General features: G+C 40.6%; 2 protein-coding genes and 1 pseudogene across 4 annotated transcripts; 2 read left to right on the top strand and 1 right to left on the bottom strand.

Moving 5' to 3' along the window:
- Positions 1-27024: 27024 nt before the first annotated feature.
- On the top strand, positions 27025-66621 carry ZNF41 (zinc finger protein 41). Its single transcript, XM_058535725.1, is given in 6 exon segments — positions 27025-27094; positions 39808-40054; positions 53118-53244; positions 53512-53607; positions 62429-64484; positions 64486-66621. Coding segments are annotated over 5 exon segments (2454 nt in total). The 5' UTR covers positions 27025-27094; positions 39808-39982; the 3' UTR covers positions 64589-66621.
- Positions 66622-85773: 19152 nt separating this feature from the next.
- Positions 85774-116298, bottom strand: ZNF157 (zinc finger protein 157). Of its 3 annotated transcripts, XM_058535736.1 has the most exons (6): positions 115916-116095; positions 114129-114288; positions 102173-102405; positions 89489-89628; positions 89107-89202; positions 85774-88182 (listed from the first exon to the last, which is right to left on the bottom strand). In XM_058535736.1, exons 4-6 carry the CDS (start codon positions 89535-89537, stop codon positions 86960-86962), a joined length of 1368 nt encoding a protein of 455 aa, XP_058391719.1. In that variant the 5' UTR covers positions 89538-89628; positions 102173-102405; positions 114129-114288; positions 115916-116095; the 3' UTR covers positions 85774-86959. The 3 variants fall into 3 exon arrangements, with proteins under 3 accessions (XP_058391719.1, XP_058391718.1, XP_058391717.1); XM_058535735.1 differs by lacking the exons at positions 102173-102405; positions 115916-116095 and adding an exon at positions 116104-116298 and having other exon boundaries at positions 89489-89615; XM_058535734.1 differs by lacking the exon at positions 102173-102405 and having other exon boundaries at positions 89489-89615.
- LOC131400915 (UBX domain-containing protein 4-like) lies at positions 102299-103772 on the top strand (annotated as a pseudogene).
- Positions 116299-144179: the final 27881 nt, after the last annotated feature.

Raw genomic sequence — 144179 nt, 5'->3', positions numbered from 1 at the left:
CATGTCTGAAGGCTATGGCTGGGAGGCCCTGGGACCTGACTTTTCAGCTCCCTCTACCTGCTCTTCCTGCTGCCTTCCTGTTGTCCTCCTTGGGCTTAAAGTGAGGTGACTCACTCCACTTGGCTGCCTCCATCCTGGGCAGAGAGTGGGGCCTGTTACCAGGCTCTCCACATGGTTCTGGTATTCAACCCAGGGTGGCGAGTGTGAGCCTTGCCCTCACAGGCCCCTGTGAGCAGAACAGAGGTGGGCCCCGGGGATTAGGGCACAGCAGGGCTTGGGTTTGAATCCTGGCTCTGCCACTTGAGTACTGTGTGAGCTCCTTGCTGTGCTGATCTCCCTGGGTCGATTTCTCCATGTGTAAGACAACATAGGACACCTGCCTCTTAGGGCTGCCCCAAGGCTGAAAGGAGACCATAGGCATGAACCATTTCCCATAGCACCTGGCATTCCCAGGTGTGCCTTCCATGTGCTGCCGCCATCTGCTGAGACATCTGACCAGGTCTCTTCCCCCATTCCCAATGGCACGGGGTCATTTACAACTTACATCTACAATTTGTAATGCTTGCGAGTATTAAATTCTCAACCACTCTCAAAAAAAACCCCAAAAAGATGGATTGGTGGCTAGAGAGATGGCGAGATGTAAGCAAATATAGTAAAATGTTATACAGATGAAGCAAACTATTGATAGAGTAAATATAGCAAAATCTTAATTATATAATCTAGATGATAGGTACATGGGTATTCACTGTACAATTCTTTGAACTTTTCTGGATGTTTGAAAAATGTCATAATAAAATATTGGGAAAAAAACCCTAACAAAAATAATTGACAGAATATATGAAACAAAAATGGCAAATTGATGATAATTGTTAGAGCTGGGTAACAGTTCATGCAGCTCATTACGCCGTTCTCTTATTTTGTGTATGTTTGAAATTTTCCAAATTACAAGGATTTTTAAAAATGTACTGAGATGAAACTTGAGGACATTATGCTAAGTGAAATAAGTCTGTCACAAAGAGACAAATACTGTATGATTTCACTTATATGAGGTCCCTAGAGTAGTCAAATTCATAGAGACAGAAAGTAGAATGGTGGGTGCCAGGCGCTGGGGAGAGGAAAATTGGAAGTTGTTTAATGGGGACAGAATTTCAGTTTTGCAAGATGAAAAAGTCCTGGAGATTGGTGGCACAACAATGTGAAAATACTTAACGCTACTGCACTGTACACTTAAAAGTGGTTAAGATGATAAATTTTATGTTATATGTATTCTATCACAATTAAAAATTTTTTTAATTTTAAATTTACTGGGCAAATATATCATGAGGGCACTTCATATAGGCCACAGTGCTAGATACAGTAGATACAAGGTTCAGTGAAAATCGACTCAAAAAAAAAAAAAACCCTCTAGATTTTAGTCAGGACGAAATACTGGAAATACCATAAAATTCTGAGTAAAATCAACAAGTTTCAATTCCAGTTCTTCTTTTTTTTAGGTGTGAGAATGGAAAGAACTTACTTACTTCGTTTTCACTTACTTTATCTTAAAGATGAGTATGAAAATTTTTATCAGCCAATGCAAAGATATTTTTAGACAAAGAGTATAGAGGATTTACCATCAACGTTCTCGGCTTGAGGAAACATTCAACAAAATTCTCTAACGTTAGAATGGAAATCTCAAAACAGGAGGAAGTCAGTAGTGAGCAATGACTCTTGCAACATATGCATAACATGAAATCTAAATGGATGATGACTGGGCATTTAAGATAAATATTCTCTACTATAAGGGGAAAACCAATAATGGCCCATGATTTGAATATTTTTATTAAAAAATAAAATATAGAGAGGCCAGCCTGGTGGTGTAGTGGTTAAGTTCGTGCACTCCTCTTCGGTGGCCCAGGGTTTACAGGTTCGGATCCCAGGCGTGGACCTACACACTGCTCATCAAGCCATGCTGTGGCAGTGTCCCACATATAAAATAGAGGAAGATGGGCACAGATGTTAGCTCAGGGACAATCTTCCTCGGGAAAAAGAGAGAATCGGCGATGGATGTTAGCTCAGGGCTAATCTTCCTCACCAAAAATAAAATAAAATAAAATATAGATACAGAAAGCCATATAACACAAAAGTATAGCTTAATGGGTTATTATAAAGCAAACCCCTTTGTAATCACTACTGAATTCAAGAAAGAACTTTGCCACTCACCTCAGAAGCCCCATCCAATTTCAACCCACCAACCATTACCCTGACTTTATAACCATTACTTCCTTGTATTTCTTTATCATTATACCACCCAAGTGTTCATCCCAAACATCGTAGTTTAGTCTTGACCATTTAAAAAACTGTTAGGTTTTTAAGTCTCTGTATTCTCAAGTTTCTCACTCAAGTCTGGATTTTCCACAGCCCAGATTTGGGTGATTGCAGACGTGTGGTGCAGTGTATAGAAAACCTACACGACTCGTATGTGTTTCTCCTGTGCTCTCACACTACTACCACACTCACAACACTTCTGACATCAGACACATGGAGGTTTTTCCCACACCAAGCAGTTCTTCAACACCAGCTGGGTGTCCTACAATTCAACTCAATTCTGACGCTATCTACTTGGAGATAGCATCAGATTCCACAGGTTAAGGACCCAGACCCACAAGACTGCCTCGCCCCCATTTCAGATGCCAATCTCAAGTTCATGTTGTCATCTGTGCTTCTGAAAGATGGGCTATAAATTGGAGGTTCCCATGACCCCCCCGTTGGGTTCGATTAATTTGCTAGAGCGGCTCACAGGAAACCAGTTTACTTACTGTTTACCAGTTTATTATAAAAGGATATGATAAAGGATTCAGATGAACAGCCAGATGGAAGAGATGCATAGGGCAAGGTATGTGAGAAGGGGCACTTCCCTGCCCTCCCTGAGCATACCACTCTCCCAGCACCTCAACATATTCACCAACCTGGAATCTCTCTGAACCCCGTACTTTTGGGATTTTTACAGAGGCTTCATAATATAGGCATGATCAATCATTAACTCCATTTCCAGCCCCTCTCCCTTCTCTTGGGAAAGGGCGGTGGGGCTAAAAATTCCAAGCTTCTAATCATGGCTTGGTCTTTCTTGTGACCAGCCCCCATCCAGGAGCCCACCAAGAGTCACCTCATTAGAACAAAAGACACTGCTGTCATCCAGGAAATTCCAAAGGATTTAGGAATTCTGTGTCAGGAACCGGGGTCAAAGACCAAATATTAGAACAACAGATGCTCCTAGTGCTCTTATCACCTAGGAAATTACAAGGATTTTAGGAGCCCTGTGCCAGAAAGCAGGGGCAGAGACCAATATGTATATTTTCTATTTCACATACACTTAAGCATATTTCTCTGTACTCTATTTCCCGCAAATTGGCAGCTGGTTGCAGAGGCCAGATCTGGTTCAGGTTTGATCTCTTTAGCAAGACTACAGGTAGTAGCATGTCGTCTCATCAGGAGGCACATAATGTCCAGTTCCAGTTGTCATTCTTTTTGTGATGTTAGCAGCTGAGATACTCAATGCCTAGATCCATTCATTGGTGGTCGCAAAATGGTGATTTCAAATTCTAACAATTCTCTTTCATTTATTAATTGCAATACATTTATAGAGATGTTTTCATTCATCTATCATTTTGTTACCAATGCTACAGTTCATATAGGAAAGGCAGGATAAATGCTATATTCTTTTCCCTTTATTTACCAGATTTCAAGGAAATGGTTTGGTTCCCTATCATCCTCCAAAGGTGATTACTTTATTAAAGATCACTGTGAATTTATTAATTTAAACGTACTAGATGTTTCAATCGAATTGCTATTATTATCTTCTTGAAGCTCAAATTGTCTCATCTGTGGCTGGTGGGAGACTCCTGAGGATGGCTCTCGGGTCCTTTGGCCAAGACCCTAGTAGGCCTTGACAGCTTGCTCACCATCTGTTACGATGATGTCGGGGGAAGAGGGAGAATCTCCCTCTGCCCTTTCCCTTAAGGTTCTTCTGGCTGGCCAAATAATTAACAAGACAGAGTAGCAGGAGAAAATAATACCAAGTTTAATAACATGTATACATGGGAGAAACTCAGAAATGAGCAACTCGCCCCTCTGTCTAAGCTGCTTGCTTGAGTATTGCAGCTAAAGGCGAGGAACGTGTTGGGGGCGGGTAGTGGTCTGGGACTTCAGAGGGCAGGAGGACAATTCTTTTCAGGGTCATCTATAGATAATGTGGTCAGGGAGAGACAGAGTTTTTGATAAAAGGGGCTTGGTGGCTTTCCTATTGTAACCTCTATCCTACATTATCTTTACAGCCATCATGATAGAAGATCTGTTCCAGGAAGGAGCCACCATGTCAAATTCTTTAGGCAGTTAGTGGGAGAGGTCAAATGTCCTTCAGAGAAAACAATCAAGGTAAAGAGATATATTTCAGGGTGGCCAAATCTTGATCTCCCACAATGACAAGATGCCGGGATCATCTTGTACATTTCCAGTCCCAGACCCAGAATCAGCCACTTCTCCAAGAAATGCTTGGTTTTTTTTGTGGGAAATGGTATTTTAATGCCACAATGTGGATGTCAGGGTTGCTTATTACTCCTGGGTTGATCATTGTTTTAGGCCTCTTCAGCAGACAGAGCTAGAAAGTGCACACACACACATTTTTTTTTTAAATAAACTATCTTATGAGATCATACTGATATTTCTAATTCAAACTCAGGAATATAGCTTGGTTGTTTTTTAATTAACCTCTTCTATATTGTAGCTATATTTCCTTTCTTCCACACCAAAAATACAGGTTCTCAAAGATAACAGGGGATGATGGAATTAGAATAGCTCATAATTTTTCATTTACTTTATCCTACTGTGTTAGGGGCTCCCAAGACCACCTCACATTTGGTGACTTGCTAGAAGGACTCACAGAATTGAGCATATTCACAGCTAAGGATTATTACAGCAAAAGGATACATGACAGAATCAGCAAGGGAAAAAGACACAGAGTCTGATGGATGCCACGCACAGGCTTCCTTCTGCTGTCTCCCTCCCATGATGGGTCACACAAGCTCGCTGTTCCCTAGCAACAAAAATGCACCAATACATGTGTGATGTTTCTGCTCAGTGAAGCCATTAGAGACTCGGTGGCCAAGGTTTTTATTGGGGGCCGGTCACTAGGCACTCTCTGCCTAACATGTACCAAAATTCTAGACTCTTAGAAGGAAAGCAGATGATCAGCATAAACCACACCGTTTGCACAAACAGTCTGAGCCATCCTTATCGATTAAGGAATAGTGGGTACACTCTCCAAATGAAGTTCGCAGCCAAGGGCCAACCTTACAAGCAGGCCTTTCAAAGGACAGCAGTCTCAGGCCTACTCTGTTAACCTCTTTCTGTCTAGTACACCCCAGCCAAGGCAACATTACAGCAAAATTATCAGTAGGACTCCATGCAGCAGAGTGAGACCATCCTGCAGTACTGATGTCAGTTATACCCTCCAGGGGTCCTAGATTTCACTGGTTAAAACAAATCCCATTAACCACAAAGATCTATCTTAGAAAGCCAGGTGGCTTCCTCCTTAAATTTCTATATTAACCCCTTTTATACCTGGCTCGTGCATCAATTCAGGCACAGCATACTCTGGTAGGTCGGTAAGTGGAAGGTGACCTGAGAGCCTTCCAGGCTGAGGCAGTGTCCGGATAGTCAGGGCGCAGACAATGGAAGTGTAATCCCAGAGGGCACATGTGGCACCCCTGGAAACAGTTTACAATTTTTAGGGCGCTCAAGCAGGACAGACATTAGTCAGGCAGTATGGGTTAACAGGGCCCCCAGTGAGGCCTCCCACTCGGGAGCCTCCCACCCAGTCCAATCCAAATAATTCAGTTTAATCCTTGGTTTCTGAGAGACTGAGTGAAGGCAGCCAGTTTCCATCAGTTTTGCTTGTCGGTAACATCATCATCCCTCTCATGAGTGTGGATGGATCTGGAGGCGGTCTGAGTGGCAAGTGGGGGGGCTGGCGCTGAGACAGGAACCAGCGTAAGGAGACAGGGCCATCTGCAAGGCCCCTGGCCTAACAAGATAAGGCCCCTAACCAATCAACAAGCTAAGAGAATCAGATAGAGGCCACCAAGATCCACATTCCACAGCCTCTGGACTTTCCTGGGTTTACCCATGCGCCCTAGCACCTAGGAGTCCACTGAAGGTGACATTAGCCCTATTACCATACTAAAAATCACACACGGGGTGGAGAGCTAGCATGCTACGAGACAGCCCAGGCGCAAGCACAACCTCGCCTCTGCGTGCCATGATGGAAGACACATCCCCTGCCCCATCCTGATAAAAACCCGGCAATGTCGTCTCACTCTCTTCTTCCCGTTTCGTGACTGGCCCCCTTGTGCACAAGCTAATAAATTTTCTATCATCTCACTCTTGCTCGTTGTGTCTCTTGATTTCTATCCTGGGGCGCGGGGGGGTGGGGGGCGACAAGAACCCAGGGCGCCGGCACCAGCGCCACCCCTGTTGCCTCTGCCAGAGCGCTGTGAGGTGCGGTCTCGGCTCAGCAGTCAGTTTGAATTCAAGGTGCTCACAGCAGCTTGGAAATGAAGCACCACGAGGCATTTTTCTTCAGGAAGAGGAGAAAGCTTCCAGGAGAAGTTTAGAAAAACAAAGATCATTAATGCCCTCTTTACCTCACCCCCCTCCCCACCCCCGCACCTCCCCGGGATTTTCTTTATTTCTCTGTGGTTACAACATCAGTGTGTCTCATTCAGTGATCATAACCTTACATTTCCCAATCATTTTACTCTCCTCCAAACCTTTTATCCGGAAGGGTTGTATGCAAGAAGGAAAGAAACGTTTTCCCATGAAGACATTTTTGTACAATTTAACCAGAAAGACACATCATGTTCAGGAATTGGCCAGGAAGAATCCTGAACATTCACATTTTTTCGAAATGAGTTTACATAACCTCCCACTCCTTTTGTCCTGATCATTTCTCCAGTGAGCAGGATAGAAAAGAATCAGTCCCTTGCTGGGGGCTGCGTTTAATAATTAAATGCCTTGCTAAGGTGTGTGGAGCAGGAGAAAAGTGAGGGAAGTAGAGTTAAGCTATGAGTGCTTTGGCACAAACTGCACGTAATGTGGGAAGTCGAGCACAGGAAGTCAACGGCAGTGAGACATCTCCTAAAGGGGGTCAGGAGTCCCATCTGTGGGGGTAGGTGAAGGGGTCATACTTCCCATGGTGTCCTCCTCAAGCTTGTAGCTTTCAACAGTCGTCACAAGTTGGCCACACAATTAGCCTCTATATCAGAAATACAGAGCCGATCGGCAGCTCAATTTCAGAGAACAAGCCCTTTCCTGTTGGCGTTTGTATGATCTTCAAATAGCATATTCGTCAGCATCCATGATATTTTTGTAGTTTATGGCCCCGCGGAGGCTGTCTTAAATAGGCAACCGTTCCAGAATATGAGTTCTGTTCTGGGAGACTGAAACAGCTTGCAGAAGACAGCATCAGGTTTCACCTTAGAGTCAGGCCCAGGCAATTAGGATCTGTGAATCCAGGATTTTTTTAAAAGCCAGCGGCTTTTCTTCAGTAGCAGCGAAGCTGAGACAGAGAAGGGCCAGACAGCTGTGTTCCCAGCCCAAGCGATAATCAAAGCTTTCCTAAAAGCTCTTTTTATCTTGTTAATTTTAGAGTCCAGACAGAATCACTTAAAAATATGTATATCAGGCTGGAAAACCAGCAGCCTCTAAGAGCCAGGCATTCCATTTCAATAAGAGCACATTAGCAAACTAAAAGCTGGGTTTCAAACCTCCAAAAGTGCATTTCTATCTGGAGATTGCCTCTCTTTTCATGTTGTCTCCCTTTTTCCGGAGGCTCCAATAGGCAAAAATCATTTGTTATGGAGTCTTGTTCTGTTTCCAATACTCAGAGTTTAAACTGCAATCCACCCACAGGCAGCAAAAAGCAAGGAAGCTAGGATCCACGAACACCTTTTTTTCCTTTGCAGCTTTCCCTGTCAGGATGATCTGTCTAGCACTGATAAAATGAAGCGTATAACATTTTACATCAATCTTTATCATATGCCCAGATGCGATAGCCATAAAATACAAAGCTTTAAAAAAAAATCCCCTCTTTGTTCCTCAGACCCCTAACTGTAAAATCAGCATTTACAGGGTTAACATTGCTGCCGCCTGGAGCTCCAGGCTGCAAAGTAGGGACGGGCTGCTGTGGAGCTGAGGCAGCTGCTAAGCTGAGGAAAAGCGAGAGTGGCTTTTTGTTGGTGCTGGAGTTTTTTTTACCCATTTTTTCCCCCTCTGGTTTATCTAAAGCTTTGCTGCAGTCCTGGGAACCAGTTTAGCTATTTTCCTTCCACTTGGAGGAGAGAGCACCACAAACTTTTAACATTTTTGGTCCACTCAAAGCCCACCTTCAGGAATTTGGGGACCCTTTCCTCTCCTACCTGGAAGAGAGGGCAACTAGAAACTAATTTTTATTGTCTTTAGCTCACACGAAGCTCATTTTAGGGGGCTATATGGGCACTTTCTCCTCCTGCTTGGAGGAGAGAACAAAAACCAAAGCCATCATCTGAGCTGCTCTTTGCCCTGCCTTTAGGGCCAAGGGAAGGCCAAGAGCAGCCAGGGTATCCAGCAAGCCCACTTGCCTAGGGTTGGACTTACCTTTTTCAAATTCCAGAGGGAGCTGTTATCTCTCACAAGAGATGGCAGCTCAGTTGCTATTTAATACTGAAGGTAACTCCACAGCTACCCAGGCACCAAGATTTTGTCATCCCCCATCCCCTTTTTTTCTTTTTCCTAATTTAAAAAGTGACACTGTAGCCATATTTCAGTGAGTCAGGGTTGTTCTATTGAGTCTCACCACTGCCACCACATCCGGTGATTTGCTATAAGGACCCTCAGGACTCAGGATATAGTTGTATCCTCAGCTAGGTTTTATAACAGCAAATAGATATGTGGTAGAATCAGCAAGGGAAAAAGACACAGGAGGATGCCAGGCACAAGCTTCCTTATGCTGTCTCCCTCCCACAAGCGGCCACACACACACAGATTGCTCTTTCCCCAGCAACAGAAATGCAGCAATACACGTTTCTGCCCAGAGAAGCCCATTAGAAACTCAGTGCCCAAGACTTTTGTTGGGACTTAGTCACTAGGCACCCTCTGCCCAGCACGTACCAACATTCCAGACTCCCAGAAGGAAAGCAGATGTTTGGCATAAACCACATTGTTTGCACAAACAGTCCAGGCACAGTGAGCCACCCTTATCAGTTAGGAAGTGGTGGGAACCCTCCTGAACTCCAAGTTCCCAGACTCCAGCCAAGGGCCGACCTCGTGAGTAGGCCTTTCAAAGGATAGCAGTCTCAGGCCTGCTATGTCAACTCCTTTCTGGCACCCACATTTTTCTGTCTCAGCAGAACCATGCTAATACTACCACCACTGATATAATTACCGAGAAAAGTTTAAAAACGTGAATAGATTCTCCCCATTCTTTCCCAATTTTTTTCATGGTTGTGCTATATCTACATTACCTGAGCTATTATATACTAAACTCTCCCTTTTAGCTGTTACTTAGTCTTAGTTCTTAGTTCAGTGACCACCATCAATCCTTATGTCAATGACTCTCTAGTCATTTTGGTTTTCTGAAGCTTCTTCTTTCATAGATTCCTTAGGAAGGACTTACAAGGACAATATTCCTTGCGTTCTTGCATGTTGATGATAGTTTGTCCATGTCTTTTATAGTTGAAAGATGGTTTTTCTTGGTATAAATTTCTTGGCTCACATTTTCTTCCCTTGTATATCTTAAATTTTACTCCACTTTATGCAGGCACAAAGGGTTGCTATCAAAGTCTAATGATGACCTAATTTTCTTACCCTTATAAATCACTTGCTCTTTTTTTCTAGATACTCAAAAGATTTTTTTCTTTATCTTTAAAGACCGGTAATTTATGAGAATATGACTCGGTGGTGGTCATTATGGGTGGATATTCTCAGGTACATAGTATACTCTTTCAAATATCTTTTCTATCCCTCCTACCCTCTATTCCTCGAGACATCAACTACATGTATATTAGGCATCTTGAATTTATCCCACTGCTGATACTCTGTTCATTTTTTCAGTCTTTTTTCTTTCTGCATTTCGGTTCAGACAGTTTCTATTACTACTACGTCTTCAAATTCACTAATCTTTTCTTTTGCAACATCTAATCTGCTGTTAATCCCATCCATGCATTTTTCATTTCAGATATTATAGTTTTGATCTCTAGAAGTTCTATTTGGACCGTTTTTTAATCTCCCATATCTCTACTTAATATGCTTAATCCAGAGTTTTGAGCTTTTGGAACAGATTTATAATGACTATTTTCATGTTCTTCACTATTGATTCATAATCTATGTCATTTCCAGGTCAATTTGAATGGATTTATTTTTATACAAATTATGTGTCATGTTTTCCTGGTTCATTGCATGCCTGATTATTTTTTCCTGGATGACAAACATCATAAAATTTACCTTGCTTGGGGCTGGATATTTTTTTATTCCCATAAATATTGTTAAGCTTTATTCTGGGGCACAGTTAATTTACCTGGGAACAATTTGATTCTTTTGGGTCTTGTGTTTAAGCTTTATTAGGCAGGGCCAGAGCAGCATTTAGTCTAGGGCTAATTTTGCCCCCACTACGTGCTTTCTAAATACTCTACTTGATTCTCTGTGAATTATGAGATTTTCCACTCTATTTGGTGAGATCAGGAACTATTCCGAGCCCTCTGTGAACTCCAAGCATTATTCCTTCCAATCCTTTCTGGTGGTTCTTTGCCCAGCCTTGGGTAGTTTCCTCACATGCATGAGCTGAGGAGTATTCAGCCGAAGACTCAAGTGGGACCCTTTGCAGATCTCTGAGGCACTTTCCATCTCTGTGCAGCTCTCTCCTCTCCAGTGCCCTGCCCTGTGAACTGTAGCTACCTTGGTCTCCTTGGACTTCCAGGCCCAACTCCTTAACTCAGGGAGAGCACTGGGCTTTGCCTGGATTCCTGCTCTCAGTGCTGTGATTGGAAACTCTATCCAAGCTGAGGCATTTGTAGGGCTTACTTCATTTGTTTCCCCTTGCTCAAGGATCACTGTGTTTCGTTGCCTGATGTCCAATGTCTTGAAGACCATTGTTTCATATATTTTATCATTATTTTAGTTGTTTCAGGTGGGAGAGTAAATCTGGTCCCTATTACTTCATCTTGACCAGAAGCAGAAGGAAGTCTGATGTGCTCTCTCAATATGTAGTTTTAATGTTTTTATTATTCCAGGAAGTTTTCTGGAATTATAGTTTTTACTATTTGTTTTGTTCCCTTGGTCTGGTTTTCTTTTTCAGGGACTCCTACAGTGTATGAACTGGATCTTCTTTTCTAACTTTGATATTTGTCATTTGTTCTCAAATCTTTTTCTTTATTTCTTTTTTTTTAAGAAACATGTTCCTCTTTTTTGCCTTCTATTTCTCTTAAGCCATCATGTGTTGTGTTTATTTGCTTTGTGTTCCTTGTTTAATCTTCTATTCTGAAATTTTTTCTTTTATTTCCAAATATTTCCTGAGAGCTATCAAGTCATTTCTGAATTTTTTTAGCTCTTATTTATGTTATTCTTTCGTTGTCTTGTATCATTTTCTTAATGTCTTTTAGCTTATTCGAAATAGCTGGCTATAGCTTTGATCTATTCCGTGAGCATGTATTTCTGGCATGTTTTCATTGTCTCTAAGGATGATATTCTACCCCTTATTCTTTTATTCTTATAGCAACATTGTATGGGATTTGCCTTCTGTACATTTTTGTTGTTATTCTTTATATGAAATCAGTTTTCCTTAACTTTTGGAAGAAGGTAGGGTTCAGGATATCTTCTCAAATGTCAGAGCTCCCTCTTCTGTTGTTTTTGCATAGTGCTAAAAATTACGGCAACTTGTTTCTGAGATTTTTTTGGCTCTATTCCCCCACTTTTTTTTGTTTTTTGGTGAGGAAGATCGGCCCTGAGCTAACATCCGCCAATCCTCCTCTTTTTGCTGAGGAAGACTGGCCCTGGGCTAACATCCATGCCCATCTTCCTCCACTTTATATGGGACGCCGCCACAGCATGGCTTGACGAGCGGTGTGTCGGTGCGTGCCTGGAATCCGGGCCGGCCCCTCTATTCCCCCACTTTTATCTGGACATTCTCTTTCCTTACTGAGGTAGGCTGAATAATGGCTCCCTCAAAGAAATCCATGTTCTAGTCCCTGAAACATGGGAATGTTACCATATGGCAATAAAAGGATTTTGCAGATGTGATTAAGGATTTTGAGATGAGGAGATTATCCTGGATTATCCAGGTGGGCCATAACTGCAATGACAAATGTCTTTATAAGAGGGAGGCAAAGGGAGACCATACAAATAGAAGAAGAGAAGGAAATGTGGCTATGGAGGCAGAGATTGGAGCCATGCGGCCACAAACCAAGAAATGCCAGCAGCCACTAGAAGCTGGAAAAGGCAAGGAATGGATTCTCCCTTAAAGCTTCATGGGAAGCATTGCCCTGCCAACTCCTTGATCTTGGCCTAGTGATTCTGATTTTGGACTTCTGGCCTCCAGAACTGTGAGAGAATAAATTTCTGTTGTTTTAAGCCACTCAGTTTATAGTAATTTATTACAGTAGCAATAGGAAACTAATACAGAGTTTGGTACCAGCAGTAGGGTGTTGCTGTAACAAATATCTAAAGCCGAGGAAGTAGCTTTGGAATAAGGTAATTGGATAACAGGTAGAGGCTGGAAGAACATTGAGAAGCAAGACAGAAAAAGCCTAGATTGCCTAAAACATGGTAGACATGTAGATGCTGAAGGTGCTGCTGGTCAGGGCTCAGAAGAAGTTAGGAACATGGTAGAGAAAGCCCACATTGTCTTAGAGAATGCATAAATCCTCATAAACAGAATGTTGGTATAAATATGAACATTAAAGCTGCTGCTAATGAGGGCTCACAAGGAAATGTGAAACACGTTATTGGAAACTGGGGGAAAGGCAATACTTGTTCTATCGTGATGAGAAATTTACCTTATTGTGTTCTACGGTTATGTAAAAAGTAGAATTTATAAGCAATGAACTGGATATTTAGCTGAAGAGATTTCCAAGCAAAATGTTGAAGGTTCAAACTGGTTTCTACCTGCTGCTTATAGTGAAATTTGAGAGGAAAGAGACAAACTGAGGGAAGAACTGCTAAGCAAAAAGGAACCAGGACTTGATGATTTGGGAAATTCTCAGGTTGTCTAGATTGCAAAAAGTGCTAAAATTAGGAGATTCACTGTTAGGAAAGTGCTCTGGAGAGAAGGCCAAGGCTGTGGCCAGACAAGCTTTTGCTAGTACTGAAGAGATTAGGCATGTGATTCATGGATTCCCTCAAACTTCACAGCAGAAATCAGGAATAGACATCAGATTAATGAGAAAATATCTGTGGAGGATCCTCTCATCTAATGATGTGAATTCCCGTGACACACACAGGAGGCCTGCAAGGTTTTTGAGAATGTTATACCAGCAGAAACACTGCCAGCTTGGGCTGAAAGGAATAGAAACTGGGTGAAATGAAGGAAGGCTGTCAGATTCCTATAATTCTGCAGGCAAGAAATAGGGTTATAAAATTACTTGGCTTCAAACATTTGTTACCCTTCAAGAAAAAGCAAGGACTCCAAGAGTGGAGTTATGGTCCCATAGGGTAGATCCTCAAGCTACAAGGGATTATTATTCCCAGGCCTTCAAACCTAATGGAATTTGCCCTGCTGGATTTCAAAATGGCTCAGTAACAATGATTTCTTTTTTCCTTCCACTTCCTTCCTTTTGGAATGGGAATGTCTATAACTGTTATCCTATGCCTGTCCCACCATTGTATTTTGGGAGCAGATAATTTGTTTTCTTATTTCACAAATCCACAGATGGAGAGGAATTTTGCCCCAGGATGGTGTACTCAAGAGTTTCATTCATACCTGATTTACATGATGAGATTTGGGACTTCTGAGCTGATGATACGCAGATGAAATTTTGGACTTGAGTGGATGCTGTATGTGTTGACACTTTTGAGGGTGTTGGGATAGGGTGGATGTATTTTGTATGTTGGATGGATGTCAATGTTTGGGGACCAGGGGGTGGACTGTGGTAGGTTATATAATGGCTCCCCAAAAGATATCCATGTGTTAACTCCTGAAACCTGTGAATGTTATCTTATTTGGCAAAAAAGAACTTTGTAGATGTGATTAAGGATCTTGAGATAGGGATATTATCTTGGATTTTCCAGATGGGCCATAAATGCAAACACAAGTGTTATTATAAGAGAGAGACAGAGAGAGATGACACAGACAGAAGAGAAGACAATGTGACCACAGAGGCAGAGATTGACGTAATATAGCCACAAGCCTAGGAACGCCAGTAGCCTCTGGATGGAGCAAGGCCCTGCTGATACCTTGATTTTGGCCCAGTAATACTGATTTCAAACTTTTTGCCTCCATAACTGTGGAAGAATAAATTTCTATTGTTTTAAGCCACCAAATTTGGAGTAATTTTTTACAGCAGCCATAGGAAATGAATACATTTACTCTCTATTGTCCTAACGCGCTCAATCTTTATCTCACCCCCAGCAGTTACTCACCCCCAGCAGTGTAGTTCCCTGTCCTAGAAGAGAGCCCTAGTGGATCAGTGTACAGTAAAGGATTAACTCAGCAGGTCTGGGTTGTCCAAACCTTACAAATTCCAGAGAAAGGGGGCCGGCCCTGTGGCTTGGTGGTTGAGTGCTCGCGCTGCGATGCTGGTGGCCCGGGTTCGGATCCCGGGTGCGCATCGAGGCACCACTTCTCCGTTCATCCTGAGGCCGAGTCCCACATACAGCAACTGGAAGGATGTGCAGCTACGACATGCAACTGTCCACTGGGGCTTTGGGGGGAAAAAATAAAGTGAATAAAATCTTAAAAAAAAAAAAAAAAATTCCAGAGAAAGGTTTGGCCCTTGCTCAGCTCATGGGAGACAACTTCTAAGCCCTTGGAAGAGCCTGCCTGTTAAGAATATCCTTGTTTACCTGAGTCCATGAGCCATGCCAGATCGTTTATTCTAAAACTGTGATTCATAAGGGCGGGCCCCATGGCTTGGCGGTTGGGTGCGCTCACTCCACTGCTGCCGGCCCGGGTTCGGATCCCAGGCGTGCAACGACGCACCACTTCTCTGGCCATGCTGAGGCCGCGTCCCACGTACAGCAACTGGAAGGATGTGCATCTGTGACATGCGGCTATCTACTGGGGCTTTGGGGGAAAAAATAAATAAATAAATAAATAAATTTAAAACTGTGATTTATGGTGGCAGCCTTGGGCCATGCAGTATCAGCTTGAACTTTGGAGGGACTGGGTAACTAAGATCAGCCATGCCTATATGACTGACCCCAAATAAAAACTCTCGACGCCAACGCTCCTGTGAGCTTCCCTGGTTGGCAATACTTCATGTGTGTTATTCCACATCTTGAGAATTAAGCACTGGCCGGATGATTCCACTGGGAGAAGAGAACTAGAAGCTTGCTCCTGGTCTCTCCTGGACTCTGCCCTGTATGCTCTTTTCTATTGCTGATTTAAATGTCTATTCTTTTGTTTTAATAAACTGTAACCATGAGTATAACAGCTTTGCTAAGTTTTGTGAGTTCTTCTAGTGAATCACGGAATCTGAGAGTGGTCCTGGGGACCCCTAAGCACAGTTGGTCTTAAGAGTTCCTAGGAATTAGGCTGCTCCAGCCCCTTGAGATCTTACTGCAGACCCCTTACACTCACTTGTTGCTAGATGGAGCAAAATGCTTCTCAGATTTAGCTGCTGAATTCAAGTTGGCCCATCATCCCTGTTGACTGTTTTGGCATTCTCCTGTTCTCAGGTCAGTCAAATGCCCCTTACTTCCCTCTGCTTTTTCCTACACAGATAACTATACCATGCAGTTATTGTGGTTGTTGGTAGCTTGTCCTCACTCACAAGTATTTTGAGATTCATGGATATTTCAGCTGTCTATTGCTGTATGCATAAACCACACCAAAACGTAGTGGCTTAAAATAATAACCATATTATTGCTTACGATTCTATGGGTCAGGAACTTGAGTAGGGGTCAGTGGGGATGGTTCATTTCTTCTCCATATGATGTCTGAAGAAACTGGAATGGGATTGGAGGAGCCAAGATGATTTCATCACATGACTGGGACTTTGGTGCTAGTTGTCAGCTGGCGCCTCACTTCTCATGCACATGGCCTGTTTTTTAAATGGTGTCTCATCCTCGAGGGCGTCTGTCTTCAGAAGCATAGCATGGACTTTTTTACAGGGTGTCTAGATTCCCCTCTCACTAAAGCAGAAGTTCAAGGCCTCTTAAGGCCTGGGCTCATAAGTCCAAGAATGCCATTTCTACTGCATTTTATTGGTAAACCAGAACATAAAGCCAGCCCAGACACAAAGAGTGAAATGAAAAACTACACTCCATATCTTGATAGGAGGACTAGCAAGCACATACAAGGATGGAAACATTTGGAGCAGCCATATTTGCAGAAAATCTACTATACTGGGGATACTATGTCGTCTAGTTTCATTGTGAATGTTGTCCATGGGTTTTGATTTTGCTATCTGGTCGTTTTGTTTGTATGTTGGCGTGAAGAGAGATTTAAAAACTGCTCTGCTGCCACCATGTTACCAGTATCCCTTCGGATTTTAAAAAAATTATCTCAGAAAAGAACAGAAATTTTGAATGAAGGTAGAATGAAGAAGTAAAAACATTCTGAATGGTTCATTCTTCTGAGAAATTAGGAGCAAATGCAAATAATGCATCTGCGTGTATGTGTATGTCTGTGTGTGTGTGTGTGTGTTTAATTGACCAATAGAGAAAACTGAATCATGTTTATAAGTAATGGAAGGATAATCACAAGCAGAACAGATAAGCAGAGTCCAACTTCCAAATTACTAAGAGAGGGAGAAGGAGAATGAACAGAAACTTGACAGAGACAGCAAACATAAGGAAATTGAAAAGGAGTAAATAAGAACAAGATAGAAAAAGGAAAACAGTCTGATGGAAGAAACAAAATCAAGCATATCATTAACAAATGAAATTGATTGGGTTCTCCTGTAAGAGATTGTGAAATTGGGTTAAAAAACAAAAGTTAAGTGTTGCTTACTAGAAGCATATTTAAATAAAGAGGCAAAACTAAACAGTATGTAAGGATACATCAGGTAAATGCAAGCAGAATAAAAGCAGGTCTGATGATATAATTATCAAGTTAAAATCCAAGGCCAAAAGCATTCAATAGATAAAAAAGAGACATTATGTAATAATAAAGTACACATTAGATGAAGATATAATATGCATAAACCTTTACACAAACACAAACAACACCTGCAAAAATTCATAGAAATGTAACAAAATCTTAAAAGCATATTTTTTTTTTTTGTGAGGAAGATCAGCCCTGAGCTAACATCCATGCCAATCCTCCTCTTTTTGTTGAGGAAGATTGGCCCTGAGCTAACATCTATTGCCAATCCTCCTCCTTTTTTTCCCTTTTTCTCCCCAAGGCCCCAGTAGATAGTTGTATGTCATAGTTGCACATCCTTCTAGTTGCTGTATGTGGGACGCTGCCTCAGCATGGCAGGGCAAGCGGTGCATCGGTGCACACCCAGGATCTGAACCCGGGCCACCAGTAGTGGACCACGTGCACTTAACCGCCAAGCCACAGGCCCGGCCCCTAAAAGCATAATTTATAGTGGGAGATTATACCTCTTTCAGAAAATGATGTATCAAGTTAACAAAAACAATTAAAGATAAAAATGATATGAAAATTATAATCAATAAGCTACATTTAATAGACATAAAAAGAACTGTGTATCTTACAAGCAGACTGTGTAATCTCTATTCCTATGTCCTTGCAACATTAAAAAACATTCAGTTGTCTAATTTTGTCTCAGGGCCGGCCCGGTGGGTAGTGGTTAAGTGTGTGCACTCCGCTGTGGCAGCCCAGGGTTCACAGGTTCGGATCCTGGGTGCGCACCGCTGCACTGCTTGTCAGGCCATGCTGTGGCGGCGTCCCATATAAAGTGGAGGAAGGTGGGCATGGATGTTAGCCCAGGGCCAGTCTTCCTCAGCAAAAAGAGGAGGATTGGCAGATGTTAGCTCAAAGCTTGTCTTCCTCACCAAAAATATATATATATATATAACTTTGTCTCAGAGAAATGATTGATACCTTTTTAAAAGTAGGGCTTTGACAGATCACATTCTCTGATAAGAGCCAATAAAAACAGAAATAAATTAAAATATTACCAAAATATCTTAATCAGTTGGAAATTAAGAAACACTTTCCTATATAAATCAGGACTAAATGGGTCTATGTTACATAAACTCTAGCAGTCCATAGAGAAAGATGGAGGGAAATTTCCCAATTTATTTTATAAAAGGATAATAATCTTAATACCAAAACTGAAATATATTGCTCGAAAAAGAAGATAACTAGAAACAATCTTTCATGAATGTGGATGAAATTTTCTAAGTAAAATACCAGCATATCAAATCCAGATGTGTCCCAAGAAAAAAAAATACACCGTAACCATTAAGATGGTTCTAGGAATGCTAGTATGGTTTAATATTTATAAGCCAATCAACATAATTCATTACACCAATACTTTAGAGAAGCTACATAATGCCATTAATTAATATTTTTAAAGTGTATGATACAATTCAGTGCCAATATATTAATAATAAAAACTCAAAATAGCAATAGAAGGAAACTACTTAAAATTGACAAAATCATTTTCTAAAAATTACCAGAAAACTTTATACTAAATGATAAAATGTTTAAAATAACTTCCATTAAAATTGGCAACACAATAACAATGCTCTCTATCACATCTATTACTCAACATTATTATTTTTTTTTGAGGAAGATTGGCCCTGAGCTAGCATCTGTTGCCAATCTTCCCCTTTTTTTCTTTTTTCTCCCCAAAGCCCCCAGTACATAGTTGTATATCCTAGTTGTAGGTCCTTCTAGTTCTTCTATGTGGGACATCACCTCAACATGGCTTGAGGAGCAGTAAGTAGGTCCGCGCCACTGCCCCACTGGGCCAGCCCCTACTCGACATTATTTTGAAGGCTCTATCTTGTATTGTCCAATACAGCTTTCTGCAATAATGGAAATGTTTTATATTTAGCACTGTCCAATACAGTAGTCACTAGCCATATGTGGCTATTGAGCACTTGAAATGTAGCTAGGTGACTGAGAAACTGAATTTTAAATTTTATTTAGCTTAAATAAATTTAAATTTAAAAAGCCACATAGGGCCGGCCCCGTGGCTTAGTGGTTGAGTGCGCACCCTCCACTGCTGGCGGCCCAGGTTCAGAACCCAGGAGCGCACCAACGCACCACTTCTCTGGCCATGCTGAGGCAGCGTCCCACATACAGCAACTAGAAGGATGTGCAGCTATGACATACAACTATCTACTGTGGCTTCCGGGGGGAAAAAATAAATAAATAAAATCTTTAAAAAAAAAATAAAAAGCCACATAAGCTTAGTGGCTACCATATTGGACAGCTAATACAGTGAAAAAAGAAGAAGAAATAATCACATAAAATATCAGATGAAAGAGAGAATATTATCTATGTCTGATATGATTGTACAATTATTTATTTACTTTTTTTGTGTGAGGAAGATCAGCCCTGAGCTAACATCCATGCTAATCCTCCTCTTTTTGCTGAGGAAGACCGGCTCTGAGCTAACATCTATTGCCAATCCTCCTCCTTTTTTTTTCTTTCCCCAAAGCCACAATAGATAGTTGTATGTCATAGTTGCACATCCTTCTAGTTGCTGTATGTGGGATGCGGCCTCAGCATGGCCGGAGAAGCGGTGCATCGGTGCGCACCCGGGATCCGAACCCAGGCCGCCAGTAGCGGAGCCCACGCACTTAACCACTAAGCCACGGGGCCGGCCCTGATTGTACAATTAGAAAACCTAAGAAATTGTCGGGGAAGAGGGAGAATCCCCCCTCCGCCCTTTCCCTTAAGGTTCTTATGGCTGGCCAAATAATTAAAAAGGCAGGTTAGCAGGAGAAAATAATACCAAGTTTAATAACGTGTATACGTGGGAGAAACTCAGAACTGAGCAACTCATCATTCTGTCTAAGCTGCTTGCTTAAGTATTTTAGCTAAAGGCGTGGAAGGTGTTGGGGGAGTAGTGGTTTGGGATTTCAGAGGGGAAGAAGACAATTCACACGGAGATGGAAATTCAAATGTCTGTTTGACAACTCTTTTCAGGGCCATGTAGAGAATGTGGCTAGGGAGAGACAGAATTTTTGATAAAATGGGCTTGGTGCCTTTCCTATCTTTCCTATCATAGCATCTTATTTTACATTATACTACAGCCATCATATAGTAGTGGCTCCTTCCTGAAACAGATCTTCTATGTGAAATTCTTTAGGCAGTTTGGGAGGGGAACCTCAAACATTCTTCCTGAGTCTTCTGAGCCTTTATTGTCTTTAGCTCAAAATAATCCCCATACCAGAGTGGCTCATCTTGGGGTGGCCTGCCCTGAACACCATCAATACTATACTAAGAAGCTGTCAGAATTGGTAGGTATTTTTTTTTTAATTTGATTTATTTATTTTTCCCCCAAAGCCCCAGTAGATAGTTGCATGTCATAGCTGCACATCCTTCTAGTTGCTGTATGTGGGACACAGCCTCAGCATGGCTGGAGAAGCAGTGCATCGGTGCGTGCCCGGGATCCGAACCCAGGCCACCAGCAGCGGAGTGCACGCACTTAACCACTAAGCCACAGGGCCGGCCCGGTAGGTATTTTTGATAAGAAGCTGGATACAAGATAAAATTATAAAAATAGGTACTTTCTTCCTATACTAGCAGTAAGCAGATGGGATTAGCAAAAATAAGTCTTCACAATGACAAGAAAACTATCTAAGAATAAATTTAACCAAAAAAGATGATGGACTTATAAGAAGAAGACTACAAAATATTATTTTAGTATATAATACAAAACAATCAAACAGAGACACATCAAATCCCTAGATACAAAGGCTTATTATAATAAAAAGCAATAACTCTCCCCAAACTATTATATTAATATAATACAATTCCAATCAGAATCACAATAGTTTTGTTTTGTTGGTTCTTTTTGGGGGGGGTGGTAGAATTCATTTTGAAACTTGATAAAATGATTTTAAACTTCAAAGAGTTCCTGGAAAAATATATTTTCAAGAACAAAAATCCTTTGAAATCAGATTATAGAGATACAATAGAGGTCAGATCAAGCGAAATATATTTGTGACCTTATATGACAGAAGTGAAATTTAATTTGGTGGATACAGGGCAGTGTGTTCCATAAACAGCCCCAGTTGATAACGTTGAATTTTATCTGTGACCCTGGTAAACAGTGAAGGTTAAGAAACCGGCTTACTCTTTTGTCTTCTGGAAAATAGCTTACTGCAAAGAACCGCCCTTCCATACACAACTTAGATAGGACTCATGGATGCCCTCCTTGTTTGCCTATGACACAGACCCTCCAAGTTCCCATTCTTTGCCTCATAAACACTGATTAATCAGAAGAAAATGCTTGTTAACCAAACTTTAGTCAGGCTTGTCTCTTTCTTACAGGCTCCTGAACTCTGCTTCCCCCAGGCCTGAGCCAGCACAAAAAAATGTGGACCGTGCCCCACTTCTCAGCTTCTCCTGGGAATTGGCTGACCACAGTGGACACTTTCCTGACTTTCCTATCAGACCCCACTGGTCATTCCCCTACTTGTGCCAGATTCTGCTTATTTCCACTTGCCTCCTCCTTACCCTATTTACAGGAGAAAAAGCCTTTTTCTGTTTTTTTTTAATAATTTTATTTATTTATTTATTTTTCCCCCAAAACCCCAGTAGATACTTGTATGTCATAGCTGCACATCCTTCTAGTTGCTGTATGTGGGACACGGCCTCAGCATGGCCGGAGAAGTGGTGCGTCGGTGCGCGCCCAGGATCCGAACCCGGGCCGCCAGTAGCGGAGCGCATGCACTTAACCACTAAGCCACGGGGCCTGCCCGTCTGTTTGGTTTTGAGACGCTTGCAGATTTCTGAAATGGGAGCTTTCTCCCTATTGCAATAGTCCTTCCTTCTAATTAGTCTCTCCCTATCTAAGTCCAGATTTGTTTTTATTTGACGTAGCAAAAACAAAGCTTGACCTTGACCTCATACCATACACTAGATTAATTTCAACAAGATTAAAGGTTTATGTAGAAAAAATTAAAACAATAAAAATGAAATAAATGTTAAGACTATCCTTTTAGGACTACCTGGACTGGGGAAGGGGGACTATGCAAGACAGGAAACACAAAAGCCAGAAAAGAAAGCTTAGGCATTTCTGATGAGAGAATACATTTTTCTAATTACAGCTCAAAGGACACCTATAAAAGGCAAAGGACAAAAAGAGTTGGGGAAAAAATACTGCAATGCAACTAAGAGTTAATATCCCTAATGTACAAAGGGCTTCTACAAATTGATAAAAAAAAGACAAATCACTCCAAGAAAATTGGACAAAGGATATGAAGATTTGCAGAAGAGAAAAGCTAAATGGTCAACAAACAGAAAAAGATCTTCAGTTGCACAAGTAGTCAGGAAAATGCAAATTAAAGCAATTAAATACTACTGGCCTTCAGATTGGCAAAAATTAAAGACAGCATCAACATCCAGTGCTAGAGGAGATTTGTTTGCCTTAATGAACTCACATTTTGGTGGTGGGAGTAGAAAATGTTATAATCTTTTGGGGGAAGTGATTTGGCTGTATCTATTTAACAATAAAATACCCTTACCTGCATTTAATAATAAAACTTCAAAATATAGGAAGCAAAATTTGACTGGTGCAATGAAAACCTGATTTACCAACAATAGGTGGGAGACTCTCTCTCCTCTCTCAGTAACTCATTGGGCAAACAGAAGAAAATCGTCAGGAAGGATATATACATTTTAAACAGCCCAACTAACAAGCTTGAACCAATAAACACATATGCTAAACCCAACAGCTGGAAAATACACAGTCTTGTCAATCAAGAGATGAAAGATTTTTTTTAATTGATGTTTTAATAATTTTAACATTGTGAAATTTTGGGTTGTACATTTTTGTTGGTCAATCACCATATATATGTCTCCTTTCACCCCTTCTGCCCACCCCCCACCCCCATTGCCCCTGGTAACCACAATACAGTCTTCTCTAACCATGTGTTGGTTTATATTCCACATATGAGTGAGATCATACAGTGTTTGTCTTTCTCTTTCTGGCTTACTTCACTTAACATAGTACCCATCCATGTTGTTGCAAATGGGACGATTTTGTCTTTTTTTATGGCTGAGTAGTATTCCACTTTATATATATACCACATTTTCTTGATCCAATCGTCAGTTGAGGGACACTTAGGTTGCTTCCACTTCTTGGCTATAGTGAATAATTCTGCAATGAACATAGGGGTGCATAAGCCTCTGTGGATTATTAATTTCAGGTTCATTGGATAGAGTCCCAGTAGTGGGATAGCTGGATCATAGGGCATCTCTATTTTTAATTCTTTGAGAAATCTCCATACCATTTTCCATAGAGGCTGCACCAGTTTGCATTCCCACCAGCTGTGTATGAGGGTTCCTGTTTCTCCACATCCTCTCCAACATTTGTTGTTTTTTGTCTTGGTGATTATAGCCATTCTAACGGGCATGAGGTGGTATCTTAGTGTTGTTTTGATTTGCATTTCCCTGATGATTAGTGATGTTGAACATCTTTTCATGTGCCTATTGGCCATCTGTATATCTTCCTTGGAGAAGTGTCTGTTCATTTCCTCTGCCCATTTTTTGATCGGGTTGTTTGTTTTTTTGTTGTTCAATTGTGTGAGTTCTTTATATATTATGGAGATCAACCCCTTGTCAGATGTATGTTTTGCAAATATTCTCTCCCAGCTGGTGGGTTGTCTGTTCATCTTGATTCTGGTTTCCTTTGTCTTGTAGAATCTCTTTAATCTGATGAAGTCCCACTTGTTCATTTTTTCTTTAGTTTCCCTAGTCTGGGTAGGCATGTCATCAGAAAAGATTCCTTTATGACCAATGTCAAATAGTGTGTTGCCTATATTTTCTTCTATGAGTTTTATAGTTTCAGGTCCCACCTTCAGGTCTTTGATCCATTTTGAGTTAATTTTTGTGAATGGCGATAGCAGATGCTCCACTTTCATTCTTTTGCATGTGGCTGTCCAGTTTTCCCAACACCATTTATTGAAGAGAATTTCCTTTCTCCATTGTATGTTCTTAGATCTTTTGTCAAAAATTAGCTGTCCGTACATGTGTGGTTTTATTTCTGGGCTTTCAATTCTGTTCCATTGATCTGTGTGTCTGTTTTTGTACCAGTACCATGCTGTTTTGATTACTATTGCTTTGTAGTATGTTTTGAAGTCGGGGATTCTGATGCCTCCAGCTTTGTTCTTTTTTCTTAGGATTGCTTGAGCTATTCAGGGTCTTTTGTTGCCCCATATGAATTTCAGTATTCTTTTTTCTATTTCCGTGAAGAGTGTCCTTGGGATTCTGATTGGGATTGCATTGAATCTGTAGATTGCTTTAGGTAATATAGACATTTTAACTATGTTTATTCTTCCAATCCACGTGCATGGGATGTCTTTCCATTTCTTTATGTCATCATTGATTTCTTTCAATAATGTCTTGTAGTTTTCATTGTGTAGATCTTTCACCTCCTTGGTAAGATTTATTCCTAGATATTTTATTCTTTCTGATGCAATTGTAAAAGGTATTATCTTTTTGAGCTCTCTTTCTGTTAGTTTGTTATTAGCATACAGAAACGCAACTGATTTTTGTAGATAGATATTGTACCCTGTGACTTTGCTGTAGTTGTTGATTATTTCTAATAGTTTTCCAATGGATTCTTTAGGGTTTTCTATATGTAAAATCATGTCATCTGCAAATAGTAAGAGTTTCACTTCTTCGTTACCTATTTGGATTCCTTTTATTCCTTTTTCTTGCCTAATTGCTCTGGCCAAAACCTCCAGTACTACGTTGAATAGGAGTGGTGAGAGTGGGCAGCCCTGCCTCGTTCCTGTTCTCAGAGGAATGGCTTTCAGCCTTTCCCCATTGAGTATGATGTTGGCTGTGGGTTTGTCATAAATAGCCTTTACTATGTTGAGGTACTTTCCTTCTATTCCCATTTTGTTGAGAGTTTTTATCATAAATGGATGTTGTATCTTGTCAAATGCCTTCTCTGCATCTATTGAGATGACCATGTGGTTTTTATTCTTTGTTTTGTTGATGTGGTGTATCACATTGATTGATTTGCGGATGTTGAACCATCCCTGCGTCCCTGGTATAAATCCCACTTGTTCATGGTGTATGATCTCTTTAATGTATTGCTGTATTTGGTTTGCCAATATCTTGTTGAGGATTTTTGCATCTATGTTCATCACCGATATTGGCCTGTAATTTTCTTTCTTTGTATTGTCTTTGTCTGGCTTTGGTATCAGGGTGATGTTGGCCTTGTAGAATGAGTTAGGAAGTGTTCCATCTTCCTCTATTTTTTGGAATAGTTTGAGAAGGATGGGTATTAAATCTTCTTTGAATGTTTGGTAAAATTCACTGGAGAAGCCATCTGGTCCTGGACTTTTATGTTTTGGGAGGTTTTTGATTACTATTTCAATCTCTTTACTTGTGATTCGTCTATTCAGATTCTCCATTTCTTCTTGGTTCAGTTTTGGGAGGTGGTATGAGTCTAAGAATTTATCCATTTCTTCTAGATTGTCCAATTTGTTGGCATATAATTTCTCATAGTATTCTCTTATAATCGTCTGTATTCCCGTGGTATCCATTGTAATTTCTCCTCTTTCATTTCTAATTTTATTGACTAGAGCCTTTTCTCTTTTTTTCTTAGTAAGCCTGGCTAAGGGTTTGTCGATTTTGTTTATCTTCTCAAAGAACCAACTTTTTGTCTCATTAATCCTTTCTACTGTTTTTTTGGTCTCAATTTCATTTATTTCTGCTCTGATTTTTATTATTTCGCTCCTTCTGCTGACTTTGGGCTTTGTTTGTTCTTCTTTTTCTAGTTCTGTTAGGTGTAATTTGAGGTTGCCTATTTGGGCTTTTTCTTGTTTGTTAAGGTGGGCTTGTATCGCTATGAGTAAGAGATGAAACATTTTTGAAAACTGGGCTGGTACTTGAGCCTTAAGGCAAATGTCAACGAATTTCACACTCAATATCATTCAGACAATGTTCTCAGACCACAATGCAATTAGGTTAGAAATCACTAACATCAAATTAATTTTGTGTTTGGGGAAATGATAAATGGTGTAAGGAACTGTAAAATTTTCTGGACTCCCTCGAAATTCCCTCTTTGAGTCATGAATTCTGAAAAAAGGATGAGACAGATTGAGATGGGCCAAAGCGCAAACAGCTCCTTTCTGCAGCATTTCAACACCTGTGGACCAAAGCCCAGCAAACGTGCAACTGGTACTCGCTGCTTTTGTTTCCTTCCCCTATAAAGCTTCTCTCCCATAAGAAATTCCCCCATGCTCCGGGAGACACTGCACTGGGCTGTTCTCCTCATCGCAGCAGCCTGAATAAAGTACCCTTGTCCTTTGCGTCTTAGGAGAATTTTTGCAAGTTCGATAATGGACTTCTAAATAATTCTGAGTCTAAAGGGGGAAAAAGTTACAAATTAGCACTTGAAACTGAACACTAATGAAAGTAAAACAAATCAAAACTTGGATCTTTAGAAGAGAACTTTAGTCTTAATACTTATATAAGGAAACCAGGAAGGGTAATTACTCGATTTTTTAAAAATTGCATGAAATGCCCCACCACTGATGTCACAGACCCCTCAATTACTCCCTCCACAGATACTTGGTCCCTGGCGCTAAATCACCCCAGCTCCCCGCGCTCAGAAAGGTTAAACTCTCGCTGCGGGCGACTTCCGCTTCCTGGCCTAAATTCTGACACGTACTATTCCCCCCGTGGCAACTACCCGGGGTCGGTGACAGCCGAGGAGCCGCGCGATGCCCTCAGCCGACGGGTGGACAGAGGCGCCGTCAGGTGGGCACGTAGCGGCGCCCCAGGCTCTGCCGCCGCGAGCCGCCCGCGCCGACTAGGGGCCGTTCGGCATCCCGAGAAGTGGAGCCGGGGCAGGGGCCCGGGCGGGGGCGGACCAATTTCTGGGCCCGCTGCTCAGAGGAGTCTTTCTAGCTAAGATGCGGTGCGGGGAGGGCGGTGGGGGGCTTGCGACGCGTGCAGATGCCGCGGCTCCCTGGGGATACGGCCTGAGGGCGGGGCTCCTGAGCTGAGAGCAGGGAAAGCGCCCAGCCTGCGCCTGGGCGGTAACAGTGGAGAATGCGGCGGAGGCGGGAGACGTCCGGGTGGCACAGTCTGGCCCGATCGGCTACTGGGAAATCCCACAGGAGAAGACCGGGCAGGGGACCACCAGCTCCTCGGCAGAAATGACCACCCTTCCAAGATGGCGACTCCCCTAGAGACACTCCCAAGGGGACAGCCATGTTAGTTGCTTGACAAAGTCACTAAAGAAAATTTGAAAGTACGCCTCTCCTCTGACACACACACACACACACACACACACACACACACTAACACATCGTGACTGCACCCTGTGTAATTGTGGGCAGACGGCCGCTTCCAAGCCGACACTGGGCATGTGCAGTATGAACTCCAGAAACGAAAGAATCCTTCAGAGGCAGTTTCCAGACTTAGGGCTGCGAGACTGAGTTTAACAAAGGCGGCGATTTAGGGCCAGTAAAGCATTGACGTAGTTATGAGGGTGTTATGACATGGATTTTGTACTCAGTGATGGTACTCTGTAGGGTGAGTGATGGCGCTTCTCTGGGGTCACTTAGGAGGAGGTGCATAGAGTTAGTGACAAGAGTTTGTGGGTGAGTGATGGGGTCAGTGGGGAAAGTAACAGGTACTCTGTGAGATGAGTGATAGGGAAACGAGTGAGTGATGGGAGGTCTGTGGGGTAAATGGTGCAGAGACTGTGGGGTGAGGGATGGGGGAACTGTGGGGTGAGCATTGGGGGGGGTCTATGGGGTCAGTGATGAGGATCCTTGGAGGTCACGAACGGGGTGTGTGGGGTAAGTGATTGGATCTGTAGCATAAGTGATGGAGGTCTGTGGGCTGAATGATGAGGGTTCTGTGGGGTGAGTCATAGGGGGTTAGTAGGGTAAGTGATGGGGGTCTGTAGAATGAATGAGGGAGGTTTGGTGGGGTGAGTGATGAGGGTCTTTGGGGAGAGTAATGGGTAGTCTGTAGAGTGAATGGTGGAGAGACTGTGGGGTGAGTCTTGGAGAGCCGATGAGTGAGTGAGGTGGAGTTTTTGAGGTGAGTGATGACAACCGTGGGGGGGAGTGTTGCAGGACCTATGAGGTGTGTGACGGGGTTTATTGGAGGGATGGTCAAGGTGTCTGTAGTGTGAGTTATGGGGTTCTGTGGGGAGAGTGATGCATTTCTTTGGGACTACTGATGCAGGGGCCTTTGGAATCAGCTATGCTGCTTCATGGTGTCAGTGATAGGCGATCTTGAGGTCTGAGATGGAGTTGTTTCAAAAACCTACTTTTGACTTTGTTGGTCCTCTGGTATCTTTGTTTTCTGTGTCATTAATTTCTGCCTTTGATTTCATTACTTTTTATCTTTCGGTTTTTTCTTTTATTCTTATTTTTTAATTCCTAAATTGAATGCTTATCTCATTTAATATTCAATCATTTTCTTCTATAATATAAGCATTAAGTGCATGAATTTTTCTCTAAGAACACTTTAGCTCCATGTCATAAGTTTTGATATGTAGCATTTTCACTCGAGTTTACTTCTAATGTTTTCTAATTTCTGTTGTGGTTTTCTCTCTGACCCTTTAGTTATTTATATAAGAGATTTTGGTTTCCCAAAAAGTTGGAATTTTTGTTATTGATTTCTAAATTATAGTCAGAGACTGTCATCTGAGTGATTGTTAGATGTAGGAATGGATGTTCCTTAAAGTAGTTAGTATGTGTTGAACTTTAAGTTAAATTATTCTCCAAAACTTTTGTAAAATTGGAACTCCCACCAGCAACATATAAAAGGGCTCATTCCAAGATCCTCTCCCACACTGAATGTTGCTGCTTTTCAAATTTTCCCCATTCTGAGGGCCAAACACAATGGTATCTAGTTTAGTTTGATGTGCGTTTTCCTGACAGCTAGAGGTTGAACATCTCCTCATTTTATTGGCCATTGAAATGTGTTTTTTAAAATTTTCATATCCTTTGCTCTCTTTTTCTTTTAGCTGTTTTGTCATTCTTACTAATTTGTGAATATTAACCTTCTGTCATTTATTGTATTTTTTTCCTTTATCTCTCTTTATATCTTGGTTTTTGAAAGGTGTCTTCACATATAATTAGAAAAAATAATCATCTGATTAGATATATCTGTCTTTTTCCTTTACAGGTTCTGAGTATCTTGTCTTGCCTAGTGAGTTCTCCCTACTTTGTGCTTAAACAAATATATGCCTTAAATTTAATGTTTTTGTTGTTCTAATTTTTAAAGTTAAATTTTAATCCAACTGAAGTTTATTCTGATGTGTGGTATGAACTGAGATCAAAATTTGTATTTTCCATTCAGATAGAAAAATTGGCAGCACCAATAGTTAAATAAATACTCTTTTCTAACTCAATTAAATGCCACTTATGTCACATAAATTCCCAAATGTATATTGTTCTATTTCTGAATTCTATTTTTCTTCTGATATATGTGTCTACTCCCTTTCAAAAAATTTCATTGACTTTAGAAATACTTTTAATATCAAATATTGCTAGTCCCCTCACTGTTCTTTTTTTTTTTTTTTTTTGGTTGTTTTCTTTAATATTCTTTAGCATTTATTCTTCTATATGAATGTTAAAACCATTTTATTTCATTTCAAAAATCACCATTATAACTATAATATTTTATAGTTTTCTTCTTATAGATCCAGCACCTTTTTTTTTTTTTTGAGGAAGATTGGCCCTGAGCTAACATCTGTTGCCAATCTTCCTCCTTTTCCTTTTTCTCCCCAAAGCCCTGGTACATAGTTGTATATCCTAGTTGTAGGTCCTTCTAGTTCTTCTATGTGGGATGCCACCTCAGCATGGCTTGATGAGTGGTGAGTAGGTCTGCACCTAGGATCCAAACTGGTGAACCCCGGGCCGCCGAAGCAGGATGCAGGAACTCAACCACTATGCCACCAGGCCAGCCCTTCCCGTGCCATTTTAAAAAAAAGTTCATTCTTAGATATTTTACATTTCTTTTTGTCATCATGGGTGAATAGCATATTTTTTCTATTTCCATAGAGAAAATCTATCAATTTTTGTAATTTTTTGTATTTTATTTCTTATCCAATCCAATTATCAAATTCTCATGTGAATTATAGTTGATTTTTATAGTGTCTTAGTTTTCTTACATATAATATCATATCACATCCAATTAACAATGATACTCTTTCTTTCAAATATTTATTCTGATTACCTCATCCTCTCCTATTGCATTAGCTAGATCTTTCAGAACAATGTTGAGTGATACTTGATAGAGGGTATCCCTGTCTTGTTGCTAACTTGAAAGTGAAAAGTGTTCATTCATTCAACAAACATTTATTGAATACCTTCCCCTTGCCGGATACTGGGTTTGAAATCCTGCTTGGCCACGTACTAGCTACATGATCTTTTTTTTTTCTAACAGCTTTATTGATATAATTCACCTACCACAAACTTCACTCATTTAAAGCTTGCAATTCAGTGGTTTTTAGTATATTCATTGAGTTGTGCAACCACCACCACAATCTAATTTTAGAACATTTCATCACCCCCAAAAGGAAACATGGTACTCATTCCTCATTCCCACCCCATACCCCCAGCTACAGGCAATCACTAATTTACTTTCTGTCTCTATAGATTTGCCTCTCCTAGATTTTTCATATAAATGGAATCATACAGTATGTGGTCTTTTGTGACTGGCTTCTTTCACTTAGCATAATCTTTTTAAGATTCATCCGTGCTATATCATGTATCAGTACCTCATTCTTTTTTATTACTGAATAATATTCCCTTGTATGGATATACCATACCATACATAAATTTTGATTAGCTATTCATCAGCTGATGGACCTTTGGATTGTTTCCAGTTTTTGGCTACTATGAATAATGCTGCTGTGAACATTTGTGTACAAGTTTTTGTGTGGACGTATGTTTTCATTTCTCTTGGGAGTGGAATTGCTAGATCATATGGTAACTCTATGTTTAACATTTTGAAGAACTGTCAAACTTTTTCAAAATGGTTATGCCATTGTATATCCCACCAGCAATGTATGAAGGTTCCAATTTATCACATCCTCCCCAACACTTGTTATTGTCTGTCTTTTTGATTCTAGCCATCCTACTGGGTGTGAAGTGGTATCTCATTGTGATTTTGATTTCCATTTCCTTAATGACCACTGATGTTGAGCATCTTTTCATGTGTGCAATGGACTGAATGTTTATGTCCCCCCAAAATTCTTATGTTGAAACCCTAATCCCCAATGTCATGGTATTAGGACATGAGGCCTTTGGAAGGTGATTAGGTCATGAGGGTGGAGCCCTCATGAATGCGTTTAGAACCCTTATAAAAGAGGCCCTGGACAGCCAGCTTCTCCCTTTCACCATGTGAGGACACAGCAAGAAGATGGCCGTCTGTGAACCAGGAAGTGGGTTCTCACCAGACATCAAATCTGCTGGCACTTTGATCTTGGACTTCCCAGCCTCCAGAACTGAGAGAAATAGTTTGTTGTTTAAGCCACCCAGTCTATGGTAGTTCATCATAGCAGCCTGTATTGCCCATTTGTGTATCTTCTTTGGAGAAATATCTATTCAAATCCTTTGTCTATTTTTTAATTGGGTTATTTGTCTTTGTATTATTGAGTTGTAAGCATTCTTTATATATTCTGAATACAAGTCCCTTGTTGGATACGTGATTTGCATATATTTTCTCCCATTTTGTGGGTGTCTTTTCACTTTCTTGGTGGTGATCTTGTAGCACAAAAGTTTTTAATTTTGATGAAGTCCATTTTATCTATTTTTCTCTTTTGTTGCTTGTGTTTTTGATGTCATCAACTTTTCTTTCCCCCATTGAATTGTATTGGAACTCATCTAAAATCAATTGATCATGAATATATGGGTTTATTTCTGAAATCTCGATTCTTTTTTTGTGTGTGTGAGGAGATCAGCCCTGTGCTAACATCTGCCAATCCTCCTCCTTTTTTGCTGAGGAAGACTGGCCCTGGGCTAACATCCGTGCCCATCTTCCTCCACTTTATATGGGACACCGCCACAGTATGGCCTGCCAAGCAGTGCGTCGGTGCATGCCCGGGATCCGAACCGGTGAACTCCGGGCTGCCGCAGCGGAACACGTGCACTTAACCACTTGCACCACTGGGCCAGCCCAGTTCGATGTATTTTTTAAATTTCCCTTGAGACTTCCTCTTTCACCCTTAGATTATTTAGAATTATGTTGTTTAGTTTCCAAGTGTTTGAGGATTTTCTTGTTACCTTTTTGTTATTGATTACTAGCTTGAATCCACTGTGGTCAGAGAACATACTACACATGATTTCAAATCTTTTACATTTGTTGAGGTTTGTTATATGGTCTAGGATATGTCTATATGGTATATGTTCCATAGGTGCTTGGAAAGAATGTGTATTCTGCTATTGTTGGGTGGAATGTTCTATAAATGTCACTTAGATCCTGTTGGTTGATGGTATTCTTGAGTTCTTTTATAACCTTGCTGATTTTCTGTCTAGTTGTTCTATCAATTGTTGAAGGAGGGGTATTGAAGTCTCCAACTATAATTGTGAATTTATCTCTTTCTCCTTTCAGTTCTATCAAATTTTTCTTCACATATTTTTCAATTCTGCTGCATGGTGCATACACATTTAGGATTGCTATATCTTCTTGGTGGATTGATCCTTTTATCAGGTAATGTCCTGTCTGTCCCTGGTAATTTTCTTTATACTGAGATCTACTCTATCCAATATTAATAAATCCACTCCTGCTTCTTTTTAATTAATGTTTGCATGAGATATTGTTGGGGGAAGAGGAGGAATCCCTCTCTGCCCTTTCCCTTAAAGTTCTTATGGCTGGCCAAATAATTAACAAGACAGGTTAGCAGGAGAAAATAATACCAAGTTTAATAGCATGTATACATGGGAGAAAGCAGGGACACTGCGTTTCTCAACACAATAGCAGAAATTCTCGTCTTAAATACCATGTTCAGCCAATGACAAAGGAGGATGTTGGGGGTGGGGAGTCAGCTACAGGAGATTACCACTAAAGCACAGTAAACAAGAGTAAGGTTATTATGCAGATTTAAGGCCTCACCTTCCACATTGATAAATCTCTAGAAATGAGGCCATCCCGCCTCTTCCCAAAACAGAGAGGGAGACACCTTTACAAATGGATATTTCCCTTATAAATGTAAATGTTTGTCTGGCAACTCCTAGCAGGGCCATCCAGAGAATGTGGTCAGAGAGACAGAACTTCCGATAAGATGGGCTTGTTGGTGCCTTTCCTATTGTAACATCTATTTTACATTATATTATAGCCATCAGATAGAAGATCTGTTCCAGGAAGCAGCCACCATATCAAATTCTTTAGGCAGTTAGTGGGGGAGGTCAAATATCCCTCAGAGAAAACAATCAAGGTAAAGAGATATGTTTTAGGATGGCCAAATCTTGATCTCCCACAATATCTTTTCCATCCTTTTACTTTCAACCTATATATATCATTATATTTGAAGTAAATTTCTTGTAGACAGTGTGTAGTTGGGTCATGATTTTTTATTTATTTTTTACTTTTTATTTTTTTGTGAGGAAGGTCAGCCCTGAGCTAACATCCACGCTAATCCTCCTCTTTTTGCTGAGGAAGACTGGCTCTGAGCTAACATCTATTGCCAATCCTCCTCCTTTTTGTCCCAAAGCCCCAGTAGATAGTTGTATGTCATAGTTGCACATCCTTCTAGTTGCTGTATGTGGGACGTGGCCTCAGCATGGCCGGACAAGCGGGGCGTCAGTGCGCAACCGGGATCCGAACCCGGGCCGCCAGTAGCGGAGCACGCACACTTAACCACTAAGCCATGGGGCCAGCTCGGGTCATGATTTTTTAAATCTAATCTGCCAATCTCTGTCCCTGTAATCTGTCTTACAATTGGTGTATTTACACCGTGTACACTTTATGTAATTATTTATATGTTAAGGTTTAAGTCTGTCGTATTTTGTGTTTTCTTTTTGTTCTCTCTGTTTTTCTCCTTTCTTTTTCCTGCCCTTCTTTGAGTTACTTGACCATTTTAAAGAATTTGTTTTGATTTATCTATAGTGTTTTCAGGGGGATCTCTTTATATAGTTATTTTTACTGGATGTTCTATGTATCGTGTAATATATACACAACTTATCAAAGTCTACTGGTATCATTTTACCACTTTCAGGGAAGTATGGAAACCTTACCTACCTTATGTCCCTTTATCCTCCCCTATTTATAATATAATTGTCTTAAATATTTTCTTTACATACATTGAGCACCACATTAGATATTATTATAATTTTTGCTTCAACTGTCAAGCATAATTTAGACAACTTAGGAGAAGGAAAGTATACTATATTTTTGCTCTTCTCGTGTTCTTTCTTCCTTACTGATGTTCCAAGATTCCTCCTTTAATCATTTTCTTTCTGTTTAGAGAACTTCCTTTAGCCATTTTTTTATGGTAGCTCTGCTGGTAAAAATTTTTCTTCATTTTTCTTTATCTGAGAATGTCTTGATATCTCCTTCATTCCTGAAGGACATTTTCTAGGGATATAGGATTCTGGGCTGACACTTCTTTTCTTTCAGCACTTAGAAAATGTTGTACCACTTCGTTCTGGTTTCTGATGGGAAATTTGTCATTCAAATTGTTTTTCTTTTATGTATTTTACATATTTCTCTCTGGTTGCTTTCAAGATTTTTTCTTTGTCTTTAGTTTTCAGAAATTTGACCATGATGTGTCTTGGCATGGATTTTTGTTATTGTTGTTGTTTTATCCTGTTTGGGTTTCATTCAGCTTGTTGAATCTCTAGGTTGATGTCTTTTGCCAAACTTGTGATTGTTTCAGCCATTATTTCTTCGAATACTTTTTTCAGCCCCACACTCTTCTCCTATCCTCTAGGACACCAATGACTCAATTGTCAAGTCTTTTGTTGTAGTCTCACATGTCCCTGAGGCTCTGTTCATTTTTTTTTCAGTTAATTTTCTCTCTCTGTTGTTGTTCGCATTAGTTTGTTTCTATTCTGTCTTCAAGTACTCTGATTTTTTCTTTTGTTCTCTCCATTCTGTTGTTGAGCCCATCCATAGTTTTTTGTTTCAGTTACTATATTTTTCACTTCTAAAATTTCCATTTGGTTCTTCTTTACATCCTCTATTTCTTTGCTGAGATTTTCTATTGTCTCATTAGTGTTAAGCATTTTTCATAATTGCTCAATGAAGCATTTTTATGATGGCTGCTCTAAAATCCTCGTCAGATAATTCCAACATCTGTGTTATCTCAATGTCGGCATTTGTCCATTGTCTTTTCTCATTCAAGTTGAGATTTTCCTTGTTCTTGGTATGACACTTGATTTTTTATTGTTCAGGACATTTGGGGTATTATATTATGAGGCTCTGGAACTTAACCCTCACTTTTTTGGGGTGTTTTTTGCTGAGGAAGATTCACCCTGAGCTAACATCTGTGCCAGTCTTCCTCTATTTTCCATGTGGGTCGCCACCACAGCATGGCCACTGACGAGTGGTGTAGGTCCGCGCCCGGGAACTGAACCCAGGCTGCGGAAGCAGAGTGTGCTGAGCTTAACCACTAGACCACAGGGCTGGCCCCTTAACCCTCATGTTTTAAGAGGCCTCCTTTGACAGAGCTCCATTTGGTGAAGGGACATGTCGTCTCATTACTGCCAGGTGGGGATGGAACTCCAGGTTTTCCACTTGGCCTCTTTTTGAGGCAGGGCTTCTTGTCATTGCTCAGTGATGATGTGACTTCAGGCTCCCCACTAGGCCTCTGCTGATACCACCCTGGCTGGGACGGGGATAGGCACCTCATGACTGCTTCCCATGTGATGTCCACTGACACTGTTGGCAGAGGTGACTTTGTTACTGCTAAGACTTGGTGAGAGCTCCAGTAGGCCTCCTCTGACATCACCTTAGCAGGGAGTGGGAAGGGCACTTTGTTATCTCTGGGTGAGGATGGAAGCCCAGACAATTTATGAATTTCACTTGCTTCACATCCTCACCAGCTCTTGGTTATTTTGTATCTTTTTCATTTTAGCCATTTCTGGTGGATACAGAAGAGTATTTTATTGTAGTTTAATTATAGTGCCTTGCTAAGTAATGAAGTTGAGCATCATTTCCTATGCTTATTTGCCACTTGGACATCTTTGAGAAGTGCCTGTTCCTTTTGCTCTTTTTCTATTGGTCTTATTGATTTTTAGGAATTCTCGAGATATTTGAGAGATGAATTGTTTGTCAGATACAGGTTCTGCACTTATCTTCTCCCACGGTGGGATTGGCCTTTACACTCTTAATTTTTGTCTTCTGATGAACAGAAGTCCTTAATTTTTTTTTTTTTTGCAGGAAAAGATTCACCCTGAGCTAACATCTATTGACAATCTTCCTCTTTTTTTTTCCTCCCCAAAGCCTCAGTGCTTGGTTGTATAGCCTAGTTGTAAGTCCTTCTAGTTCTTATATCTGAGCCACCGCCACAGCATGGGAACTGACAGACGAGTGGTGTGATTCTGTGCCCGGAAACTGAACCCAGGCCACTGAAGTAGTGAGAGCGCCAAACTTTAACCACTAGGCCATCAGGGTAGCTCCAGAAGTCCTTAATTTTAATGTAGTCCAAATTAATAATCTTTTACTCTACTAGATATCAAAACTTAATATGAAGCACATTAATTAAGACAGTGTAGTACTGGTCCAAGAATAGACAAATAGACCAATGGAAATAGAGAATTTGGGAATGAACCCCCACATATATGGTCACAAGGTGACACTGCGGAGCAGTGGAGAAGGGGTAATCTTTTTCATAAGTAGTGCTGGCTCATCTTGATATCCATATGGAAGAAATGAAATGAATTTTGACCCTAACACATACCACACACCAAAATCCTTTCCAGGAAGACAGTAGATCTAAATGTGAAAGATAAAACAACAAAACTTTTAGAAGAAAACATTAAACATCTTTATGACCCTGAAGTAGGCAAAGATTTCCTAACTAAGACTTAACGAGTGCTCACTATAACGGCAAGAATGATAAATAACATGGCATATTTCTGTCCAATGCTTCATTTCACATCTTTGTCTTTTTTTAGATGTGTGGCAACTGTATTTTATTTTTTAACCCAATCCTATAGTCTTTATCTTTTATAGAAGAATTCAGCTCATTCAATTTAGTTGAATTATAATATATTTTATTTCATGTCTCCTGTTACTTTATGTTTACTATTTATTTTACTTGGTTGATATTTCTTCATTTTCTCTTTTCCTAATTTTGCTGCTTTGGTCACATTTCTCTTAATTCCCTTCTAGGTTCTTATTATCTTGGAATACTGATAGTTTGGAATTTTGATTATTTTTATCAATTTTTGCCAGTAGTTGCCTTCACCTTCTTTACAAATACGATTGTCTACATTTTCTCGGTTGCTGGATCCAAATAATATTCACTCTAGTAATAGAGATGCTATATTTGCCTTCTCCTCATTTCTCTCAATAGATTTTCCCAGGGTATTTTAAATTTTCCACTTAGTAATAGTAATAATAATACTTTTTCCAAATGCCCAATTGCATTATTTTTCTTTATTCAGATATAACTATATATCAATTGCAAAGATCATTTCTCAAAACTCCTTTCCCTGATTTTGGGGTTTCTGTACTATTCAGTTTATAATTGTTTAGATATTCCTTTGAGTATTCTCCTGAGATAGGGATATTGGCATATTGTGGTATAAATGCTTTTATGTCTAAAATTGTCTGTCTTTTGCTCTGACAGAAGAATAGTATTAAGCCCTAGCTCGGCTTTAAAATTCTTGGATTTCAGTCACGTTCTCTCAATAATTGGTAGATGTTTTCTTCTAACATGGCTCCTATTTTGGCAAATAAGAAGTCTAGTGCCATTGTGATTCCTTTCCATTGTAAAGAACATGTTGTTTCTCTCCGAAAGTGTTTTAGGTTTTCTTTTTATCCTTTAAATTAAATGCCAAACCAGATTTGGGGTTGATTGGGTTCCTCTGGGAGTCAAGGACTGGGGGGGGTTTCTGTGGGGGAGGATCAATGAATTAAGGTCCAATGGGATTAGATAATCCATGGCCTATAGATGTCATTCATGTTGGGGCAGTGAGTGACAGTCTTGGGGAATCCTTAAAGGAAAATCATTGGAGATATCTATGGATAAGTGATTGGGACCTCTGTAGAAATTCTTGAGGTTTTGTAAGAATTGGAGATGTAAGTATCTGAAGTCATTGATTGATCCCTGAGAGTTATTGATTGGGACACTGAGGTTGTGAATGATCAATTGCAAGCCTGGGATTACAAGTCTTTGGGAGTAAGTTTTGGGGGGCCTATAGGAGTCATTGATTGGTACCTGTGGACACCCATAATTGCAGGACTGTGTGAGTTGGTATGGTAAGGTCTATTATTGGGAGTCACTGATTCTATATATAGGCTGTGAGTTATGGGGTCCTGTAGGAGGTCAGATTTGGCCCCCAAGGGGCATTGAGCAGATCAATGGCTGGTTTTCTATTGAGGGTGTGTCACCTGTGTTGGTGATTATTTGAGGAGCCTATGGAAACCAGTTGATAGCACCATTTGGGACACAGTTTTTGTCAAGCAGTGTTGATTAATGATTTAGGAGCCTGTCCAGGCATGCTGGTTTTCAGGGCCCAGATGGGAATTCAGGGGGAGGTGGCGGGTGATGAGTTTACGTTTTCATCTTTGGCAGACGAGGGTGGGCTCTATAAGTTTCCCAGAATGTACACTGAATTATACAAAAGGTTGGTTTATGCACATGTGACATGGTGACCGCTCAGCCAGAGCACTTTGAAGGCAGCAGGAAACAGAAATAATTATTTGTGACACAATAATAAATATTTATTGTGACTCTGTCATATATAGAATACCATATAGTACAGTAGTTAAGAAAATGCACTTTGGAGCCAGGCATACCTGGGTTTGATTCTCTGTCCCAATCTGAGTGATCTTGGGGCAAATTTCCTAGTATTTCTGAATAGCTCTATCTGATGGTAAATGGGAATAATAATAACAATAATACCTAGTTCACAGGATGAGTGTGAAAATTAAATGAGGTACCTAATAAAATATGCCTTGCACCTTGTAATAATGGCAATATTTAATATTAATGGAATGTGTTGTTCCAGGTGCCAATGTGAGTGCTTTAGAAACATCACTTCATTTAACTCTTAACAATCCTATGAGACAGGTATTTTCATCCTCAATTTTAAGATGAAGAAACTCATACTAAAGTGACTTCCTAGCTAGAACATAGAAGAGCTGGAATTCAAACACTTATTAATTTTACACCAAATCTCATTAGTTTTTCCCATATTCTATGCTAATAGTTGGTGTTGGTTTTTCTGAACTTTTCTACAGTATCCAGCACAGAGAGCCACCCGTTGGTGCTCCCGGGAAGGATTTGTGGGGGGAATGTGGAGTGACTGACCATGTGGACACTGTCTTTCCAGGGTTTCTTGGAGCCTCTGCGTTGTGCCTGGGCCAGACCCCGTAGTGAAGGCTGCAGGATCTTCCTTCTGGCCCCAGCAGCTCTGGCTGAGTCCACAAGTGCCCGCCTGTCTGCAAGCTTCTGGGAAGAGCGGAGTTGTCAACAAGAGAGCCGGAGGGCTGAGGCCCAGTGGGGACATGCCAGCTAACCGGAGCTCTCCCCAGTGGTCCTCAGCCCTGACTGCAGAGGCACATGGCAGTCTGTGTGAGGTGAGAAGGGAGAGGACTCCAGGGGCAGGAATTCATTCAGTGAGATGGCCCCAGTCTGTCACCAGGGCCTCAGGGCAGGGACAGGTGGGTCGCAGGGGGCAACAGATTCCAGACACACTTCCCCGACACAGATCACCATCCTCCTGTGAGAGTGAGCACCGCGTGGCTGATGTCCCACATCCAGAGCCCTGCGTGTTTCACTGGAAAATGTGATGTGGCTGATGGAGAAAAGGTGGGCTGGGAGGGTCAGCCCCACACCTGGGGGAGGGGGAGGCAGCTCCCTGCAGGCCGTCTGTGGGTAAGGTTGGGGTAGGGGTGGCCACTGGCCCTAGCCAGGGAGATGCTACCCCCTGACTCCCAGCACAGACTCTTCACTCTCGGTTGGCTCTTTGCAGATGCTCAGCCGAACCCCACCAGAGCCTCCTTTCCTCCGGTCTCTGGGGATTTGCTGATTCCTCCTCCGTCCTGATCTAGGGCAGAAGAATCCCTTTTCTTCACAACTTAGAGGATGGCAGGGTAGTAGAGTGACCACAGTCTCTAGGGCCCTTCTAATTCTTCCTCCTCCTTTCAAAGATGAATAAAAAGGCCTGAGACGGGACGTGACTTGCCCTGGCCACTCAGATTGTGAGTGACAGCAGTGGAGTGGAACCAGGTCTCCTGAATGTGTCCTCCACCCTCACCACACTACAGCCAAGACCAAGTTTCCCACTAAAAGTTCCCCTTGAGATTCTGTAAACAGAGGAAGATGATGAGAGAGCCAGACTCTGCCCGACAGCTCCCTCCTTCCGACCATCCTGTGGATGCTGTCACCTCTGGGGACAGGCTCATTGTCACAGGGACTCAGAGGCATGTGGTCATGAAGATAATTTTAAACTTTTAAAATTATTTTTATTTTTATTATTTCATAATTTCACAATAAAATGATAGAAAATCCAGGTAAGCAAATAGGAGAAAATAAAGCATTACTTGTAATTCCAGCGTTACCCAAAGTTAACCATTGTTAACATTTAGCTATATTTCCTTTCTTTGTGTGTGCATGCATGCACATATGTGGGTATACGTGTGGGGCTGTGGTACACACATACCATACACGTATACATTATCTAACTCAAGTTTAAAAATGGAATCACAGTATTTGGTTGTCTCCTTTTTAACTTGGCAGTTTAACATAATTTTCTAGGCAGTAAATATTTTTCTTCATACACACATGCTGCATAGCATTGTGTCCTGTGAATAAACTATAATTAACCATTCCATGATATTTGCATTTAGGGGGTTTCAGGTTTTCTGTTGTGATTAAAACTGCTGTGGTGAAATTCCTACACTTAAATCTTTGGGCCTAAGTCACTGAAATTATATTTCGAGTCAAAGGTATAGGGACATTGAATGATAAATGAATTGCTGCCTAACAGCAGTGCACTTCCACTCTGGAAAATTGCCCTTGTCTAGACTCTGCTCCATCATATCAGTCACAGACCCACAGGCTGGGGCCACAGCAGTGTGGTCCTCCCCAGTCCTTCTGCACATGACCTCTTGCCCAGCTGATGTGTGGGCATTTCTAGACGAATGATTCTGGGCTCTGCAAGGCACGTTTCTCCACTCAAGTCTTCCTTCTCAACCATAGACCTCTGCCCCTTTGCAAGAAGAGATGGAAATGGCCAAGACCCTGGTGAATTTTATTTATTCACTTATTTATTTGCTAGGTTCTTGGTTTTTTCATTAAATGTCAAGGAGCAGGGAATGGGCAGAGATACCAAAGAACCAATAAAAATGTCCCCAGGCATGAGGAGCAGCCAGGTGGACGAGGAAATAGTGGCTGAAGCTGGCAAACAGGCAGAAGGGTCAATGAGAGAAAGAGGGACGGAGAATAGCCACAGGGAACAGCTGGAGGGACCATGGTGCACTTACTGGAGATGGAGGATAGCCAAGGGGCCCAGGGGACAGGTGGGAGTGCAGTGGAACAAACGGAGGAAACAAGAAACATGAGCCAGTGGCCAGGGAGCAGCAGAGAGACCAAGAAGCAGTGGTCAGGCCTGGAAAAGTGGTAATAGTGGGGAGCAACGAAGAGCCAGAGGGTCCGAGAACAATCAGAGGGATCTTAAAATAGGAGGAGGGACCAGGAGATAGAGGAACCAGATAGCAGCTAGAGGGAACAGGGACCATCCAGAGGGATGAGGAAACAGAAGACTTGGCTAAAATGGAAAAAGCAAAAAGGTTTGGTGGTGTGTGGGACAAGCAACTTCGTGAGGCACTAGGGTTTAGAGGAGAAGCTGAGGGGATGGGGAAAGGCAGAGGTACCGGAGAACAAGAAATGAGAAAGATGAGCCTGAGAGTGGGTAGCAGTCAGAGGAAGCAGGGACCAGCTGCTGAGGCTGTAGCACAGGTAGAGGGGCACAGAAGGGACAGACCCACGGGACAGTTGGAGAGACAGAGGAGGGCCTCCAAGGCTGAGGAATAGCTGAGGGCACTAGAGACCACGTGGAACAAGGAACAGTTGCTGAAGGCGGGGAACAGCAAAGCTGTGCTGGACGCTGGGTGTCCACTAGAGGTCTCAGGGACTAAAAAAGAGAACTAGGGAATGGCAAAGTGGGCATTAAAAGTATCTGGTGTTAGATAGCAGCCTGACTGACTGGGGAACAGCCAGAGGGACTAGAGAACAGCCCGAAGGCATAATATCCGTGCCTGAAGCTAGTTAGCAGCCAAAGGCCCCACGAAGCGGGCACTGAGATTAAGGGACAGTTGCAGAAGCCAGGGAGGGGCTGGGGAACAGCCGGAGTTCCCTGGGATATGGTGACAGGGGTTTCCTGGGATGTGGGACTTAAGTGCTAAAACAGGGAAAGTCCTGGGCAAACTGGGACTGTTGGTCACCCTGCCCAGGAAACAGCCAGAGGAATCAGCCAATAGACATAATGTAAGTGACGGAGAAGTGAAAGTACAGGATCCAGCTGTGGCACAGAGCCCACAGAAGTAGTATACTTTGGTGGTCAAGAGCCTAGGCTAGGAGCCAGGTAGACCAGTGCTCCTCAAACTGTGGTCCACGGACCAGACGCAGAAGCATCAGGGGAGAGCGTATTAGAAATGCATTCCGGGACTGCCCAAGGAGCAGGGAAGAATTGGGACTAGAGAGCACTCAGAGGACTCAAAGGGCAGTCAGTCTGTGTCAACTAGAAGGAAAGACAAAGGCTCATCTGGACCAAGGAACAGCCAGATGAACTAGGGCACAATCAGAAGAATGGTGCCACAGACTAAGGATCAGCTACAGGGACAACTGTTGAAGGGAACACAGGACAGGAGCACCAGAGATGAGTCAGGGAAGAAAAAACAGGAGGCATGAAACAGTTTGAGGGACCCAGGGACAATCAGAGGAAGCAATAACAGGGGCATCAGAAAGAGACCAGGGAACACTGAAAAGGAACAAGAAACGTTTAGAAGGAACAGTAAACAGAGGGACCAGGGAAGAGTCAGATGGGGACCATGCAGAGGGAACAAGGACCGGCAGAGGGAGCAGGGAGAATTCAGGAGACAGGACTGGGCAGAAAGCCAGAGGGAGGAGCGCAAGGCACAGAGAACAGTCAGAGGGAACAGGGAACAGTCAGACGGATAGAGAACAGCCAGAGGGAGCAGGAAAGACCAGGGCACCCCCAGTCAAGGGGGAACATGCAGAGATGCTGGGTATCTGGCCCCAGGTGAGGGCACAGTGAGCCGAGCACTCACTGCACACTTTCAGCCAGCCTAGTTTAAATGCCCTGGAAGCCCTTCTGCTGGCTGGGGCAGGGTGTAGAAGGGCAGGATCATATCACAGGAGGTGACAGGATCATATCACAGGAGGTGTTGTAGAAGTGTGCCCTGGAGTGGGAGGACTGAGCCCCAAGCCCGCTGCAGAGTAGGACAGAGCGAGTGGCCAGGGACGGAATGGGCAGCCCAGCCCTGAGGGTGAGAGCGCATAAGTGCTGGGACTGAGATTAGCCTGAAGGGAGACATCGCTGTGTGCTTCGCTGGAGAGCTGTGAGGAGCTGTAGTGGGGATCCTCACCCAGGATGAGGAAGTCCTTGTAGGGGTCCTGGTGGTGGTAGGGACACATGCCGTCCTCCGTGGCAGAAATGGCCCAGAAAATCAACCCTTTTCATTTGTGGCGGGTGAGACTGGAATCTGGGCAGGTCTGTGTTACCAACTTTGTACCCAAATCTCTAGCTCCGAAATCCCCCTCCATCACCCCACATGTGCCTACCCAGCCAGGTAGCCAGGGAGCAAAATGCTTCCATTTTTGTGGGGAAAGGGATCAAAAAGGGGCATCCATAGGCGGTGTACTTTGTATATCTTCATCTTGCATCCGTTAACGCTCATAAAGCCTGGCATGGTCTTTGTACACTTGCCCTGTGAATGTGGCCTTAGAGACTCCCAGGGAGGGAGAGACAGGCGAGGGTGGTCTTTTGTCCACCAGCTTGGGCTGTCGGCCAACAGGTAGGCAGCAGCAGTTGTCAAAATGTTTGACAATGTCAGGTGTTAGAATATCTTAATTCTTCCATATTGGTTGGTAAATAGCCACTCCTCCCCCGCCCTCTGAGGTTCCTCTGCTATGTCACCCACACGCGTGCTGTTCTGTCCTGGGGTAACCAGCAAGAGAGCAAGAGTCAGGAGGATGGGCAGACAGAATGAAAGCTTCCCTCAAGACTGACCCCAGGGCTCTCCCTGGATGACCATCCTTGGGGGACAGGTCAGGTGTGTTGCAAGGGGCACAGGTGGAGGTCCTGCTCTCAGCAACCTTCGGGGCTGTACTCAAGAGAGCTGGTGGGTAGAGAAGTGCCAGGACATGGCCCAGTGCTTGCGGATCTGCCCAGGGGAGCTGCTGGGGGTAGAGTAGGTACTGTGAGTTCCTTGCCTACTCTGTGCCCCTGAGCACTCACTGACAAGGGGAGGGCAACCAGGGCCCCCAAAGGCCAAAGGGTCTTTTGACGAATAAAGCTTCCTCATTTCCTCATAGTCGAATCACTAGATCTTTTCTTTGATATTTAGTGCATTTTCTGTCTTGTTTAGGAAATCCTCACCTATCGAATATTCACCTATATTTTCTACTAAGTGTTTGAAAGCTTTTGATTCTTTTGAAACTTTTGATTCTTTTGAAATAATTTCAAAATTAAAGAGAAGTTACAAGAATAGTACAAAGAACTATATATGCCCTTCATCCAAAATCACCAGTTGTTAACATTTTGCCACACTTGCTCTCATTCTCTTCGTGATTTATGCGTATGTATGTGTATATGTGTATACACACAGATATATTTAAAACTTTATTTTCTGAACCATTTGAGAGTAATTTGTAGACATAATTCCCCTTTACCCCTAAATACCTTGATGTGTATTTAAGAACAAGGACATTCTCTTACGTAACTACAGTACAATTATCAAAATCAAGAAATTTCACATTTCTATAGTACTATCTAATATACAATGTGTATTGTCTAGTTATCTAATATACAATATGTAATATGTGGTTTCCCCAGTTGTCACAATAACGTCCTTTATAGCATCTCTGCCAGTCCAGGTTTATGTATTGCGTGTACTTGTCATGTCCCATTAGACTTGAATCTGGAGCAACTGTTCCTTAGCCTTTTTCCTTGACTTTCAGGACACTGGCCATTTGGAAGACTGTCCCTCAATTTGAGTTTGTTTCTTGCTTCCTCATAATTAGATTCAGGTTATTCATTTTTGTCAGGAACATCACAGAAATGATGCTGTGTTCTCAGTGCCTCATGTCAGTAGACATTCAATATCCATTTGTCCTCTATTGATGATATTAACTTTGATCACCTGGCTAAGACGGCATCTGTCAGGTACTGTAAAGTTACCATCTTTCCCTTTGTAGTTGATAACTATTTTGTGGGGAGACACTTTGAGACTGTGTAAATATTCTATTTCTCATGCTCTTGTCCACTGATTTTAGCATCCAGCGATGACTCCTGCCTGTAACAATTAATTGCTGTGCTGTTTCTCTAATGGTGTTTTTCTAACTCCATCATTTCTTCTACATTGATGAGTTGGCATTTTACTGTAAGGAAAAGCATTCCTTGCTCTAATGCTGAAAGGACAATGACGTGCCAGGCACAATGAGCACACCTTGATTTGCGATTTGTCACTAATGGGAACTAGAGCTTCTTGGAGAAATGACTAACTCCAGGGTTAGAACAGACAAAGTACAAAGTGATCCTGGAAGAACTCTTTGTGCTGGAAAGTAATGAAGTGCTCACAAGATGGGAACATGTCGAAAGGACACAGGAGCCACCTTGAAGGAGCTCCCTCTGGCCAAATCTGGAGCAATCTGAGTAGCAAAATAAATAACAATAGTAATAGATTCTTACCCACTGAGTAAGGCAGGAAGTCACTAGTCCATATAGTAGGTAGGTATGCAGGTGGGCAGATAGGGAAGAAGTGAATGCTTCTTTTTTTTTTTTTTATTGATGTTTTAATGGTTTCTAACATTGTGAAATTTTGGGTTGTACATTTTTGTTTGTCCATCACCATATATATGACTCCCTTCACCCCTTGTGCCCTCCCCCCACCCCCCCACCCCCACCCCCACTGCCCCTGGTAACCACAGTCCAGTTTTCTCTGTCCATGTGTTGGTTTATATTCCACATATGAGTGAGATCATACAGTGTTTGTCTTTCTCTTTCTGGCTTATTTCACTTAACATAATACGCTCCAGGCCCATCCATGTTGTTGCAAATGGGACGATTTTGTCTTTTTTTATGGCTGAGTAGTATTCCATTGTATATATATACCACATTTTCTTAATCCAATCGTCAGTCGAGGGACACTTAGGTTGCTTCCACTTCTTGGCTATGGTGAATAATGCTGCAATGAACATAGGGGTGCATAAGCCTCTTTGGATTGTTGATTTCAGGTTCGTTGGATAGAGTGAATGCTTCTTTTTAATAGCATCCTTTTTTGGTTTGTCCACTACTTCAGTCTTTCTGAGGATAATATTGTAGTTTGTTAAAACTTTTTATTTTGAAATAATTCTAGATTTACAGGAAGTTGTAAAGATGGTGCAGAGAGGTCTCGTGTCACCCTTTACCCAGTTTCCCCCAGTGGTTACATCATGCATCACTGGAGTACAGTATCACAAACAGGAACTGACATTGCCACAGTGCGTGGGTAGTTCTCTGCCATTTTACATATTGTAGATTCCTTACAGTAATCCAGATCCAGAACTATTCCATCACTGCATGTCTACTGGTGTTGCCATTTTATCAGTTAGAGTGAAGTGTAGAAAACTTAGCCCCCTTTAAATCCCTTTTCCCTCACCAGATATAATCGCCTTAAATATTTCCTCTGCATACATGGAGAGCCACATCAGGCAATGTTATACTTTTTGCTTTGACCTTCAAACGTAATGTAGAAAACTCAAGAGGAGAAGGAAAGTCTATTGTATTTACCCATATTTTTGCTCTTTCTATTTTTTCTTCTTGCCTGATGTGCCAAGAGTCCTTCTTTTTATCGTCTCCTTTCTGTCTAGAGAACTTCCTTTTAGCCATTCTTCTAGGGTAGGCCTGCTGGCAACAAATTTTTTTAGTTTCCCTTTATCTGAGAATATCTTGATGTCGCTTTCATTTCTTCTTTCTTAATAACAGTTTTATTGAGATATAATTCACATACCATAGAATTTACCCATTCAAAGTGTACAATTCAATAGTTTTTTATATATTTATGGATATGTGCAACCATCAACACAATCAATTGTAGAAGATTTTCATCACCTCAAAAAGAAACCCCATACCCTTTAGCCATCATATCCCCCGCTCCCCACCTCCCTGCCTTCCTCAGCCCTAAACAACCACTAACATACTGTCTGTCTCTGTAGACATCACTATTCTGGACACTTCACATGAATGAAATCATATAATATGTGGTCTTTGTGCCTGCTTTCTTTCACTAAGCATAATATTTTCAAGGAGCTCCATCTGGCCAAATCTGGGACAATTTGAGTAGCAAAATAAATAATGATAGTAATAGATTATAACCTGCTGAATAAAGTAGGAAGTCACCACTCCATGTGATAGGTAGGTAGGTATGTAGATAGGCAGATAGACAGGGAAGAAGTGTAGCATGTTGTAGCATGTATCAGGATTTCATTTCTTTTTATGGCTGAATAATAGTCCATTGTACAGACGTAACACATTTTGTTTATCCGTTTGTCAGCTGATGTACATTTGGGTTGTTGCCCACTCTGGGCTATTATGAGTAATGCTGCTATAAACATTTGTGTACACGTTTTTTAAAGATTTTTTTGTTTGTTTGTTTGTTTGTTTTTTGTGAAGAAGATCAGCCCTGAGCTAACATCCATGCCAATCCTCCTCTTTTTGCTGAGGAAGACCAGCTCTGAGCTAACATCCATTGCCAGTCCTCCTCCTTTTTTTTCCCCAAAGCCCCAGTAGATAGTTGCATGTCATAGCTGCACATTCCTCTAGTTGCTGTATGTGGGACGTGGCCTCAGCATGGCTGGAGAAGCGGTGCATCCGTGCGCTCCCGGGATCCGAACCCGGGCCGCCAGTAGCGGAGCACGCGCACTTAACCACTAAGCCATGGGGCCGGCCCTGTGTACACGTTTTTATGTGGACATATATTTTCATTTATCTTAATTATACATACATCTAGGAGTAGAATTGCTGGGTCTAATGGTAACTCCATATTTAATTATTTAAGGAGCTACCAGACTGTTTTCCAAAGCAGCCACACTATTTTACATTCCCACCAGCAGCGTATGAAGTTTCCAGTTTCTCCACATCCTCACAAACACTTGTTATTATCTGACTCTTTGATTCTAGCTGTCCTAGTGGGTGTGAGGTAGTATCTCACTATAGTTTTGATTTGCATTTCCCTGATAATTGACAATGTTAAGCATCTTTTCATGTATTTATTGGCCATTACCACTTCATTTCTTAAGGATAATTTTGCCAGATATAGAATTCAGGTTGATAGTTCTTTTCTTTCACCACTTGAAAAATGTTGTGCCACTTTCTTCTCTCCCCCGTGGTTTCTGATGAGAAATCCGCTATCGCTTTAATTGTTTTTCCCCTATAGATAAGGTGGTGTTTCTCTCTTGCTGATTTCAAGATTTTTTCTTTGTCTTTAGTTTTCTGAAGTTTGATTATAACGTGCCTTGGTGTAGATTTCTTTGGTTTATCCTTTTGGGGTTTGCTCAGCTTCTTGAATCTCTAGGTTGATCTTCTTTTGCCAATTTTGAGAAATTTTCAGCCATAATTTCTTCAAATACTTTTTTAGCCCCACACTCTTTCTCCTCTCCTTCTGGGACTCTGATGACACAAATGCCAGCTCTTTTGTTATAGTCTCACAGGTCCCTGAGGCTCTGCTCATTTTTTTTCCAATTTTCTTTCTGTTGTTCAAATTGGGTAATTTCTACTGTTCTATTGTCAAGTTCTCTGATTCTTTCCTCTGTCCTCTCTATTCTGCTGTTGAACACATCCATTGAGTTTTAAAATTTTAGTGTGTTTTTCAGTTCTAAAATTTCCATTTGGTTCTTCTTAATATCCATTTCTTTCTTGAGACTTTCTATTTTTGCATTTCAAGTATATGAAACTTGTTTATGATGGCTGCTTTAAAATTCTCGTAAGAGGAATTTGTGTCATCTCGATGTTGGTGTCTGTTGATTATCTTTTCTCATTCCAGTTGAGATTTTCCTGCTTCTTTGCATGATGCCTGATTTTCAATTATGTCCTAGATATTTTGGGAACTATGAGACTCTAGATATTATTTATTTTTTATTTATTATTTTTAAATGTTTTATTTATTTTTTTCCCCCAAAGCCCCAGTAGATAGTTATATGTCATAGTTGCACATCCTTCTAGTTACTGTATGTGGGACGCGGCCTCAGCATGGCTGGAGAAGCGGTGTGTCGGTGCGCGCCCTGGATCCGAACCCGGGCTGCCAGCAGCGGAGCGCATGCACTCAACCACCAAGCCACGGGGCCGGCCCAATCTAGATGTTATTTAAATCTTGTGTTTAGCAGGCCTCCTCCAAGACTGTTCTACTAGAAAGGAGAATCTCCTCCTTACTGCCAGGTAGAGGTCAAAGTACAGGTTCCCCACTTGGCCTCCTTTGACACCCCAGAGGGGGACAAGCACCTTGTTGCTGCTGGGTGGGGGTGGAACTTCAGACTCTCCACTACATTGCCACTGGCACCACCCTGGTGGGGAGGCAGAAGAGCACCTCATTACTGGGTAGAGGTGGAAGTCCAAGATCCCCACATAGCCGACGTTGACGCTGTGGGGGAGGGGCCTTATTACCCTCAGGCAGGGATGGAAATCTAGGCTCCCCACTCAGCCTTTGCTGACAGGAATGGGGGTGGGGGCCACAGTTTTTTCTGTGGCACTCGGCTGGAGTAGGGCAGTTATTTAAAATTTTCTCTCTTGGGCCAGCCCCGTGGCTTAGCGGTTAAGTGCGTGCACTCCGCTACTGGCAGCCCGGGTTCAGATCCCGAGCACACACCAACGCACCGCTTCTCCGGCCATGCTGAGGCTGCGTCCCACATACAGCAACTAGAAGCATGTGCAACTATGACATACAAGTATCTACTGGGGCTTTGGGGATAAAAAAAAGAAAAGGAGGAGGATTGGCAATAGATGTTAGCTCAGAGCTGGTTTTCCTCAGCAAAAAGAGGAGGATTGGCATGGATGTTAGCTCAGGGCTGATCTTCCTCACAAAAATAAATAAATAAATAAATAAATAAATAAATAAATAAATAAAATTTTCTCTCTTGCTACATTGCCCCTTTCCTGGTACTTTAGCTAGAGAGAGCAGGCTTTCTTGGGGCTGTTTTTGTCTGCACCAGTTGGCATTCTGGGTTGCTAGCTTCTCCAGCACCCAGTCCAGGATATATGAGGCAGAAGGAAAACTCAGGGAAATCACTGCTGTGTCATTCCTCAGGTTCCGAGGTCCCCAGCCTCCAACCCACAGAATCTTCTTATCTTTGTTTTATGTATAATGTCCAAGGGTTTTAGCTATACTTAGCAGGAAAAATAAGGAGAACTGTGTCTATTTCATTTTGGTCCTATTGGTTATTTTTAACTTAATTTTTTTAATAGGCAATACATTCACATGGTTCGCTCCCCCAACTCCCCAGATCTCCCTAGCCAGTAAACCAATCTTGATTATTTTGTGGATGGGTGAGTGGATGGGTGGAGTATATGCTTAGAGATTATGCAAATAAAGCAACTAAAAAAATGTCCTTAATATTTTCCACAAAGTTAGTAAATGCTGTTATGTTGAACACTGATTTTTTAAAAAAATTATTATTTATTTTTAACTTTTTTATCATGAACTATTACACACATTTTGAATAATGCTGCTGTAAATGTTCTTGAACATGCCTCCTGTTGCACATGTGCACATATTCCAATTGGATGTATTTCCATGAATGGAATCACTGTGTCCTAGTTCGTGCATGCTTCAACATTACCAGATAAAGCCAAAATGCTTTCCAACATGGTTGTACCAGTGTACACCGCCGTCAGCAATATGAGAGTTCTCATTGCATCATGTTCTCTCCAACACTTTGCATTGTCAGTCTTTTTCTTTGAAGACGTTCTAGGGGCTGTATAGTGGTATCTCATTGTGGTTTGAATTTGCATGCCCTGGTTACTAAGGAGGGTAAGCCCTTATGTGTTTATTGATGCCTTAGATTTCCTCTCTTGTAAAACGTCTGTTCAAATTCTTTGCCCAGTTTTTTTTTTTTTTTTTTTTTTGTGAGGGAGATCAGCCCTGAGCTAACATCCATGCTAATCCTCCTCTTTTATTTGCTGAGGAAGACCGGCTCTGAGCTAACATCTATTGCCAATCCTCCTCCTTTTTTTACCCCAAAGCCCCAGTAGATAGTTGTATGTCATAGTTGCACATCCTTCTAGTTGCTGTATGTGGGACGTGGCCTCAGCATGGCCGGAGAAGCGGTGCATTGGTGCGCACCCGGATCCGAACCCGGGCCACCAGTTGCAGAGTGTGCGCACTTAACCACTAAGCCACGGGGCCGGCCCTGCCCACTTTTTTTTTGGCAGGGAAAGATTTACCCTGAGCTGACATCTGTTGCCAATCATCTTCTTTTTTTTTCCTTCTCCCCTAAGCCCCAGTGCGTGGTTGTATATCCTAGTTGCAAGTCCTTCTAGTTCTTCTATGTGAGCCGCCTCCACAGCATGGCTACTGAGAGACAGGTGGTGTGGTTCTGCAACCGGGAAATGAACCCAGGCTGCTGAAGTGGAGAGCGGGGAACTTTAACCACTAGGCCATCAGAGCTGGCTCCCTTTGCCCACTTTTCTACTAGGTGGTCTCTTTTCTTATTGGTTTGTAAGAGTTCTTTACATCCTCTGGATATGAGCCCTTTGTCAATAATATGTATTGCAGATATCTTCTCCTATTCTGTGGCTTTCCTTTTTTTCTCTTACAATGCTGTCTTTGAAATGAATAGAAGTTTTCAACTTTATTGTAGACAGGCTGATCAATCTTTTTCTTAATAGTTAATATTTTTAGCATCCCATTTGAGAATTATTTTCCTAACCCAAGATCATCAAGATATTCATCTATATTATCTTTTTTTTTATATTATCTTTTAAAAGCTTTATTGTTTTGCCTTTCGCCCCGTATGTTCTTCCAAATGCCTTTTAGCCCCCTTTGTGTCTTCCTATGTTGGGAGTCCAAGTCTTTAAGTTGTTTTTTATTTTACTCAATTCTGTATTGCCATTGCCTGGCACATAATCAATCAGTAAATGTATTGTATGTAGTTCCTACATTAACTAGAGAACTTAAAGAGAGCCTATTTTAATCCTCATTTTTGAAAAAAGAATGAATGAATAAATAAATGAATGTAGTACACAATGGATGTCAAGATACTTCAATGAGTTTTTTTCTCTCACAAAATAAAATACAAAGCTAGGTACTGAGTGAAAATCCTACATGATACACTATGGTAAAAGTCATTCAAAACAACTTCCTATTTATCTTTCCTCTATCCCACAGTGCTGACCATGTCACCTTGAACAGGATTATGTTGTTACAGGTCTCAGTGTCATTTGAGGATGTGACTGTGGACTTCAGCAGAGAGGAGTGGCAGCACTTGGACTCTGCTCAGAGACGACTGTACCGGGATGTGACACTAGAAAACTACAGCCACTTGCGCTCAGTGGGTGAGCACAGCCGCCCTATGCGTCCGCCAGGGGCCTCAGTGAGGCCATTTCCATTCCCAGCTGCTGAGTGCTCTGGGACATCTTAAGTGTGTGATGGTGTCATCCTTGATTGGTCTGAGATTCTTCAGTCCCTTTTCAGCACTATTATTATTACTCTATTCCCCAGTGAAATGTGATTACTTTTCTGAAGAGCAAATGGAAGTATCATTGAGAGGCCCCCGAAACCCAATTAGCTGGACCCAATCCTGTATCATGTCCTGTTAACAGGGTACCAAGTTCCCAAACCAGAGGTCATCTTCAAGTTGGAGCAAGGAGAGGGGCCATGGACGTTAGAGGGGGAAACCCCATACCAGAGCTGTTCAGGTGAGTGAGTGTGACCCGGGAAGATGGGGGACATGGAAGTAAATCTCACTTTTTCTAGGAGAGGCTGATACCTTTGAAAGGCTCTGAAGATAACCTGTCTTGAAGGTTCTAAACTTCTGGAGTTAATGGCAGAAAGTTGACAGAAGCCCCTCAGATACTAAATGCCATCTCCAAATATGACTATTGCCACATCTGTTATCTTCTTTGCTTGGCTTTTTGGCAAGACAGTTTTCTCTAATCTCTGTACACTGAATCACATACATACCACCCTGTCTTATCTAGAACCTTTTTATTCTTCCTACTCCTCTCCCACACCCCTTATCTTAGATTCCTTGTATATTCAGGTATTTAAAAATTTATTTCCTTTTATTCCATTCCCCATATCCATTCTTTATTCCATTTTTATTCATTCTCCATATCCAGTCCCATGGGCAACTGATCTAATGTGTTTGACCTTTGAATTTGTGTGGTATTCTCTTAAAGCCTGAAGTATTGGTTTATGAGTATGTAATTTTAGCATATATAAATTATATTATGCTACGTGTCTTAATTCTGTTCCTTTTTTTCACACATCCCTAAAGTCTGTCCATATTGTGGTGTGTTCATCTGGCTTCATTCCTTCAAATTGCTGCACTGTATTCCACAGTGTGCCAGCACCACAACTTACTTAACCATTCACCCAGTGGTGGAACCTAGGGTTGTCGCTAACTCCCAGCTGATACAAACAACTCTATGATAAATTTCTACATAAATGTTCCCTTATGGAGTATGAGAATTTCTCAGGGATGTATGTAGAAGACAAGGTTTGCCAGATCATTGCATATTCTTATCCTGAATTTGACTGAGCGCCACCATATTATTCTCAGATTGGCTGCAGTAATCTATACTCCTAGCAATAGTGCACAAGGGTTCTAGTTTTCCTAGAGTTTCTGCCAACAATTAGTAGTACCAAAGTTTCTCATTTTTTGGCCAACAATGAGTTTAAAGTGGGATCTCATTTTTATTTTGCATTTCTCCAATACCTAGTTTGAGCATTTCATTACTGACCTGTTGTGGTCTCTTTAAGTGTCCCTCCTATGAGTGACCTTGTTCACGTTCCCATTGTTTCATTGAGTTTCCTGTCTGTTTCTTACAGATTTGCATTCAGTTTATTCTTTGCCCTTTTTTCAGCCTTCTCCTCCTCATTATCCCTATAAATTAGGTTGCCCTAGGGACCCTGTCTACTGTTCACCAGTCTTGTCTTCATACACATGCAAGGATTCATCCGTACTGAAATTCTGATGACTCTGCTTTTGACATCTCCATTGTCTGTTTTTCACTGGCACTTTAGTACTAAATTTAGCTACCCAAAAAGTTCCCATGAGATGTTTCTCTTGATCCTCAATACAGTCATGCGTCGCTTAACAATGAGGATATATTCTTGGAAATGTGTTGTTAGACAATTTCCTCGTTGTGGAAACATCATAAAGTATACTAAAGGGGAACAAAATTTGCCACCTCAAAATGTGTCTCTTTAACAGATGATTATTTTAGGCTGATTATTTTTAAGAAACAAAAGACTCAGAAAGTTTTTCTTGTTACCTCTCCCTTAACTGCCTAAAGAATTCAGATTAAAAACACCTCTCTTAGGAAGTGAGCTATCACCTTAGCTTAACATGAAGTAGGTGGTAGATAGGGAGGAACCTAGAAAAGCCTGCTTGTTGGTCTCCCCTCTGTGTTCTTCTGTTTCTGTGTAGCCAAACACTTGTTTTCCAAATGTTTGCTCCTTTTCATCTACCTGTGAATTGCCTTCCTTCTATTTGAAGTCTCTGACTCTCCCCACCCCCAACATCTTCTTTTTGTCTTTAGCTGAGGATGGTATTTAAAGTGAGAGCCTCAGCCACTTTAGCAAGTTACTCAGTTTTCCTGGGTTTCTCCATGTGAGAAACTTTTGTTTCTTTTTCTCCTATTAATCTGTCTCCTGTCAGTTTAACTCTTAGACCAGCCAGAAGAATCTAGAAGGGTAGAGAAAAATTTCTTCCTCCTCTACAGTACTTACACAAACCTAGATGGTATAGCTTACTGCACACCTAGGCGATATGGTACTAGTTTTATGGAACCACTGTCGTATATGCAGCCCGTCATCGACCATAACGTTGTTTTATGGTGCATGACTATACATCCGAAATTGGAATCATCACCTCACATATCAGAAACCCTTCTCACCTTCCAAATTTTGTCACGTTCTGTCAGTGTTTCTTAAATCTTTTAGTCATTTTTTATTAATCACTCTACAGTTCCTACTGCTTTTCCATTTTTGCAAATAAAATTTTCAGTTCTGAGTTCATCTTCTCAGTTCCTAGTAATATCACCCAAAACCAGCTCCATATTGTTTTATGCCTGGATTGTTATTATTCTATTCCTGATTAGATTTGCTGATTCCATTCTTTTTATTATTTCACTTTAAATGCTAATGACAGATTTCATTACCTAAAACATTCCATTTATCTTGCCATGAGCTTTATGAAATAAACCTACAATTACTCCCCATTACCTAGTATGTGGCAATTAAACTCTTCTTTCAAGGAGATAAACAACATGGCCACATATTTCCAATTCAAACTTGTATCTATATTTTTTCTATAACCTCTGCTACCTCCATTTTTAACATTTTTATGATTCCATGAGGTTTATTTATGTTAATAATCTATGAGTTTTGACAAATGCATGTAGTCATGTAACTGTCACCACAATCAAGATATAGAACAAAAAATTACCTCAAGCCCCTTGGTTGTCTCTCCTTCCAACTTCCAGCTGTGGAAACTACTGATCTCTCTTCTGTCTCTATAGTTTTGCCTTTTCCAGAATGTCATATAAATGGAATCATACAGTACAAAGCTTTTTGAGCCTGGCTTCTTTCACATAATGCATTTGAAACTCATTCATACTATTGTGTGTTTCCATAGTTTGTTCTTTTTTATTGCTGAGTAGTATTCCATAGTATGGATTTACCACAGTTTGTTTATCCATTCACTAGTTGGGTGGTTTCCAGTTTGGTGATTATGAATAAAGGCACTATAAACATCTATTTACAGATTTAGTGTGATGATAAGATTTCACTTCTCTAAGGTAATTATCTAGGAATGAGATTGCTGGGTTATATGTTAAGTATATCTTTACCTTTGTCAGAAACTGCCAAACTGTTTTCCAAGGTGGCTGTACCATTTTATATTCTAACCATCTATGAATGAGAGTTCTAATTGATCTACATCCTCACCAACACTTGGAATTGTCCATTTAAAAAATTTTTAGCCATTCTAATAGTTGGGTAGTGGTATCTTACTGTTGTTTTAATTAGCATTTAAATAATGTTTAATATTTGACATCTGTATATCTTCTTTGGTGGAGTATTTGTACAAATCTTTTGCCCAGTTTTCTACAGAGAACTTTGTTTTCTTATTGTTGAGTTTTGAAAGTTCTTTATGTATTCTAGGCACAAATTATTTATCAGATAAGTGTTTTGCAAGTTTTTTCTTTTTATTTTGTTTATCGGTGTTTTTCATGAGAAGTTTTAAATTTTGGCAAAGTCTAATTTATCTTTTTTCTTCTTTTATGGAGTGTGCTTTTGGTGTTGCATCTAGGAAATCTTTACCTAATCCAAGGTCACAAAATATTTAGGTTTTACATTTAGTTCTGTGATACCTTTTGCATTAATTTTTGTATGTGATTTAAGGTATGGATCAAAGTTCATCTTTTTTGCACATGACTCTCCAATCATTCCAGCATCATTTATTTTTAAAAACTATCCTTCCCGGTGGCGCAAGTGGTTGGGTGTGCGCGCTCCGCTGTGGTGGCCCGGGGTTCGCCGGTTCAGATCCCAGGCGCGCACCGACGCACTGCTTGGCAAGCCATGCTGTGGCAGCGTCCCATATAAAGTGGAGGAAGATGGGCACGGATGTTAGCCCAGGGCCAGACTTCCTAAGCAGAAAAAAAATAAAAGAAGAGGATTGGCAGATGTTAGCACAGAGCTGATCTCCTCACACACACACACACACACACACACACACACACAAACTATCCTTTCTCAACTGAATTGCTTTTGAACCTTTATTGAGAATCAGTTGTCACATGTGTGAGTCTCTTTCTGGACTCTTCATTCTGTTCCATTGATCTATTCATCCATCTTTACACCATTCTCACACTGTCTTTTTTTTTTAATAATTTTATTTATTTATTTACTTTTTCCCCCAAAGCCCCAGTAGATAGTTGCATGTCATAGCTGCACATCCTTCTAGTTGCTGTATGTGCGACGTGGCCTCAGTATGGCCGGAGAAGCAGTGCGTTGGTGCGCACCCGGGATCCTGGCCTGGGCCGTCAGCAGCGGAGCACGCACACTTAACCGCTAAGCCATGGGGCCGGCCCTCACACTGTCTTAATTAGTGATCTATGCAGTAAATTTGAAATCATGTAGTGTTAGTCCTCCAACTTTATTTTTCTCTTTCAAATTATTTTGGCTATTTTAAGTCCTTTGTGTATCCATAAGAATTTTAGAATCAGTTTTTCAGTTTCTACAGAAGTGAATTTTGGTTGGGATTACACTGAATCTATAGATGAGTTTGGAGAGAATTGACATCTTAACATTTTTGAGTCGTCCAATTCATGAATAAGTTATTTACCTCCATTCATTTAGGTCTTCTTTAATTTCTCTCAGCACTGCTTTCTACCTTTCAGTATACAGGTCTTGTGCATCTTTTGTCAGATTTATCCCTAAGTATACCATATTTTATGCTATTTTTCCCAGCTGTATTGAGATATAGTTGACATACAACATTGTGTAATTTTAAGGTGTACCACCTGTTGATTTGATACATTTATATATTGCAAAATGACTACCACCATAGCATTAGCTACCACCTCCATCCCATCACATAGTTACCATTTCTTTTTTGTGGTGAAAACATTTAAGATCTACACTTTTAGTGGTATACGGTATCATTAACTAGAATCACCATGCTGTACCTTAGATCCCCAGAACTTGTTCATCTTATAACTGAAAGTTTGTACCCTCCTTTGACCAATATCTTCCCATTTCCTCCACTTCCAACCCTGGTAACCACCACTCTACTCTCTGTTTCTCCAAGTTTGACTTTTTTAGATTCCACATACAAGTGATAATACCATACAGTATCTTTCTCTGACTTATTTCACTTAGCATAATGCCCTCAAAGTTCAGCCAAGTTGTGACATGATGTCCTTCTTTCTAATGGCTGAATAATATTCCATTGTGTGTGTGTATATATATATACACACACACACACACACACACACCACATCTTCTTTATCTATTTAACGTTAACAGACACTTAGGTTGTTTCCATGTCTTGGCTATTGTGAGTAATGCTGCAATGAACATATGAGTGCAGATATCTCTACAAGATCCTGTTTTCCATTCCTTTGGATAAATACCCAGAAGTGGGATAGCTGGATCATATGGTAGTTCTATTTTTAATTTTTTGAGGAATCTCCGTACTGTTTTCCATAGCAGCTGCACCAATTTGCATTCCCACCAACAGTGCACAAGGGTTCCCTTTTCTCCACATCCTCACCAACGCTTTCTATCTCTTGTCTTTTGGATGATGGCCATTCTAACAGAGGTAAGGTAATGTCTCATTGTGGTTTTGGTTTGCATTTCCCTGATGATTCCTGATGTCCAGAACATTTTCATGTACCTGTTGACCATCTATATGTCTTCTTTGGAAAACTGTTCAAGTCCTCTGTCCATTTTTCATTTGGTTTGGTTTTTTTACTACTGAGTTGTATAATTTATTTATATATTTTGGATATTAATTCCTTATCAGATATATGATTTGCAAATATCTTCTCTCATTCAGTAGGTTGCTTTTTCATTTTGTCGATTGTTTCTTTTGCTATGCATTTTTAACATTTTCTTGATGTCTACCATATTTGATAGTGTTCCCTGAATCTGACTCTTTATTCTGTGCTCTGTCTATTCAGATGATACATTTTCACTTTGTGATCAGCTTTCACTGTTCCATGAAATGGCTCTTAATTACTCCAGCATATAGGACTCTTTTCCTTTTTCTCATCCTCTATCCCACGGGAACTCAGAGAAAAGCACAGGATTTTAGACTGTGTGGTACCTGAGGCATTTACCTCTATGATTTTAGAAAGTTCCCAGAATTAAGAGCCTGTTTCTTATTATATAACTTGGGATCTGATCAGGAGAAAGAAACCACATACTAATTTGAACAGGGAAAGTTTAACATAAAGAATTATTATCTATAGTGAGATTGAAGTGATAAGAGATTAGCTAGTAATAGCAAAGAGGACTCTAAAGAATAAAGGAATAGCAGATTAAAGGAACAGCCAGTACCTCTAGGGCTGTGATGGAGCATGCAAGGAAGAACCTCTCCTGCTTCCCAGGGATGAATCAAGACCTTGTTGGGAGGGCACAGCCATGGCTCACAGCATTGCAGAAGAGTTGCTGTGGTGCCACTTTGGTAGAACTTGCTGGAACTCTACACTCTGGGGTTCCAGAGAAAGCTGATCATAGGGAAGTGTCTCACTGGAGGTATTCCACTACAAATCACCTGAGAGGGGTGCCAAGGGAAACTTCTGGGTACTAGGTACTGCTGGCTGTAATGCACTGCAGGAGCCTGGAGCTGGAGAAGCTACTAGTGCTGCAGGAGCTGGGTGCTTGGGAAGCCACCCGCACTGCAGGAGCTGAGGTCTAGAGAAGTCATCCACACTGCAAGACCTGGGTGCCTGGGAAGCTGCATCTGGAGCTTCAGGAGGTGCATCAGGAGCCAGATGTTTGTGAAGCCACCTGCACTGCAGGATCCTGGTGCTAGACAAGCTGTCCTTGCTGGAGGAGCCTGCTGAGTGAGCCCACTACAGCTAGGAAGCAAAACCCGTTCCTTCTGCAGTGTTTCTCCATTGCCCTAGACCGACAAGGCTTAACATCACCAGATGGCAAAGGAAAAAAACATATGTAAAGAAACTCGGGGGGCCGGCCCAGTGGTGCAAGCAGTTAAGTGCGGAGCCGCCCAGGGTTCACTGGTTCGGATCCCAGGCGCGCACTGACTCACCGCTTGTTAAGCCATGCTGTGGCGGCGTCCCATATGAAGTGGAGGAAGATGGGCACGGATGTTAGCCCAGGACCAGTCTTCCTCAGCAAAAAAGAGGACGATTGGCGTTGGATGTTAGCTCAGGGCTGGTCCTTCTCACAAAAAAAAAAAAAAAAGAGAGAGACTCGGATCCATTTTTGAAGAGTAGGCAAGGAAGAGTGAATTTGCAGCTGAGAAGCAAGAAATTGATAACTCGGACATTTATTTTTCAATTTTCTGAAGCAAAGCATGGAAAATATTTAGTAAACTTAAATTTATTGAATTTGGAGAGATAGGCAGAGGAGGGGATTTTGCTGTCTTTCACAAGGAGTTTTCAAGTGTTTGCTCAGCAGAATTCAAAGGACCATAGATTATATTTGGAAGAGGAAGACAACTGCATGAAATGTTAACAATTTCAGCCTTTGTGTATTAATTCTTTCTAATGCAAAACTGTGCCAAATTTAATATTAATATGAGTGGTACCATGCCAGCTTTATAAATTCATAGCAGAACTAATCTCCCTAGAGGTGCACTGAAATTGGAGCTGTTCTCAAGGACAATACATTTTGAATATGCACAGAGGAGCAAAACAACAAGCTTAATATACGTGTATATCCTCTCTTATATAAGATTCTGAGGTGAATGGGGCCATTCAACAAGTCACCTCTGATCCTGACGGGTCATTCAAGGACTTTGTTCCAAGTCATTGCTCTGCCACCTCCTAGGGTACTGTTGTCAGCTGTGTGGTTGACATTGGGACATTGTTCAGTCCACTGGATAGGGGGAAGGGGGAATAGAGGAGATTCGCCCACTGTCTTAAGGCCTGGCCTGGAAGTGGCACATATCACTTGTGCTCATACTCCACTGGTGGGAACAAAGTGAGGCTGGTAAATGTAATGCCCAGCTACATTCTATTACTATAAAAGAAGAGGTGAATAGATTTTGGTGGATGGCTTGCATTTTCTGCAATAGATGGCCTTTCCTTTCCTATTTGACACTGTTGAAAGCATATATTCCTGGGACCAAGGAAAACTTGCTATAGAGATGGAGCACAGATAGCTATTTACTGTTTGTCTGTGTCAGGATGGCTGGTGTTGCAACAGTTTTTCCTATAGATATAGAGGAATTGGAGTTTGAGGCACATAAATTTAATATTGATTCTCATAATGGTTCAGGGGGAAAAGCAAGAGGAAGCAGAGAGATTAGTAAGGTTTTAGAGTTGATGTGTAATAAGGACATACAATCTGAAATATTTCTTCATGCCAGGCTTCCCCTTAACAGACTTCGGTTTCTTCTTGTGGTTACTCTACTCACTATCCAGACCTCCTACATAGTGGATATGGATTCCCAGGGTTCAAATCCCATCTCTCTCACTTTTTTAACTATTTGATCTTCAATAAGTTACATAACTTCTCTATGCTTCTGTTTTCTCATCTGTGAAACACAATTGATAATGATAGCTACCTCTTAGGGTTTTGTGAGGATTAAATGATCTATTTTGTGTAAAGCACTTGGAACAGTACCTGGTGCCTCATAAATGGTATATAATTGTTTTGCATGTAGTAAGTGTTCTAGAAGAATTTTGTGTTACTATTTTCATTATTGTCATATGGCTCGTCCATTTCTCAGTGCTCATCCTGTCTGAACTACATGTACCCTCTATCTTCTGATACTTGTTCTTTGAGTCATTTTTCTTTTTTTCATTTTCTTTTTAGATGAAGATATGGGGCAAACCCAACAACAGAGAATTTCTGGAGAAGTTTCATTCCACTGTGAGAAATTTGATCAATCCACAGGAGAAGATTCATTGTGTTCTATTTTTGAAGAATTTTGGCAAGATAATGACCAGCTAGAGAGATATCAAGAACACCAAAATAACCCTTTAAGTGATATGAAAGTATTGATTAAGAAGAGGGGCTTTGAATGTAAAAACATTGAAAAAATAATTCATGTGAGTACCAAGCTTGTTCCTTCAATTAAAAGACTCCATAACTATGACACATTTGGAAAGAGCTTGAAGCATACTTTAAACTTACATAATTATAATAAAAGTAGTGCAACAAAGAACCTTGGTAAGATTTTTGGAAATGGTAACAATTTTGCCTGTAGCTCTTCCTCTACTAAGAATGAGAATGCTAATACAGAAGCAAATTCCTGTGAACATAATCAATGTGAGAAACACCTTGGCCACAAACAAGTTCTCATCCACCATCAGAAAATTCATACTGGGGAGAAACTTTATGTATGTACAGAATGTGTGAAGAGCTTCACCCAGAAGTCACATCTCTTTGAGCACCAGAGACTTCATGCTAGAAAAAAATCCCATGAATGCATTGAAAGTGAGAAAGTCTTCACTCAGAAGCCACCAACTGATGTAGCTCAGAGTGTTTATACAGGAGAGAAAGAGAAACCCTATATATGTACTCAATGTGGGAAGACCTTTACTCTCAAGTCAAACCTCATTACACATCAGAAAATTCATACTGGGCAGAAACCCTATAAATGCAGTGAATGTGGAAAAGCTTTTTTCCACAGATCATATCTCTTTAGACATATGAGAATTCATACAGGAGAAAAACCTTATGAATGTAGTGAATGTGGAAGAGGCTTCTCCCAGAATTCAGACCTCAATATACATCAGAAAACTCATACTGGAGAGAAACACTATGCATGCAGTGAATGTGGGAAAGCCTTCACAAGAAAATCAGCACTCAGGATGCATCAGAGAATTCACACAGGAGAGAAACCCTATGTATGCACTGAATGTGGGAAGGCCTTCATCCAGAAATCACATTTCAATACACATCAGAGAATTCATACTGGAGAAAAACCTTATGACTGCAGTGACTGTGGGAAATCATTCACTAAGAAGTCACAACTCCATGTGCATCAAAGAATTCACACAGGAGAAAAACCCTATATATGTACAGAATGTGGAAAGGTCTTCACTCATAGGACAAATCTCACTACACATCAGAAAACTCATACTGGAGAAAAACCCTATATGTGTGCTGAATGTGGGAAGGCTTTCAGTGATCAGTCAAATCTCATTAAACACCAGAAAACTCATACTGGAGAGAAACCCTATAAATGCAATGGCTGTGGAAAAGCCTTCATATGGAAGTCACGCCTCAAAATACATCAGAAATCTCATATTGGAGAGAGACACTATGAATGCAATGAATGTGGGAAAGCCTTTATCCAGAAATCAACACTAAGTGTACATCAGAGAATCCATACAGGAGAGAAACCCTATGTTTGTCCTGAATGTGGAAAGGCCTTCATCCAGAAATCACACTTCATTGCGCATCATAGAATCCATACTGGAGAGAAGCCTTATGAATGCAGTGATTGTGGGAAATGCTTCACTAAGAAGTCACAACTCCGTGTGCATCAGAAAATTCACACAGGAGAGAAACCCAATATATGTGCTGAATGTGGAAAGGCATTCACTGACAGGTCAAATCTCATAACACATCAGAAAATCCATACTAGAGAGAAACCCTATAAATGCAGTGACTGTGGAAAAACCTTCACTTGGAAGTCACGCCTCACTATCCATCAAAAATCTCATACTGGAGAGAGACACTATGAATGCGGTAAATGTGGGAAAGCTTTCATCCAGAAAGCAACACTAAGTATGCATCAAATAATTCACACAGGAAAGAAACCCTATGCTTGTACAGAATGTCAGAAGGCCTTCAATGACAGGTCAAATCTCATTAAACATCAGAAAACTCATAGTGGAGAAAAACTCTATAAAGCCAGTGACTAAAAAAGCCTTTGGCTGGAAATCACAACCAGGTCTGCATCAGATGTCTCATAGTGGGGAAGAGGAGTGCCTGATGCTGCAATCATTGGGCAGGGGGAAGTAGATATGACAGACTACAGCTTAAGTGAACAGAAGGCAAACAGTGCCAAGTACCCTCAATCAATTGGAAATACAAGTACCCGCATCACCACGGTTGATTTGCAAGTCTATGTGTAGGAAGATGCTTCGATAAAGCATTTGAGCAATAGTCCTCTTTGGTTTCATGATTCATACAGGGACTCTCAAGCTCCTACGAATGGCAGAAATAGAGACCCCAGGAGAAGACTTGTAATCTCCTATGTTTTACTTTTTGGATAAAGGACTTTATAAATTCAGCACTGATTAGTTCTTCATACCCTGGGATGTAAAAGTACTCAATATTGGCAAAAGTTTTTCAAATTTCTAAGGTGGGGAGAAGAGTTCTCATTATCCAAATACCTGTAGGGCACTGAAGTCAAGGCAAAAACCTATTTGGGAAGTCAGATCTGTGAGTAGAAGCCAGAAGTTTGTGTGACCATTGACGTTTAAGACACAGAAAAGATTGCCATAAGAAACTGTTCTTTCTCTTTCCTCTGAGAAGTCGCCATGGTATATTTTTTTAAATGAAATATAATTTTTAAACTTAAAGTCTGAGTTTATGCATTGGCCAATTAGGCATAGCTCTAGCCTATGTTACAGGAATACAGTTATTAAATGTTACAGACATCTAAAGGTGGCAGTTGTTCCCTCATTAAGTCCATGCTGTGGCAGCAGGTGATACACGCCTGAAAAAAGGTATGCATGCCTTCTAATCTATACCCCAAAAGCTATCATTTATTTATGTAAGCTGCAGACCATAGACTTCTTATCCCCTTAGTAACTGACTCTAAGTCAAGGGAACTGAGCCACAGCACTCTGGACTTCCATTCTCATCCACCGAAGCCTCTGCTTTCTTTGGGATTCCTGTTAGAAAAAGAATGGTTGAGAAATTGGGTTTCAATACATAAAATTTTGATTTTGTTTTTCTTCCCATTTGGTTAAGATATATTCATTTTCTGCATGCACATGTTTTGTGTAGAATTCTATGAGATAAAATCATGTTGTATTGTAGTTGGTTAGTCTAAGATATGGTTATAGTTTATTATAGGTGAATAACTGGAAGACTTCTCTAGAAAGAGCACTTGTTTTTTTTAAACACTGATATATAGAAACTTTCTCATTTTCCCTTAAATGTTTTTTACAATAGTCATAAGAAAAGGGGCTTTCTTTGTAGCATGCAAATTTATTTTATTTTTAAACCTTTTTATTAAAGTATAATGTGTACAGAAAATGCATATATCATAAGCATAGAGTTCAATGAATTCTCATAAACTGAACATACTCAGATCAAGAAACAGAACATGACCAGCCCCCCAGAAGCACTCCCTGTGTTCCTTTCCAGGCCTTACCATCCTCCCACCCCACAAGGGTAAACACTATCCTGACTTCTAACAGCATAGCTTAGTGTTGTCTGTTTGGTATTTTATATAAATTGAGTCAAACAATTGTATTTCATATTTTAGTAATATACTCTTTAGTGTCTATCTTCTTTCATTCACATTATGAATGTGCAGTTCATCCATATTGTTGAATGTAGTTGTACATAGTTCATTCTCATTGTCATGTTATATTCCATTGTGTAAATATGCTACAATATATTTATCCATTCTACTGTTGATGGACATGTAGGTTGTTTGTAGCTTGGAGCTATTACGAATAGTGCTGCTATAAATATTTTTGTACCTATGTATTGGTGAACATATTTATGAATTTCTGTTAGGTATATATGTAGGAGTTGAACTGCCAGGTCATAGGGTATCCATATGCTCAGCTTTAGTTTATAATACTAGTTTTCCAAAGTGGCTGTACCAATATATACTCCCACCAGCACAGTATATGAGTTCTAGTTGCTCCACATCCTCGTCAATACTTGGTATTTTCCATCTTTTTGGTGTGTGTGAGGAAGATCAGCCCTGAGCTAACATCCATGCTAATCCTCCTCCTTTTGCTGAGGAAGACCGGCCCTGAGCTAACATCTATTGCCAATCCTCCTCCTTTCTTTTTCCCCCAAGCCCCAGTAGATAGTTGTATGTCATAGTTACACATCCTTCTAGTTGCTGTATGTGGGACGTGGCCTCAGCATGGCTGGAGAAGCGGTGCGTTGGTGCGCGCCCGGGATCCGAACCTGGGCCGCCAGTAGTGGAGCGTGCGCACTAAACCACTTAAGCCATGGGGCTGGCCCTCCATCTTTTTTACTTTAGCCATTATGGTTGGTGTATAGTGATATCTCAGTGTGGTTTTAATTTTTATTTCCTTGCCCTCCAATCCCACTGTAGTATCTCCCCGAGACAGTTGACTGATATCTGAAATCTGAGACCCAGGCGTGGTCCTCACATGGCTACACCATTTTACATCCTACCAGCAATAGTAAGCAATTAGTAAGTTTAAATCTTCCCACACAAAAAAAGCCCAAAGCCAGATAGTTTAACTGGTTAATTGCATTAAACAGTTACAGGCAAAATAATATCAATACTCCACAAAATCTTTCAGAAAATAGAGGAGGAAGGAACATTCCTCAACTCTATAAGGCCAGTCTGACTCTGATATTTAAGGCATACAAACACATCACAAGAAAAGAAAACTACAGGCCCAATATTCCTCATGAATATAGATATATAAATCTTCAACAAAATATTAGCAAATTGAATCAAGCAACATATAAAACGATTATACATTATGACTAAGTGGGGTTTATTCCAGTCATGCAAGGCTGCTTCAACATTCAAAACTCAGTCAATGTAGGGCCGGCCCCGTGGCTTAGCGGTCAAGTGCACGCGCTCCGCCGCTGGCGGCCCGGGTTCGGATCCCGGGCGCGCACCGACGCAACGCTTCTCCGGCCATGCTGAGGCCGCTTCCCACATACAACAACTAGAAGGATGTGCAGCTATGACATACAACTATCTACTGGGGCTTTGGGGGGAAAAAATCAGTCAATGTAATCTACCATATTAACAGGCTAAAGAAGAAAAATCACATGATCTACAAATTCAATACAACTTTCCGGCAGGCTTTTTTCTCCAGAAATCGATAAGCTAATCTTAAAATTTATATAGAAATAGAAAAGACCAAGAATAGCAAGAAGGGGGCCGGCCCCGTGGCTTAGCGGTTAAGTGCATGTGCTCTGCTGCTGGCGGCCAGGCTTCAGATCCCGGGTGCGCAGCGACGCACCGCTTCTCCGGCCATGCTGAGGCCACGTCCCACATACAGCAACTAGAAGGATGTGCAGCTATGACGTACAACTATCTACTGGGGCTTTGGAGGGAAAAATAAATAAATAAATAAAATTATAAAAAAAAAAAGAAGAGCAAGAAGGAATTTGCCAAAGAAGAATAAAGTGGGAGGACATTCACCTCCCAATTTCAAAATTATTATAAAACTACAATAATCAAGACAATATGGTACTGGCATGGGAATAGAGATGTAGATCAATGGAACAGAATAGAGAGTCCGAGAATAAGCCCCCTTTGGGCTGGCCCGGCAGCATAGTGGCTGGGTTAGGTGTGCTCCGCTTTGGCAGCCCAGGTTTGCAGATTCAGATCCTGGGCACAGACCTACACCACTCATCAAGCCATGCTGTGGCAGTGACCCACAGAAAATAGGGGAAGATTGGCAAAGATATTAGCTCAGGGCCAATCTTCCTCAAGCAAAAAGAGGAGGATTGGCAACAGATGTTAGCTCAGGGCCGATCTTCCTCACCAAAAAAAATAAATAATAAATAAACCTTCATACTCATGGTAAATGTATTTTTTTTACAAAAGTGTGAATGCAATTCAATGGGGAAAGAAGTCTTTTCAACATTTGGTGCAGGGATAATTGGATATCCACATGCAAAAAGATGAATTTAAGTCTTCACACCATAATAAAAATTAACTCAAAATGGATCAGAGACATAAATATAAAAGCTGAAATCATAAAAGTTATAGCAGAAAACATAGGAGAAAATCTCTGTGCCTTTGTATGAGGCAAGGAACTCTTAGGACACCAAGAGCGTGATCCATAAAGAAAAACATGATAAATTGGACTTAATCAAAACTAAAAAGTTTGTGCTTCAAAAGACACCATTAAGGGCAAAAAAACACAAAACACAGACTGGGAGAAAACATTTGCAAATCATGTATCTGATAAAGGACTTGTATCCAGAATGTATAAAGAACTCTTACAACTCAATGAAAACAAGACGCACAACCCAGTATAAAAATGGGCAGAAGATCTGAAGAGACATTTCACCAAAGAAGGTATACAAATAAGCACATGAAGACATGCCCAACATCATTAGTCCTTAGAGAAATTCTAATTAAAACCACAATGAAGTACCACTTTACATGCACTAAAATCGCTATAATAAAAAAGACAATTATAACAAATGTTGGCAAGGATGTGGAGAATCAGGAACTTTCATACATTTCTGGTGTGAATGCATTAAAATGGTATAGCTGATTTGGAAAAGCTTGGCAGTTTCTTAAAAGGTAATTAATCAATTTACCATAGGACCCAGCAATGCCACTCCTATTATCTACCCAAAAGATATGTAACATGTTCATACAAACACTTGCACTTGAATATTCATAACAGCATGATTCATATGAGGCAAAAAGTAAAGACAATCGAAATGCCCATCAACTGGTAAATAGATAAACAAAATGTGGTATATTGCTCAGTGAAAGAAGTGAGACACAAAAAATCTAATATTGTATTTGTATACTGTATTTATATGAAATGTCCAGAAAAGTCAAATCTATAGAGATCCATAGATTACTGTTGTCTGAGGGTGAGAATGGGAACAATCATTAACTGTAAATTAGTACAAGGGATCTTACTGGGGTGATATAAATGTTCTAGAACTTAATTGTGGTGATCGTTGCACAATTAGGTAAATTTAATAAAGGTCGTTGAGGTGATCCTTAACTCCATTCCTGTTTAAACATCTGGATTCCCTGCCCTAACATCTGTTGCCACCTATAGCTATAATGAAGTGTTGTCTTGGAGCCTGTTGTACATTTAAGAATAAACTTTTGTTTCAAAAAAAGGTCATTGAACTATAAAATTTAAATAAGGAATGTAAATTATACCTCAATAAAGTTTCTTTTTCAGAGTTGTTTTGGCTATTCTAGGTCCTTTACATTTCCATATGAATTGTGGAATAAGTTTGTTCATTTCAATAAAAAAAAACTGTTATGATTTTTATTGGGATTAGTTTGAATCTATAGATCAATTTGGGGAGAATTGAAATATTAATTATATTGAGTTTTCTGACCCATTGATAAGGTATATCTCTCCATTTCTTTAAGTATTCTTTCATTTCTCTCAGCAATATTCTGTAGCTTTCAGTGTACAGATCTTTCACATCTTCTGACAAATTATTCCCTAAGTATTTCATATTTTTGATGCTATTTTACTTGGTGTTATTATTATAAGTTATAAGACTTGGTGTCTTATTTCCACTTTATTGGGTTGTATTGGTTTTTATTTTCAATTTCTTATTGTTAATTATTAGTATATAGAAAATCAATTGATATTTGTATATCTTGTGCAGAAGTTAGAGGGAACAGTCCCCACACAAGACTGCCCTCACTTCTGACACCGATTGCAAGTTGAAGGGTCTCCAAGACCACCCTCAGTTTTTTGTTTTGTTCTGTTTTGTTTTTTGTTTTTTTTCTGTGTGTGTGTGAGGAAGATCAGCCGTGAGCTAACATCCGATGCCAATCCTCCTCTATTTGCTGAGGAAGATTGGCCCTGGGCTAACATCCATGCCCATCGTCCTCTACTTTATATGGGACGCCGCCACAGCATGGCCCGACAAGTGGTGCATCGGTGCGTGCCCGGGATCCAAACCCGCGAAGCCCAGGCCTCCGAAGCGAAGCGCCTGCACTTAACCGCTGCGCCACTGGGCCGGCCCCCGACCACCCTCAGTTTTAATAAATCACTAGATGGACTCACAGAACTCACTGAAAGCTATTATACTCACAGTTATATTTTATTACAGCTAAAGGATAGAGATTAAAATCAGCCAAGGGAAGAAGAACATAGGGCAGAGTCCAGGAAGGTAACAAATGCAGAGCTTCCAGTTGTCCTCTCCCCATGAAATCAAGACAGTGTTACTCTTCTGGCATTGATGTGTGACAATAGCATGGAGTACTGCCAACCAGGGAAACTCACCTGAGCCTTGGTGTCCAGAGCCTTCAATGGGGCTCCATCATGTAGGCATAGTTGACTGTTCACATGGCTGGTCTCAGTTTCCAACCCTCAAAAGGCCAAGCTTCGTGACCCAAAGCCCCCACCTTTCATCATGCTGTTGATGTGGCTCTGAGCCCCCACCCTAAATCACAGAGTTACTATCTGGATGGCACAAGGCTCTCAGGTAAACAAAGACATTTCTATCAAGCATGACATTCCAAGGGCCTCAGATTACCTCACAGAAGCTGGGGGCAAGGCCAGACTTCTCTTTGGGTAAGGTTAAATTATTTACTACACAGGCCACCCCTGGCCTTTGGCCAAGGCTCTTTCACAGCAAAATGTATTTGTCTGGGCAGCTACTTTTAGTATAGCGTTTATATGACATACAGCAACAGTCAAAAACAAATCCACGCTATAAAGCAATTACACACAGTTTCATATTTTTATACTAATTTGATTACTCTTCCCCTTTGATCTACCTCTATTTGTACCTTATGATAAACTTATGCAGAACTACTTAGCATAGAAATTAGCTGATGCTTAGCTAAATCCAGTTCTTCCTCAAGCAGTAATTTTCCATCAGTATTATACCCTGAAAAGTCTTTAACTCAATTTCCCAATATATTTGACCATCAATATAAATACAATCTTAGCAACAAAGCCAGTGTTACTCCCTATCATAGTATGGTAGTAGATGTAACCTGCATACAACGCTGTACCTATAGTCAACAATAATATACTGTACATTTAAAATTTTAAGAGGATAGATCTCCTGTTAAGTGTTCTTTCAAAAATAAAATAAAATACTCAAAAGAAACTAGCACATTACTAGAGTCCCACTCAGTCATCAACAATTGGTCCAGTTCATCTCCCAAAGCAACGCCACTCAGGTTTGCAGGCTTCCATTTGACCTTGTCAGGTTCCAAAAGTAGGAGTAGTCTCGGCAACATACAGCTTCATTCTTTCAGGCATGCAGTATAATTAGTTAAGAGACAATATCATCTCTTGCTCTGAGCTTCTCAGGGCACCAATGTAATGAATTTCCCTTGTTGCAGAACCTATTAATTCCTTTACTCTCAGCTCCTATTCCTCTTCTCTCCATTTATCATTGAATTTGAGTCAAACTTTTCCACATTTGGAAGGGACAATAGGTTCAGCCACTGTGCTGGCCCAGATTGCCAGCAGCCATACTAGTCTAACAAATGCTTCCCCTTCAGTCCAGGCCCATTCATATAGGGTATCATTACATAGGTACAGAACTAGTGGGTTACCTCAACCACTAGGTAACACAGTTGCATTCACTGTCAACTCCGATTTTTCCAGATGAGTTGAAGGCACAATCTATCACATTAGGCCCTCAGAAATTCTGACATAAATGTTTCAAAGTATAGTTAAATGTTCTTGCTTAGGGATCATCCCTGCTTTCAGCACTTGTAGTTGCAGCTCTAGTCCTGGGACCACTAAATCAGGTAGGGGAAAAAAAAGAAAGTTGAGGTGATGTGGGGGGAAACTGTCCAGTCATACCAGCATCCTCTCGCACCTCCTCTTTCCAAGATCCTTCTGAAAAGTGAAGGAATCTATCTATTGGAGACTCTCCCTTGGCCCCCACATGTTGAGTGTGAGCACACGCTTGTGAAGGTGTATTAAGTCAGCCATTCATGCCTTTATCTCCCCAAGTTTTAGATAAAAAATGTTTCAATTGCCTGTTCTAATTCTCTATCAAACCACTACTCCAAAGATATCTCTTTGCCCATTGTTGGACATTATGGGTTGTTGTTATTGACTGAATTGTGTGCCCCCCAAATTTATATGTTGAAGCCCTAACCCCCAACGTGATTGTATTTGGAGATAGAGTCCTTAAGGAGGTAATTAAATGAGGTCATAAGGTATAGCCTTAATCCAATAGGACTGGTGTCCTTATAAAAAGAGGAACAGACACCAGTGGTGTGCATGCACAGAGAAAATGCCATGTGAGGACACAGTGAAAAGGTAGTCATCTATGAACCAGAAAGAGAGGTCTCACCAGAAACCAACCCCACTGGCAGCTTGATCTTGTACTTTCAGCCTCCACAACTGTGAGGAAATAAAGTTCTGTTGTTTAAGTCACCCAGTCTGTGGTATTTTGTTATGGCAGCCCAAGCAGACTAATACAGTTAGTATTAGTATAATGTGTTCCTTGGTCTGAAGAAATGTAACTTGGTGGTTGAAATTGCTACAATATCTTCTGTTCTGGTAATTTTATAGCACTCTGAGCATTTGCATCTATCATCAGGTGTGCATAGCTCAGTTCAGAGTGTCTATTCCTATCAGGACCCATTTGTAGCCTCTCCAGATTTGCTGAAAAACATTAACCTACACATCCAAGAAGCTTAACATACTTCAAGCAGGATAAATTCAAAGAGATCCACACCCAGACACATCATAGTAAAAATGCTGAAGGGCAAATACAAAGAGAAAATCTTGAAAGCAGCAAGAGAAAAAAATGACTTGTCAAATAGGAGAGAACTCCAATAACATTCACAACTGTCTTCTCTTCAGAAACAACGGAAGCCAGAAGGCAACAGGATGACACATCCAAAGTGCTGAAAGAAAAAACCTGATAACCAAGAATCTTAAACACATTCCCAGATAAGCACTCAGCTTAATGAATCTATAGGTTTGTCTTTTACCAAATTTAGGAAGTTGTCAGCAATTATTTCTTTGAGCAGTTCTTCAGTCATGCCCTATTACTCCTCTACCCCAGGACTCTGATGACATGAATATTAAATATTTTGTTATAGTCTCACAAATCCCTGAGGATCCATTCATTTTTTAAATTCTATTTTCTCTCTGTTGTTCAGATTGGGTAATTTTTGTTCTTCTATCTTCCAACTCACCGATTCCTTCATCTGTTCCTCCATTGAACTCATCTTTTGAGTTTTTTATTTTGGTTATTGTATTTTTAAGCTCTAAATTTCCATTTGGTTTTTATTTATATCTCCTATATCCTTGTTGAGACTTTCTATTTCTTTGCTTGAGACTCTGTTTTGTCATTTGTTTCTAGTGTTTTCATAATTGCTCATTGAAACATTTTTTTTTTGGCTGCTTTAAAATCTTTGTCAGATGATTCTAACATCTCAGTCATCTTGGTGTTCACATGTATTGATTGCCCTTTTTCAATCAATTTGATGTCTTCCTGGTTCTTGGTATGACAGGTGATTTTCAATTAAAAGCTGAACATTTTAGATATTATGTTATGAAACTCTGGTTCTTGTTTAAGCCTTCTTTTTAAGCTTTCTGACACTATTCCAGCAGGGAAAAGGGGTGGTGGGTGCCGATTTGCTAGTGCCAGGTAGGGGAAAAGTCTACTTTCCCCACTCGGCCTCTGTTGATAAAAGAGGGGGGAAGCTCCTTGCTACTGATGTGCAGGGCTGAGAGTTCCACTCTCAGGTAGGGCTCTACTGATATTTCCCTGGCTGGAAGGGGTAGCAGTGCCTCTTTACTGCTCTCTACATGGCCTCCAATGACACCACCAGGGGGGGAAGGGAGGGGTGCCTTGATACTGCCATGAGGGAGAGAGGAAGTCCAGGCTTCCTACACGGCCTCCACTGACACCACATAGGAGAGGGCTTATTACCACCCAATGGGGACAAAAGTCCTGGCTCTGTAATCATTTTTTTCTGACACCGCCTTGGCAGGGGTTTGGCATGGCTTTTACAGCCTGTTGAGGATGAAAATATAAGCTCCTCACTTGGAATTTGTTGGTGTGGGTAGGAGTTGGGCCACATTTTTTTCTATACTGTTGGGATGAAGTAAAGCAACTATTTTCTAAAAGTTTACTGTCTTGGTAGACTGCCCATTTCCTGGTTCTTTGACCAGAGAAAGCAGACTTTTGCAGGGTCTTTTTTCTTGTCTAGGCCCATTGGCATTTCCAGGTTGCCAGGTTCTCCAGCAGTCTCAGATATATGAGGCAAAAAGAAAACCCATGGAACTCACCAATGTGTTCTCTTTCGGGTGGTGAGGTCCCTAGCCAGTCTGCCTTCTTTACTCCATCTTTCAGAGCCATCTTATGTTTGTTTTATAAATATCTTTTCCAGGATTTTTTGTTGTACTTAGTGGGAGGAATAGGGAAAAGTGTATCTACTCCATTTTCCCAGAAGTAAAACTCCTGTATTTGGGTCTTTTAAAATATTTTTCATGTTTCTACTAACTTTCTGAGCTTGTGGAATACATTTATAATAACTTTTAAAATATCCTTGTCTGCAGGGGCCGGCCCAGTGGCGCAAGTGGTCGAGTGCGCGCGCTCCGCTGTGGCGGCCCGGGGTTCAGCTCAGGGCCGATCTTCTTCACAAAATAAATAAATAAATAAATAAATAAATAAATAAAATATCCTTGTCTGCTAATTCTAACTGTGTCAGTTCTGGGTGGGTCAATTGCTTGATTATTCTCATCAAGAGAATAATCCTGCTTTCCAACTTCTTTGCATGCCTGGTAATGTCTGATTGAATGCCAGGCACTGTGAATTTTACTTTGTTGGGTACTGGATATTTATGCATTTCTATAAATTATCTCAAGTTTTGTTCTGGGACACAGCTAAGTTACTTGGAAATAGTTTGATCCTTACAGGTCTTGCTTATATAATTTTTAGGTGTGTCTGGAGTAGTACTCAGCCTAGGGCTAATTATTCCCCACTACTGAGGCAATAGCTTCCTGAATTCTCTACCCAATACCCTATTTTTCCAGTCTGGCTGAAGAGAACAGGCACTATTCCCAGCCCTGTGTGAGCATCAGACATCATTTCCTCTTATTCTTTCAAATGGTTCTCTCCCTAGCCTCACTTAGTTTCCTCACACATGTGCTGATTGGTACTCTATTGAATACTCAAGGAGGATCCTAGGCAGATCACTTGAGTCTTCTCTCTGCGTGGTTTTCTCCACTCTGGTGGTGTGTCCTATGAATTCTAGCTGCCTTTTTCTCCTTGGACTCTCAGTTCTGTTTCAACTCAGGGAATTCACTAGCCTCTTCCTCACTTCCCCCTCTCTGTGCAGTGCCCTGGAAATTCTCTCAAGGACGTATGCTGGACCAATCATAGGGCTCACTTCATTTATTTCACTTTTCTCAGGGTCACTGTTCTTCATTGCCTGGTATCAAGTGTCTTGAAAACCTTTTTTTAATGTATTTTGTCTGTTTTTGTTTGTTGTTTGTTTGTTCCAGACATGAGGGCAAATCCAGTCCCTGTGACTCCATCTTGGTTGGAAGTAGTCACAGGCAGAAATTTATAAATATGGAGATTTGTCAATGGAGGTCGTCAATAAGAGATATATTCAAGTTGGTGTGATTTTTATGAATGAGGAATAGTGTAACCTGGGTTTGAGACAAGTATGCCAATAAACCTGTATCTATGAATGGGAAACTTGCACCTATTAAGTGCTCATCAGTGTGGGATATATTGAGAAGTGTTTAAGAAAGGCGAGATATGTTAATGTAGGCTGTCAATGATATTCTCCAGTAGGTGAAAATTTATGAGTATGTTTAACTGGCATTTTCAATGCAAAAAATTCCATTGGGCAGCTATTTGCAAATCAGGAAATTTGCAAATTGGGCTGTCAATGAGAGATATGCCCTCAGTGAGTTTTAAGACTAGAGAGATTTGTCACCAGTGATCATCGATGGAGTTATACCTGAGGAGGTGGGAGGTATTTATGAATATAAATCTTGGTAAATGTAGAGCTATCAATCAGGGATACAGTGATAGGTGTATATGAATGGGGAGATATACAATAGGTATTGCCAATGGGGTATATGTCAACAGGGGTATTTATGGTAGGTATATTTATGATAGGTAAAATGAGCTGGGCAATAGGACATATGCCAATAGGCAAGTGTTTAAAAAATAAGGCAATTTGTCATCAAAAGTCATAAATGGGTTATACCATCAGGTGAGGATTTAGGAATACAGAGACTTTTCAATGGGCAAGCAACAATGAAGCATGTATTATGGGGGTTATTTATAAAATGAGAGGTTTTTCAACAGGGGTTATAAATAAGAGATATGCCAATGGATGTTGATGCATAAGATTTTTCAATGGCAGACATCTATGGGTGATAAGTCAATGGTTTTTATTTCTCAGGGGGGAGATTTGTCAAAAGGGGTCATGAATGGAGATTTTTTTTTTTGTGAGGACGATCGGCCCTGAGCTAACATCTGCCAATCCTCCTCTATTTCTTTTTTTTTCTGAGGAAGACTGGCCCTGGGCTAACATCCATGCCCATCTTTCTCCACTTTACATGGGATGCCGCCACAGCATGGCTTGACAAGCAGTGCGTCGGTGCGCGCCTGGGATCCAAACCGGTGAACCCCGGGCGGCCGCAGCGGAGCGCGTGCACTTAACCGCTTGCACCACTGGGCCAGCCCCAATGAATGGAGATATTTTAATAGGTATTTTTGAATGGGGTGATTTTTTCCCCCCCCAAAGGTTAATGAATGAAAGATTTGCCAATGGGTAGGTATTTATGAAAGGGGAAATTTGCCAATGGGTATCATCAATGGAGCTATGCCAGTGGGATATTTATGAATAAGGAGATAGCGCAAAAGTGGCTGCAGTAGGCAGAATTCCAAGAATGACCCCCAATCTTCCTCTTGCCCTTATATAACTCCTCCCGTTAAATGTGGGTGGAACCTATGAATATGATGAGATATAACTCCATGATTATATTACATTATATAGCAAAAGGGATCTTGCAAAGGAAATTAAGTTTACTAATCAGTTGACCTTAAAATAGGGAGATTACCCAGGTGAGCCTAACCCAATTAACTACTCGAGCACTTCAAAAATGCAGTTTTCTCCTGCTGGTGTCAGAAGAGGAGGTCAGAGAAATTGCAAGCAAGAGAAGCATTTGGGATGTCCTAATTGGCTTTGAAGATGAAGAGGCTCTCCTGGTGAGGCATGCAGTCGGCCTCTAGAAGCAGACAGCAACTGCTGGCTGACAGCCAGCAAAGAAAATGGAACCTCAATACTACAACTGCAAGGAATTGAATTCTGCCAGTAACCTGAATAAGATTGGAAACGGATTCGTCCTGAGAGCCTCCAGATAAGAGTCCAGTGTGGTCCATACTTTGACTTGGGCTTTGTGAGAGCATTAAGCTGAGAACCCAGACAAGCTCACTTGGACTTCTGACCTACAGTCCTGTGATGTGATAAGTGGGTTGTTTTAGGCTGCTAAATTTGTGGTCGTTTGTTACACAGCGATAGAAAATTAACACAGTATTTGCCAGTTAAGTATTTGTGAAAGAGGGGATATGCCACACCGGAGAGAGGGGATTTTTTCAAGGGAATTATTATACCAAGGGCATGGGGATTTGTCATCTGTAGTCTTGGCAACAGTAGAGATTTATAAACATGGGTATTCGTCCATAGTGAGGACTGAATAATGGAGAACTGATATGGGTTGAAATGTGTCCTCCAAAAAGATATATTGAAGTCCTAACCCCCAGTACCTTAGAGTATGGCCTTACTTGGAAATAGGAACAGGAACATTGTCACTTGGGGGGAATGGTTGTCGTCAGAAGTCTTTGAAAATGTTGGTATTTGTCAGTGGGGGAATTTGTACATCAGAAATTAGTGTATGAGCATCATCATCATAAGAAAAATATTACAAGCGAGCATATTAAATATTTGTAATGTCTTTGGGTGAGATTGTCAAAATCTAAGTTAAATTAAATGTGCCAGGGTGCTTAAAATTATTACTACTAATATACATTATTTCTAATATTGTAAATTGTCATTCCTAATAAAACATTATTTCGGGGCTGGCCCCGTGGCTTAGTGGTTAAGTGCGCGCGCTCCACTGCTGGCGGCCCGGGTTTGGATCCCGGGCGCGCATTGACGCACCGCTTCTCTGGCCATGCTGAGGCCGCGTCCCACATACAGCAACTGGAAGGATGTGCAACTATGACATACAACTATCTACTGGGGCTTTGGGGAAAAAAAAGGAGGAGGATTGGCAATAGATGTTAGCTCAGAGCCAGTCTTCCTCAGTAAAAAGAGGAGGATTAGCACAGATGTTAGCTCAGGGCTGATCTTCCTCACACACAAAAAAAAACATTATTTGCAATATTGTAAATAATCATTACTGATAAGATTTATCACTAAGGGCCAGCCCCGTGGCTTAGCGGTTAAGTGCGCGTGCTCCGCTACTGGCGGCCTGGGGTTCGGATCCCAGGCGCGCACCAAGGCACCACTTCTCTGGCCATGCTGAGGCTGAGTCCCACATACAGCAACTATAAGGATGTGCAACTATGACATACAACTATCTACTGGGGCTTTCAGGAAAAAAAAGGAGGAGGATTGGCAATAGATGCTAGCTCAGAGCCGGTCTTCCTCAGCAAAAAGAGGAGGATTGGCATGGATGTTAGCTCAGGGCTGATCTTCCTCACAAAAAAATAATAATAAATAAATAAATAAAACAACCAAAATTAAAAAAAAAAAAGGTTTATCACTAAGCTATAAATTATATTTACCATTACTAAAAATATTAATAACTAATACTTACAGAGAGCTTGTGCCTAGCACTGTTTTAAGCACTTTACACATATGACTTCATTTAATATTCACACTGTCCCTATGAGTTAGGAATTATTTTTATCCCCATTTTACAGATGTAGAAACTGAGGCATAGAGAGGTAATATGACTTCCCCAAGGACACACAGCTAGGATGAGGAAAAGGCTGGATATTTTTCTCAAAATTGTAAGCATGCACTAATTAAATAATTTTTCTTAAAAAAAATATTACAAAGACTCAAATTTAAAAATACGGACCTAATTAAAGTCTTTTTTATTTTTAATATATTTTTAAACTTTATTGAGATGTAATTCACATACAGTAAAATTTACCCATTTAATATAATTAAATTAATTTTAGTATATTCACCGTTGTGCAACTATCACAATAGAATTTTAGAATATTTCATCATCTCAAAAAGAAACTCCGTACCTATTAGCAGTCACTCTCAATTTCTCCCACCTCCCTCCACCCCAGCCCTAGACAACCACTCATCTACTTTCTGTCTCCATAGTTTTGCCTATTGTGGACATTTCATGTAAATGGAATCACACAATATGTGGTCTTTTGTGACTGCCTTTTTTCAGGTAACATGTTTTCAAAGTTCATCCATGTTGTGAGATGCATCAGTACATCATTCCTTTTTATTACTGGATAATATTGCATTGTATAGATATGCCACATTTTGATTATCCATTGATCAGTTGATGGACATTTGGGTTGTTCCCACTTTTTGGCTACTATGATAACGCTGCTGTGAATATTTGCATATAAGTTTTCATATGGACATACGTTTTCATTTCTCTTGGGTGGATAACCAGGAGTGAAATTCCTGGATCATATGGTAACTCTATGTTTAATATTTTGAGAAACTTCCAAGCTGTTTTCTAAAACAGCTACACCATTTTACATCCCACCAGCAGTATAAGACAGGTCCAATTTTTTCACATCCTTGCCAACGCTAGTTATTATTTTTCTTTTTTATTCTAGCCACACTAGTGGGTATGAAGTGGTATCTCATTATGGTTTTAATTTCCATTTCTCTGATGCCTAATGATGTTGGGCAGCTTTTCATGTGCTTAGGCCATTTGTGTATCCCATTTGGAGAAATGTCTACTCAGATCCTTTGCCCATTTTTAAGTTGGGTTATTCATTTATGTTTTTATTATGGAGTTATAAGAGTTCTTTACATATTGTGGATACAAATCCCTTATCAGATATATGATTTGCAAATACTTTCTCCCATTCTGTGGGTTGACTTTTTACTTTCTTGATAGTATTGTTTGCAGCACAAAAGTTTTTAATTTTGATGAAGTCCAATTTATGTCCTTTTTGTTTTATAGTGTGTGCTTTTGGTGTCATATCTAAGAAACCATTAAGGGGCAGGATTTGAATACAGATTTGACTCCAGTGTTCATGTTCTTCATCATTACACTACACTGCCTGTCTATAAATTAAATCATTGTTAGTAATATTACACATGAAGTTATTATTATGAGAGTTTCATGTGTTTTGACCCCCAAAAATACCCAAAGGGTGAATACGGCCATTAATCATCCTCCAACCCTAGCACAGACCTCGGAATGATTCTGGGTAGGGACTGTGAGGCCCATTTTTCAGGGAGAAGTACTGAGGCTCTGTGAGGGAAGGGCTGGCCCCCGGGCTCCCCATTGAGCTGGACCTCATGCTGCACACCTCACAGGGCTGGCCCCCCCACGTGCTTCCTCTCAGCCATCAGAGTCTCTCCCAAGCAGAGATTCACACACAGACACATGGAATGCCGGGGTGGGGGCTGGGGGGATAACTCACTTTACTCACTTTAATGAACTTTCTAGAAAGGTAATGGGAGGAAATGTAGTGACTCCAGGACAACAGATGTCCTGCCAGGAGCCACCCCAGGGCTCTGAAGTAGGCAGCTTCTCTGTAGGGTCTGCTTCCCCATGGCAGCCACAGCTAAAGGGATCTACCTGGAAGGAAGGTGCTCCCTCTGCAGCCTGCGACTCTCGCTGGCTCTTTAATGCCCCCAGCCACATCCAGTGCATACAACAGTCATCACTGTTGAGAAACAGTTGGAGAAACCATAAAACAGGCAGTAGGAAGTGTGAACATATTCAGGATTGAGGTAACAACAGACAGGGTAAAGTAACCTATTCCAGGTACTAGGGAACAGCTAGAAGCAGCAGGAACAGCTTGTGGTTCCAGACAACAGGCCAGGGCTGAGGAAACATTCCAGGACGCTAGAAAACAGCCATAGGAACCAGGGAACAGTCACTTCAGTGATGTGAACAGTCAGAGAGACTATTACACAGCCAGAGGGCCAGAGAACAGTCCTTGTAGTTAGAGGACAGCCAGAGAGACTCTAGAACAGCCAAATGGAAGAGGAAACCATCCTTAAATGTCATGCAGCAGCCAGAAACATCTAGGAGACAGCCAAAGAGATAAGGGAACAATCTCAGGCTGAGAGGGCAGCCAGGGAAACAAGGAAACAGCTGGAGGGACAAGGGGACAGTGTCTGAGCCTGAGGAACAGTGGGATTGTCAAACATCTGAAGAGACTACAAAACAGTCCTTGTATTTGGAAGAGTCAGAGAGCCTACAAAACAGCCAGAACAACAGGGGATAGACACTGAGGATCAGGCCACAGCCCAAAAGGCCAAGGAACAGTCTCTGAAGTACAGGGAACAGAAAAATAAAATATCAGTCTGAAAGACTAGGGAACCACCAGAGTCCAAGGAATAATTGCAGGGATTGAAAAAACAGCCAACAAACCAGCGTACAGAGATCAGGGAACAATAACTGGTCCTAAAATAGGGTCATCAGAAACTGTGGGGAGTAATCACAGAGACCAAAGACACTATACTGATGACTAGCGGGAATTCAACAGACATAGTCATGGGAGCTAGTATAGCATCAGCAGACATGGCTATGGGAACTCATGGGGGTCAGACACTATACTGGTGGCTAATACAGGATCATCTGAAACCACGAAGGGCTCTAATGTAGGGTGGGCTCTAATGAGTCCCAGGCATTATGCTGAGGCTCATGAGGTCAATACACTGTACTAGGGGATAATGAGGGACCAGCAGCCACAGGGATGGGAGTAGTAAATGGCCTGATGCTGGGGAGGAGACAAATCACCACTTAGTGGTGGCTAATGGCTAATCAGCAGTGATAAAAGGCTAACGTGGAGTCAGCAGACACCGGGCTGATTTTTTACGAAGATCAAGGACACTGTACTTGCGACCAAGATTAGCAGACACAGCGATGACACTAATAGAGTCAGCAGCAGATATCGTGACTGAGAAACGTGAGGCAAAGACTCTAAACTAGTGTCTGGTAGTCAGCAGTCACCGTGTTGAGGCTAACATAGTTAGCAGACACAGTGATGGGCTCTAATGTATGGTCAATGTGCACTGTACTGGGGCATCATTGCATTCAGACACTGTATTAGTGGCTAATGGGGGATCAACAGGCACAGTGATGAGGGTTAATGCAGGGTTAGCAACACTGTGATTGGGACTTATGAGGGTCAAAGACACTGTACTCATGGCTAATGGGTGGTCAGCAAGGTGAGGATAGTGTGGAATCAGCAGACACTGTGCTAGAAGCTCACGGAGGTTAATCTCTGCTCTTGTGGCTAATTGAGGATCAGTAGACAGAGTGATGGTAGCTAAGGCAGGGTCAGCCAGTACACTGATGGGGCCTCATGGGTGTCAAAGAAACTGTACTGTTGGCTAATGGAGGATCAACAGACACCATGATGGGGGCTAACGTGGGGTCAGCAAACTCTATACTCAGGCCTCAAGCAGTCAAAGACACAATACTAGTGGTTAAAAGGGGAGTGGGAATCACCATGCCGAGTCTAAAGGAGGGCAAAAAGACATGATACTGAGTTAATGGAGGACCGTCAGTCACTAAGCCAGCTACAGGGGTGAAGAGACACTATGCTGTAAGTAAATGGGGGTCAGCAAAAACTGTAATGGCTGCTAGAAGGAGTGGTGAGACATGATGCTATGAGTGAATGGGAGGGGTGGTTGGCAGACTCTGCTGGAGCAAAAAGTTGTGATAAGACAAGATGTTGTGAGCTAATGATAGGTCAGCAGACATTGTACACTGGGCTAAAGGGGGTGATAAGAACTGCTGTAAGCTAATGAGGTGTTAGTAGACACTGTGCTGACATGTCATGGGGTAAAAACTACTGTTGTGGTGGCTAATGGAGAATCAGGAGGGACTGTGCTTAGGCTATGGGGAAGCAAATACACACAGTAGTGTTGGCCAGTGGGGGTCTCCACATAAGTGATAGTAGCTAATGGAGGGCCAGGACAACCCACCATGGGGCCTCAGTAAAGGTCATTTTAATGGAGCAAGATCATTTCCAAAGCCTTGGGAGGACTAAGTCTCCCATTGCCAGTGTCTTTCATCTGATCTGGTGGTCCAGATTCCTGGTTTTCTCCCAGGCAGCCCATACCATTCCTGGTGTGGGAACAGGGATCTTATTGTCGTTTTTAAATTTTAATTGAGATAAAATTTACATACAATAAAATGCACAAATCTTAAGTTTACTCATTTGATGACTATCGTGTATACCCATTAACGCATACTCCAATCAAGCCACAGAATAGTTCCATCACTCCAGGAAGTTCTGCCTACCCTTTATGAGTTAACTCTCACCCTAGAGGCAACCATTGATCTGCTTTCTGTCGCTATAGATCACTTTTATTTCTGTTTGACATTTTCCATAATAATAATAATTTTAAAACATCAAATTTAATGTTTTAAATGGATGAGCTCAAGATTAGAAGAACTGATGAGACGGCATCTTGATAAATGTAATACTTAGTAAATGAGAGTGAGGGCATTCTGTATACCAAATGCAGAGTGTAATATGTATATTCAAGTGTATACTGTATCTGGGGGCATCTGATGATTAATTCAAATAACCTGGGTCGTCATAATCATTATGGAACACTCAGGAAAAAAAGGTATTTAATTTAGCATCAATTTACTATGGCATAGTGTTACCAAATACTAAAGGTAAAGGATTCGCTTTTGCTTTTCAAAAAAGGTGCAATAGAAAACATTCTCAGACAAAGTTGAGAGGTTTGCCACTAAAAGACCTCCACTAAAGGGTATTTTTCAGGCAAAGAAGAAAATAATCCTGGAGGGAATGCAGAAAGGAATGAAGAGCAACCAAGGTGGTGAATATGTGGGAAAAATGAAATGAATATACAAAACAAAAATGTTTTCTGGGGGTATGTGTGTGTGTGTGTGTGTGTGTGTGTACATATATATATATATATATATATATACACCCATACATATATTACATATATATATATAAACTCCATAATGCATCATTATATTTTGAAATATATATGTATGTACATGTATATGAGCAAAGTTTCTATTAAAAGATTAACTTTCAAAGACAATTTCTTGGCAAAAAAACAGAAAATACTATTGAAGCTCAAAAAAGATGAGTTAAATAAAAAGACAAACCACATTCATGGATGGAAAGGCTTAAAGCCATTTTATGCCTTTCAGATTGGCAACAATTTAAAAGACTGATAATAAGTCCCAGTGAATATGGGAAAATGTAAACTTTTTCTCAAACTGCTCATGAGAGTATAAATTAGTACAACTTAAAAGGAAAAAAATTCAATATTTAGTCAAATTAAAAAACTTCTGTATCAATTAGAACCCAGCTAGGAGACAGAAATAATACCAGTTATTTTAATAGAGAGAACTTATTATAAAGAACTTTTAACTAGTTATGAAGTTACTAACCACGTAACCAAAAAGACAAAAAGAGAACATTAAAATTATCATGGAGGTAGCAACTGCAGAAAGCAGCTGGGCTGGGACAACAGGGGAGGAAATCGGAATTATTAAAAATTAGAAGGTTGGAGGAGGGGTCTCATGTGGCTGGGACTCACCTCTAAGGAAGTGGCACCAGTCAGCTGCTGCTAGCGTCTCTGAGAGGGTGGGGACCAGAAGGCTGTGAGTGCTGGAAAACTGCACACTGGACTAAGCTGCTGCGACCATGAGGAATTGCTGCTGCTGCCCGAGTGAAGAAGCGATGCTTGGCTGACACTCCGATGAACACGGAGCTCACAGAAAGAAAGAAAAGGGGGCAAGTCCCTGCTTCCTTCCCTAGGCTCACAGCTTATATTTAGTATCTCTTATTGGCAAGGCTCAACACGGAACAGCTGGCAAGACAGAAACGTGTTTTGTAGAGTCACAGCCCCAGCATCACAAAGCACAGTATAGAAGGGTGGTTTCAGAGCTGGGGCACAACAGCTTAACAACTGGCACACTGCCTACACCCTGTGCCCCATCAGTTCCACTTCAAGATGTAGACACCAAACACAGAAACAGTACAAATGTCTTTCACTAGGGGAATGAAGAGATAAATGAATAAACTAGACATATTTATCAACATGGATAGATCTTGGAAAGGTAACATTTCATGAAGAAAGCAAGCTGCAGAAGTTTAAACATAGTGTGATACCATACATGTAAAGTTTTTAAAAGCAATATAGCATTATATATTGCGGAATTCACACCATTCAAAAACAAACCCAGGGTAGGGCCGGCCCTGTGGCTTAGCGGTTGGGTGCGCGCGCTCCGCTGCTGGTGGCCCGGGTTCGGATCCCAGGCGCGCACCGACACACCACTTCTCCGGCCATGCTGAGGCCACGTCCCGCATACAGCAACTAGAAGGATGCGCAGCTATGACATACAACTATCTACTGGGGCTTTGGGGGAAAAAAATAAATAAATAAAATCTTTAAAAAAAAAAAACAAAACTCAGGGTAGATTAAAATTCCAAATGTTGAATGGAAAACCTTAACTTTAGAAGAAAGTATAGTAGAATATTATCACCTTGAAACTGATAATATTAAAACATAAAACCTCAGCAGAAGAAAAGAGTTAACAAAATTAAAGAACTAGCCACAGTCTGGGAGAAGATATTCGCAACACACATGACTTTTTATATTGTCATATGTTAAAAAAAAAACAAGAACATTTAAACCAAGAAGTAAAAGATAAACAGCCTATTAGAAAACAATGAGCGGGGGGCCAGCCCCGTGGCTTAGTGGTTAAGTGCGCGCACTCCGCTACTGGCGGCCCGGGTTCGGATCCCAGGCGCGCACCGACGCACCGCTTGTCCGGCCATGCTGAGGCCGCGTCCCACATACAGCAACTAGAAGGATGTGCAACTATGACATACAACTATCTACTGGGGGCTTGGGGAGAAAAAGGGGAAAAAAAAAAGGAGGAGGATTGGCAATAGTTGTTAGCTCAGGGCCAGTCTTCCTCAGCAAAAAGAGGAGGATTGGCATGGATGTTAGCTCAGGGCTGATCTTCCTCACAAAAAAAAAAAAAGGAAAACAATGAGCAAAGGATATGAATAGTCAATGTGCAGAAGAAAAAACCCAAATGGCCAATCAGTAAGTAAGATGTTCAACCTTACCACTAATTAGGGAAACCCAAATGAAATGAAAACAACAATGAGCTATCCCCTAAGGGATCAGGACATAGTTTCACACCAATGTAGGAGTCAAATTGTTACAGGTGCACTCTGTGCCCTGCTGATCAGATGGCCCAAAGGGCTTGATCCAACGGTGAGGGGGTGTCTTCACAGAGAAGCTTTCTCCACAGTACAAGGCAAAAGCCGACCTGTGTGAGTTCTCTGATGTTCTGTGAGGTGTGCTTTCCGGCAGAAAGCTTTCCCACATTCTTGACATTCAAAGGGTCTCTCTCCTGTGTGAATTCGCTGATGTTCAATAAGGCGTACTTTCACATAGAAGGCATTTCCGCATTCACTACATTCATAAGGTTTCTCTCCTGTGTGAGTCTTCTGGTGTTGACAAAGAGACTTCTTCATACTGAAAATTTTTCCACATTCACTACATTCATAGGGTTTCTCTCCTGAATGCATTCTCTGATGTTCAATGAGGCGTGCTTTGACATAGAAGGCATTACCACATTTATTACATTCATAAGGTTTCTCTCCTGTGTGAATTCGCTGATGTATCCCGAGAGATGAGTGCACCCTGAAAGATTTCCCACATTCATTACACTGATAGGGTTTTTCACCTGTGTGAGTTCTCTGATGATTATTGAGAGTCATCTTCATTCTGAAGAATTTCCCACATTCATCACATTTATAGGGTTTCTCACCCGTGTGAATTCTTTGATGTTGATTTAGGGATTTCTTTGCACGGAAGTTTTTCCCACAGTCACCACATTCGTAGGGTTTCTCCCCTGTGTGAGTTCTCTGGTGTTGGGTAAGGGACGTCTTAACACGAAATGTTTTCCTACATTCACTACATTCATAGGGTTTCTCCCCTGTGTGAGTTCTCTGATGAATCATGAGGGTTGCCTTCTCAGAAAAGGTTTTCCTACATTCAGTACATTGATAGGGTCTCTCTCCTGTGTGTGTTCTCCAATGTAGAATGAGTTGTGATTTCCTGCCAAAAGATTTCCCACACTCATTACATTCAAAAGGCTTCTCCCCCGTGTGAGTTTTCTGATGAGCAATGAGGTATGATCTTGCACTAAAGGTTTTTGCACATTCACCACATTTATAGGGTCTCTCCCCTGTGTGTATTCTCAGATGTTCAATAAGGTTTGATTTCCTGCAGTAAGTTTTCCCACATTCATGACATTCAAAGTTTTTATTTCCTGTGTGTATTCTTTTATGTCCAACAAAGCCAATTTTCTTGTAGAATACTTTCCCATATCCATTATATTCAATAGTTTGATCCAAAGTTTGAATCTTCTGATGCTGAAGGTCATTATCATGCCTGAGGGCATCATCCCCAACAGAATTGTTGCCACACAGCAGTGAGAGAGATCCTTTAAAAGCAAATCAGATCATATCACTCTTTCACTCAAAACCCAACAATGCTTCCCTTCTCACAGTATAAAATTAAAGTGTTTAACATAGCCTCTAAAACTCTACATAAGTTGGCCCCCAGCTAACTCTCTGATATCACCTGTTAACACTCTCACCACCCACCCTTAAGCCACATCAGCCTCTTTGCTATTCCTAGGGTATATCATTCAGACTAGGCTTGGCACTTACTGTTCTCTCTGCCCAGAATACTCAAAATCTACATGGCTCCATCTCTCTCACTTCGCTGATGCTGGTGCACTAATGTTAACCTCACAAAAGTCTTCCCTGACCACATTCCCTAAAAGCACATGCCCTAGCATCTATCCTTCTTATCTTGTACTGATTTTCTTTTCATCACCAAACATTATGTATTTGTTTGTTTCTGGTCTCTTTCCTCCATTAGACTGCAAGCTCTGGGAGAATAGAGATATTAGCGTATTCACTACTGGATCCCCACACCTAGAACGTGACCAGCATATAGCTGACACTCATTTTAGATTTGGTAGATCACTAAATGAATGAATGAATGCATGCCTGACAACAGAAGGCATCCAAGGCAATGGAGGGAGGGAAGGCAACTGAGAATACTAAAGAGAGAGACTAGCTAAGAATAAATTTCTAAGACGAGGCAGGCATGGATAGATAAGAGTGGCAAATAACTATAAAAATCAAGATAAAATAGGAGAGAGCACTTAAGTGTAAGCATGATATTGGCATGTGTGACTTAGGTTGTGAAGCATGTAGACCTTCTGTCCTCCAGTCATTTTCAAAAAGCCAAGGGCCTCTAAAAAGAGATTCTTGAAAAACACTGCCCAAAGTGTTCTCACCTGAATTCCTGGGCTCTCATTTCCCGTTTTCCGTACGTCTAGTTCTTGCTCACTCACCTGGGTAACCATGGCCTGAGGATTCCTCCTCTAATATCCACAGCTCTTCTCCTCGCTCCAACTTGAAGATCATCTCTGGTTTGGCCACGCAGAGGCCTGTTAATGGGAAATGGCACAGGACATGGGCCAAGTTGTCTGAGCTTTAGGGCCTCTGATGGAGGAGGGTGCATCTTCATAAGCTGCACAAGGAAGGGGGCCCATTTAAACCTTTCATTGGGGGAAGTAAGAACACACACGCTCTTCCTAGTGCCCCAAACTGATCAATCATCTCTGACCCTTGAATCTAAAACTAAAGTATTAAACTCTACAAAGCCTGCACATGTTGCAGAAACCAAGAAAGGAAACACATGCCACCAGGAGTTACATGGATAATAATCCTCACCCACAGATGCCAGGTTGCTGTAGTTCTCCAGCATCACATCCTTGTGCATGGTCCTCTGAGCAGGGTCCAGTCTGTGCCACTCCTGCCGGGTAAAATCCACAGCCACGTCCTCAAATGACACAGATCCCTGTAACAACAATCTGCAATGATCAGAACGAGACACATGGAAAAGATGTGTGGGAACTAATTCTCTCAATAGAGCACTATTGAGAGTTGACTAGAAAAAGCTACCCTGGACACGTGACTCTGTGTCTTGCTTGATATTATACTTTGTCGGGGGAAAACCCAGAACAGCCCTGCTACCGTGTTAATTTATCAAATCATGAAGAAAAGACTACTGACTACTGAGTTAACACTATGTGCCTGGACCTGTCCCAATTACTGGGGAAATGAAAAGGAATGAGATGGAGTGCCTGCTCCCAAGGAGCTCATACCCCAGTACAGAGACTTGTATAAGAACACATATCTGCGACAAGGTGTTACAGGAGCTATGCTGGACATATGCACAGGGTACTATGGGCTTTCCCAAGGGATGGAACGAGATTCCACTTTCTGTTATCAGATTGAACTTCACTTGAGGAGGTAGAGCTTTGAATCCTTAAAAAAGAATATCATTTCCCTCACAAATATGGGGCAACAGCATAAGAAAAGGCAGGAAGACATGAAACACACATGGTGATTTATGAAACTACATCATAGCACAGTATGACAAGAAAATAGCGTTCAGGCTGTGATGAAATAAAGAGCTATTTAGGGGCCAGACAGTGGAGGAATTTTCAACTGTTTTTCCCTATAGATCATCAGTCTCCAGAATACTTGACTTCTTATACCATCAGAATATTTTCAGACCTTCCCACAATATACTTATATTTATAAATTATACAGAAGTACTGACAAGTGGGAGAAAGGGAGAGAATATTACTCCAGGATAATGGCATGACCAGCTGGATTGAGGCTGGTGCCATATATTGAAATTAGCAAAACATGAGAGACAATGCGTTGGCAGAAGGGGAAACGGAGATAGATCTTGGACCTGAGCTGGAGTGTTTATGGCACATTCTGATAGAGACATTCAGTTGGCAGGTGGATATATGATTCTGGAGCTCAGGAGAGAAGGCTAGGATAGACCAAGGATTGGGAGACAACAGCATTTCAATACTAGCTGAAGCCACCAGAATAAAACGGATGGCTAAGAGAGAACACAGAGCTTGAGAGAAGCACTAAATAGAGAGTCAGCAGGGACATCAATGTGACATGAAGATTGAAGGGGGGCCCATATGGGACAGATAAAATGGGAGAAATCTTTTCTTTTCTCATGCAGTCCTGCTGCAAAGTAAGCCCCAGCGCTAAAATTGCAACCACCCAGCAGCAGGCCCCTCAAACTCTAAAGAAGAGGAGTCCTTTTCTTTGGCCAGAGGAATAGTGGTCTGAAGAGTGTGAGAAAAATCCCCATTGCCTTTTTTCTAACCTCCCACCACTTGGACCCAAGGGCAAATCTGGTTGTAGAAAGTGAGTGCCAGAGTGAAGAGACTAAAGCCCCAACTGTCCAGCCAGAGGACCAGGACTGGGGAGCCCTGGAGCAGGAGTGTGGGGGAGACTGCTCTAATAATATAGCTTCAAAATACATGAAGCAAAACTGAAAGAACTAAAAAATAGAAATGGGCAAATTCACAATTACAGCTGCTGACTTTCAACACCTCTCTTAGTTATAAAATCAACAAGATATAGAAAAACTGAACACCACCAATCAACCAATTGACTGTGCAGAACATTCCACTCAAAAATTGAGAGATTAACAGTTTCTTCAAGTACACATGGAATATTCACCAAGTTAGACCATATCCTGGATCATAAAACAAACCTCAACACAATCAAAGGGCCACCCACTGGGTACCAAGAAAAAGTGACCTGGAACAATCAACTCTGAGATATATCCTAACAAAACTATTAGAATTTAAAGAAAAGGGAAAAAAAATCCTCAGGGCCTTCAGGCAAAAAGATGAAATAACTTACAAGGCAAGAGAATTAGATTGGCCTATGGAAAACAGTATGGAGATTTCTCAAAAAATTAAAAATAGAAATATCATATGATCCAGCTATTCCACTTCTGGGTATTTATCCAAAGAACATGAAAATACTAATTTGAAAAGATATACGCACCCCTATGTTCATCACAGCATTATTCACAATAGCCAAGACTTGGAAGGAACCCAAGTGCCCACCAATAGATGAATGGATAAAGAAGATGTGGTATATATACACAATGGAATACTACTCAGCCATAAAAAAGATGAAATTGTGCCATTTGCAACAATATAGATGGACCTTGAGGGTATTATGCTAAGCAAAATAAGTCAGACAGAGGAAGACAAATACCATACAATTTCACTCATATGTGGAAGATAAACATATAGAAGGGTGTGGGGAGAGAGTGAAAGGGGTAAAGGGGCACATGTGTACAGTGATGGATAAAAACTAGACTTTTGGTGGTGAATAGGATGCAGTCTATACAGAAGCCGCAATATAATGATGTACACCTGAAATTTACACAATGTTATAAACCAATGTGCCCTCAATAAAATAATAATAAAAAACAAATAAAATTTTAAAATAAAAAAGAAAATTAGATTGGCATCAATTTCTCTATTTTTTTTGTGAGGAAGATTAGCTCTGAGCTAACATCTGTTGCCAATCCTCCTCTTTTTGCTGAGGAAGACTGGCCCTGGGCTAACGTCCTTGCCCATCTTCCTCTACTTTATATGGGACGTCGCCACAGCATGGCTTGATAAGCAGTGCGTAGGTCTGCACCTGGGATCCAAACCCACAAACCCTGGGCTGCCAAAGCAGAGTGCGCGAACTTAACCACTACACCACTGGGCTGGCCCCTGGCATCAATTTCTCAAAAACAACATACAAAGCAAAGCAATAGTAGAACAGTATTTTCAAGAAACTTAAGGAAAGAAAGTACAAACAAAGGAAGTTATAGCCAGCCAAGATACCCTTCAAGTATCAAGGCCATTAGAAAAACAGTTTTAAATGTGCCAGAACACTTGTGCCCTTCCTAAGGAATTTAATAGAGCTGCACTGACCAATACAGTAGCCACTAGCAACATGCGACCATTTAAATTTAAATTTTGACTAATCAAAATGGAACAAAATAGGGGCCGGCCCCATGGCCTAGTGGTTAAGTTCAGTGCACTCCGCTTCGGCGGCCCAGGTTCAGTTCCCAGGCACAGACCTACACCATTCATCAGTGGCCATGCTGTGGCAGCAACCTACATAAAAAATAGAGGCAGACTGGCACAGATGTTAGCTCAGGGAAAATCTTCCTCAGCAAAATAATAATAATAATAATAAAGAATAAAATGGAATAAAATAGCAAATCAGTTCCTCAGTCACTCTAGGCACATTTCCAGTGCTCAATAGCCCCATGTGGCTAGTTATACTACTGGACAGCAAAGACACAGAACATTCCCATCACTGCAGCAAGTTCTCTTGGACAGCACTATACTAAATGACGAGCTTCAGCCAACTGAAAACCATGAATGGGAAAATTTTGGCAAAAGGACTGACAGTAAGCATTTCATATATGTAATTGTAAAGCTAAGACTAAAACAAGGCTGGGGTCATAGGCTGAAGGATAATGTATAAACATTAAGTGTTCTGACACAGTAGAAAAAGTGCAACTAAAAAATGGGAGGAGAAGAGAAAGAAAAAGAGGAAAGCTGAATAAGATCACTGACTGCTAGATAGGTAACAGATGAGAGACAAATTAGATGGTAAAAGATTAATAAAGAAAAAGTAAAATGGTGCAGCCACTATGGAAAACAGTATGGAGGCTCCTCCAAAAATTAAAAATAGAACTACTACATGATCCATCAATCCCACTTTTGGGTATCTATCCAAAGGAAATGAAATCCCTATTCCGAAGAGATATCTGCACTCCCATGTTCACTGCAGCATTATTCACACTGGTCAAGATATAGAAACAACAACAAACAACACATAGAGACAGAGATTGGATTGGTGGTTACCAGAGGGGAAGGGGGGAGGGAGGAGGGTGAAAGTGATAATTAGGCACGTGTGTGGTGATGGATTGTAATTAGTATTTGGGTGGTGAACATGAGAACATGATGTAATCCATGCAGAAATAGAAGTATAATGATGTACACCTGAAATTTATACAATGTTATAAACCAACGTTACTGCAATAAACAAAAAAATTTAAAAATAAATAAATAAAATAAAGAATCATTAAAAAAAAAAGATATGGAAACAACCTAAGTGTCCATCAACAGATGAATGGACAAAGAAGATGTGGTGTATATATATTACAATGGAACACTTGCTCAGTCATGAGAAAGAATGAAATCCTGCCATTTGTGACAACATGGATGAACCTGGAGGACATTATGCTAAGTGAAATAAGTCAGACAGAGAAAGACAAATACTGTATGATCTCATTTATATGTGGAATCTAAAAAAAAAGTTGAACTCATAAAAGCAGAGTAGAATGGTGGTTACCAGGGGTATGGGGGAAGTGGGGAGACATTGGTCAGAGTACAAAGTTACAGTTACATAGGATGAGTAAGTTTAGAGATCTAATGTACAGGCATGATGACTATACTTAATAATACTGTATTGAACAATGGAAATATGCTATGAGAATAGATTTCAGGTACACTCATCACACAAAAAAAATAGTAACTATGATGTGAGGAGATGATATGTTAATTAGCTTGACTATAGTCATCATTTCACTATGTATATGTATATCAAATCATCATGTTGTACAGCTTAAATATATAAAATTTTTATAAATAAATAGTAAATAAAAAGAAAGAAAGAAAAAAGGGTTGACTAAGGGTACCACAAAAAGTATTAACTCAAAGACAACCACCAGCATAAAAATATAAACCTTCCTAATTACCAAAAAAATTCAGAAGAAACACTCAATAGAGAAAGAAAGACAGTAAATATAACAAATACACACAGTAATTACAACATAAGGTAAAATGAGAGAATTGAGACCAAACATATTTGTATTATTTACATTACCAAACAGTGATACAAATAAATGTGAATGGGCTTACCCCACCTATTAAAAGAAAAAGGTTTTCACTTTGCCTCATAAAGCAGAACCCAACACAATGCTGTATACAAGAGACGTGCTTAAAACAGTTTTTCAAAAGGCTAAAATTAAAGAGATGGACAAAGATTTACTAAATGAAAACAATATAAAAGCAGGGATTGAAATCCTGATAACAAGACAAAGGAGAATTTCAAAAGCAATTATATGAGACAAAGTAGGATACTTTGTAATGTTAAAAACCCTGTCCACAATTAAGATACAACAATAAAGATATTTGTGAATACCTATGCACAAAGTAACACAGCATAAGCCTATATAAACCAAAAACTACAGGAATACAAGAAGAAACAGAAACACTCTCTAATGGGAGACTTTTAACATACCACTCACAGAATGAGACAGATTAAGTGGACAAAAAAATAAGTAATGATATAAAAGACCTAAACAACATAGTCAATAAGGTGGAACTTTTGGAGAGAGACATATATATATAGAACAGTAAACCCAGATCATACAGAATATACTTTTCTCAAGCACACATGGAACATTCACAAAAACTGATCACATACTAAGGCACAAAGAAAACAATCTCAGTAGGTTCCTTAAAATAGAAATATTACAAACAACACTGATCACAATCAATAAAGAAATTTAAGAATTAGAAATTGACAAGCTGATTCTAAAATTCATATGGAAATAAAAAGACCTAGAATAGCCAAAGCAACTTTGAAAAAGAAGAAAAACATTAAATGACTTACATTACCTCATTTCAATACTTATAAAGCTACAGTTCTTAAGACAGTATGGTATTTTTGTAAAGATATATATGAGACTATAAAATAGAGTTTAGAAATAGACCCGCAAATAAATGGTTAATTGATGTCTGACAAAGGTGTCAAGGATATTGAGTGGGGAAAGAATACTCTTCTCAACAAATGGCTCTGGAACAACTGGATAGTCATATCCAAAAAAAACTTCACAGTTCCTGAAGGATATTTACTGAACTGTTAAGACTGATTATCTCCAGAAGGCCAGATTATGAGGAATTTTCAAATTAAAATTTTTACATTTCTGATCATTTAGTTAAGGTAGTATCTATTAGGTTTCTCCACTGTCAAGTTACCAATTTTCCCTATGTAATTAATGAGTTATCTGTGGGGACATACTTTGAGACTATGTAAATATTTTATTCCTCATTAAACTTTCATCCAATAGCTTTGGCATCCATCAATGATTCCTGCTTGGCCCAATTATTACTACAATGATTGGAAAATGGTTATTTTTCTAACTCTATCATTCTTTCCACATTATTAATTGGCATTAAACCTTAAAGAAGAGCTTTCTCTTCTCCCTTATTCATTCATTATCAGTATGGGCTCATTGGTTTATCTTGGTCTCCAGCCAGCCTCAACATCCAGCTGGGTACCCAAGGCCATATGCACATGTGTGGGTAAAATGGCCAGGGGGCAGAAAAGAAACTTTTCTGGGACTCTATGACATGGAACAATAATGCACTGTGATTCCAAAATCTGTTGGTGAAGCCCTAATAGGGCCCACGGTGTGATTAGGAGGATATAGGGATGTAACAGTTGACGGAATGAAGGTGAAAGTTTGGAAGAAAATGGGAATGCTTGAATGGATTTTATGTGAAGTGGTTGCATCTCCTTCATCTAAATGTATTCCTGAGATGGATATTATATCTGACCGGGGAACACTTCTATCTAGTATTGTAGAACAGAAGGAATGTAAGTTCACCCTTTGGCCAGTATTAACCGCACATGATAAACAAGAATCTTTAGAATTGCCCAAGCCCATACAAGTTGTTATTTTGAAGCAGTATAGAATACATAGTGGACAAAAAGAGATTACCACTTTAATTAATGACATGTTAGAAGCTGGAGTGCTAGGCCAATAAACTCTCTTAGAATAGCCCTGTGTGGCTCGTGAAAAAGGTGGATGGCTCAGGGGACTAACAGCAGACCATCAAGGCTTAAATAAATTAGTATCGCTGATAACATCAGTATTTCCTGATACGGTTTCAACAGTGGAAGAATACAGGAAGCTAAAGGAGACTGGTTCTCAGGGACTGATCCTGCAAATGCTTTTTTCTCTATCTCAATATAGGAAAAGAGTCAGGTGCAGTTTGATTTCACATGGGAAGGATCCTAATTTACATTTATTGTACTGCCACAGTGTTATTTTCACCAGCTGTCATAATTCAACTGTCATAATTTGGCTAGAAGGGATTTGGACTTGATGCAAGTCTTAAGTATAATAATACACTACACTGATGATATCATGATAACACCAGAAACTGAATATCAAGCTAGGATTGACTTAAATGCAATAGTGACACACATGATCAACAGATGCTAGTTGATAAATCCAACAAAAACCCAAGGGCCCACTCAAATGGTGAAATCCTTAGGAATACCCTGGGCAGGAGCCACCCATGACATTCCACAGGCAACAAGAAATGAACCGTTGTTGCCTACCCCTGGTACTAAGCAAGAAACACAGCACCTGATCAGGTCACTTGGATTTTGTAGGACACATGTTACGTATGTGCAAATATTGCTAGTTACTCTCTATAAAACTACCCAAAAGAAGGCCGTATTTGAATAAGGGACTAAAAAAAAGTAAACTATGTCTGAATTGCAAAAAGTCGTAGCTCTCTTGATGCCTTTGGGCCCTTATGATCCACACTCAGACATGATTTTGGAAGTATCTGCAGCTTGTACAAGTGTTGTAGCTTGCACAGGGAGCCTAGTAGGCTCATGAACAAAATGACCATGGTGACATGGATGGAGGTTATGCATGGACTCAGCAACATGGACTTCCACTCACCAAGGCTGACCTGGCTACAGCCACAGCAGAGTGCCCAATTTGCCAGCAGCAGACACTGAGTCCCTGATATGGCACCATCCCCCAGGGTTATCAGCCAGCTATCTGGTGGCAGGCTGATTACATTGGACTGCTTTCATCATGGAATACTGGAATATACAGTTAGTCTGGATATGAATTTGCCTTTCCACATGCAATGCTTCTGCCAAAACTGCCATCTGTAGACTTATAGAACCCCTTATCCACCATCATGGTATTCCACACAGCATTGCTTCTGATGAAGTAACTCACTTCACAGCAAATGAAGTGCAGCAATGGGTCCATGCTCAAGGAATTCACTTGTCTTATCATGTTCCCCACCATCCTGAAGCAGCTGGCTTAACAGAATGGTGGAATGGCCTTTTTAAGACTCAGTTATAATGCCAGCTAGGTGGTAATACCTTGCAGGGCTGAGGCAATGTCCTCAGGAGGCTGTACAGCCTCTGAATCAGCATCTAATATATGTTGCTGTTTCTCTCACAGACAGGAGTCACGGGTCCAGAATTCAAGGGGTAAAAATGGGAATAGCACCATTCACTATTACCCCTAACGATCAACTAGCAAAAATTTCCCTTCCCATCCCTGTGGCCTTATGCTCTGCTAGTGTAGAGGTCCTAGTTCCAAAGGGATGAATGCTTCCACCAGGAGACACAACAGTGATTCTACTGAACTGGAACCTAAGACTGTTACCCAGCCACTTTGGGCTCCTCACGCCTCTGAATCAACAGGCAAGGAAAGGAATTACACTGTTGGCTGGGGTGATTGACCCTGACTACCAAGGGGTAATTGGGCTGCTGCTACATAATGGAGGTAAGGAAGTATATGCCTGGAATACAGAAGGTCCCTTAAGGCATACTATCATGCTCTGTGATTAAAGTAAATGGAAAACTACAATAACCCAATTCAGGCAAGACTATTAATAGCCCAGACTCTGCAGGCATTAAAGTTTGGGTCACCCCACTAGGTAAAGAACCATGACCAGCTGAAGTGCTTGCTGAGGGCAAAGGGAATATGGAATGGATAGTAGAAGGCACTTATAAATACCAGCTATGACCGCGTGACCAGTTACAGAAATGAGGACTAAAATTTTTGAGTATTTCTTCCTTATTTTGTTATGAGTGTGTGTGTGTGTACAACTAATATTTTTGTTTTGTTCCCTCTCTTATCCTCTTATCTAACATAAAATCTATTAATAATAGTTAGCTCTACATCGCAGTATTTAAGTTCCAGTATATCAAGAAGAGTGAGCATCACTCAATGACTTTGCACCCTGTTCTGAGGAAGGAGTTAGCCTGTTTTCAGCTGTACACATAATATTTGTATCACATTAGGCAGAAGTATGACCTTGTTATTGTCTTTATTTGGAGATTAAGTATGGTTTAAGGAGATGTGTATGGGTGCCACGTTGACAAGGGGTGGACTGTGATGGTCAGTTTTCTATGTCCACTGGGCTAGCTATAGTCCCCACTTACTCAATCAAACACTAATCTAGGTGTTGCTGTGAAGGTATTTTGTAGATGTAATTAACATCTACCATTAGTTGACTTTAGTAAAGGAGATTATCCTTGATAATCCGAGTAGGTCTCATCTAATCAGTTGAAAGGCCTTAAGAGCAAAACTGGGGTTTCCCTGAGGAAGAAGAAATTCTATCTGTGGATGGCAGCATAAGCTCCTGCCAGAGTTTCAGCTTGCCCTTCCTGATGGCCTACCCTTGGATTTTGGACTTGCCTAGCCAGCTGGCACAATCAATCCAATTCCTTGAAATAAATCTCTTTATGTACATACACATATCTATCTCCCACTTGCTCTATTTCTCTGGTAGAATCCTGACTGATACAGAGTATCCAGTTGGGCTTTTAATCCAATGACAAGCGTCCTTATAAGACACAGATGAGGAGAAGACAAATACAAAGGAGAGGGTCATAAGAAGACAGAGGCAGAGATTGTAGTGATGTAGCCACAAGCCAAGAAATGCCTAGATCCACTAGAAGCTGGAAGAAACAAGGAAGGATTCTCCCCTAGAGCCTTCAGAGGGACCATGGCTCTGCCAACACCTTGATTTCAGACTTCTGGCCTCCAGAACTGTATGAGAATAAATTTTTGCTATTTTAAGTCACCAAGTCTGTTGTCATTAGTTATGGCAGACCTAGGAAACTAGCACATATTTTTGTTACTGGGAAGTAGGGTACTGCTTCAATAAAAACCTAGAAATATGGGGCCGGCCCCGTGGCGTAGCGGTTAAGTGTGCACGCTCCGCCGCTGGCGGCCCAGGTTCGGATCCCAGGCGCACACCGATGCACTGCTTGTCAGGCCATGCTGTGGCGGCGTCCCATATAAAGTAGAGGAAGATGGGCACGGATGTTAGTCCAGGGCCAGTCTTCCTCAGCAAAAAGAAGAGGATTGGCATGGATGTTAGCTCAGGGCTGATCTTCCTCACACACACACAAAAAAAAACTAGAAATATGAAAGTGCCTTTGGCTTGGGATAATGTGTAGAGGCTGGAAGAATTTTGAGGTGTGTGATAGAAAAAGCCTAGATTGCCTTCAAGAGACTATTGGAAGAAATATGGACATTAAAGGCGCTGTTGGAGAGTTCAGAAGGAAGTGAAGAAGACAGTAGAAGAAGCTTCTGCCATCTTAGAGAATACATATATCATCATGAACAGAATATTAATCGAAATATGAACATTAAAGGTGCTTCTGGTGAGGTTTCACACAAAAATGAGGCACACGTCATTGGAAACTGGAGGAAAGACTATCCTTGTTATATATAGTGGCAGAAAACTTGGTGGAATTGTGTTCTACAGTTGTACGGAAAGTAGAACTTGTAAGGAATGAACTTGGATATTTAGCTGAGAGATTTTCAAGTAAAGTACAGTAGTCCCCCCTTATCCACAGGGGATAAGTTCTAAGACCCCCAGTGGATGCATGAAACTGCAGATAGTACCAAACCCTATGTATACTATGTTTTTTCCTACACATACATACCTATGATAAAGTTTAATTTATAAATTAGGCACAGGAAGAGATTAACAACAATTAATAATAAAATAGAACAATTATAACAATATACTGTATTAAGAGTTACTGTAGATCTTAGCAACCTCAGGGTATGATTTCTTTTCTTTCCTTATTAAGTCGAGAACTTGTACCTTTTCACTTAAAGGAAGCACTTGACAGCTTCTCTGGCATATTCAAATTGCAAGTATCACTACACTTGCACTCTGGGACCATTATTAAGTAAAATAAGGGTAACCTGAACACAAGCACTGTGATACGGTGACAGTCAACCTGATAACCAAGATGGCTACTAAGTAACTAATGGGTGGGTAACGTACACAGCATGGATACTCTGGACTATAGGATGATTAACATCCTGGGCAGGATGGCGTGAGAGTTTATCATGCTATGCAGAATGGCACACAATTTAAAACTAATGAATTGTTTATTTCCAGAATTTTCCATTTAAATTTTCAGACTGCAGTTGACCACGGATAACTGAAACCACGGAAAGCAAAATCACGGATACGGGGGGACTACTGTACCGAAGGTGTGGCTGGTTTTGTCTTGCTGCTTATAGTAAAAGGTGAGACAAAAGAAATACATTGAGTAAGAAACTATTAAGCAAAAAAGAACCAACCCAATGATTTGGTATATTCTCATCCTACCCATACTGTATAGAATGATAAAATTAGAAAATTCACTATTGGGAACTAGTGCTACGGAGAAAAAGCCACAGGTATGGCTAGACAATCTTTTCCTAAAGATATTAGGTATGTGACTCATGGATCCACTGAACCATCTCAGCAGAATCCAGGAATAGAGAGGGGATTATCCAGTAAAGATCTGTGGGGTCCCTCTTGTCTAATGGGGACATACACAGGAGAGACAAAAGGCTTTTGAGAATGTTATATGCGTAGAACACTGCCAGCTTGAACTGAAAGGGACAGATACAGACAAAATGAGAGAAGGCTATCAGACTTCCAAAATTTTACAGGCAGGAAACAGGCTGATGATACTACCTAGCTGTAAACATGTACTACCCTGCAAGAAAAAGGAAGAATGACTTCAAGAGCAGAGCCTCGGGTACAGTCAGAGAGTAGAGGTGTGGGCCCAGAGGCAGAGGCCAGTGGAGCCACAGTAGGCAGTGCAGGGACTGGACGTGTTGCCATAGGTCCAGAAGACAGAGCCACAATGGGCCCAAACGGCAGGACATCCAGCCACAGAGGATTATCTCCAGGCCTTGAAACCTAACGGAATTGCCCTGCTGGATTTCAAATTTGTTTGGGACCAGTGACCCTTTATTCCTTCCAATTTATCTCTTTTGGAATGAGAATGTCTATCTTATGCTTATCCCACCATTGTATCTTGGAAGCAGATAATGTGTCTTCTAGTTTCACAGATCCACAGATTAAGAGGAAGTTTGCCCCAGATGGATCATACCCAGAGTCTCATCCTACCTGTACCTGATTTAGATGATTTAAATAATAAGACCTGGGGCTTTGTGAGTTGATGATACTTAGATGAGATTTGGGGCCTAGAGTTGATGCTATAATGGGTTAAGACTTTGGCGGATGCTGGGATGTGGTGAATGTATTTTGCACATGGGATGGATGTGAATTTGGGGACCAGAGGATGAACTGTAATGGGCTAAATAGTGGCCCCCCAAAAATTGTCAATATGCTAACACCCAGACTCTGTGAATGTTACCTTATTTAGGACAAGGATCCTTGCAGATGTAGTTAAGGATCCTGAGTTGAGATCATCCTGGGTTACCTGGGCGGACCCTAAATCCACTGACAAGTGTCCTTATAACAGACAGAAGAGAAGGGAGTGATGCTGTGGTTCCAGGGCACCATTCAGGTCACCATCACATTGGCCAAGAGGAGCAGCATGGTCTTCCTGGTGTTCGTGGCAGGTGATGATGGGCAGTCTACACATGGCTGCAAGTTGGGAAGATGAGAAAGTGACAGAAGCATCCTCAAACAGTTCTGTTGCTGTTAAAATCAATATCAAAAGATGCACTCACTAACAGCAGAAACATCAGTTGCAAATGGGAGCCAGTCAGAAAGTTTAGTCTCTGTTTCATCCCTCATTTGAACCCAATTATACTTCTGAAAACTCTCAGTCCAGATTTGTGATACGCCACCCACCTCTCCTAATACAAAGTCATATACTTAAACAGGACAAGAAAGTTCAAGCCATGTCACTCCCTCTCAGAAGCCTAGTCAATGTTCAAATCAGAGACCTACTCAGAATCTCACAGTCAGAGGGAAAAAACTAACCAAAACATTTGAAGAAAGGAAAGAAAAGTAAAAGAACAAAGAGAGATTAAGAAGGAAATTGAGGGGGCCAGCCCAGTGGCATAGCAGTTAAATGCGCGTGCTCTGCTTCGGTGGCCCGGGGTTCGCAAGTTCGGATCCCAGGTGCAGACCGATGCACCGCTTGTCAAGCCATGCTGTGGCGGCGTCCCATATAAAGTAGAGGAAGATGGGCACGGATGTTAGCCCAGGGCCAATCTTCCTCAGCAAAAAGAGAAGGATTGGCAACAGATGTTAGCTCAGGGCTGATCTTCCTCAAAAAAAAAAAGGAAATTGAGGAGGAAAACCAGGAAAGAAATGTTGGATATTAAAAGAAAGCAAGAAGAGTCGACAAACAGGATGTAAGAGCAAAGAAACAGAAAACGCTGAAGATAGGGCAGCTCAAAGATATATAAAACAGCAGATTGCACTGGACCATGCAGAAAGTGCTGCTCACTTTACAAGACAAAGGACAAAGTAGAAGCTGCCAAAGCTGCTGCTGTGCTGAAAACAGGCAGAAGTGGCAGAAGTAGAATTCCAGAGGGAATCTTATGCAAGAGAAAGAAACACTATTGCAATAATTCATTTCTGTCTTCCTGATGGTTCTTCCTTTATAAATCAGTTCCCTCTGGATGCTCCTCAAGAAAAAGCACACAATTTGCTACATAGTTTACTGCACAGAAAGACCAACTACATCCATAGTACACTCTTCCGGTCGAGACGTTTGGAGACTGTTGGCCACAGTACTGTCTGTATCCATGCCCTGTCATCTGGATATTGATTAGCAATTTCTTATTGTGCTCCTCCTGCACAGACTTCTTTGATAACAACATCATCAAAACACTCAAATTGTGCACCACCTAGCAACTCAGAAAAAAAGAGAACCAGCTAGAAAAAAGTGCCTGAAAAGCATGGGGAAGACTTCAAAAAGGAAGGGAGATAGATTAAGGATTTAAGATGATGGTGAAGATGAAAACACTTGGAATGCAAATTCTATTCAACAGATGTAGTGAGACTAGCACAATATGTGCAATAATCATTGTTTTTCTTACTTTTTTTTTCTTTTGGTGAGGAAGATTAGCCCTGAGCTAACATCCGTTGCCAATCCTCCTCTTTTTGCTTGAGGAAGACTGTCCCTGAGCTAACATCTGTGCCCATCTTCCTCTATTTTATATGTGGGATGCCTGCCACAGCATGGCTTGACAAGCGGTGCACAGGTCTACGCCCAGGCTCTGAACCTGCGAACCCCGGGCCGCCGAAGAGGAACGCACGAACTTAACCACTGCGCCACCAGGCCAGCCCCTCTCTTACAATTTAATTCAACTAAAATTCTACTGGGGAAGTAAGACTGCTTTATGTTTTCCAACTAGTCTATATTTTAAAGTCTATCTCTCATCCTGCTTAGTGGGTGTAGGTTAAAACTGTTTAACTCAGAAAAGTCAGGAAATAAAATAACTAACTGGCTGCGAAGTCCCTACATATGGTAACCAACTGTTAGAAATCTAAAGGTCTGACACAACTACTGTCAATCAGTTTTCTTATACAGTATTTCATGTGCCCAGTATCCCTACACTCTCAGATGGCATGTTTCGTTCAGAGATATTTTGCTCTAAAACTCTTAAGCCCACACAAAGTCACTGGTACATCACTGAGTAATATGACACTGGGTCAGATGCATTTTAATTAAGCAATCAGATAATTATTTATGTGTTTTTTTTGTGTGTGAGGAAGATCAGCCCTGAGCTAACATCCATGCTAATCCTCCTCTTTTTGCTGAGGAAGACCGGCTCTGAGCTAAGATCTATTGCCAATCCTCCTCCTTTTTTTTTTCTTTCCCCCAAAGCCCCAGTAGATAGTTGTATGTCATAGCTGCACATCCTTCTAGTTGCTGTGTGTGGGACACGGCCCCAGCATGGCCAGAGAAGCGGTGCGTCGGTGCGTGCCCAGGATCCAAACCTGGGCCGCCAGTAGCGGAGTGCACGCACTTAACCAATAAGCCATGGGGCCGGCCCTAATTATTTATGTTTATCCTTTCTCTTATCACTCATCAACTGCAAGCAAAATCTTGTAGTTTTTAATCCTACTTAAATATTGAATGAAAAATCTTTTCAAAAAGAAAAATAGCCATAGGAGACCTGTAATAGCACTTATGACAAGGTTATAACTAAAGATACTGTTTCCATCATCCATATGAAGATCTATCAAAAGATTTCTTGACCCTCAAGTACCAGGAAATCTTTACTATAGAGGAATTACTGATTTCTCTGTGGGTGCATTGTAATTCATGTGTCTGATTGCACTTCTTACTCTGCTATGTCTTCACAGAATATCACATATAAATCTAGACTTCAAAGTTTTCAGCTGTGTAGGATTGTTGACCAGCATGCCTACATTCTAAAACTTGTGTTGGTATTTTCTTCTTTTTATTTCCTTTTATCCTAATATTTATCTGTTTATACTTAGAAGCTTCCTAAAAACCACAGGAAAATGACAGCGACAAGTAGATAAACAAACAAATACAAACTAACTGGGGATGTGACCATTTCTAATTCTTCTTTGGAAGATCTGGAAGGAAGATTCAGGGAGGGGTTGAGTACTGATGATAAGGAAAAAGCTGCCATGCATGGCCAGAATCATCAGCCTCCAAATAGTAGTAACATGTAGAATACGAAGAAGAAGATTCTTCACTGTCATCCACTGAATTCCTTACAATTTAGTGATCCCTCTCCTGGGGCACAAAAATTCAATTTCTAGACAAATACCTAACAAATAATGATGGTTGTACATAAAGAAATAAGTCGAGGAATTTCACCACCAAATTGTCAATTATAATGAAAACCTACTGCCATTGCAAATGTTCAAAGGATAGAATGCTATGTAACCACTAAAATTATGTACAAAATCATTTGTGGACACGGAAAAATATTTATGTAACACTCCTAATGTTTCTTTTTTTTTAGAAAAAGCAACCATTCTTATTCGCTTTACTTTGTGGGGGATCAGAATTGGCCACCCCAAAATGTGTCTCTTTGGCTTGATTATTTTTAGACTATTTTAGATTATTAGAGACTTTGAAAGAAACTTTGACCTTCCCCCTAACTGACTAAAAGAATTTAAGATAGAAAGCTTTCCCCAGGACAGGCCATCACCATAGATAACTCTGGGTAAAGCCCATTCTTACCAAAGTTCTGTCTGCCAAACATTTGCTTTTCCATCTCCATGTGAATTGTCTTCCTCCCCTTTGAAGTCCCAAACCACTACCCCCAACATCCTCCTTTGTCTTTAGCTGAAGATGGCATTTAAGGTGGCGGGATTCGGACATTCTGGTGAGCTACTCAGCTTTCTTGGGTTCCTCTCATGTATAGATGTTATAAAGTATTGTTTGATTTTCTCCTATTATTGTCTCACGTCAATTTAATTCTTAGACCAGCCAGAAGGACCCAGAGGGTAGAGGAATTGTCTTCCTCCCCTACAACTTTATCCTCCCATTATTTTTTATATTATAGGATAAACCAAGAAAGTCATTATGTTAATGTCATTATGATTCCTCTACCAAAAAAGATACATAAGTATAATATCAAAGAAGTAGAAGTTCTGTAACTTTAATCTGAATTGGAAATAAGCTCTGTATTTTTTTTCTCCTAAGAAAAAAAGGCTGACTTCTGCTTCTGGGAAAATAAAGTAAATATACTTTTCCCTATTCCTCCTGCTAAGTACAACTAAAAACCCTGTACACTATATATAAAACAAGGAAGAGAAGACTCTGCCAGTTGGAGAGAAGGCAGACAAGCAAGGGACCGCAAAACCTGAGGAACATTATAGCAGTGACTCCCTTGAGTTTTCTTTTCACCTCATATATCCCAGAGTAGGTGCTAGAGAAGCTGGCAACCCAAAAATGCCAATGGGCACAGACAAAAACAGCTCCAAAAAAGTCTGCTTTTTTTAGTCAAAGGACTAGGAAAGGGACAACGCAGCAAGACAGAAAACTTTTAATAATAACCACTTTACTCCAGCCAAGCATCACGTAAGAAAATGTGGGTCCCAACTCCATCCCATCAGCAAAAGCCAAGTGGAGAGCATACACATGCACTCTTGTCGGGCTGTAACAAGGTGCTATACCCCCTACAACACTGGCGTGGTATTAGAAAAGACCAAGTGGGGAGCCAAGGTTCATGCCTTCTGGGCAATAATGAGCCTCCTCACTCAGCGCTATCGGTGGAGAAACCATGTGGGGCCTGGGCTTCCACCCGAAATCAGCAGTAACGAGGCATCCTTCTACCCTGCTGGAGTTAGTGTCAGAGAAGGCCTAGCGGAGAATCAGAACTTCCACCAGTCACCTCAAATACAGCAATATAGGCAGGTTGAAGGGAAAAGTATGGAAAAAGATATGTCATGCAAACATCAACCAAAAGAAAGCAAAAGTATTGTCAACTATACCTCAATAAAGCTGGAAAAAAAGAAAGCAGAAGTAGCTATATTAATATCAGATAAAGTAGACTTCAGAGAAAAAAATTACCAGAGACAGAGAGGGACATATAATGATAAAAAAGTCAATCCATCAAGAAAGACAAAGCAATCCTAAATGTATACACAGCAAACACAGAAGCAAAAGATGACAAAACTGAAAAGAGAAACAGACAAATTATAGTTGGAAACTTCAACACTCCTTCTCTCAACAATTCACAGAACAACTAAAAAGAAAACGAGCAAGAATACTAAAGAACTCAATAACACAATGATGGAACAGGATCTAGATTTATAGAAAACACCACCCAAAAACAGTAGAGTACACATTCCTTTCAAGTGTCCATGGAACATACACCATAAACAAACCTCAACAATTTTATAAGAATTGAAATCATATAGGTGTTTTCTCTGACCACTCTGGAGTCAAACTAGAAATCAATAACAGAAAGTTAACAGGAAAACCTCCAAACACTTGGAAACTAAACAACACACTTCTAAATAATCCATGCTTCAAAGAGGAAGTCTCAGAGGAAACAAAAAATACAATGAGCTGAATGAAAATGAAATTACATTTATAATTTGTGGAATTATAAATTCCTAAAGCAGTGCTGAGAGGAAAATATATAGCACTAAATGCATATATTTGAAAGAGGAAAGTCTCAAATCAAAAATCTAAGGTGCCACCCTCAAAAACCTAGAAAAAAAGACCGTATTGGGGATATGTTGTTTAAGGGTACAAACTCGGAACTAGTAGATAAACAGGTCCTGGAGCACTAACGCACAGCACAGTGACTACAGCCAACCATACTGTATTACAAACTTCAAAGGTGCTAAGAGACTAGATCTTAATTGTTCCCACCACAAAAAAGAAATGATAACTATGTGACGTAATAGAGGTGTTAGCTGACACTACGGTGGTCATCATATTGCAATATATAAATGTATCAAATCATGGGCTGGCCTCGTGGTTTAGTGGTTAAGTGCACGCACTCCGCTGCTGGCAGCCCGGGTTTGGATCCCGGGTGCCCACCAACGCACCGCTTCTCCGGCCGTGCTGAGGCCGCATCCCACATACAGCAACTAGAAGGATGTGCAGCTATGACATACAACTATCTACTGGGGCTTTGGGGGAAAAAATAAATAAAATTATAAAATAAATAAATGTATCAATACATTGTACACCTTAAACTTACACAATGTTATGTCAATTATATTTCAATTTTTTAAAAAAAGAGAAAAAAGGACCATAATAAACCCAGAGCAAGCAGAAGGAAAGAAATAATAGAAAAGAGCAGAAATTAATGAAGTTGGAAACAGAAAAACAATAGATAAAAATCAATGAAACAAAAAGCTGATTCTTTGAAAAGAACAATAAAATTGATAAACTTTTAGCAAAACTGATGAAAAAATTGAGAAGACACAAATTACCAATATCAGGAATGGAAAAGACTATCACTACAGACCCTGAAGACTTCAAAAGGATAATAAAGAGAATATTATAAACAATTATACACATATAAATTTGATAACTTAGATGAAATGGATCAATTCCTCAAAAAACACAAACTACCACAAATCCCCTGATATGAAATAATTTGAATAGCCCAAAGTTATCAAGGAAATTTAATCCATAATTTAAAACTCACCAAAAAAATAAATCTCTGGCCCAGATGGTTTCCCTGGAGAATTTTACCAAACTTTTAAAAAAGAATTAACACCAATTACATAATCGCTTACAGGAATTGGAAGAGGAGGTAGCTTCCTAATTCATTCTATGAAGTTAGGATTTCCCTGTGATAGGCTGAAAGGGGGCCCCTAAAAGATATCCACATCCTAATCTTTGGAACCTATAAATATGACCTTATATGGCAAAAACAAAAGGATCTTGGCAGATATGATTAAGGATCTTGAGATAAGGAGAATCGCCTGGATTACCCAGGTGGGTCCTAAACGCAATCACATGTATCCTAGCAAGAGGGAGGCAAAAGATTTAACACACACACAGAAGGCAATGATGGAAAGACAGAGCAGAAGAGACATTTGAAGATGCTGGCCATGAAGTACAGAGTGATGCAGCTACAAACTAAGGAATAGCTGCAATCCCCAGAAGCCAAAAAAGGCAAGGAACAGATTATCCCTTAGAGCCTCTGGAGGGAGTACAGCCCTGCCAACACTTTGATTTTGGCCTAGTGATACTTATTTTTGATGTCTGGCCTCCAGAACTGTGAGAATAAATTTCTCTTGTTTTAAGCCACCAAGTTTGTGGTCATTTGTTGCAGCAGCTACATGAGTCTAATACATACCCTGATTACAAAATTAGAAAAATACAGTGCAAAAAAGAAAACTACACACCAATATCACCTATGAATATAGAGGCAAAAATTCTTGACAAAATATTAGCAAATATAATTCAGCAATATATTAAAAGAATTATACACCATGAACAACTAGGGTTTATTCCAGGAATGCAGGACAGGTTGAATATTCAAAAATCAATCCACGTCATCCACCACATTAACAGGATTTTAAAAATCACATGGTCATATCAATCAATGTAGAAAAAGCATTTGACAAAATCCAACACTCATACCTGCAAACAAATAAATAGAAATAGGAATAGGAAAATAGGAATAGAGGAACTTCCTCAACTTGATAAAAAGCATCTAAAACAAAACAACAGCTAACATTATACTTAAGGTGAAAGACTGAAGATCAAGAGCAAGACAAGGATATCCATTCTCACAACTCTTACTCAACATAGTGCTGGAAGTTCTAACCAGTGCAACAAGGCAAGAAATGGAAATGAAAGGCATACAGAATAAAAAGACAGAAAGAAAACTGTCCCTATCTACAGATGACATGATTGTCTATGTAGAAAATTCCCAGGAATCTACAAGAAAACTCCTAAAGCTAATAATTGAGTTCAGCAAGGTCACACAAAACAAGATAAACTTACAAAAACCAATTGTATTTCTATGTTAGCAATGAAAACGTGGACTGCAAAATAAAAAATTTAAAACCATTTATAATCACTCAGCAATATGAAATACTTGAGTATAAATCTAACAAAACATGTAAAAGACTTGTGAGTTAAAAACTACAACACATTAGGAATCTTGAGAAAGAAGAACAAAGCTGGAGGCATCAGGCTCTTTGATTTCAAACTATATTACAAAGCTATAGTAATCAAAATAGCATGGGGTCTTGGCATAAAAATAGACACACAGATCAATGGAACAGAATAGAGAGCACTGAAATAAACCCACGCACATATGGTCAATTTATGACAAAGGAGCCAAGGATAAACAATGGGGGAAAGTCAGTCTCTTCAATAAACAGTGTTGGGAAAACTGGACAGCCACGAGCAAAAAATGAAACCAGGCCCACTATCTTACACCACACACAAAAATTAACTCAAAATGGATTAAAGACTTGAATGTAAGACCTGAAAACGTAAAACTCCTAGAAGAAAAACATGTGGTAAGCTCCTTGACATTGGCCTTGGGGATGATTTTTTGGATCTGACTCCAAAAGCAAAGGCAACAAAAGCAAAAATAAACAAGTGGGACTACATCAAACTAAAAAGCTTCTGCACAGCAAAGGAAACCATCAACAAAATGAAAAGGCAACATACAGAATGGGAGAAAATATTTGTAAATGATATGTCTGATAAGGGGTTAATATACAAAATATATAAAGAACGCACACAACTCAATAGCAAAAAAACAAACAATTCGATTAAAAATGGGCAGAGGATCTGAATAGACATTTTTCCAAAGATATACAGATGGCCAATAGGTACATGAAAAGATGCACAACATCACTAATCATCAGGGAAATGTAAATCAAAACCACAATGAGATATCACCTCACACCTGTTAGAATGGCTATTATCAAAAAGACAAGAAATAACAAATGTTGGTGAGGATGTGGAGAAAAGGGAACCCTTGTGCACTGTTGGTGGGAATGTAAATTGGTGCAGCCACTATAGAAAATAGTATGGAGGTTCCTGGAAAAAAAATAGAACTACCATACAATCTAGCAATTCCACTTCTGGATATTTACCCGAAGAAAAAGAAAACGTTAATTCGAAAAGATATATGCACCCCCATGTTCACTGCAGCATTATTTACAATAGCCAAGATATGGAAACAACCTAAGTGTCTATCAACAGATGAATAGATAAAGAAAATGTGGTATATATGTACAATGGAATATTATTCAGCCATAAAAAAGGAAATCTTGACATTTGTGACAACATGGATGGACCTTGTGGGCATTATGCTAAGTGAAATAAGTGAGAGAGAGAAAGACAAATACTGTATGATCTCACTTACATGTGGAATCTAAAAAAAAAAAAAACCAAGCTCACAGATACAGAGAACAGATTGCTTGTTGCCAGAGGTAGTGGGGGAGAATGGGTGAAGGGGGTCAAAAGGCACAAACTTCCAGTTATAAAATACATAAGTCATGGGGATGTAATGTACAGCATGGCAACTATAGTTAATAATACTGTATTACATATCTGAAAATTGCTAAGAGTAAATCTTAGAAGTTCTCATCACAAGAAAAAACAATTCTGTAACTATGTATGGTGACAGATGTTAACTAGACTTATTGTGGTGAACATTTTGCAATATATACAAATATCGAATCATTACATTACACACCTGAAACTAATATAACGTTGTTAGTCAATTATACTTCGGAAAAAAAGACAGCATGGTATCGGTGAAAGAATAGACAAATACATCAATGGAACAAATAGAGAGCCAGGAAACAGACCCACACAAATACGGTCAACCGATCTTTGACAAAGGAGCAAAGGCAACTCAATGGAGAAAGACAGCCTTTTCAACAAATGATGCTGAAATAATTAGACATCCATATGCCAAAAAAAAAAAAACCAGAAGAATCATCTAGACACAGTCCTTATACCTTTCACAAAAATTAACTCTAAATGAATCCTAGACCTATATCCAAAACACAAAACTATAAAACTTCTACAAGATTAACAAGGGAAAAATCCAAGTGACTCTGGATTTGGCGACGCTTTTAAATACAACAGCAAAAGTATGATTCATGAAAGAAAAATTGACAAGTTGGATTTTATTAAAATTTAAAAATTCTGCTCTCTGAAACACACTGTTAAGAGAATAAAGAGACAAGCCACAGAATGGGAGAACATATTTGCAAAACACATATCTGATAAAGGACTTGTATTTAAAATATACAAAGAACTCTTAAAATTCAACAATAAGAAAACAAACAACCCAATTAAAAAATGGGCAAAAGATCTGAATAAACACTTGACCAAAGAAGATATACAGATGGCAAATAAGCATGTAAAACTATGTTCAACATCATTTTTCATTAGGGAATTGCAAATGAAAACAACAATGAGATACCACTACACACCTATTAGAATGGTTAAAATCCAAAAAACTGACAATACCAAATGCTGACAAGGATGTGGAGCAACAGGAATGTTCATTCACTGCTATTGAGAATGCAAAATGGTGAAAAACTTTGGAAGACAGTTTGGCAGTTTCTTACAAAGCTAAATAGTCTTACTATATGATCTAGCAATTGCACTCCTAGTTATCTATCCACCCAAATGAATTGAAAACTTACATCCACACAAAAATCTGCATATAAATGTTTATAGCAGCTTTATTCATAATCACCAAAAACTGGAACAACCAAGATGTCCTTCAGTAGGTGAATGGATAAGCAAACTGTGCTACATCCATACAATGGAATACTATTCAGTGATAAAAATCAATGAGCTATGAAGCCATGAAGACATGGAGGAACCTTAAATGCAAATTGCTAAGTGAAAGAAGCCAACCTGAAAAGGCTACAGACTGTATAATTCTAATTATATGACATTTTAGAAAAGGCAAAACTATAGAGACAGTAAAAAAATCAGTGGTTGCCAGAGGTTCAGGCAGAGCGAGAGGAAGGATGAATAGCTGAAGCACAGATGAAACTGCTCTGTATGAAACTGTAATGGTGGACATATGTCATTATGCATTTGTCAAAATCCATAAAATGTGCCACACAAAGAGTGAACCTTACTGTAAACTGTACACTATAATAATAATGTATCAATATTGGTTAATTGTAACAAATGTACCACACTAATGCAAGATATTAATAATAAGGGAAACTATGTGGGGGCAGGGGAGGCCAGAACGGTATATGGAACTATATGTGCTATTTTCTCAATTATTCTGTAAATCTAAAACTGTACTTAAAAATTAAGTCAATTAATTATTTTAAATGCACTTAGCATACAATCCAGCAATTGCACTCATATGCATTCATCCCATACAAAAACTTTACACAAACAATCATAGCATCTTTATTCACAACAGCCAAAAAAGGAAACAACCAAGATGTCCTTCAGCTAGTGACTGGTTAAGCAAACTGTGGTACATCCACATCATGGAATACCATTCAGCAATAAAAAGGAACAAACTATTCATATACACAACAATCTGGATGAATCTCCAGAGAATTGTGCTGAGAATAAAAAAGGCCAGTCCAAAAGGTTACATACTGTATGATTCCATTTATATGACATTCTTGAAATGACAAAATTATAGAATTGGAGCACAGATTAGTGGTCTCCAGGTGTTAAGGAGGGAGTGTGCAAGGAGGGAAGTGGTTGTGGCTGTTAAAGAGCAACACGGGGGATCCTTGTGGTGATAAAAATGTTCTGTATGTCAATATCCTGGTTATCATATTGTACTAAGGTTTTGCAAGATGTTACCATTGGGTTCGGAAACTGGGTAAACGGTACATTGCATTTGAATCTACAATCATCTCAAAATTAAAATTAATCTATAAAGAAAAAAGAAAGAAAAAATATGAAAAAGTAGTCTCCTCCTTACCTCAAGGAAGCTCTGGGGTGATTTCCCATTAGCTGGCATGTTCACGTGGGTCTCAGAGCTGGAGGGGCGTCTGTAAGTGGGCTTCAGTCAGAATGAGTGGAAGATCTTGCAGCCTCCAGTAAGGGAAAGCTCAACAGCTCCACAGAGACGCCAAGAATTCCTAAAAGGACAGTATTCATGTCATCAGCGTCATTCTACATTCACGCCACAAAGTTCAGCAACCCCCACTCTCAGTATTAGTCAGGGTGGATTATGGAAACAATCATGATATTTGGAGTCAAATTAATGAGCTCAGAGTCCTTTATTTATGAGTGGCTCCACACATTACCTAGCCAGCCCGTCCCTCAATTCCAGGTTCAAGGCAGATCTGGGTCTGGGGGGGAGGGTGGAACTGGGGAAGTGAAGTGCTGAAGCCCCATGGGGTGGGCAGGGGAAGGACTTGTCCAAGGGGACCTGGTGGGTGATGTGGCGGCAAGAAACCTGGAAACCTGGTAATCTGAATGAAAGGGATCTCTTCCGCCCTCTTTAATTATTTTGCCATTTTAGGGTGAAAAATCCCTCTTAAAGTCTTCTACAATGAAGCTCTCAGACTCTTCTTTCCAGAAGATAGTAAAACATTAATAATATTATTTATTAAATCAACAAATGGGGGGGGACATGCTGCTACTAACTTACACCAAAAAGCATTTGACACCATTCAGCAGTTATTACTAATAAAAACTCAAACTAAAATTAGAGAACTAAATCAGCTAAATATCATAAAAACCATTTACAAGACATAGCCCTGAAATACTACTCTAAAAAGTAAAATGATGTAGATATTGCCATTAAAATTAGCAACAAGATAGGGACGTCTGATACAACTCAAAACTGTTTCTCTGGCTCTAGCTCACACTGTAGATAATGAAACAATCAGAATAAATATTGCAAAGAAGTGAAAATGCAGCTTTCTTTGCCAATGATATGATTTTATGCCTGGAAAACCTACCAGACTCTACTAGAATTCATAGAGTAATTTGACAAGAGGCTGGATACAAGTTAAAATTATAAGAGCAGATAGTTTTTCATCTATAATAGCAATGATCAAATGAAAATGGGAAAAAAATCCATTCATAATGATAGCAAGAAATACACAAAATATGTAAAATAAACTTTTTAAGGCTCTGTACCTATACGATTAAAATCATTTTTAAAAAATTGACAAATATAAAATAATCACACAGACATACCACATCCCTGGACAAGAAGATTTAATAAAAATGTCAACCCTCCCAAAAGCATTATGTTAAAGTAATGTAAAGAGTAAATAAAAAAAGAAAAATTAAACACAAAGCTCAATAATAATAACATGATGTATATAAAATGCTGTGGAATGCAGCTAAAGAGATTCTTAAAGGGAAATTCATGTTCTTAAATGTTTTTTAACGGAGAAAGGCTGAACATTAACGAATTAACATCCAATTTAAGAAGTTAAAGAGAAAAAAGTACAGATAGCAGAAATTAAGGAAATAGAAAACAAAGGTACATCAGAGAGGATCAACAAGCCAAAAGTTGGTTCTCTGAAGGCTAATAAAATTAGCAAACCTATGGGGAGACTGATAAAGGAAAAATCTAAACACACACTAGTAAGAACTGACAAGATGCAATAAGGAATCTAAAAGCTGACCACCCCACAAGCCCCCATCCCTGATCAGCAGAGATTCTCATTCACTAGATTCTTTAATTCTCCAACAAGTGACCCCACAAACTGACAATTTATCATTCCCAAAAGCCAACAAAGCCATCACCTCAAAATCACCTCAGTGACTGTCACGCCATAAACCCTCGTGCACTCTCTATAGCGCCGCGCGCCAATTAGACTTAAACGGCCTCTGAGGGCCACTTCCGTTTCCTGTCCTCACCCCTGACATTGCCCCTTTTGGGGCTGTTGGTTTCGCATACGATCCTAAGGGCTGTGATGCTGTGGTCTACTCACTCTGAACCAGGTGCGATTATGGATCGGCAGACTTTGTCCACGAGTGGCGTTGTCGGGCGAGGAACATGGCTGCGCCGAGGCGTTCCTCCATGAGGGCCGCCATCTTGGCGTCCATTCCGTACAGTGGGTTGTTCCACAGAAGGCGGGGGCGGGGGGCATTGTTCAGGGGTAGAAACCTTCTGAGGGCAAGCTTCCGGGAGGAGCTGCTGTTTGAAACTGGGTTCTGTAGATCTGCCCAAAGTTTATAGAAGTAGAGGTGCCCACCCCCATCCCCGGGGGGAGGGGAGATGTGTTCTAATCTTCAAGGGCGATACCACTGGTGGGGGGGAGTCAGGATTACAGTTTCCGCCCCGGGGATGTCTCAGTATTAAAGGAGAAGTTAGGATGGTACAGTCCCTGTCCTGGCCTATTCCACTGGGCAAGAGAGGGAAGGAGTCAGGATGGTACAATCCTCTCCTTGGCTATACCACTGGGAAGAGGGGGAAAAGTCAAGATTAATGCGGGTCCCCTCCTGGGCAATACCACTGGAGAAGAGGAGGGAGGAGTCAGGGTGATAACAATTTGCTCTTGATGTGCTGGAATTGGTATGGAGGGGATTTGAATCCCCCTCAATCTCTATTACCCCACTAAAATGATAGTAGCTGGGAATAATAATAATATTAATAGCCTTTGATATGGACAAGTAATGTTTTTCAACAAATTGTCAATAGAAAAATATTTAGAAAACATACTTTCAATGAAAATGCATTTCCAAGACACACCCCCAACTCCTGCTGTCAACCAGGTCGCAGCCACTTAGCCTGTTTTATATGGAAATTCAGGAGCTACTACTGACTCTTGGGAGAGAAGAGAGAATTCTGGATGTTCTTCACCTCTGAATACCTACACATTCTTCAAAACTAGTCCAAGTAGACCCTCCTCCAGGAAAATTTCTCTGACAAGAGGTAGAATACTCTTTTCCCTACTGAGGGTGTTTCAAACCCAGCAGGTAGGCCCTGGCTAAGCTTGGGTATGGATTGCTGGGTACCCTAAGGACATTCAGATCCTCTCTCTGCGCCTCAAATCAACAATCTAGAGAGTTAGAGTGTTAGCCTCTCAGATTATCCTATTTTCTGTGTCTCCCCTGGAGTATTTGTGAATTGAATGGAAGACAGAATGGCAAATGTGAGAACATTACTGTAACATACACACTTTTACATAAATTTCCAAAAATTATTATCATGACTTCTGGTCAACTTCTCAAATCCTAGACTCTGCTAACTTCCACCATCAATGCCTCCTAGACTGATCTCAAACCTTTCTTAACGCCACCAACACCTATGTTGCACTCTTCTGATCTGGATTCATGTCCTCTATTAATGATTCCACTATCAATGTCTCTGTATTTGACCCTGAATCCGAGCTACTGCTAACGCTTCCACCACATGTGTCCTTCTTTTATAGATTGAAAGACTAGGCATGTGTTAATTTTCCACTATCAATGCCTCTCTGGTCTAGATCTCAACTATTAGACCATGGTTAACTTTTCTACCATCAACGTCCTGTTGTTTTTTTTGTTTGTTTGTTTGTTTTGGTTTTTGGTTTTTGTGAGGAAGATCAGCGCTGAGCTAACATCCATGCCAATCCTCTTTTTTTTGCTGAGGAAGACCGGCTCTGAGCTAACATCTATTTCCAATCCTCCTCCTTTTTTTCCCCAAAGCCCCAGTAAATACTTGTATGTCATAGTTGCACATCCTGCTACTTGCTGTGTGTGGGACGCCGCCTCAGCATGGCCAGAGAAGCAGTGCGTTGGTGCGCGCCCAGGATCCGAACCCAGGCAGCCAGCAGCAGAGCGCATGCACTTAACCGCTAAGCCATGGGGCTGGCCCAGTGTCCTTTTGATTAGACCTTGTTGGGGGAAGAGGGAGAATCCCCCTCTGCCCCTTCCCTTAAGGTTCTTATGGCTGGCCAAATAATTAACAAGACAGGTTTTAGCAGGAGAAAATAATACCAAGTTTAATAACATGTATACATGGGAGAAAGCAGGGACACTGCGTTTCTTAACACAATAGCAGAAATTCTCATCTTAAATACCATGTTCAGCTAAAGACAAAGGAAGATGTTGGGAGTGGGGGGAGTCTCTTACAGGAGATTACCACTAAAGCACAGTAAACAAGAGTAAGTTTATTATGCAGATTTAAGGCCTAACTTTCCACATTGATAAGTTTCTAGAAATGAGGTCATCCCCCCTCTTCCCCATACAGAGAGGGAGATACCTTTACAAATGGAGACTTCCCTTATAAATGTAAAAATGGAGATTTCCCTTATAAATGTAAATGTTTGTCTGGCAACTTCTCGCAGGGCCATCCAGAGAATGTGGCCAGAGAGACAGAACTTCCGATAAGATGGGCTTGTTGGTGCCTTTTCTATTGTAACATCTATTTTACATTATATTACAGCCATCAGATAGAAGATCTGGTCCAGGAAGTAGTTACTATGTCAAATTCTTTAGGCAGGTAGTGGGGGAGGTCAAATGTCGTCAGAGAAAACAATCAAGGTAAAGAGATATATTTCAGGGTGGCCAAATCTTGATCTCCCACAACCTCCAAAAAGACCTCTGTTACAGATGCCTGGGTTCAAGTTCAAACCAGAGGGGAAATGATGTTTGTAGACTAACAGAGGCCCAAGTTCAAGAACTGGACCTGAGGACTATGGAAGGCAGAAGTTCATTCATGGTGGAAGACTGCTTACAGGCCTTTGCTTGCAGCCTGTAAAACAAGATGGTGATTTCTGGCAAAATCAGTAACAGAGGTTTTTAGATCAAATCAGGGAGATTGATAATGGAAAAGTTAATGTTTTCCTGGAATATAGACATGAAATAGTTAATGGAGGCCCAGGGTTCAAGGTCAGAGTAATGGTTTGTCACTTCAGAGATTAGATTATAAAAGACTGTTGCTTCCATCTTGTGTTCTCTCTCTCTCTTTCTCTCTCTCTTTCTCTCCTTCATATCACTCACTCTGGGAGAAGCAAGCTGCTATGTCAAAATGACACCCAGACAGCCTTTGGAGAGGGCCATGTGCCAAGCAGTTCTGGCCATAGCCAGTGAGGAACTGAGGCCCCTAGCCTATAGCCATAGGAAAGAGCCATCTTGGAAGTGAAACTTCCAGCCTCAGCTGACTGCAGCCCCCGTTGACAACTTAACTGCAACATCAGGAGAGACTCTGAGACAGAACCACTCAGCCAAGCCACTCCCAAATTCTTGACCCCACAGACGCTGTGAGATAATAAACATTTGTTGTTTTAAGCTTCTCTGTTTAAGGCTAATTCGTTGGGCAGCAATAGATAACTAATACAGGCATTTAAAGTTTTGGCATTTTGTTCATCATAGATTTTTGCATTAATTTTCACTTTTGAAAATATTGCACTAAAATGTTATTTATCTTGATTACTGAGTTTTGTGGGGCCCCCTTAAATTTTGCACTTTGAGGTGAGTGCCTCACTTGCCTCAGCCTAGTCCTAGCCCTGCTGAGAAACCTTGTTCTCTAAAATCATAGACTATCTGTGGGAGATCAAAATTGGCCACCTGGAAATCTATCTCTTTACCTTGACTTTTTTCTCTGATGGACGTTTAACCTCCCCCATTAACTGCCTAAAGGAATTTAGCTCTGGGTATGGACAGACTGGCAGGGTCCTCGCTAAACCCATTCTTTTCTTTTCTTTTTTTTAAAAAATTTTATTTATTTATTTTCTTTTCCCCCCAAGCCCCAGTAGATAGCTCTATGTCATAGCTGCACATCCTTCTAGTTGCTGTATGTGGGACGCGGCCTCAGCATGGCCGGAGAAGCGGTGCGTCGGTGCACGCCCAGGATCCGGACCCGGGCCACCAGCAGCCGAGTGCGAGCATTTAACCGCTAAGCCACGGGACCGGCCCAAAACCCATTCTTTTCAAAGTTCCGTTTACCAAATATTTACATTTGTAAAGGTGTCTCTCTCTGTGTACTAAGAAGAGGGGAGGATGACCTTATCTGTGAAAACTGTTATCAGGACAGAAGAAGAGGACTTAAATCTACATACTCTTGATTACTGTAATTCCTGTCTCTCCAGCCAATTCTCTATAGGCGGCCCTGCAAAGAATTGTCTGGCAAACATTTACATTTCCCCCTCCATATGAATTGCCTTCTTCTCCTCTAAAATCCCAAACCACTACCACCCCCAACATCCTCCTTTGTCTTTAGCTGAAGATGGTGTTTAAGATGAAAATCGCCGCTATTGTGTTGAGAAACTCAGTTTCCCTGGTTTCTCCCATGTATACATGTTATTAAACTTGGTATTATTTTCTCCTGCTAACCTGTCTTTTAATTATTTGGCCAGCCATAAGAACCTTAAGGGAAAGGGCGGAGGGGATTCTCCCTCTTCCCCGACATATCAGAAACTTTGCAATTTGAAATTATATCAGCAAGAATAAAACATGTCACTCTTGACTAGAAGATCCAAGTGACTTTAACACAGAAAAGCAGCCTCGATTTCCAACCCAGGTTCAGAGCTTCAAGTAAGGGGCATCTGGAGTGAACATGTCACAACTATTTTCACTTCAGTGTTTCTAAATAAAAAGGATCCTGGATCCAATTCACAGTTCAGACTTGACGTTGACCCTTTTACATACCAACCTGCTTTGCTTTGGGCTAATCAAAACGCTGCTTCGTTTAAATTTTAACTAAACTCCACTGTTCCGCAAAACCCTATAGTAATCCCATTTCTTCCTTTGTTTGGTGAGACTAGGGTGATCAACCATCCCTGTTTGCCTGGCACTGAGGGGTTTCCTGGGACAAGGGACATTCAGTGCTAAAATCAGGAAAGTCCTGGGCAAACTGGAACAAGTTGACCACCCTAGGTGAGATCCCCCACTGTTTCCATGATGAGTGTTCTCCTCTACTGCAACAGGTTAATGTCAGGGTGGGGAAAATCCCCTTTCTGCCCTTCTTGTGTTCTTATGGCTGGACTAATAATAAAATTCACACAAGACCAGGTTAACAGGAGAAAACCCCAGTTTAACACATATATTTGTAATCAAAGAGAAATGATGCTTGGAGAGTCAACAAAGCAAGCAGTGTACATATCTTTTCCACAAAGAAACAATAAATTTGTGAGGAATGACAGACAAAGAGACTTAGATTTGAGGTACATAATTAGTGAGGAATTTAAACAGAGTTTAGGCTTGAGGTAGTAAATCAGCAAGGTTTGTTTATTCAGGATTCTGGGCTCTGAATTCCCTAGCTCTGGTGATAAGGATGCAGGGACAGCACCTTTCACATGGGAGATGTATTTCCTGCTTTCAGGGGGAACAGAGGCAGGAGGGTCAGACTGCCCTTTTTGTTTCTCAAGTAACTTTAATTCAAAATAATCAATATCCTATTGTGGGATATTTTGGAGTGGCCTACCCTGGGCTCTAACATTAAGAAACCCCCTTCTGTCGGACTATGCATGTGACCCTGGTGGTCTTTAGCAGATGGGCTTTATTAAGGTCATTAATGTTGGACGGGTTCACAGAAGTGAAGTTTGAGATCAGTCCTAGTATACATTAATGGTGGAAAAATTAACAGGCCTGGGTTCAAGCTCCAGATCAGAGGGGCATTCATGGAGGAATGGTTAATTGGAGACAGAATGCTAAAACCATGCCAGAAAAAGATTGATAGTGGAAGAGTTATCAGAGCTCTAGATTAGAGGTCAGACTAGAGCAATACTGATAGGGTTAGAAATTAGTCCAGAGGTGATGGAAATGTTAACAGGGACCTGGATTTTAGATTTTGAAAGAGTCATTAACAGTGAATTAGATAACAAATGACCAAGTTCGAGGGCCAGCCAGATGAGCAGTGGTGGTGGAAGAGTTAATAGAAGCCAGCAATTTAAGCTCTCTGTCTAGACCATGTCTGAGGGGTCGTAGATAGATAGTGAAGCTGGCCAATGGCTGTGTAAGAGAGGTGGGATCTGGTTTCTGGTGGCCAATGGGATGAAGCAGCAGCCTGTTACTAGGGAGAAGCCCCTGTTGCTATGTGCAGAGTGGGGGAGGCAGGGTCTAGCCTGAATTGCTACAGAAAAATAGTTAGCCAATGACTGCAGCAGAAGTTGGGCTTTAGCCTCTTCAGCCTATGGTAAACTGTTACTAGGTAGTAACCCCCATTGCCATATGAAATGAGGCAGCCAAAGTGGCACCTGAGTGGCTGTAGACAGAAGGCACAGTTAGCCAATGGCTGAGTGTAAGAATTAGGCTCTGGCCTCCTCAGTCACATGAGGCTGCCAGGTCTGTAAACCAGCAGAGGTCCCCATTGCCCAATGCAGGGAGGGGGCAGGGCATAGCCTGAAGGGGTACAGATAGATGACAGAGGTGTGTGAGGGAAGTAGAAATGGGTGGAGGCAAAGCCTGAGGTTGCTTTGGGCAGATGATGCAGTTGGCCAATGGCTCTGTAGAGGAGGCAGGCTTTAGTCTCCACGGCCAATGAACTGCGAACATCCCTGTAACTATGCAGAAATAACTTTGCTCTTCCAAATTATAGCTGTAAGAATAAAACCTCTCACTCTTGCCTGGAGAATCTAAATCACTTTGACACAGAAGAGCAGCCTCAATTTCCAACCCAGATGGAAGAGGAGGAGGAAACAGCATGAGGGGCTATAGACAGAAGACACATTAAAAAGAAGAAGAAACACGGGCTGACCCAGTGGCGTAGTGGTTAAGTTCACATGCTCCACTTCAGTGGCCCAGAGTTCATGGGTTCAGATCCCAAGCACAGACCTACAGACCTCTCATCAAGCCATGCTGTGGCAGCATCCCACATACAAAATAGAGGAAGATTGGCACAGATGTTAGCTCAGGGACAATCTTCCAAGTAAAAAGAGGAAGATTGGCAACAGATGTTAGCTCAGGGCCAATCTCCCTCACCAAAAAAAAAAAAAAAACAAGAAAAAGAAACAAATGAAATTTAATGACATATTTTATTTAAACTATGTCGATGCAAATAATCCATAATCAATCTATAAATCAAAATTGGGGTGAGTTTATTATGAGCCAGATCTGAGGACTAGCCTAGGGCTTTCCTTCCCCAAGGAGGGAAGGGCACCGCAGAAGCGGGGTATACAGATTGGTTATATACCATTTTGGAACAAAGAGCATACATCCTATATGATAGGAATGTCCATTCACAATTGTCACGAGATGCTTAGCTGGCACAGCAGATCAGTGGTCAGCAAGTCAGTGGCCACAAGGTGAGCACAGCAAATTGGTAATTAATCCTTAGTTCCCAGGAAGAGATGCTTATCCTTAAAGAAATGCCGATATGGGGGGAAGTTACATCCCTATCTTTAAGGGCATCCTTCTTGTCTTTGGGACATAGTAAATATTTAAAGCAGATATACAATGCATGCTCAACAGGCTATGTCAGGCCCTTTTGGAAAAACAAGGTCAGGCATAATTAGTTTTAATCCAAATGGCTTCCTCATATACTCCAATATATCCTATTGCTTGTCATTTATTTATCAAGTATATATCCAAAACATTATCATCTCAACATGTAATCAATTTTTTTTAATTATTAATGAGATATTTGGCATTCTTTTTGCTGTAATAAATCTCAATTTGAATGCTAAATTTTCATTGGAAATACTTGATTTGTATGTAGATTTCTTAAAATTTACAGTTGAAAACGTAGGTTAGGGCCGGCTCCGTGGCTTAGCGGTTAAGTGCACGCGCTCTGATGCTGGCGGCCCGGGTTCGGATCCCGGGCGCGCCCCGAGGCACCACTTCTCCGACCAACCTGGGGCCGGGTCCCACGTACAGCAACTGGAAGGATGTGAACCTATGGCATACAACTATCTACTGGGGCTTTGGGGGGAAAAAAATGAATAAATAAAATCTTAAAAAAAAAAAAAAGAAAACGTAGGTTAATATTGACAAGTTGTTCCAAATATACTTTAAAAGTTTTCCAATAACTGAATTGAGTATCTATTTTAAAATTTTAATTAATTAAAATAAATAAAATTTTAAATTCAATTCTCAGTCTCGTTAGCCTCATTTCAAGTGCTCAATAGCTACATGTGGCTAGCATCTGCCATGTCTGGTGGCACAATTCTAGACAATATGCCACTGATAGTGGTCAAGTTGAAAGAGGCATGGTTTTGAGTTATAGGCCAGAAGGGCATGGGTAGTAGAAGAGTTCATAAAGGCCAGAGTTGAAGATGGGCACTAATGGCGAATTGACAGAAACCCACGTTCAAGGACAGACTAGAGTAACACTGATGGTGGAAGAGTTAACAGAGGCTTAGGTTTGAGGTCAGACCTAAGAGACATTGATGGCTAAAAAATAGAGGTTCCCTGGGGCCATCCCCATGGCATAGTGGTTAAGTTCGCCATGCTCTGCTTCGGTGGCCCGGGTTCTTGGGTTTGGATCCCAGGCATGGACCTACACCACTCATCAGCCATGCTATGGCAGCAACCCACATACGAAATAGAAGAAGATTGGCATGGATGTTAGCTCAGGGCTAATCTTCCTCAAGCAAAAAAGGAGGAAGATTGGCAACAGATGTTAGTGTAGGGGAAGAGGGAGAATTCCACGTGCCCCCCCAGCCCTTTCACTTAAGGTTCTTATGGCTGGTCAAATAATTAAAAAGGCAGGTTACAGGAGAAAATAAAACAAAGTTTAATATCATGTATACATGGGAGAAACCCAGGAAACTGAGCAACTCACCAAAATAGCCCAAGTTGCCACCTTAAATATCATCTCAACGAAAGATAAAGGAGGATGTTTGGGGTAGTGGTTTGAGACTTCACAGGGGAGGAAGGCAATTCACGTGGAGATGCAAAAGCAAATGTTTGTTAGACAACTGTTTACCTATAGAGAATGTGGCCCGAGAGACAGAATTTCGATAATATGGGCTTGTTGGTGCCTTTTGTATCACACCTATTTTACCTTATACTATAGTTATCTCATGGTATTAGCTCCTTCCATGAACAGGCCTTCTATCTTAAATTCTTTTAGGCAATTTGGGGGAAGGTCAAATGTTCTTCCTGAGTCTTCTGAGCCTTTTTTGCCTTCAGCTCAAAATAATCCTCATACCAGAGTGGCACATCTCGGGGCGGCCTGCCCTGAGCCCCATCATTGGCTCAGGGCAAATCTTCCTCAGCAATAAATAAATAAATAAATAAATAAAAATAGAGGTTTCCAGTCTGGATAAGATAGCATAGACCTGTTCCTTCCTGCTAAGCACAACTATCAACCCTGAAATAAAACAAGAGACAAGCAAAGGAAAACTATGAAAGGTGGTAAAAAGAAGGTGAACTCATTTAGGATCCCAGACCCAGAGGAACAGCACAAGTGCAGGGTGTCTTATGTCCCCCCACCCAACAGAAGAAGGCAACACAGGCCCAGCATTTTCTGATGCCCAACCTAGCAACAGAAGGCAGCTCAAGTAGGCTTGTTCCTCTCCTGGATCAAATGGAAATCCCTCTGGGAATATGAAGCAAGCCTGAGGACCACAAGGGGATGGATTGGGAGCCTGCTTACAATAAGTGGTCCATACCTGGCTCCCCACTCCCAATATCCTGTTTTGTCTTTAGCTGAAGATGATGTTTAAGGTGATAGCTTTGGCCATTTCAGAGAGTTACTCAGTTTTCCTGCATCTCTCCCATGTATACAGGAGGTATACATGTCATTAAACTTCTGTTTGTTTTTCTCCTGTTAATCTGTCTTGTATCAATTTAATTATTAGACCAGCCAAAGAACCTAGAAGGAAAGAAGGGAAAATTTTCCACCCCCTACGATGGCCTAGTGTTGTGTGGGAAGCCTCCCCACTGCACAGACACTTTGGAATTGAGTCCAGGAACCCAAAATAGTTGGTGTCAGATAAGTGGGATTTGCTAGAAAGGCTGTGGCTTACAGAAACGTGTGGTTTGGGAAGAGAAAGGATGAAAGGGTGGAGGATGAGGAGCCTTTGATGCCTGGGTGGCCACGTGGTCACCCGTGGTCTGGAGCAGCAGCTGTGCTGCAATCAGTTACTAAAGGTAAAAGTTACCAACGGAAAGGGCCAGCCCGGTGGCGTAGCAGTTAAGTTTGTGCCCTCCACTTTGGCGGCCCAGATTTCACAGGTTCGGATCCTGGGCGTGCACCGACAAACCGCTTGTCAAGCCATGCTGTAGCAGTGTCCCATATAAAATAGAGAAAGATGGGCACGGATGTTAGCTCAGGGCTAATCTTCCTCACAAAAAAAAAAGTTACCAATGGAATTTAGAGATAGATCCAACTCCTGGGAAGTTGGTTCTTTTTCCTCCCCAACAACTGGATGTGTAAGGAAATGCAAACTAATAAGAAGAAGACAAAATATTCAGTCTCTTGGTTATTATTACCTGTAATAGCAAAACTAAAAGTCAAACAGAATGCTGGGTCGGACCTTGATACTAGACCAAACTCAGATTTCAGTGAATCTGAGCTTCAGCCGCTAGCCTCAAAGTTGCCTCCCAAGGGAAAAATCAATGTGGGGGAAGGGCGAACCGAAGAAACTACTGAAACCAGGGGGTATAGTGTGAAGGAGTTGTTTCATTTTGTGGGTGGGTATCATCAGCTTCCTGAAGAACCTTTACCAAATTGGATGACGAGAGCAACTTATGTAGGAGCTGTGTCTTTGACTTTGAGTGCTGCAGAGTGGAAGAGCGTGTTTGGGTTGATACAGGACCCACAGCTCACTACCCAGGTCACGGTAAATACTGTCATTAAGAGGGCCCCTTTCACATGGGCACTCCACACAACCTATTGTTGCAAAACTGAAAAACAGTTTGGGAAGCCTTATTCAATTTGCTTTCTCAGCTTCCCCGCATGGGTCTTACAGATGCTAATAAAAACATTAGGCTAATTAACAAGAGAATGAGGAGTGGCCAAGGGGAGAGTCAAGGGCTCTTCTCAACAAGATGGAAATTTTTAAACGGACATTAAGAAATAAGGTGAATAAAGAGAATATGGATAAGAGCAAGACAAAGAGGAAACAAAGGAGAGAGTCACAGGACTCATCCCAGCAGAGTGGGAATCTTTAGATGGTTATCAAGAAATGGGGTGAATAAAATGGGCATTGATAGGGTCAAAACAAAGGTTTTAATACAGCACTACCTAAGGTTGGGTGGGCCAAAGGGAACCCCTGCTGGTTCCCCAACGTTAAAGGGCCTCCAACAAATCTGCTCTATTTACCCCAGTTTAGAGAAATTTAACAAGTCAGAAAGTAGAGATAACGATGAGAAACCTGACCAGCAATCGCTTGGGGCAGTGGTTAGGCAGATGAGTCAAATTAAAGATTGACAAAAGGACCAGGATCCCTTGGCTCAACCCCTTGCTCAGGACCCAAAGCCTTTTGCACAAGAGTGGGTAAAATGGTCAGGGGGTGGAGAAGAGAAATTTCCAGGACTCCTTGATATGCGAGTCCCACAAACTGTGGTACCAAAACCTGTGGATGAAGTCCTAAATGAGGCTGCAGTTGGGAATGTAAGGTTTGATGGAGTTAAGGTAAAAGTTTGTAAGAGAATTGATGTGTTTCAACAGGCTTTATGTGAAGTGGTTGCATCTCTTTTACCTGATTGTGTTATGGGGATGGACACTGTATCTGACTGGGGAATGTTTCCCCTACCTAACATTGTAAAACAAGGCATGTAACTCTGCCCTTCAAGCAATGTTAATTGGACCTGCTGAATGGGAACCACTAAGATGCCTGAGCCACACAGTGTGGAATAGAAGCTAGAGCGCTGGTAGGGACAAATTCTCTGTGCCATGGCCCTATGTGGAGCTAGACTGGGGCTTATGGCAAAACTTGTGAGCACGTCCAGTGACAACTACTGGGACTTAGACTAGAGAATTTCCATTTGAAGTGTATTTATTACCTTGCTATTGGACATTATTAATTGAAGCTACCTCTATGACTGAATGACAAAGTGATCTTAAAACCTGAAACACCCACAATGTCTAGGGCGATGTCAGAGAAACGCTCTAATGGAGATGGCAGTGCCCAGAAGTGTTCCATAATAAAATGGAAATGGTTTATCCAGGATCGTGCTGCCTGGGGAATGCAGGGAGGAGATGCTCACGAGCAGGGAGCCTCTTTCCCCTAGGACTGACTGTGGGACGGTGTGAGGAGCTGCTGGATTCTATCATCACTTGGACAGGGCCCTATAAACAGCTCTCAGCTGACCGACAAACAGCTGCTTGGTTTGCAGACAGCAATTCCACAGTGAATCCTGTTTGGAAGGCCACCACCCTGACGGAAGAAGGTAAAAACAAATCAGCTCAGTAATCTGAATTGCATGCTGCTTTCCCAGCAATGATGGAAGAATTGAACAGTGGTTAAAAGCCCCTATGTTTAGCTTTTTACTGACTCATGGTCAGTGGCCAATGGCCTGGCCATATGGTCAGGCAGGAAGGCAATGGAAACCTGGCCTATTAAAGCGATGCCCATATGGGGTATGGCCCTATGAGAATTTGAGGGGTGCGTTAAAGTAGGACAGGTTGATGCCCATCAGAAGAATTCTGATTTGGAACAGGTTTGGAAGGTGATTGAAATCGATAAGCAGACATCCTGGTGTAGTTGCAGAAGGTGGCCACCTGGGTCCATGAGATCAGTGGGCATGAGAGCAGTGCAGCAACGCAGAGACGGGCGGAATCTAGACATATTCCTCCTGCACCCTCTGAGGCGCAAAATACCGATAAGAACTGTTCTGTCTGACAACAATAGAGACAGAGACTGCAAATGGCTATGCAGCAGGTTCCCTGGTGGGAAGGCCCTGAACACAGCTGGCAAGTGAGACTGATGCTGGTATCCCTGGGGGCCTACAAATGGGACTTGACAGGACTAGACACTGACTCTAGACTGAGCTTGGCTTACCTTGTGTAGATGCAAATGCTCAGAGCATTATGAAAGAACTGGGAGAGAAGATACTGCACCAATTTGAACATCTGAGCATCATTTCTTCAGACCAAGGAGCACACTTTACAGCCCATAATGTCCAACAATGGACAGAGATATCCTCCTCAGACTACTAGTTTGATAGAGAATTCGAATGGGCAATTAAAACATTGGTTGTCTAAAACAAGGGGAGATAAAAGCACGACTTACACTCCTTCATGAGTGTGTGCTCACACTCAACATGAACATGAGTGGGGCTAAAGGAGTATTCCTACTAGATAGATTTATCTGTTTTTCTGGTGGATCTGGAGAAGAGGGGGTGGGGAAGGTGCTGGTATTCTTTCTTCCCCACATCACCTCAATTTTTTTTCCCCTACTTGTTGCAGTGATCACAAGACCAGGACTGCAACTACAAGGGCTGAAAGAAGGGATGGTTCCTAAGCGAGAAATTGTAACTATGTTTTTAACCGTTATATCAAAATTCCTTAGGGCCTGATGGGGCAGGATGTGCCTTCATCTCCTCTGGCAAAATTGGGGCTAACAATGAAAGCAGCTGTATTGCCTGGTGGCAAAGATCGCTTGCCAGGCAATGCACCTATGTCACCTTACTCTGTGTGAACAGGAGTGGACTGAGAGGGAAACACTTGCTAGACTAGTATTGCTGTCTGTGATCTAGACTAGCACAGTGGCCGAACCTAATGACCCTTCCAAAGGTGGAAAAGTTTGGGTATAAATGAAGAGAAGGAAAAATAGTGGCTGAGGGTAAGGGAATGAATAAATGGATTATGTAATGAGGAAAATCCAATATTATATTAACACCTTGAAAGAGGCTTAGAACAAGAGATGATACTGTCTCTTAGCTCGATTATACCAGATGCCTGCAAGGGTGAAGCCATTAATTGCTGACATCACTCCTACTTTTGGAACCTGACAAAATCAAATGGAAGCCTGCAAACCTGACTGGCCTCACCCTGGGAGACATTTTCATAGGATATGATGCTGGACTCTATAGTTATTAATGATTGAATGGGATTCTAGTAATGTGCCAGTATCTTTTGACCTCTATGATTGTTTTGCTATAAGGGATCCGTGTTCAAAGACCAGGGGGTAGACTATGATATTGTGATTTTTAATAAGAAATATATATTTGGTCTTTGTCCTCATTTCTGGCACAGAGCTCCTAAAACCCTTGGAATTTCCTAAATGATGAGAGCAATAAAGTTGTCTTTTGTTATGTTAATGAGGTGACTTTTGGACTACACTTAAGGATGGGGGACTGGTTGCCAGGGAAACCAACCATATGATTAGAGGATTGGAATTTTCAATCCCACCACCCTGACCTCTGGGGAGGGAAGAGGGGCTGGAGATTGAGTTCAATCACCAATGGCCAATGATTTAATAAATCATACCTATGTAATTAATCCTCCATAAAAACCCAAAGGGACAGGGTTCAGAGAGTTTCCAGGTTGGTGAACATGTGGAGGTGCTGGGAGAGTGGTGCGCCTGAAGAGGGCATGGAAGCTCCGAGACCTTTCCCCATACCTTGCCCTGTGCATCTCTCCCATCTGGCTGTTCCTGAGTTATATCCTTTTATAGAAAACTCACTATCTAGTAAGTAAAATAATTAAATGAAATTTTAAAAAGAAGGGGAAAATAGAGACATACTCAGACAAAGGAAAACAAAGAATCTGTTGCTGGCAGATCTATCCTTAACAATTGGCTAAGGAAGTTCTTCAAACAACAGAAAATGAGAAAAGAAAGAATCTTGGAGCATCAGGAAGGAAAAAGATTCAAAGAGAAGAGCAGGAATATGGGTACATACAATAGACTATCCTTTTCCTCATGAGTTTTATATATCATATTTGATGATTGAAACAAAAGTGGAGAAGGTAAAGGACTTAGATGGAAGTTTCCACATTTCACTAAAAGCAGTAAAACGTTAGTACAAGTATGTTTTTTTTTATTCACTTTATTGAGGTCATATTGGCTTATAACATTGTGTAAATTTCAGGTGTACATTATATTTCAGTTTCTGTATAGACTGCATCGTGTTCACAGCCAAAAGTCTAGTGTTTATCCGTCACCATATATATGTGCCCCTTTACCCCTTTCGCCCTCTCCCGCACCCCCTTCCCCTCTGGTGATCACCAATCTGTTCTCCTTATGTGTTTATCTTCCACATGAAATCATATGGTATTTGTCTTTCTCTGTCTGGCTTATTTCACTTAACATAATACCCTCAAGATCTGTCTATGTTGTCACAAATGGCACTATTTTGTCTTTTTTTATGGCTGAGTAGTATTTTATTGTATATATACCACATCTTTATCCATTCATCCATTGGAAGGGCACTATGTCTTAGCTATTGTGAATAATGCTGCGATGAACATAGGGGTGTATATATCTTTTTTAATTATTGATTTTTCATGTTCTTTGGATAAATACCCAGGAGTAGAATAGCTGGATTATATGTATTTCTATCTTTAATTTTTTGAGAAATCTCCATACTGTTTTCCATAGTGGCTGCACCAGTTTGCATTCCCAACAGCAGTGTATGAGGGTTCCCTTTTCTCCACATCCTCTACATCACTTGTTATTTCTTGTCTTGTTAATGATAGCCGTTCTGACGTGTGTGAGGTGATATCTCATTGTAGTTTTGATTTAAAATATAAATTTTTCTTATTATTCAGGTATAGTGAGACCAACAAAATGGGAGACAACTGCCACTGAAAAGAGCGTTTGTTAGACTCATAGATTTCAAGAGAAAGAGGCATGTCACACCTTGGGAGGGCCACACAGGGAAGCCAGTTCAATCAGGTGGCAGAGGGAGAGAGGGAGAATCTCCCTCTGCCCTTTTTCCTTAAGGTTCTTATGGCTGGCCAAATAATTAACAAGACAGGTTAGCAGGAGAAAATAATACCAAGTTTAATAACATGTATACATCATCCCCCCTTTTCCCAATACAGAGAGGGAGATACCTTTACAAATGGAGATTTCCCTTATAAATGTAAATGTTTGTCTGGCAACTCCTTGCAGGGCCATCCAGAGAATGTGGCCAGAGAGACATAAGATGGGCTTGTTGGTGCCTTTTCTATTGTAACCTCTATTTTACATTATATTACAGCCATCAGATAGAAGATCTGTTCCAGGAAGGAGTTACTATGTCAAATTCTTTAGGCAGTTAGTGGGGGAGGTCAAATGTCCCTCAGAGAAAACAATCAAGGTAAAGAGATATATTTCAGGGTGGCCAAATCTTGATCTCCCACAGACCCGCCTTTGAAACTAGAGATATATTTCAGGGTGGCCAAATCTTGATCTCCCACAGACCCGCCTTTGAAACTAAAAGTTTCACAGTCCTTTTGAAACTTAAAGAAGTTTCATAGGCCAGAAGCTGAGTTGGTAGATTGTTTCATCTCACTGAACACATTTCTTAGTGCTGATAATAGATCAGTTCAATTAAGTTCATTTTAGAAGGTGGTGATGCAGGTGGGCTCTCAAGGTTACGCCTATATTGTGGAAGCAAGCAATCAAGTATTTAATAGAAGCATTTCTATATAAACAAAAGAAAAACAAGGTTAATGGTTGGAGCAAGTTGTAAACCAGTTTCTGAGTTCAGAGGACAGCCAGTTAAGATTTTTAGATGTCAGCGTCAAAGTATCTTTTGCAGTTTAAAATGTCTCTGATGATGTCGTCAGGTCATCTCTTAAGTTTATATCAAGTCCATCAGCTTCAGTTTGTAAGGCTTCAGGAAAAAGGGCAGGTTCGTTTTCAGTGATTCCAAATGAAAAGGATGGAAAAAAATCAAAAACGTTAGTTTGGATATCTTTAACCGGATATTTCAGGACACTAGAAGAAATCAGGATCCAGTCCAGTCAACAGATATAAAACAAAAACCTCAAAAGACAACAAAACTAGGATCTAATATCTGCAAATGTATACTATAGTTTTTACTGAAATATAATTTTTCTCTCTAAAATCACCCTTGTTTTTATCAAAGATAGCCAAATTTAGACTAACTAGTTTGTAAAATAAGTCTCGTTCCAATAAAGTTGGCCCAATTATTTACATAAGTACAGCAAAAATAGCAATTAATCATATAAGCTCTTTTAAATCTGCTTTGCTGAAACTTTTTAAGGAATCTCAGATTGAACTTTAAAGGCCTCGAGGCCAGGAAAGCCAAGCCAAGGATTTTGTCATCAGACTTCGCCTGCAATACCTACAGATTTGGGTGAATTCCTCTCTTCCGAGGTTCCCCCAAAATGTTTCGAGGTTCCTTGTACCTGCCAGATAAGTGACATTCTTTACTTATCCTGGTAAGTGCTGCTTGCAACATAAGGTACCAGGCCAATATTTCCACGTGGCTTTATTCCATCAAGTCCAATCTTCATTCCTCAAAAGCTGTATGGTTATATCGCAAATATGATGTTCCAGTCATCAACCTTGGTAATATAACCAGTGTTTCCAATTGTGTCCTGTTTTAAGGAGAACAGATTCTTATTGAACTTATGCAAATAACTATATTGCCAATACTCACTTACTACGAGTTTCCAAATTCGAGGGATCAGATAGAGAAAAAGATAAATATTTCAATTTTACTTACAAAAGTATCATTTACCAAATTGTTGTCATAGCTAGCTCAGGAGAAAAGAGAAAAAGTTTTCCTTAAATCTAAAAAAACAAAACATTAAAAATTCAGCAATACTTCAAATGAAAAATCATAAAAATTATAATCATCCTTTATCAGTTCATTCAGTCCTGTGTAATCCATTCTCGATCCCAGTCTTTTTGTTAGCAGCTTCATGAAGTCAGTTTCTCCATCAGATTTCTGTAATTTCTTATCAAGTTCAGTTTTATGATCAGAAAGTTTGTCAGAAACCTGTATTCCAGTGTAAATGTCAGAGTCCTTTCCATGAATTTTTCTGAAGTTGAAACATTTTGCAAAAGCATTAGAGCAAAGAAATGTCTGTAAACAACAAGACCTCAAAATGGTAATTGACAAAGAAATTTGGTTAATTTTGTGACATACAACCCTTTAAAATAATAATAACCAGAATTGTGATTGATAACCAGGACAGATCAGAATTTCAGCAATGTTATACAATTTTAAAACACCTATATCAATAACATTTACCCACATAATACCACCTAAGCAGGCTTATCATCATCACTTGTCTGACAATGCCTCCCATGTAATTTAACATAATGAATAAGCCTAGTAAGTTTAGTATTTTCCTCCTTATAGGAAGAGAGCAAATTTCTTTGAGAAGTTCCAGGGCCCTTTGAAAATTCCCAAAGAAAAAAAAAGTAAAAAAAACACTTTAAAGATATGAATTTTGGGGAGCTTGTCAAAAATATAAACAGTCAAAGCAAACAGAGCATTAACAGTCCAAAAAGCCTTAAGAGAGACCTCAGTCTTTTGAATGTAGGAAATTATTTTAAAAGGTTTTTTTTCTTTTAGCTAGACTTACTCAAAGGTAGAGAAAAATCTTTTATAACCTCTTTATCAAGTTCAAGAAAATTATCCTTTTAGGAGAAATAAGACCAAATTAATTTTGGATCAGCTTACTTCTGATATTAAAACTCATTTACTTAATTAAATTCATTTTAATCTTAGCCAACTTGACCATACATAAAACTCCTTTTCCAGAATTCCTTCCACAAACCTTCTATAACTTTCTTTTTACATTCAGAATTTGTCCTATGCCTTTCTTTTCCCTCCTAGTACTTGGACAAATTTATCTTTCTTAATCAACCAAACAAAACATTTCCATTCTTTGTACCTTCTTTATATATCTTACTTTCCTTGTACACAGACATATTTTTCTTAATTTTTAGTAGCTTCAATCACATGTACTAATTAGGAATTTTAACCCTTAGAAACCTTAATTTCTACGTAAAAACTAAGTAAACAATTATAAACTCTCTTTTACATTAGTATCTTGTGGCTTGGAAAATTTATAAACACTTGATAATTTCTGGAAACATGTTACTTTATAGTACAATCTCTTAATAAAACACAAAACATGTTTACTAGTAGACCCAAAACATCTTTTAGTTTTCCTGTAATAAAAAAAAGCCAAAGTAGACAAACCTATATTTAGCAATCAACGTCTAGTATCTTATGTTATTTGGAAATGATCTAGATACTCTGAGAATTTTTATCATAAAATTTAGCAAAACTCTAAAGTTTTAAGTCACCAAAAAGAGTTTGGAAGCTGTAACCACCACAACACATAATTATTGTTTAAAGTTCACCCAACATTCATCTTTTTCACAACTATTTAGTTACTTGTTCCCAATAATTATTTAGATTGCCTACAAGCCTTCATAAGACATTAGATAAAATTAGCCGTCATTTAAGTTATTTTTGTTAACCAGTTCTGTAATAGAAATAACATCAGTTTTTTTCTACAAAATTTCATGTAAATTTCATCACCTCTTATACCTCTAGACATAATTTTCATTAAGACTTTTATCAATAGGTCTTGGTCTTCTAATTTTGGACAACGGAAGCATTCCCAGTCAGACATTTTAAAACATACTCAGGCAAAGTTGATGTAACCTCTTTATACAAAGTTAGCTCAAACATTCCAACCTTCATAATCTTATCAACACTTACACTTTTACATGTTCTCAATTCAATTGTAACCTGAGTCAAGGTCTTAAGGCTAGTCAAATTTTTCCCTTCCTTTTTCTGGCCTTTTCTTAGGTACCAATTAAACAATTATGTGCGAGCTCTCAAAACATTTTTTCCCCCCAATTTAGAAGTTTTTCCAATTCAAAGGATCCGTCGTCTGGCCATTGACGAGTAGGATCTTCCTTTGTATATTTATTCCAATAGTGACTCGATCCAATAAGCCTTTTTAAGGAAAGACCCGGAGGTAACTTTCCACGCTTAGAATAAATCTTTACCATGGACTCAAGAGGCATCCCTGGTGAGGGCGCAGATGATGGAACCCCCATGATCCACAGAATTCACTCTCAAAAGATATTCAGAGAAAGTAAAGACTTTCGTTGCACGCGGTAAGGATGGTGTAGTACTCCGATCTCCCACAATAGTGTGGGATGCCTCCAGTCACAGACCCGCTAATCTGTGACACCGGGCAGGCGATACTGGAATGGGATTTTTCCAGCACTAACAAGCAACGAAGGTTAAGACAACAAAAGCCCTTATGGGCTGGGCCCTTTGTGACAAACTCCCCTGAGAGCTTGGCACAGCCGGACAAAAGAGACAGTTCGGAACCCCAGTCTACTCGACTGGCCACCAAGGGGCACCCCGGTAAATGCACCTTTCGTATGGTGGAGACCAAGAAGAATATTCTCACTGGTCACAAAGCCAAGTTTTCTCAGGACACAGAACAAGACAGAAGGAAAAACCTCATCCGGTTTTTTCTTATGTGCACAATGACAGCTTTAGCCACGCCTTAGGTCTCTTGGAGCCAGAATAATACCTGGGGGGGGTGCCGCAGGGTTGGGGACTGTGTGCTTTACAGAGTACCTCGTCGTTGCACGGACATTTTCTTGCAGTTGGCGGGGGACCTGTGTCATTTAGCCCGTTCCGTGACCCAACTTATCCTGTCACGGGAGTCTTCTGAAAGTGGCGAGCGCCCTAATGGCTCTTAACTGCTCGACCCGTGCCCACCAAATTTGCGGCATTTTTGGCTTCCAAGATGCCCTTGGCAATGGCCTTCACTTCATGTGCATATTAACCCACAGCAAAGTTTGTCTAAATAGACGCCGGTCTAGTGAGACCTGCAAACTCACCAGTCTTTGGGGCCAGCCCGGACAGCAGGCTTATAGGGCCTATGCCTGCGTCCTATATTCTTATGACAAAAGACACAGACGAAAGAGAAAAACAGAGACTATCTCTGGGAGGAAAAGGGATCAAGACCAAAACCAAGAGTACTCTACCAAATTTACCAAAGTCACTAAAAGCACAAGAAACTAGTTTCCCCAATATTTTCTCCTGCCAATCTAAATTTAGAAAAAGAAAAAAATTCTCACCACTTCCTTCCACTGGACTCCGAAGATAGAGATTCCGGGAGGCTGACGTGGTAAGAAGTCTTACCTTTTGCCGGCTTTCGTCAGGCGTTCCCGTATCTCATCATCTGCAGTAGTCCAGGAAGAAGGCAGTTCTTCCAGCCAGGGAAGGCAACTTGCCAGCCAGTTAGGATCCCACCTCGTCGCCAAAACTGTCGGGAGAGAGGGAGAATCTCCCTCTGCCCTTTTCCTTAAAGTTCTTATGGCTGGCCAAATAATTAACAAGACAGGTTAGCAGGAGAAAATAATACCAAGTTTAATAGCATGTATACATGGGAGAAAGCAGGGACACTGCGTTTCTCAACACAATAGCAGAATTCTTGTCTTAAATACCATGTTCAGCCAATGACAAAGGAGGATGTCGGGGTGGGGTGGGGGGGAGTCAGTTACAGGAGATTACCACTAAAGCACAGTAAACAAGAGTAAGGTTATTATGCAGATTTAAGGCCTCACCTTCCACATTGATAAGTCTCTAGAAATGAGGCCATCCCCCCTTTTCCCAATACAGAGAGGGAGATACCTTTACAAATGGAGATTTCCCTTATAAATGTAAATGTTTGTCTGGCAACTCCTTGCAGGGCCATCCAGAGAATGTGGCCAGAGAGACATAAGATGGGCTTGTTGGTGCCTTTTCTATTGTAACATCTATTTTACATTATATTACAGCCATCAGATAGAAGATCTGTTCCAGGAAGGAGTTACTATGTCAAATTCTTTAGGCAGTTAGTGGGGGAGGTCAAATGTCCCTCAGAGAAAACAATCAAGGTAAAGAGATATATTTCAGGGTGGCCAAATCTTGATCTCCCACAGGAGCAAGGGTAAAACATGAGTGTTATGGATTGAAAGTTTGCGTCCCCCCAGATTTCGTAGGTTGAAGCCCTAATTCCCAGTGTGGCTGTATTTGGATATGGGGCCTCTAAGGAAGTAATTAACGTTAAATGAGGTCATAAGGGTGGGGCTCTGATCTGGTGGGATTAGTGTCCTTATAAGAAGGAACACCACAGACAGCAATATTGTATTATAATCGTCAAACTTGCTAAGAGACTAGATCTTAATTAGTCCCACCACAAAAAAGAAGTGATAATTATGGACAGGGTAGAAGCGCTAACTATCGCTACAATGGAAATCATATTGCAATACATAAATGTATCAAATCAATATGTTGTACACCTTAAACTTGCACAATGTTATATGTCAACTATATTTCAATAAAAAAATTTTTAAAAACAAAAAACTAATCAACAACAGCATATATTTTCCCATATTAAAAAAAGAAAGAAGAGATAGCAGAACACTCACGTGCTCTCTCTCTCTCTCCATGTGTATGCACAAAGAAGAGGTCATGTGAGCACACAGAGAGAAGCCAGCCATCTGCAACCCAAGAGAAGGGCCCTGACCAGGCACCAACCCTGCTGGAACCTTGATTTTGGACATTTAGTCTCCAGAACTGTGATAAAATTAATTTCTGATTTTAAGTCACCCAGTCCATGATATTTTGTTATGGCAGCTCCAGCAGATTAATACAGTGGGCAAGAGGTTTATTGTGGTTTCCAAGGAAAGAAACAGGCAAAGCAGGGTAAACAGGTTTAGGATTGGCTAATTTGAATAATCTCAGTGGGCCCTAGGGAAGAGGCTGTTGCTAGTTGTCTGGTGCCTGGCCCTTGGGGTGATTAGGAGAGGGAAGTAGTGGCCTGGAGTGTGACAGCCTGATAGAGGAGGTGGTTAGGAGTATGGGCTCTAGATTGGTTGGTTTGCATTTGAAAGGTGTGCCCAGGGGCAAATTGCTTATTATCTCTAGGAATTGGCTAATCCTGGGCGAGGCAGCCCCTCCAGGGTCAGCAAGGACCCAGATCAAAGAATCAGAAAATAGAAAATAAAAAGACATGTTTAATACACAGGAGACTATGATAAATCCATTTGTGTATTTTAATACCCAGAGCAACCACTATGAAAACTATACAAGGAAGGAGACACATTCAAAAATACTAAATAAATCAACATGGAATTCTAAAAAATATTCAAGTAACCCACAGTAAGGCAACTGTGGGAGATCAAGATTTGGCCAACCCTGAAATATATCTCTTTACCTTGATTGTTTTCTCTGACGGACATTTGACCTCCCCCACTACCTGCCTAAAGAATTTGACATAGTAACTCCTTCCTGGAACAGATCTTCTATCTGATGGCTGTAATATAATGTAAAATAGATGTTACAATAGAAAAGGCACCAACAAGCCCATCTTATTGGAAGTTCTATCTCTCTGGCCACACTCTCTGGATGGCCCTGCTCTCTGGATGGCCCTTCGAGGAGTTGCCAGACAAACATTTACATTTATAAGGGAAATCTCCATTTTTACATTATAAGGGAAATCTCCATTTGTAAACGTATCTCCCTCTCTGTATTGGGAAGAGGGGGGATGGCCTCATTTCTAGAGACTTATCAATGTGGAAGGTGAGGCCTTAAATCTGCATAATAACCTTACTCTTGTTTACTGTGCTTTAGCGGTAATCTCCTGTAACTGATTCCCCCCACTCCCAACATCCTCCTTTGTCGTTGGCTGAACGTGGTATTTAAGACAAGAATTCTGCTATTGTGTTGAGAAACGCAGTGTCCCTGCTTTCTCCCATGTATACATGTTAGTAAACTTGGTATTATTTTCTCCTGCTAACCTGTCTTGTTAATTATTTGGCCAGCCATAAGAACCTTAAGGGAAGGGGCAGAGGGGGATTCTCCCTCTTCCCCCAACACAACAAAACAGAAAAGAGGACCAAGAACCAAAGGAAACAAACAGAAAACAAATAATACAATGGAAGAGTCAAGTGCTAACATATCAATAATTACCTTAAATTTAAATGATCTAAATATGCCAATTTAAAGACAGAAATTTTTAGAATGGCTTATAAAGACACAACCCAACTATATCTATTACAAAATTATTTTGTCAGCAAGACTGACAAAAATAAAAAGAAAGAAGACACAAATCACCAATATAAGAAGTGAAATAGAGGCTATCACTACAGATCCTGAAGCCATTAAAAAGAAAACAAGGGACTATTACAAAACACTTTACACTCATAAATTTCACAACTTAGAAGCAATGGACTGATTCCTCAAAAACCACAAACTACCAAAACTCAACTAAGATGAAAATCCAATACCCACTCTTGATATAAAAAAAAAAATTCTCAGCAAGCTGGGAATAGAAGAGAATTACCTCAACTTGATAAAGAACATCTACGAAAACTCTACAGCTAATATCATATTATTGGTGAAAAACTGAATTATTTCCCCCTAAAATAGGGAACAGGGCAAGAATATCCACTCTCACCATTCTTATTCAACATAGTACTAGAAGTTCTAACCACCATAATAACACAATAAAAAGAAAAGCATTCAGATTGTAAAGAGAGAAATAAAACTGTCCCTATTTGCAAGTAACATGATTGCCTATGTAAAATATCCCAAGAAATCTACCCAAAAAGCCTCTTGGAATTAACAAGAGAGTTCAGCGAGGTTGTTGGATACTCGATTAACATGCAAAAACAATCACATTTCTATACACTAACAATGAAGACACAGAAACTGAAATTTTAAATACAATGCAATTTATAATCAGTCCTAAGAAAATGAAATACTTGGGTATACACTTAGCAAAACATGTAAAGGATCTGCATGATAGAAATTACACAGTGCTGATAAAGTAAAAGAAGATAAATAAATGGAGAGGCATACTGTGTTCATGGATTGGAAGGTTCAATGCAGTAAAGATGCCAAGTTTCCCCAGATCGATATATAGGTTTAATACAATTCCTATCAAAATCTCAACAAAGTTTTTATAGACATAGACAATAATTTTCTGAAGTTTATGTGGAAATACAAAGGAACTAGAATAGCTACAACAATTTTGAGAAAGAATAAGAAAGTGGGAGGAATCACTCTACTCAATATTAATGCTTACTATATAGCTATCAGGGCAGTGTGGTATTGGTGGAAGCATAGACACATAAGTCAATGGAACAGAAAAGGGAACCCAGAAAAGACCCCACAACAAGTACAGCCAATTTATTTTTGACAAAGTTGCAAATGCAATTCAATGGAGAAGGATAGCCTTTTTAACAAATGGTGCCGGAGCAAGTGGACATCTATACGCAAAAAAATAAGCCTCAAATCTTACACAAAAATTAACCAGAAATGTAAAGTGTAAAACTTTTAGAAAATAGCATAGGAGAAAATCTTCGGGATTGAGGGATAGGCAAAGATTTCTTAAACTTGACACTAAAAGCACAATCCATAAAAGAAAAAAAATTGATCAATTGCATCTCATCAAAATTAAAAAGCTTTATTTGCTAAATCTCTTGGGAAGATGGAAGATAAAAAGTTACAGACTGGGGGGAAATATTAGCAAACTACATATCTGGCAAAGAACTAGTTTCTAGAATATGTAAAGAATTCTCAAAATGCAAGAGCATAAAAACAAACAGTCCAATTATAAAATGGGCAAAAAACATGAAGAGACATTTCACCAGAGAGGATGTACAGATGGCACATAAGTACATGAAAAGCTGTTTGATATCATTAGCCTTCAGTGAAATAAAAATTTAAATCACCAAGAGATATCAGAATGGCTAAAATAAAATATAGTGACAACACCAATGCTGGCAAGGATGTGGAGAAACGTGGTCATTCATGCACTGCTGGTGGGACTGTAAAATAGTACAGCCACTCTGGAAAATAGTTTGGTAGTTTCTCATAAAACTAAACACATAACGCCAGCAGTTGCACTCTTGGACATTTATCCCAGAGAAATGAAAATTTAGATTCACACAAAAACCTGTATACAAATGTTCATAGCAGCTTTATTTGTAGTAGCCAAAACCGGAATCAGCCCAGATGTCTTTCAGAAGGTGAACTGTTAAGCAAACTGTAGTACATCCATACCATAGAATACCACTGAACAAGAAAAAGGAACAAACTGTTGATACACACAATAGCTTGGATGGAATGCTGAGTTAAAATACCCAATCTCAAAAAGTTACATAATGTATGATTCTATTTATATAACACTCTCAAAATGACAAAATTGTTGAGATATAGAACAGATCGGTGATTGCTAGGGATTAGGGACTGGGGTAGCATGTGGAGAGTGAGACTTTAAGGGGGTAGAATGAAGGAGATCTTTTGTAGTGATGGAACAGTTCTGTGTCCTGGTTGTGGTGGTGGTTACACAAATCTATAAATGTAACAAAATTGCATAGATCTAAACACAGATATAGATATACAAATTTTAAGATACCTATCATTTACCTGGGCAATAAGGAGGCTGATAAATATTAAATAGCAGGTATTTAACAGGTAACAATCTCTGATAATTATCCAAAAAATTATAATTAAAACATAAAATTTAAAAAGGACTTATAAAAACAGATGGATGAAAAACAGAAAATCCTCAAACAGATGCCGTAGCTCATTTGACAAAACCCTCACTACTCACCCTACAGTCTCCATCACTAGCACTCTACCGACACCCCATAACTTAACACACAGACTCCATTTCTCACCCAACAGAACCCCCATCACTCACTCCACAGACTCACCATTATGCACCACAAAGAACCCCATTCCTCACACAACAAACTCACCCCATCACTCACCCCACAGACTGCCACACTTCTCACCTCATAGACTCCCATCATTCACCCCATAGACCCCCATCTCTCACCCTATGAACTCATCACTCACAGACACCATCACTCAGCAAACAGACCCCATCACTGACCCCGCAGACCTTCATCGCTTACCTGACAGATCCTCATCCTTCACCCCACTGACATCTCATATCTCATCCCCCAAAACCCATCACCCAGCACAGAACCCCATAGCCTCACAGAACCCCTATTATTCACCCTCACAGACCCCCACAATCACTGTCCCCATGGACTACTCATCACTCATCCAACAGACCTTGTACTCACCCCTCACACTCTCTCAGCCTTCTCAGTCACATGGACTATCCTTGTTTCCGGTACTGCAGTGTTGATGTAGGGCAGAGGACAAAGCTTTGTCTATGGGTTGCTTCTAGGTAGAGAGGTGCCGTCTTTGATGGTTGCCATTTGGTACAGAGAAAAGCTCCCTCTGACATTATGTTTTGGGGTAATTGCTACACAGCAATAGATAACTAGATAGATAATAATAATAACTAGATAACTTGGAGGCAATGTTACTATATATTTAGATAGAAATATAAATGTATTCATATACATATTTCTATATATGAAAATATACTACCAATTTTCCTATATATAGTATTGGCCTTGTATCTTTGTGGACATGTGAATGTATTTTCTTATCATATATATATGTGTGTGTGTATTTGTGGATATATAAATACACACACAATAGATATGTATATATGTGTTATATGATACATATTATATTATATATGTATACACATACAATATATATATATCTAAATTGTTTTTCTAAATACATATGAATATATAAGAGCTCTTTGGATGTTTATAATTATATATATGTATGTAACATAAATATATTTGTTATAAATAAAATAGTTATGAATATGCACATATCTAAATATGAATAAGTATTTTATATTTAGATATATAGATATTCCGATATGTGGGCATCTTTGTGAATCTTAAGATGAAGACCTTTAGCCGTCATAAGAGGATTTCGTTGCGTAATGGTGAACTAGAGTGGTTGATCATCCCATGCACAAATATTAACCTATGGAGATACCTACACTTCTGTATACCTCTAGACATAATGGACATGATGCTTTAAGGAGTGTGCCTGAAGATGGAATAAAACTAAAAATGTAAAGGAAAAAGATACACGTAAAAAGGTAAAATTTAAAAAACAAGAGGCATGTTTATTATCATTACTGTTCTCAAAATCATAATTTTTTAAAAAGTGTGTATTATGGAAACAATCACATGGACAAAGGGTAATAAAAAGTATAATGACACTGCATATCTATGTGATTAATTTAATCTATGTATTTTTACGTTTTAAAATCTACGTATTTAACTATGCAAACAGGAAGAGAGATTTCTCCAAATTTACACTCTGAGACGCACTTCCAAACCCCCTAAAAACTGGCCCCCTTCCTTCG

Source organism: Diceros bicornis, chromosome X, assembly GCF_020826845.1.
Source record: "Diceros bicornis minor isolate mBicDic1 chromosome X, mDicBic1.mat.cur, whole genome shotgun sequence".
NCBI lineage: Eukaryota > Metazoa > Chordata > Mammalia > Perissodactyla > Rhinocerotidae > Diceros > Diceros bicornis.
This window is presented reverse-complemented; position numbering and strand designations above follow the sequence as displayed.

What these genes read in the sequence shown, in the direction of transcription:
- ZNF157 (XM_058535735.1), bottom strand. Translation starts at nt 114,167, where the DNA reads ATGCCAGCTAATGGGAAATCACCCCAGAGCTTCCTTGAG. An exon ending in CACCCCAGAGCTTCCTTGAG is followed by an intron (nt 89,616 to 114,128) that starts GTAAGGAGGAGA and finishes TTGTTGTTACAG; the next exon opens with GGATCTGTGTCATTTGAGGA. An exon ending in CTCAGGCCATGGTTACCCAG is followed by an intron (nt 88,183 to 89,106) that starts GTGAGTGAGCAA and finishes TTGCTTTTAAAG; the next exon opens with GATCTCTCTCACTGCTGTGT.